Below are 144,179 nucleotides of genomic sequence, written 5' to 3'. Positions count from 1 at the left end.
AGCTGTCTTAGCCCCTAACAAGAGAGTCAGCCTATCCTTTGAGGCTTTGAAGTCAGGCACTGACTTCTCCTGTCTAGCCATGGAAGTCCTAGCTGGCATCTTCTTCTTCCATCTTCTTCCAAACTGATGGCGGTTTCATCTACACTGAAAATCTGTTGTGTAGCCATCTTCACTAATTATCTTAGCTAGATCTTCTGGAGAACTGTCAGCTTCTCCATCAGCACCTGCTGCTTCATCTTGCACTTTGACATATGGAGATAACCTCTTTCCTTAAACCTCAGGAACAAACCAACCTCTACCTTCTCTTCGGCAGCTTCCTCATTTCTCTCAGCCTTCATGGAATTGAAGAGAGTTAGGGTCTTGCTCTGGATTCAGCTTTAACTGGCTTAAGGGAATGGTGTGGTTGGTTTAATCTTCTATCCAAATCACTCAAACTCTGCATATCAGCAATAAGGCTGTTTCACTTTGTTATCACTCCCGTATTTACTGGAGTAGTAGTTTTATTACTTTCCTTCAAGAACTTCTTGCATTCACAACTTGGCTCGTGGCACAACAGGCATAGTTTTTGGCCCATCTTGGCTTTTAACCTGCCTTCCTCACTAAGCTTCGTTATTTCTACCCTTTGAGTTAAGTGAGAAACCTGTGACTCTTCCCTTCACTTGAACACTTAGGCCAGTGAATAATCCTACAGTGGCCTCTAATTTCAGAGTTGTGTCTCAGGAAATAGGGAGGCCGAGGAGGGGAGAAAATGCCTAGTCGGTGGAGCAATGAGAACACACACATTTATTAAGTTTGCCGTCATGTATAGGACTTATTCACGGCACGCCAAAACCATTACAATAGTAACCTCAAAGATCACAGATCACCATAACAAATACAATAATGACAAAGTCTGACCTATGAGAATTGCCAAAATAGGAGACACAAAAGGAGCAAATACTGTTAGGAAAATGGTGCCAATAGACTTGCTCGGTGCAGAGTTGCCACAGACCTTCAGTTTGTTAAAAACAAACGAAAACTGCAAAGCACGAAGTATACCACATCTTCTTTATCCATTCATCTATTGATGGATACTTAGGTTGCTTCCGTATCTTAGCAAATTATAAATAATGCTGCAGTGATCATAGGGATGCACACTTTTTTAAGATTTTATTTATTTGACAGAGACGCAGCGAGAGAGAACACAAGCAGGGGGAGCAGGAGAGGGAGAAGCAGGCTTCCCGCCGAGCAGGGAGCCCGATGCGGGGCTGGGTCCCAGGACTCTGGGATCATGACCTGAGCCAAAGGCAGATGCTTAACGACTGAGCAACCCAGGTGCCCCGGGGTGCACATATTTTTTAATTAGTGGTTTTGTGTTCTTTGATAACCCCAGTAGTGGAATTACTGGATCATATGGTATTTTCCATTTTTTGAGGGACCTCCATGCTGTTTTCCACAGTGGCTGCACCAGTTTGCATTGCCCCCAGCTGTGCACGAGGGTTGCCTTTCCTCCACATCCTGACCAACACTTGGAATTTCTGTTTTTTTGATAGTAGGCATGCTGAGTGGTGTGAAGGTGATAGCTCATTGTAGTTTTGATTTGCATTTCCCTGATGAGGGATGTTGAGCATCTTTTCATGTGTCTGTTGGCCATCTGTATTTCTCCTTTGGAACAATGTCTATTCAGATCCTCTGTCCATTTTTTATTCAGATTGGGTTGTTTCGTGTTGTTGAATGCGTTCGTTATATAATTTCAGTATTTTTTTCTCAGATACCTGATTTGTAAATATCTTCTCCCTTTCAGTAGGTTGCCTTTTTGTTTTGTTGGTTTCCTTTGTCGTGTAAAAGCTTTTAGTCTGATATAGTCCGTTTTTGCTTTTGTTGCCCGCAATTGCCTGAGGGCAGGTACTCAGACCAGTGTATGAGCGCTCACTACCCTATATTTTCTTCTAGTTTTATGGTTTCAGTTCTCACATTCAAGTCTTCAGTCCACTTTGATTTTATTTTTATTTATTTTGAAAGATTTTATTTATTTGCCAGAGAGAGAAAGCACAAGCAGGGGGAGCAGCAGGCAGAGGGTGAGGGAGAAGCAGGTTCCCCACTGAGCAGGGAGCCCGATGCGGGGCTCGATCCCAGGACCCTGGAATCATGACCTGAGCCCTTGATTTTATTTTTATATATGGTGTAAGAAGTGGCCTAGTTTTCTTCTTTTCCATGTAGCTGTCTAGTTTTCCCAGCACCATTTATTGAAGAGACTTTCTTTTAAGATTTTATTTATTGATTTGGGAAAGAGAGAGAGACTGAGAGGGAGGGAGAGAGAATCTGAAGCAGACTCCGCGCTAAGCACAGAGCCCGACTGTGGCTCTATCCCGTGACCCTGAGCTCATGAGCTGAGCTGAAACCGAGTCAGACGCTTAACCGACTGAGCCACCCAGGTGCCCCTTTCAGAGACTGTCTTTTCCCGCTTTGTTCTTGCCATCTTTGTCAAAGATTGATTGTGGGCTCCCTATTTTGTTTCATTAATCTGTTTTTGTGCTAGTACCATATTGTTATTATTGCTTTGTATTATAGTTTGGAATCAGGGAGCGTGATACGTCCAGCTTTGTTCTTCTCAAGATGGTTTTGGCCATTTGGAGTCTTGTGTGGTTCCATACAAATTTTAGGATTCTTCTAGTTCTGTGAAAAATGCCATTGGTATTTACATAGAGATGATACTGAATCTGTCAATTGTTTAGAAGTATGGACATCTTAATAATACTGATTCCTCTAATCCGTGATCATAGTACATCTTTCCAAAAAGGCTTTTGTTTTGTTTTGTTTTTAAGAGTTGAAGTCCTGTATAAAAAGTGATAATCCAGGGGCGCCTGGGTGGCTCAGTCGGTTTAGTGTCTGCCTTTGGCTCAGGTCATGACCTCAGGGTCCTGGGATGGAGCCCTGCATCAGGCTCTCTGCTCAGTGGGGAGTCAGCTTCTGTCTCTCATGTGGCCCCTCCATCCCCACTCGTGATTTCTCTCTAATAAAATCTTTTTTTAAAAAGTGGAAATCCATATGTAGATGAATTTGTATGACCAAGTAAAACAAATATACTCTGAGTTATACAAATGAATGTGAATTAGAAAACTTAAAATATGAATTTCAAATATTTTATTAAGGGAAAACAACTAATTCTTGGGTTTCAAAAACCTTTAAAAACATCATAAAACTTTTATTAAAAACCCTAACAAAATACAAGTTAAATCAGCCAGGTATTTTGAGTAACCTTGTGATTTACTATAAAAATCAAGTATTACAAATGCCTATGGATTTTTTATAGTAATTCCCTGAGGATTTCATTTCACATATATCAAACCCTTTCACCATGTCTAATACAAATATGAACTATTTTTTAAAGTTCTCATTAAACCTTTAAGACATTTTAAATTGCTGTATCATAAATTTCAACCTAGTGATATTTACTGATAAAAAAGATGGAGAATCTGTTTTGAAAACAGATACATAAAACAAAATAGTTCCTATCATTTAGATTTCGGGAAAAAATGCAGCTTTTTAGTTAGCATTGAGGCAAAGCAGGGAACCTGCTTCTTTCCAATTGCATTCAGGTCTTTGCAAAAGTCCACTCGGCGCTGAGAAACTTTCCTGTTCACCAAGGTGAGGAGTTCTGTGAACTCTAAGGAGGAGCCGAATTTTCCCAGCATCTCACACAAATCTTGAATGTACCATGAGCCATTCACAGTTTCCCGATGAGAATAATAACCTAAAAGGAAGGAAAAGGGCAGGGTTTTTTGGCTTTCAGTTACTTTGAGTTTATAATGCACCATTACAGAAATAGAAGGGCTCAAAAATTCTTGAATTCTTAAGATGTGCCCCTGACAGTTTCAGAAGTTTTCTCGGTTGACTAGTCTCATATGGGAAAAGGGATTAGTTTATATAGTTTTATAAAAATGGGGTTAATTTTATGTAGTTTCCTCCATTTCCTAAAAATTCCCAAGACCACAGTAACCAGGCAGTGATTCTGACACGAGATTGGAAAGAAAAACGTAGTTTGCTGCACGAGCAAGGAACACGGTAGTCGAAGAAGTATTTTCAACAAAGCTTTCCAGGAATGTTATCATGACACTATCACAGTCAACTGATAACAAACAGGCAGCTCATATTCAATATAACTTGTAACCTAACACGGTTCTCAGGAATGATTTGTCTATTAAGTCACTCTACACTTCAGAGATCACCCTGTGCCATGTGATCAAAGAAATCTAAGACTGAACTTCAGGATCAAATCGCGGTGCCCGACAGAAGCACCAGTCTTAAGCTCAGGTGAAACGTACAGGAACTCAAGTCAGGGAAGCCAATTCTGATTGTATTAAACACCCACCCACCTTCTGCAACAGAGTAACACATGAGGAAGTCGGCTCCGGCAGGCAGTGTGTGCACCGAGGCCGCGTCCACCTCGGTGATGTTGGCCTCCGGCTGGTCCGTCCGATGATCCACCACGTCCAAAGGAATGACGGGCACGTCGTGCTGGTCTCCCCGACACGCCTAGGAGACGAGGAGGAAACCCACTTTCCTGTCCTACCTCCTCTCCTCTCCCCGGTGCTTCGTGTTTACTGTGAATGTGTCATTTCACACACCGTCATGTCAGCAGCAACACAAGCCACTTTATAGGTACTTCGGAAACCACGTCCAGTTTCGGAGCAAATGAAGCTGACCGCTTTTGCCTACCTTTGATTAAGGTTTTCAAAAAAACTGGCATCCTCAGCTGTACACCAAATTGTGCTGATTGAAAGGTATGCTATGGAGGAGAAAGCCTCTGTGGTTTTAAAGGTTCTTCTGGATTAATAACCACGCTATAGCACCAAGATGCACCTCTTCTTTAAAAGCTCTGGTCTTTGCCGGGTGTTAATGGTGAACCAGGGAATATATGCCCCGATTGGGTTGTGCTTGCCCAGCTGCTGCCATAAATTGTTAAAAGGACACCACCTGACCCGTGAAGACATCTTTTACTGGGCCCTTTCTTTTTGCTCGTGCTTCAGAGTCAAGTCTCAAATTCTTCTCCGCTAATCCGGACTCACACAAAGGCTGACATAATTTCTACTCTTAAATGACTATTACGGGCTGAATTTTGTCACCCTCTCCCATTTATAGGTAGAAGTCCTAATGCTCAGTATCTCAAATGTGACTGTACTTGGAGATCATGGCCTTTAAAAAGGTAACTAAGGTAAAAGGAGGTCTATTGTGATTTTAACCTACTATAATTGGTGTCTTAGATTAGGACACAGACATGCAGAGAGGAAAGACCATGTGAAGGCACAGGGACAAGACAGCCACGTCCAAGCCAAGGAGACCTGATACCTTGATCTTAGACTTCTAACCTCCAGCACTGTAAGAAAATGAATTTCCGTTGTTTAAGCCACCAGGCTGTGTACTTTGTTCTGACGGACCTAGGACACTTAATACAGTGACGTAATAAGATTTGGTAGTGGTATTTTAAATTCAACCCTCATTCTGAAATGCTTGAAGAGTTATCAGCTATCTATTTATTGTGCAAAAGGTGGTTTTATTAAAGCACGGAGACAGGACCGGTGGGCACAAAGTGCTGCCAAGACTTACAAGCTTTGAAAGAAAAAAAGTTGTGAGTGATTTCAGTTAAAGATCCCTAATAATTCCATTTTTACAGGGAGATTTTAATCTTACTTCATTCTTTCTTTTCAGAACTTACTTTCCACTGTCTTCCTCTCTCTCCTGTAAAACACCTAGAATCTGATGCTCTCACCTGCCAACTCAGTTGCAGTCAGCTGAGAGCTAGCCTTTATGCAGGGCTTGCGTGTGCTAGGCACTGTTCCAAGTGTGTTCATTTGTTAGGTCGTTCATCCTCACAGCCACCCCATGAGGCAGTGCTCTTTTATCCCCTTTCACAGATGAAGACTTGGAGGCACAGAGAAATAACTGGGCAAAACATTTTCCTCCTTTGTGGCTATCCCTGCGTAGTAGCTCGCTAGTTATTTCTAATTCTGTTGTCTTTGACGGGGCTGGCCACTCTTTTCATGAAGCAATCATGTCATTATTTTCCCCAATTTTTCCCCTATTCGCTGGGCCACCCCCCTCAGTATCTTTCCTCTGCTCATTGCTGTTCCTCAGTTCTTTTTTGCACTCGTCTTTCAAGCTATACTTGATACTTGTGAACTCATCTACTCCCATGGCTGCCATTACCATTCATCTCCTCATTACTCTCAAATGTATTTCTCCAACCCAGGCTGCCTGTCTTAAGTTCTAGAGCTCTAACTCCACCCATATGTGATGGATACTCCAAGGCAGTTGTCCCAAAAAGAAACCATGGATCACCCTTAACTTCGTAGAGACCCTCTGCTCCCTCCCCTCAAGGCTTTATGGCAGGTGGAATGTGGCCGTGCCCCCATGCTGTTCATGGAAATACAGAACTGCTGCACTAGAACACTGTTCAGATTCCTTACGGATGGGCCAAATGAGATCTTTCAGGGCCAAACATATTTTAATCCCTAATACCAGTTTGGCTGAGGGGAAAAGGTACCCACCGGCCTCCCTGCACAGTCTCTTCCAGCAGAGACCCTTCCTCTGGTAGCTGCACCTGATGCTGGGCCCGGCTGGAGTGTGGCACATTGGTTATTTTAAGTCCTTTCAAATGTCAATCTATTAATAAACTGATAATCTTTATTATTTATTCCTTGTTAAGGAGGAATTACTACTAATAGGAATTACTATCAATTGCAACTCTGATTGGCTGGGAAGCCAAAAGGGCCTTTCCAATTATTGGAGAGTTACGTTCAAAATTGGCTTTAGTTCTTTATAATCACATGTGCAAAACCATGGACTTTACAATTGAGATTGTAATATAATCAGTCTTACCTGAATGATAAATATCTTCGGTTTTCCAACTAGGCTCTGGCATTTGTCTCCTTTGAACAAGCCAGTCAATGTCTGAATTTCAATTTTGGCATCATATGCGTAAATGTGATTGCCTTCGCCATGACTCAGGAAAACACATAAAAAGCAATCGGCATCTGTGTGGCTAGCGGTTGACGCTATAAAGGCCGCCAAAAGTTTAGAGAAATAAGATGTTTATTATGTACATATAAAAATTCAGTTTACTAATACGAGAATAAAGTTACATATGATGGAGGAGGAAAATTTATTACAATAAATGTAAAATGTAATGAAATGCAACCTAGTCTTTAATCAAACAGAATAATTTATACCATACTGTATCTGATTTTTAAAAACCTATTAAAAGTTCAAAGAGTTTGAACAGATTTCATTAGCTTTCCTACAGTGACATGGGAAACATAATGGGATGATTGTGGCAATAAAAGTGTCATTGAGCAGAGAGCTGCTGAGAGCCGACTGGAAAGCCCCCACAACTACTCTGGGGGGGGCTCCTGGGGGCTGCCGCACCTCCAGTGAGCATGGCAGCTTCACTCTACAGCTGCAGCACTGACCGCAAGCAAAGCAGAAAATCTGCTAAGCAGCCAGTTAAAATGATTTACAGGTTAAAGAAGTCTGGTACAGAGGTTCCTCAAAAAATTAAAAATACGGCTACCATTTGATCCAGCAATTCCACTTCTGGTATTTACTGACGAAAAACGAAAACGCTAATTTGGAGACACCTGCATCCCCCATGTTCACTGAAGCACAACGGCCAAGATGTGCAAAGAACCTGTGTCCATCAGTGAATGAAGGAAGGAAGAAAATGGGATATAAACATATATATGGATGTGTAGATCTATACAGATAGACACATACACACATACACACACAAGAATATTATTCAGCCATAAAAAAAGGAAATCTTGGCCTTTGCAACAACATGGATGGATTTTAAGGGCGTCCAAGAAAGACAAATACCATATGAAACCGAACCTACAGATTGAGAACAGATTGGTGGTTGCTGGTAGGTCAGGTAAAGTGGATCAAAAGGTACAGACTTCCAATTATAAAATAAGTTCTGGGGATATAATATACAGCATAGCGCCTATAATAATACTATATTATATATTTGAAAGTGGCTAAATTTTTAAAATGCTCATCACAAGAAAAATTTTTTTGTAATTTTGTAAGGTGACAGATGGTAAGGACACTGGTGAACATTTTACAACGTATACAAATATTGAATCGTTGTACACCTGAAACTGATATGTTATTTTTCAGTTACCCCTCAAATTTTAAAAAGCTCTGCAGTTTAAATACATAAATATAATAGTCCATTGCAAATGACTTGAAAACCCATGGCACACAGTAATTATGATAAACATAAGTTAGATTACCTACTGCACAGTGATGTAGAAACTCAGACAATATATGTAAATCCACAATTATTATTTTTTAAATAAATCCACAATATTTTGACGCCAGTAAAAAACTTGAGTATGGAAGGAGTCAATTAAAACATGACTGCCCAGCATTTGTAGTATTTGCATTTTAGATTTAATTCCCAAATGAGAAGGTCATTTCATTCATTTCTAGAGTAACAGACTGTAATGAGTGGTATATGCTAAACAAAAACTTTGGAGGCATAATACTTTGCAAGAGTCTCTGAATCTGGTGGGTAACATCCAAGCAGAGGGGCACAACCAAACCTGTAACCCATGCTAAATTAGTTGCTAAGACTTTTTTTTACAACACAGTTAAGTATTTGGATGCTTTTATAGATAGGGTGCTCAATCCCCTCAGAAGATAAATGGGAAACTACTTACCCTCATGAATTTTGAGCAGTAGTTCTTCTGCTTTAAGATCATTAAAGCATTTCACTTCAAATCCTAGTTCTGAAAACCTGGTGATAAACTAGATATTAGCTTAGGAGCTATTCAAAGTTGTCACATACCCATATTTACTAGGAGTACATCTATACAGGTTTTTATGACCTATAAATTAACCTTTAGGGGGAAAGAAAAAATGAAAGATGACGATGGTTTTCCTTGATCACCCACGGTGGGCAAGGTTTTACTCGTAACTGATTCAAGTTAGAATGTTGCCATCTGCTATGCAAATATGTATGTAACTATGCAGAGCCTGTTAACATTTAACAGAACAGGGTTAGGAAGAAAATTCAGGCGAGGTCTCAAGGGACCTTGTGCCCAAGTGAGGCCCAGCCTCAGATACTCTTGCTCTGTTATTTCCTCAGTGGGGACAAGTTTTGATAAGTATCAGTAAATATCCCGTCCTCTTGACAGGTAGGTAAAACTAGTACCTGCGTCTAAGATTGTCTCTGTCTGCGCTGGTGCCCCGCCTTTCTGGCAACATTAAATGCCAGAAGAACCTCTCGTGATTGAAGATTAAAGCAATTCCTCTCCTCTTGTGGTCCATTTTGTACTTTTCTGCCGGATCAAATATTTCACTGTTAATGAAAAGTTTTAAACAATCACTTCAAGTCCTATTGAACAACGAGCTCCTCCAAGCCCAAGATCAATGTGAAAGGTAGACAAAGGTCTGCTGTTTGCGCCTCGTCTGCCAGGCTGGCATGCTTCTGCTGTGCTCTGGGAAGGCCTCGCAGCCGTACTGGTAAGGAAAACCCCGAAATATTTCTGTACTGATTGGTAAACGGCAGCCATCCTGAGCACCCCGACCCCCAGTCCTTCCAGGGGCGTCTTTTCTCCAGGAACCAGGGACAACAGCCTGCCCAGGCCCCAGCTCTGGCTCCAGGGCCTGCACCACACCAGTTACTAGATATTTTGAACATCACTGTAGGTCCGGAAACGACCAAGGGCAGCAACCAATGCGCAGGTCGATGAGCCCCCTGTCCCAATGCTAACACGCCGTTCTCAGCTCGACTCGCTCCCTTGTGCCCTTCTTGCTTCTTACAGACTGATCATGATCAGCAAAGGAAGAGGCCTTCATTAGGAAAGTGCACATTTTTACCTCTTACGGAAGGCGTCCGTTTCTGTCATGTTTTGTTCCTCACCTATTTTAAAAAAAAGTTGAATTTTGTTAATTTACTTTTTGACTTGCAGTAAAACACGGCAGGCCTCCCACACTCTAAGCCCTTCAAGTTTTGCTTGGTTTAAAACTCAAGAGTATATGGGGGTGCCTGGGTAGCTCAGTGGTTGAGCGTCTGCCTTCAGCTCAGGTCATGATCCCAGGGTCCTGGGATCGAGCCCCGCATCGGGCTCCCTGCTCAGCGGGAAGCCTGCTTCTCCCTCTCCCACTCCCCCTGCTTGTGTTCCCTCTCTAGCTATCTCTCTCTTTGTGTCAAATAAATAAATAAAATCTTAAAAAGTATATGAAAATGAGAAAAAGGAAGGGAAACTGCTTAATAATAAGTGAACTATAAATTAACAGCTCAATTCTTTCTCACCCTGAAGTCTTATTTGAAAAATAGGAAAAAGTATTATCAAGAGAAATGGAGAAAATATTATGCAAATGCATTCATTGCAAAATATACCTACAGTAACAGTTCTGTGATTATGGACCAATGCAAATGAAATGTGGAATTGTTCTGCAGAAAATGTTTTTACAGATCTTCTTTATAACCGAGAAGGAATTAAAAACACAGGAAAACTGAAACACAGTGTGTGGATAATACTGGATTACCCTATGACCTGGAAGAGGTAGAAGTCTGGAGCAGGGAAAGGCCAAGGGCAAAGGCTTAAATTTTAGATCTCCCAAATGACACACCTGCACTTACAACCCGTCCCATGATGGGGATCCTGTGTTCCCGACCCGTGATCAGACTTCCCCATCCTCTCGGCCACCCTTCACTGGACCCTTCCCTTAGAGCAGTGCCGTGCAACAGAACCTTCTCTGCTGATGGAATCCTTCTGCACTGTGCTGTCCTATGTGCTAGCCACGGGCCACAGGTGGCTGCTGGGCACCTGAAATGGGGCTTGTGCAGCTAAGGAACTCAATTTTTAATTCAATAACCACACGTGGCCAGTAGCTTCTATACTGGACAGCACAGTCTCGCATCTTCTACAATAAAGGCCCACACAGCTATGACTCTGTTTTTACTTCATAAACTTAACAGCCCAGAGAGGAGGGAAGGGAAGGAATAAACAAATATTAACAGTATAGCAAGATGCTCCTCTCCCTTGAAGTCACCAAAGAAGCACGACAGACCCTCCCACCCATCACCTTGTAACCAGGAGGGTCCCATTCCCTTCTCTCCCTGACACCCGACTCTTCTAGCCTCACACCCCCTCACCGACAGCAATCTGCCCTGGGAGGGAGAGGATGGGATTCGACTCCGTGCCCTTCACCATCACTCTCGGCCTATTCCTCCTGGAATCCACCCAGCATCCACACCGAGCCAGGACCCCACAAAGGCCCTCTGCTGTCCAGGAGACCCTAACTCAGTTTTTCTCATTAATTTCTGCATCAATTCCTGGCCTGGGTGATAAAATGTCCATTCCCGGATCCTGACCCAGATTTACAGAATCAGAATCCCAGGGGAGGGGAAATCTGCATTCTTCACAAGGTGATTTTTATACCAAAGTTGAGTCAAGAGCAGCCTCCCTAAAGCATCCTCCCCAGTCTCCCAAGGTTTTCTTCCTGCCCCACGCACTGCTCTCCCTGTATACCTCCTAAAGCCAGCCTGCTCTCTGGGGACCCCTCCTCCTCCACACCCTGCTCTGTGGGTGATCCGCTGTCACCCACACACTGCTCTACCAAGGTTACCTCGTACCTCATGCGCTGTCTTACCGAAAGGCTTACCATTCACACACTGATCGACCCGGGACACCTACTACTCTACGAGGAGTACGTTCTACTCTTCTTACTCCACGAACTACTCCACCGAGAATACTTCCCACTCCAGGCCCTGCTCTGTGAAGGATACGGCCTTCTCTACGCACTTTCCTACCGGGGATACTTCTATGCCACAAGCTGCTCACCTGAGCCTACATCCTACCCTTCCTACTCCACAAATTGCTTTACACAGAAACTTCTACACCACAGCTGCTCTGGAGGGGAGAGCACACTCCTCGTGCCGCCCGGGATCCTGTCTCCACATTCTGCTCTACCTGGGATACTTCTCCACACCGGCCAAGACACTGCTCTACCCAAGGGCGCTTTCCTTCGCGCTCACCTCTCTGCGGGGCGACGGGACACTTCCCACCAGCCACTGCTGCACCCCGGCACACTTGCCTCCCGCGGGCACACTTCCTTCCTGCACGCGCAGGGATCCCCCGGGAGACTTCCTACTTCACTCGCTGCTCTACCAAATGCACTTCCTATTCTACATGCCGCTGCGGGCCTACTTCCTGCCCCACATGCCCCTGTCGGGATACCCTGTGCTCCACACACCGCTCTACTGGGGAGTACTTCCTACTCAGACTCCCTCTACTCGGGGATACCGCCCTTTGAACTCCCTGCTTTACTGGGATACTTTTTACTCCACACATCATTCTACTTGGAATAGCCCTTACTCCACACACCGCTCTCCCAGAGATCCTACTCCCCGTGTTGCTCTAAAGGGAATCTGCCTCATAAGACAGTGCACTACTTGGGATACTTCCCTGGCACACAGCTCTCTACTAGGACGCTTTCCACCAGACATCGCTTCACCCGCGATACTTCCTCACCGCACACACCATTCTTCTGGGGAGACCTCCTCCTTCATACAGTTCTACCCAGGAAACTTCCTCTCCCTCCCCACACTGCTCTATCCTGATTACTTCCTACCGCACACCCCAAATACTGGGATTACTTCCTACTCTCCACACTCCTCTACTAAGGCAGAGGAATTTTCTCACCTTCTATTTTCAAAAGTGGTCCAGGACCCACCTTTTAATAACCTCACCTCTTTATCTTTAAACCAGTTATAATGATAAAGAAATAGAACATCTCAAACTAAACATATTCAATCCCCGTGTGAGGGACAGTCCCCTCATTCATTCCCCCAAAACCTGCCCAATTAAGAAAGCACTGATCTCTGACATGGCGCACAAAGGAGCAGACCCAGGAGCTCACCTCTTCTGGCTTTTGCTCCACATCGGTTAGTGAGCCGAAGGCATCAAGTGTAGCGGATGGAAGCTGTGCCGAGTGGCCGGTCACCAAACTAACTCATCAAGGGTGAAAGCACTGGGAGATGGGACACTCGATCGCGTCTTTAAAATTCATTTTTTTATATAAATGAGAACTGTCCTTGAGTTTCTCTCAGGCTAATATGGGACACAGATATGTAAATAAATAACATCCATGCAAAAGAAAAATACTGATTTTTTTATAGTCTAAGGAAGGAATTGCACCATTCCTCCTGGCCAGGTGTAATTTCAGCTGTGCATCTGGATGGTCTCAAACCCTGCCCTCAGCTTAGACGTGACCTCTGGATATAGGCAAGATAGTAGTTTCAGGCAGCTCCAGATAACCTAAAATAACATTCAGTTTCAAAGTTAACAGATATGGCAATCTCTGAGGGATTTTTAAAAAGTGTTTTGTTGTTACTGTTAACACCATGGATGCAGAAAGAAACTGGGCTCTGAGAACTTTAGTTCGGACCCTTGCCAGCTCAAAGCCCGCTCTGATATTAGCGTGCACCCTGCGTCCCGCAGGGGCTAGTCAATGGCCAGGTTCTATTCTAGCAGTCTGTACAATCAGAACGGAAAGCGATGGACACAGCTGTTAGAACCTAAGTTCCAAAACTGTACTGGAGTTGATAAATTTGTCCCAGGTTCCATATACATAATACACCATGACTCCGCTGTGGTCACTCTAGGCTGTATGTCCCCAGCAGACAAACTTTCAGGAAGGGCGCACTTAATACGTGTCATCGTTACACGGCAGGAATACAGATGAACTGCCTACAAGGGTAAAGGGCTCTGTCTTCATGGGAAAAGTAAATTTCAATGGAGATACCCTAAATAACAGACTTGTAAATTCCTATGCATCTGCAATCTATTTCTCAAAAATGGTTCTGTCATTAAACTTGTCTCTTGACCTCTTTTCACTTTTCCTTGCCTCTGATTTAGGCAATTTTCCTTTTCACCATGATGCACCCGCCATCTCTTTGCTCCTTGAACCTGTTTAATTTTTACAAAACTAATCACTCCTTTTTTCTCCTCTCCTTAATTTGATAATGCCTCCAGATAATCCTGCCGGCTCGCATTTGTTGAGGGCCTGGCACTCCAGACTTTCTGGCCCTCAGCTCCACAGCCCATGAGGCGGAGACAGAGACAGTACCCCAGGCTTGTCCAACGACATTGCAGTGGAGCTGGGATTCAAAGCCAGGTCCGCCTGGAAACTCCAAATCTCTGCACTCTGGTCACCAAGTTAAACCCCTCCTACCAGAGAGGCCAGCTCCCTTCCTAAACTAAGTGTTCATTTCTCCAACCCTCTCCATTAACCACGGTCATCGTCTTCATTCACTGCAGTACCTATGAAAACCCACCTATATACCCTTATCAAAAATCTGTTTAATAATCCTATATTGAGTAAGCTATGTCAGGCCTAGAACACACTCAAAAGGGGGTGGGGTGAAGAAAAGGAAGGACGCAGGTAGGAAAAGGAAAGAATAAAAAGAATAGAGGGGCAAGTGCCCTGACTAGTGGTCGGCATCCTGGAGCCCTGCCCCTGCGGCCCACACCTCACCACTGAATCCAAAATGGGAGTGGCCACCGGACCCTGCCCAGTCCGTCCAGGGCAAGGCCACTCCCTGAACGGCCAAGGTGACTTCTACAACTTGCCTCAGGGGCTAGCCTGGTTTCATGCAGCAAGGAACAAAAAGCTCTGAAACAAGGTATTCTGCATCAACCGCTAGTTTCAACCTTCTCTTTCCTTTTTTTTTTTTTTTACTATGGCCAGGCTCCAAGTTTCTAAAGCTATCAGTGATACAATTAGTAAGTGACAGGGAAGAAAGTTCTAAACGTACGTTTAGACGTTGATTATTTTGTAGAGAAAGATGTGGCTTCAACTCAAATCCACAAACAGTCGTGGATGTGGGAGAGACACTGGGGCTGCCCAGCCCGCCAAGGCCTGGTTTTTGTCCCCAAGTCAAGTAGGGGCATAACCAGGGGCCCCTGTCGGGCGCTCCTGAGGGCTGGTTATGCTTCCATTATGCATGCAACCACTTCTTTCTACTTTTAACTCACGAATAGAAAACAAAACCAGATCCACCTTCCGAAAGTTCCAAAAGAGCAGGCGCGGGGGGGGCGCCAGCCCCGGCCCGGCCAGACTTCCAAGGTTTAAGGGATAACCAAGCGCCCGGAGGACAAAGGCGGCCGGGGCATGCCCCAGCGCCGGGCGCCGCTACCCGGGGCCGCACCGAGCGGCGGCGAACTTCTGGGCTGGTTTTCTAGACCAAAAAGCTGACAAGCTGCCTCCACCAGACTTCAGCGCTTCCCTCCAAGATCCGCAACTCTTTGGGGCCGCCCAGCAGAGAGAGAGCCCGGGTCCCGGCTCCCGCCCGCGCGTCCCGCGCCGCCCTCGGGAAGCTGTCCGGCGCCCCCTCCCCCCACCCCCTCGGCCTACCTGCAGGGCGAGCCCCGCGGAGCCGCGGCTCGGAGCTCATCGCGTCCCCACTCGCAGCGCCGACGCCCAGGCGACCTCCCCTTCCTGCAGCCGGGGGCCCGCAAGCCCCCGCCCCTTCCTCCGCCTCCTCCGCCCCCGCGCCGCCCGCGGCCCGCGGCCCGCCGCCCGCTCCCGGGAGTGGGTGGGAGCCGCACCTCCGTTCGGTGCCTCCCGCCCCCCGAGTTCAGGCTCCTGCCCCTCACTCCGGAGCTCGCAGGGGCCAGAGCGCCCGGGGAGGGCCGAGGGACGCGGTCTCGTCCGCCTGGCGCCCGGAGACGAGCCCGGCCCTCGGGTTATGCCGGTTGCCACCCCGAGGAGACACGGCGGGCCGTTTCAGAGCACCTGTGCGGAGCGGAGGCTCGCAGTCCCCGCCTCCAGGGCTCGCGCTTCCCGACCGCCTCCAAGGTGGACGGTGTCGTGTTTTCCTGTGTCACGGGCAGTCCTTCCCCAGTGACGGTTACTTTATTGGACCTGTAATTTCTCTTAAATTCTCTTTGGGGAATTCGGGGCAAAGTAAAACTGGAGGCAACCCTAGGATTTAAGTCTAGCTTTCATAGGTAAAGTTAATTCGGGGAAGCAATCATGCAGAAATTCGGAGCCCGAACTTCGCGGAGTGTACAGGTGAAGACTTCTAGAGCCAGCGCCTGTTGTCCTCACCCATAAAATGCCCGACCAGTGCGCTAATTGGGCGGGGCGCTCAAGGCTGCATTTAACCGAGCTCCGCCTTAGGGGGTGGTTGGCTATTGTGTAAATTGGCTTCAAGGAACAACTCAAGTTCGGATGAAAAGGTGGCTTCATCTTTTCTAACTTCTCTGGGCCTTGTCATTTAAAAAGTAACCATCTTCAGACTGAGAAAAAAATGTATTAAGGCATCATTTCTAATACGTTAAAATAAGTATAAGAAATCCGTCTAATATACAGATTATCCTATTGGGGAGAGAAAAAAAAATTTAACGTGATAACTTTTCCCACGCGTACTCGGTCATTAACTAGAATATGAAATCAGGATTTTCCTCATCCCATGCCATTTACTACTGTTCATTTCGCTGTATGCATATTTCAGAAATCTATTTTAGTAACTTATTCTGTAGTTAAGACAGGAAATAACATTCTCTGCCTTATATGGTTTTGTAACGATTAAGTGAAATGACTACTTAAAACAGTGCCTGGCTTCTGTTACCACCATCTTTAGCTCATTGAAAGGATTGGCCGGCCTTCTTTTGGTTTCCCCATTACCTGGCACAGTTGCTTAGCATGTAGGAGGTGCTCAGTAAATATTTATCCATTGAATGAGATCCAGGATTTCAGCATTTGCACTCTGGACTTTATCCAGTTTGAACATGTTATCTGACCACCAGAACTTCTATCCTTTTGCCTAATTTTCAGGGTCTCCTCTGCTTGAATCCTGAAAACACTCACTTTATAGGCGTGGAACAGCTGACCCACTTACCTGAAAGGAGCAGATGAAAGTAATTTGTTACCTTTTCCCCCCCAAGTATCTTATCTCAGAAAATTGTGTTTTTATAGCATATGCATGTGGTTATATTTTAAAATAAGATTTTGTCTATCTTAAGACATAAGTACAAAGCATTTTGAGATACTTATTTCAGAATTATAAATGTGTTGATTTTAGCATTTTAAAGCAATAGCTATCCCAATAAAATGGGTAAGTGCCTAGGACTGGAAAACAGGCTGCCTAGATTCTAACCCTGGCTCCACCATTTTCTTAGTTGTGAGACATTGTACAAGTAATGCAACTCAATCTCCCCCAGCTTCAAATTCTTCTCTGTAAAATGGGAACCAAGCTTACTCAAATTTGGAGACAGTAACTGTCAAACTTCTAGAATAGTACCTGGCCCACAGTAAGCTTTCAGTACATTATTCTTAGCTACTGAAGACTACGTAGACCAGTTTTCAAACTGTAGTCTCTAAGCCAGCAGTATCAACATCATCTAGGAACTTACTAGAAATTCAAACTTCTGGGACCTATAGAATCAGATCTCCTGAATGAGGAGCTGAGGGTGGGGCCCAGTAGGTGTTTTTATGCCAGAATCCAGTGATTCAACTGCACACTCATGTGCACTGACATAGACTAATTAGAATCCTACCAATCCTACCTTCTCAAAGAAGAAAAAAAAAAAAGAATCTAAAGCAAATCCATATTATTAAAATAATTAAGATATCCTAAAGACTGAAAGTTACTTGACAGATGGTTTGAATGTCACTTTCATAGAACTTACTGAAACTGAAGGTCTTAGCTGTCATCTATCCTAGAAATGAAACATATGGAATAAAATTCAGAGATAATCCTCAAATTTTGATCTTTTTTTTTTTTTCAGTTTACCCCACTAAACCTTCTGGTGTTCCCTATATAAATCACAGAAATGTTAGATTTCTATTATCCTGACTCCTACACTTAAGAAAAGTTGAAAGCGAACAAAAAAAGGTTTGTAAAGTTGTCAGCAAAACTTGAAAGGATGTCTTTGGAAACCTATAAGCCTGAGGCAAAAAAACCTAACATCACTATGGCTTATATGCCAAGAGGATACTACTGATCCAGTTTTAGTTACTTTTATTAGTAACTATTAGTTATTTTTTGTATACTGGTTACACGAACTCATTCTTGCTTTTATGATTTGAGCAGATGGCTGGTTTTGTAAGGTTAAGCCATGAGGAAAAACAGCAAACTAAAGGGGCTACTTCAATTACTGTAATAAGTCATTATACAAGACCCGAATAAATATAGTGCAAGTAATATCTGTGAATTTGAGCAATGCAATAAAATATATGTGGAAGAATCTTACCTAATAGGTTTCATTCTACCCCAAAGTTACTGAAGTCAGTCTACTAAATAGTTGTTTTTATAGAGACCCCATTGTCTTCATTTTGTTAGATGTTATTCTTGTTTTGTACCAGGATAAAATAATATACATTTTGATTTCCTGATAATCTTGTACTTCTATAAATACTGACGGAAATACCACATTTTCATCTTAGGGAAAATCAGAAGCTAAGAAAACAACTTTTTTTTTTTTTTTAAAGATTTTTATTTATTTATTTGACAGAGAGAGAGAGCGAGAGCAGGAACACAAGCAGGGGGAGTGGGAGAGGGAGAAGCAGGCTTCCTGCCGAGCAGGGAGCCCGACGTGGGACTCGATCCCAGGACCCTGGGATCATGACCTGAGCCGAAGGCAGACGCTTAACGACTGAGCCACCCAGGCGCCCAGAAAACAACTTTTTAATTAATATTACTAGTTTACAGGTTCACTGAAGGAAAGCCTGTTCCAGATGTGTTTAATTTGCTTTTGTCCTATTTCAATTCTGTCTTCCTTAGAGCTTCTTGGTGCCTGTTTCTCCACCTATGAAATGAATACAGCCTTATCTGTTGCTGGAAGAAGTGTGTCAAAAGGTTTTAAAGACATAGACATTATTTGAAGGCAATATAGTTTTATTTAAAAATATCAGTGTTGTATTTCTTGCAGAGAGCTGCTGAAAGCTAGTTTTGGGGTTTTCTTTTTGCTTGTTTTTTTTTTATGAATTTATTCTACGGATAGGGAAAATATCATTCTCAAAATCTAAATACATGCCCTGTGGTACATGATTCAAGTGAAGAGATCAGTAAGAACTCATGCTCAGCTTAATATATATATATATATACACACACACACACACACAGAAATCATTATAGATTGTACATGGGTTAACATACATACGTGTTTCCTAGCTCTGTTTGCTGGGAGGGTCTAGCAGCAGTGACACCCCAAGAGCAATGAGCACATCCAGCACCCAGATATTGGTTTCTAAGTTCCACTAGAAACCATTCTCCAATAACAGGAACCGGTACTCTTTGGAGAAGAGGCTGATTCTAGTGCTGGAAATATACAAGACGAGCCCAGAGCAACATTCCTACTTTCTTGCCAGAAAGTATGGAAGTGCTCAAAAATCAAAAGGATGGGGGCACATTAAAGACACACAGGAACCAACCTGACATAACTCCCAATAGCCGAGCTGGAACAATTTGAGCAATAAAATAAATATTACCCAAAGTCTAAAAGAAATATTCATGAGTCCATACTAATATAAATAATTGAATAAATGGGAGGGGTGAGGAGACAAATCCTACTTACAGAAAAATACGAAGTACTATATAAAGATTCTCCCCCTTCCAGGAGGCGGAACAGAGTCTTGCGCACCCCCCACCTCCCACAGACTGACTTGGGGACTGGCTTCCAAAGAACAGAAGTATGGAAACGGAAAAACAGTAACTTCACAGTGGAGAAACCTGACAGACACTACCTTAACCAAGTATTCAGAGTTAACATATCAAGTTGATAACATTCAACTACTGATACAATTTGCTGAAAAGAACCCTTCATCACCTCTGTGGTTTTCTTCCTTAAATATCCATAACCCCAGCCCAATTATGAGGGAAACATCAGACAAGCCCAAACTGAGGGGCATTCTACAATACACCTGACCAGTATGCCTCAAAACTGTCAAGATTTTGAAAAACAAGCCTGTGGAACCATCGCAGACCAGAGGCTTATCAGACATGATGACTAAATGCAATGTGGTATCCTAGATTGTATCCTGGAAAAGAAAAATGACATTAGTGGAAAAACCAGTACAATCCAAATGAAGTCTAGAGTTTAGTTAATAGCAATTACCAATGTTGGTTTCTTAACAAATGTTTTCACAGTTATGTAAAATGTTAACATTAAGGGTAAGGAGTATACAGCAAGTTTGTATTATCTTTGCAACTTTTATGTAAATCTAAAATTATTCCAAGATAAAAATCTTAACATATAAAAACAGCTTCTACTGATCTTTGTATATAATTTATGACCATGAATTAAATATTTCATAGAATTCTGAGTCTGTCCTCTTGAGAAAGCCAATGCTGCCAAGAAAATCCATGAATCTAAGTTTAAAGTTACCTGGTCAAGTATTTCAATAGTAAATATTGGTAAAGATTAAATATGGATAATGGCTTATAAAACTGTTACCTTTTAAAAAGTCTGAAAAGTATCAATTAAGGGTTCTAAACATTTAAGTTAGAGCCCAGTTTGCTCAATTAGTCACAGGGATACACTTGCCTTGTCTCATAGAGGACACATCTCTTAGCAGAAAAGCTCCATCATCTCAGTTTGGGAAGTTATTAGGTTTTTAGCAATGATATCTATTCAAAGTTAGGAATGTGGCCCTTTCTCCAGAACATATTTTTCTCTCTGCCCATTTCTGCCTGTACTGACTTAAAAAGAACCACTTCTGCAGCTGTCCTTCTCTGACATTCCAAGCAGTTTATCTTAATAACTGTGGCTATAGGTTACCCACAAGCTCTCCATGGCTTGGGATCCTAGGCTAGGGAAAGCCAACAGCCAGTGGTAGGCAAAGAGCGGTAGAGGAATACAGCTGCGCTTTCCAAAGGGTGGAAAAGCTTTGAACACATATAGACATTTTCAGAGGCAGCAGAGGTCCTGGGATTTGCTTTCAAATATCTGCTAATAATTTTCAATGTAAATAAGAAATCTACAAAAGATAGTTCTTTGTATCTTGCTTTACCATCCCTTCTGACTCCACAGTTAAAGACTTTAAAAAACAGTATCAAGAACAATATTTATTAAGACCACTATTAGGAAAAGATTACAGACTTTTAAAAATATAACTGAATCTACTATGAGGACCAAGTGCTAGAGAATAAACACCAAAGCATAGCAGCATATAATGTTCTAATGTGTATGTGAAATAACTTTTCATTTGTCTCATTAAATCCATCTTTTCTTCAATTTAGGCAAAGGTTATAGCAAAATATGATATTTGTCATATGAATGGTTCATAAAATGCAAGTGGCTGTGCTTCTGATTTTTGTTCATGTCACCTTCTAGACACATTACATAATAGCTAGATATCCTGGTTTTGCTCCCTAAGAGGCCACCAGCTGATGGTTCCAATTTTATAAGAAAAAGAAACATGGAAACTTTGTCCTTATAACTAGTTTTGTCATTAATAGAACTGCTCAATTGGCTACAGGAAAAACAGCATGTTATGTGTTAATTAAAACAGAGAAAAAATAAAGTCAGAGCCTTCCAGGAATAAATGTATATTTAAATTTTTATAGTAAACATATACTTCTAAGTGAAGATTTTCCCATATTTCCAAATAAGATAATGTTCAACATACCTTGTAATCAATTTTACATTTGACTTCATTGTTTTGGTAAATACAGTTGTGAAAACTGAGTTACAGACTCCTCCTTTTAAAATATTCTCCCCTTAACATGCACCTCTTTCTGAGATTGGTCAAGACAATTTGGTACACTAAGGCAGCAACGTCCAGGAAGATCACCTCCCCCACTTTTTTCTTTAGTTTGAAGTTTTAATGTCAAAATAAAGTCTTAAAATAATCCTTTCACAAAAATAAGGCAGCTTTATGCTGTAAAAACAGTAGTTCTTTGTCAAAGGCTATAGTCTTTTGTCCTTATCTGCTGTCACCAACTGTCAGCATCATCTTTAAAGATCACTTTTTTCTTCATAGCGACACCTACATGCGGCTCCTTGGCTGTCCAGGTATGGTTTGCAGCCTAAATGTATAACGCTGTCAAACAAGAGCTCCACTGTGGTTTCACAGGCTGCGAAGTAAGAAAGTGCTGTTACTGCTGGGCAAACCGCAAAGCACCGCTCTCCCTCCACATACATTACATGTTACAGCACAGTGTCAAGCACATCCTCGGTGGGCACTTAAACATCTGTTACGCCAACGTCCTCCCAAACCCTCAGAGGCCCGAAGCACATACATATAGACTTTCACTTGAGCATGTATCTACTTTTTTGTTTGCCCACAACTGTTCAACCCATTTTTTTTCTACTAGGCAAACAAGTCTCTCTCAATAATACTGATTAGTTCATCACTGTTACTTTTCCTTTTATCTGAAAAATACCACTAATAAATATGCCTTAGAACACTCTTAATTTTGCATTTCAAGGAAAGATATTTAGGTGTAGAAAAATAAAGGTTAAAAACAGAGAAACCTCAAGACATTTAATTACGGCCAATGACTTCTGAGAACTGATCACACATCATTTAAGATGCTAAGGTAAATGGACCCCAGTCTCTCTCTCTCTCTTTCTCAATATCCCAATTCGGCCTGGGAAGGGAGACCTAGGAATCAAGTGTTTTTTCTCTGGCAGGGCTTAAAATTTTTTTTAGGACTATAAAAAAGATAATGGATTTACTTATTCTAAGAAGCCTGGAGCATCCAGGTGAGATTATCTTCATACACTTCACTTCCAGAGACACAGCACAGAGTAGCTTTTAGTCATCCAAATACTTCCAGTTTCAAATACTCATGTTAAGGAAGAAACTCTTTGGGGCGCCTGGGTGGCTCAGTGTCTGCCTTCAGCTCAGGTCATGATCCCGGGGTCCTGGGATCGAACCCTACATCGGGCTCCCTGCTCGGCGGGAAGCCTGCTTCTCCCTCTCCCACTCCCCCTGCTTGTGTTCCCTCTCTCACTGTCTCTCTGTCAAATAAATAAATAACATCTTAAAAAAAAAAGGAAGAAGCTATTCATTGCAAAATCCTGACATTTTCAAACTTCTCCAAAAGGCTGTGTCATTAAGGAACACAACCACCACAGAAGTGTAAAGGCTATAATTATTCAATAGGGCATTGAAAGGAAATTGGCTTCATCATTTAGCCACATTAGTATGCCCTTAGATCAGAAGACAGGAAATACATCCATGTACGCTTCCGCTGTGCAACTAGTTTGCCTCAGCCGAAAGCATGCAAAGGATTCAAACACTGGGGGTTCAAGCTGCACCTGGAGCAGAGACTTCTTCCTTGACAGTTACTACTAGGAATTCAGAATCAGACCTGTGACATTGTTTGGGGAATACTGCAGTAGACAGAACACAAGTTTTAAAATCGAAAGTATGCAACTTAGGAAGAGTTACTTCTTTGAACCTCCTTTTCCTTTCTTGAAAAATAAGTATAGCACTACCTACTTCTTTGGGTTTTTGTGAACATTGAGGAAAACATATCTAAAATATCTAGCATGGTACCTTATGAAAAATGATTAAAAATGTGTAGTTTCCTTTCTTGCACCTTCTCTTCCGATTTCGATGTATGATAAATACTTCGGCTTGACAGTGAGAAGATTTTGTAACTTCTAGTATTTGTACAGTGATTTGTATTTCCACAGATATCTTGTTGTATCTTTATGACAACTCTATGAGATGGGTAGGTAGTATTTTATAAATGACAACACTGATGCACCTTTACCCTTTGCTGACTTTGTTTCGTATCCCCTCACTCTGAGTATGACTGTATCCTGATTCCTATGAGTCCTCCTAGCAAACCTGGGGGTTGTTTTGGGGACCATCCTGACACAGATACATATGAAGAGACAGTTAAAGCTCAAATCTTCTAGAACTTCCCACTCTAAATCCTGTGTTATACTTCTAAAATCATGGGATCCAGGGTTTCAAACTTTAGGTTCTGGATAATTAGAGATAGACTACAGGGCACAAGATCTTGGATAAATTCTTCTCTGCCTCGCATACCCTCTTCCCAAGGTTTCCTAACACTTTTTGATACCATCTTCCCAAGGTTTCCTAACACTTTTTGCTTCTATAACTATAAAGTTTTTTTCTACTAGGCAAAACTGTTCTTTGAACAGTTGCGGGCAACTCATCTCACTTGGAGATGACAAAGTCAATAACTCCTCATCTCAAAAAATTGAAGGGGCTGTGTCACAATAGATAGAGTAATACACAGCGAAAGATTTCTAGTGGTAAATCCTGTACTGAAACATAAAGCAGTCAAGCAATAAAACTTGACAGACTGCTCTCATCTCCATCCCGCTGGATCATCCTTACCCTGAACGTGCTGAGCCAGTCCTAGTGTCTTCTGCACATCCCGGCAGATCTTAGAGAGGCAGTACTGGAACTCCTCATCGCAGTCGTTCTTGCTTTTGCCACAGGTCTCATAGCACCTGTCGTGTTGGTTGCAGCACTTTGTCAGGGAAGGGATGCCAATATTAAGCTGAAAGAAGCATTTGGATGGATTATAGTTGATGAAATTCAAAACTCCTCTGCTGAAATACTGCATTCAGGTAGACTTAGAAATCAAGGATGATACTGTGTAATTTCCCAAATCCATTTCTGTCTACAGATGTTTTCCATGTTATTTATACATCTGCCCATCACTCAACCCACATGCACCCATGTTCTCTCCCTCTCAGCCATGCCTCAAAACTCCCTATTTTGCAATATTCAGTTATCTGCTGGTAACAAATGTAACTTCCAATTGTCCAAAACACAAAACATAGTTTCAAAAACACAAAGGTCAGGCTAAGAGCAAAGATTGATTTTTGGACATTCCGAGGTATTTTGTACCTCTCCCCCTATAAAATGTACTTTATATGAAATATCACTGAAAACTTAAAAGTTTTAAGCTCCTACAACTTACAGTTTATGTTACTGTGGTTCAATCTTTAAGTATCCATTCCCTAAAGATACTGTTCCTTCAAATCTATAACTTATCTTTAACTGTTTTAAATAACTTCATATTGCAAAACCCGTGTCTAGGAATCACTCATAAACACCTTTTTCCTGCAACAGTTGGCTCAGATTCAGCCTCGCCTACAAAAAAAAAAAAACACAGCTATCTTCCTTAGCTTTGCTTTAATACAGAAAATATTATGTTTTATCTATACTTTTTCATCTAAGTAGCATTACTTCTATACTCCAAACTTTTACACCATGTTTGCAACATGAGGAAACATCTTTTTAATAGTATTAACATCTACAAGATTAAAAAATAAAACATGAATTTTATTCCATTTAGTTTTGTTAGGACTTATTAAATGTGTTTTAGCTATAAAAGAATATAATAAACCTAATTAACATTGTAAGCAAAATTATTTGTGACCCTGAGAATACACTGACAATCTTGAATTATTAAGAGTACTACATAGTTGGGGCACCTGAGTGGCTCAGTTGGCTGAGCACGCGGCTCTTGATTTTGGCCCAGGTCATGATCCCAGGGTTGAGCTGCTTGCTGGGCTCCACACTCAGCAGGGAGTCTGCTTGAGATTCTCTCTTTCCCTCTCTCTCTGCCCCTCCCCACCCCTGCTTGTGCATGCTTTCTCTAATAAATAAATAAATCTTAAAAAAAAGAGTACTACATAGCCTACTAATCATAAAACTTCTCAAATAAGAAAATAATAATATTTACGTGAACACCAAACAGTGGAGAGCCACATCCATTCGGCGGGGAGGGTTTATAACCATAACGCGGGAAGGGCTTAGATCCTATAAAATATAAATGGTATCATAATTAACTTTCAAATATAAAAAACACGCAAAAAGGTCTATGAGGTACTACTAGACTAGCCTTGGAAATATTTAATATTTGGGTACTGACATAAGTGAATGTCATTATTCTAAGCCTATACCATACAAAACATATAAAAGCTTATTCTGGACCTTCAGGAGATTTCAGAGGTTATATGCCAGACTGGGTCCATATGTATGAAAGATAAATCCACCCTCTTTCCCTGTACATTCTAACACTCACATTTTTTGGTTAAAAACTTATAGGGCAAATCAAAAGGAATGAGATCTTGCCATTTGCAACGACGTGGATGGAACTGGAGGGTGTTATGCTGAGCGAAATAAGTCAATCAGAGAAAGACATGTATCATATGACCTCACTGATATGAGGAATTCTTAATTGCAGGAAACAAACTGAGGGTTGCTGGAGTGGGGAGTGGGGTGGGAGGGATGGGGTGACTGGGTGATAGACACTGGGGAGGGTATGTGCTATGGTGAGCGCTGTGAATTGTGCGAGACTGGTGAATCACAGATCTGTACCTCTGAAACAAATAATACATTATACGTTAAGAAAAAAAAAAAAAGAAGATAGCAAGAGGGGAAGAATGAAGGGGGGGAAATCGGAGGGGGAGATGAACCATGAGAGACGATGGACTCTGAAAAACAAACTGAGGGTTCTAGAGGGGAGGGGAGTGGGGGGGGATGGGTTAGCTTGGTGATGGGTATTGAAGAGGGCACGTTCTGCATGGAGCACTGGGTGTTATGCACAAACAATGAATCATGGAACACTACATCAAAAACTAATGATGTAGGGCGCCTGGGTGGCTCAGTTGGTTAAGCAACTGCCTTCGGCTCAGGTCATGATCCTGGAGTCCCAGGATCGAGTCCCGCATCGGGCTCCCTGCTCGGCAGGGAGTCTGCTTCTCCCTCTGACCCTCCCCCCCCTCTCATGTGCTCTCTCTCATTCTCTCTCTCTCTCAAATAAATAAATAAAATCTTAAAAAAAAAAAAAAACAACTAATGATGTAATGTATGGTGATTAACATAACAATAAAAAATTTTTTAAAAACCCAAAAACTTATAGGGCAAGAACTGTATCTTCCCAGTCTTCAGCCAATACTCCACTTCACACAAACCTCAATAACCATTAACTAACCAGTCTACTCATAGAGCTTAAAGCTAAGGAAGATAAGGTCATCCAACAAACATTTAATTGCCTCAATGCCATTATAAGACATTACAGGACCACACATTCTAGCCTGGACTCCAACCAACCATTTCACAAATACATTTCTTTGCCAGCTAAGGAAAAAGGTCAGGAATAAAGATAGCTTGGTGAACCATCTTACTCCAGCTCTATTCTCCCTAACAGCACCAATGGTTCAGTAACCAGGAGAAAGATGACATTATCACAGCAATCTTAACTGCTGCAAAGTACTTCAAAAATATCTCTCCTCATGAGATATACAAATTACTTCAAGATACCCGTCACTTACTTTCTCTGGAATGATTCCCACAATCCTCCTACAGTATCAACAAATAGCCTATTCCATTGTGGAATGGCACTAACTGTTAAATTCTTTCTTGTTTTCTTATGAGCAATCCTCTACCCCTAGGGAACACAAAACAAGCCAATTACATATTTTACATGATAAACCCTCCAACATTTCAGACTACCATTTATCTTCAATTCTAAAAGCAAAACATCCCCTGTTATTCCAAGTATCTCCTCATAGTTCCTTAGGAAAAACACAAAGTATCTACCAACTTTCAGTCAACTAATATTTATTACTAGAAGACTTAAATAAAGATAAGTTTACCCTCCAAAAGTAAAGTGAGGGGGAAAAAAAGCAACCCTTCCAGTATTCAACCATCAAAATAAGTAACCCACTCAAAGTAAGGATCTAAAAATAGTTTAAGTGAGTTGCTAAGACTCACATGCTCGGCGAAGTGATGAACTAGAGCCTAAAGAAAGTATAACTTCCTGACGCTTTAGCCGGCTCCACCCAGTCTGAAGAACAGTATGTACGAAGAGAATGGTTATAATGGATTAAGGAATGAGGAGGCCAATGACAGAAGTTGGGTTTTCTTTCTCTAGCACTGTCCAAGAAGGATGGTTGTTTCTGGGCCCTTGGAAAATGAAGGTACATACCTCAAGCTATCATGGATGAGTCACTGTGATCCTTCAATTCCTGCTTTTGGTCCTTCATTCTTAAGAAAACTGTTTATGATTTGGCTTTCCACTTAAAAGGGCCCACAGAGGGAGGATATACTAACTTCCTGGATATCTAAGGGGCACCTCAGACTTAAGAGGTACCTCCTGATATTCATCCCCAAATCTGCTCCATCCATAGTTCTGTCTTCTCAGATAAAAGCAACTCCAACATTCCCGGTGCTCAGGAAAAAACCTTAGCCATCTTTAATACTCTCATTTTCTTATATCCCACATCCATTTCCACAGCATGTCCTGTTGATTCTACCTTCAAAATATTCAGGATCTAATCACTTCTTCCCACCTCCACTGCTACCACCCTGCTCCAAGCCACCGTGGATTATTGCCATAACCTCCTAATGTCTCCCTACTTCGCTTTCCCCACTCCACAGCAACCCCACACACCACCTCCAGCCATTGTCTATTCTCAACACCAAACCTGAGTGATCCTATAAAAGGATCCTATAGAAGGTGTGTGTTAGATCGGGGCGCTTGGGTGGCTCAGTCAGTTAAGCATCTGCCTTCGGCTCAGGTCATGATCCCAGGGTCCTGGGATGGAGCCCCGCATCGGGCTCCCTGCTCGGCGGGAAGCCTGCTTCTCCCTCTCCCACTCCCCCTGCTTGTGTTCCCTCTCTCGCTGTGTCTCTCTCTGTCAAATAAATAAAATCTTTAAAAAAAAAAAAAATGTTAGATCAAGTTTTTCTTCTGCCAAAACCCCTCCAATGGCTTCGCATCTTATTCAGAATAAAAGTCAAAAATTTTCCAATGCCTATAAACTCTATATAATCTGCACCCCCACACAACACACTATAACTTCTCTGACCTCATCTCCTTACTGTCCTCTCACCTCCCTTTCTTTCTCACTTCATTCCATCACATCTGACCTCGTCGTTGTTCCACAGACACTCCAAGTCTGCCCCTGGCTTAGAGCCACTGAACCTGCTGTTCTTCTATGTGGATGCTCTTACTCCTGGTATCTACATAGTAATTCCTTCACTTTCTCAGCAACGCCTTCTCTGACCATACATTTGTAGCACGCATAACCTTCAAACATTATATTATTAACCTACTTACTTTTTCTCTGTCTCCCCATACTAAAATACAAATTCCATGAAGGCAGGAATTTGTGTTTCATACCTTCAAAGCCTCCAACAGTGCCCGGCATATGGTTAGGTTCTCAATAAATATTTGTTGATGAATGAATGAATGAATGAATGAATGAGCAGGTGACTTGGAAGGCAATTCCCTGTGGCAGTTCTAATACTCATGGTACTGCTGCCTATCCTTCAGTGTCCTTTGAGTTTGGCAAGCATTAATCAACCTCCAAAGACTGATCACTTCTAGTTTGTCACATCTCTTTAAAATGTGCCATCCCAAACTGAACACCAATAGGTGTGATGGGCCTATTTTGAAGTAGATAAAGTACTTGTATTAATAGAACCTAAGATGGTTAGCATATATTTTAGCTGTGTCTCAGTTCTAAGATACATCGGACAGTAGGAAAAAACCATCAGTTCTTTCTAAAATAAACTCTACTGCTAGAGACTCAGCACTTCTACAGTTTAAATTTTGAGCCTGAATATTAGATTGTGAAATTCTTCCTTGTTAGTTTTAGCTCATCATTCAAGACTGTTCAGCACAGTTTAAATTTAGAGCTATTTACCCAGTATTAGTGTTGCTCCCAGACATTCACAAACTTGAGACACAGATATTAACCAAGGCAGAGGTCCACAACACCCTGCCATAGATAAGCCCTCTCTATAAGCAGCCATGAAGTCATCAACCCAACCTTTTGGGTAGACCAATCAGTTGTGACTTCATTTAAATCAAGTTTTATCCAGCTTACATTTCTCATGGGAGTGTCATGAAAAAGTAGCCATCTGATTTGTGGTTTTCTTTGTCCTACCATGCTAGAAATCACTTCAATGAATGGGAGGGAAGCTGGATCAGCATGATATTCTTGGGGAAGCCATTCTAGTTCCTGGAAGCTTCATCATGATGCTCTCTCATCAGGGGTTTTTAACAATCAACCGTTTAAAATGTTTAGAAACTCATCTAGCAATAGCCATTAAGCAATGGGTTGAATTTTTAATCTGAAAAAAGTACAATAAATAAGCCAAAGAATATTCAAAAAGTCTGGAAACAGGAAAAGTAGTGTACTTACTAAACATATTTTTCAGGTTAACGACTGGACTTACTGCTATCAATTCAGAAGTATATCACTTAAAAAGTATCTAAAGGTTGAAGCAACACATATTGGGCACATTACTTGAGAATGTAACTAACATACTATTTATCTTGTTTCCAACTTTTTGGATACCCTGTATATTCCCCATTTGCCAGTCTCCAGATTTCTGGTACCTATCCCTTTTCCGTGAGAATCAAAGAGTACCTCCCTCAGACAACTGATATGGGCCTAGAGTTTTAAAGGCATGTGGGTTTCTAATATCAAGTGTCTACTTTTTTTTTACTGGGAAGATATTTCCCTCAATGTTTTAATATTTATAGTACAGAAGCAGTTCTATTTTTCCTTCCCTTTGTATTTTATATAAATCTATGGATTCTTCCAATTTTGAGTCTATACAACACTTTTTAACATTTTGATGTATGTAATGACAATGATACATAGGTATGTACATATATATGTACTAATATACGTATTTTCTCATTTTGTAAAAGATAATTACCTTTGAATGGGAGAATGATCAGAAGCAAGTGAAGTCAGGGAGAAAAACCAAAACAAATCAAAGCCTGCCTGCTACAGGAGAATGGAGAGGAACAGAGATGGTACAGAAGCAAATGTGTCAGCAAAACTGAAAATGGAGGCGGGAGGATGGGGGGGGGCAGTTGTTTCAAACAGAGCCAGTGTCTAAAACTGCTCTCAGGAGGGAAGCCGATAAAATGCACTGAGAACCAAGACCTACTGCACATGAACTACTGAATAATAATACCATAAAATAAATGCTGATAAAACTGGCTCCCCAGCATAAGTGGCAAAGGGGGCACGTGACTGGTTTTTGTTTGGCTTTTGAAGGAATGTACTAATGTCACTTCATCAGAGAGGCCTTCCCCGCTCACTCCATCTAAGACAGTGCCCCTTCCCTTCTATAACCATTCCATATACCCTTGGTTGGTTTTATTCTTCTTTCTAACATTCATTGATCAAATTAACATAATAGCCAATTTCTTCTTTTCTGTTTGTTTTTTTCTTATTATTATGTTCAATTAGCCAGCATATAGTAAATCATCAGTTCTTGATGTAGTGTTCAATGATTCATTAGTTGCGTATAACACCCAGTGCTCACTACCAAACATGGCCTCCTTAATGCCCATCCTCCCACCCCCCCATAATTAGTCAGTTTCTATGAGGACAGGAACTTTGTCTTGCTCACCTAGAAGATGCCTGGCACATAGTAGGCACCTGCGAAATTACTGGAGAAAAAAAAGGGGAAATTCCTTCCTGAAATTAAAATATTCTTTATCTACAGCAAACAAACCAAAAACCAAAAACCAAAAACCCAACCCCCAAGCCCCCAAAACCCCAGAAAACTGGGAAATAACAGATTTCCCAAAACATTTTAAAGTGTTTTGAAGTTCTAAATTCACCTTTAAATTGAAATTACTATTTCTGAGCAAGACAAGTTACATAGAAAGTTGATTATTAAAGAGTAAGTTGCTATACACTTCAAAAATTATAAGTATGTTAATATCATTTTAAATGTTGTTATAAATGGTGTTGTAAGCTGCTAAACATTAAAAAATTTAGCATTTCTACTGAGTGCCAATTTTTGCAAAGTGCTATAAACTGAACTGTGTCCCCCCCCAAATTCCTATGTTGAAGCCCTAACTCCCAATGCATTTGCTGATGGGGCCTTTGGGAGATAATTAGGTTTAGATAAGGTCATGAGAGTAGGGCAAGGAAGAGACACCAGAGAACTTGCTTCTCCCACCCCCAACCATGTAAGAAAACAGTAAGAAGGCAGTTAGTTGTCGCAAGCCAGGAAAAGAACCTTCACTATAGAACAGTATTGGCCAAACCTTGATCTTGGACTTTCCAGCCTCCAAAACTCTAAGAAATAAATTCCTGTTGTTTAAATCACCCAGTCTATGGTATTTTGTTACAGGAGTCTGAACAGACAAATACACAAAACAAGCAAAAACTGAGTAACAGAAGAAGCAATATCAAATCAAACCAAAATCCATGATGTATCAGAGTCACTACCCCCTAAAATTTGTAAGCAAATACAGAAAGCTAAGAAAAAAAATGAGAAGAATTTAAAAAAACAAACCAAATCCACTGGGTACAACTACATGGAAATACTATTCATTGATTCTACTTTTTGACTTAGGCAAATGCTCCTCTCTTGATGCTTTATCATCTGTATGGACAGATAAAATCTAAAGATCTGCCTGGACTGAGGTAATGATAGATCTTTTCTACATATATTTTTTTTTAATTTGATGTAAATATTTCCCAACAGACCAATTTCTTTCACATGAATGACACTGAAGCAGATGGGAAACAGAAAGGGAAGGCTGTTGGGTTAAAGATCTTAGCACTGTGCTTTATAGGAAATGCAGTGTAGAATTCAAAACTGCTTTCCTAAACACTTGAGATTTTAATTCATGATTTAATCTTTGGAGGGCCTTGTGCTACTTTACTTTTCTAGTCCATTCACTCTCCTAATTTCCTCAAATCTCCAACACTTCCATTCCCATCTTCGCATTCAGCTGATGACCTTGATTCCTATTTCACTGAGAAAACTGAAGTGATGGGAAGAGAACTCGGACATCTAACCACCTAATCAGCTTCTGTGCCCATATCCTCTACCTCTGTTCCTATTAATAGGGATAGGCCATCCGTGCTCTTGGCCAATCTATTTATGCACTGGAACCCACTCCTCTCACTTACCTAAGGACCTGACTCCAATAATTCTCCTTCATTTCTCCCTCAACAGTGTTTTCATTCTCTACTGACTCGTTCTCAAAAGCATACAAATATGTTATTATTTTTCCTAGTGACTTTTTTCCATGGTCTGCCCTATAGCAGTTAATGGCAACCCCATCCTTCCAATCATTCAGGCCAAAAACTTTGGAATCATTTTTTTACCCTACCCACACCTTCCTTCCAAGCTATCAGCAAATCCTTCAGGCTCTTGCCTCAAAATATATCCCCAAATCCAACCACTTCTCATGACCTTTCTTGCTATGAACCTGGACAAAACCACCACCATCTTTTGTCTGAATTCCTGCACCTGTCACTCTGCCTCCATTCTTGTTCTCCCACCTCCCTGGACTCTTTTTATCCTTTGCACAACAGCCAAAGGGATCCTGTTAAAACATAAATCACTGAATGAGCTACTTATTCATAATTCTAAAGCATTTTACAAGCCAATTTTGTTTTCTATTTTTCAAAAGAAATTAGAAAGTTTTCTTTCTCAAATTTTCTTTGCTGTCAGGGAAAAAAAAATAGAAAAAAATAGCAACCATCTAATTTGTTCCCCTAAGTAACTTTACTTCAATCTCAATAAAGTGTTGTTCTCACCAGAGGGAGGATGGCCAGAAGGGAGCAAGTCTCCATAAAGCCAATCCTTTTGATAAAACAAAGATAACTGAATGCAACAAGTGAGTGCCCTTTAATCTGATCACCCTCTCCCTACTACCAAGTCTTTTTTTTAAGCTCCCTTTACCTCTTTATTGCAACTATTAAACACTCCTTAATTGCCATGCTCCTCTAGCTTTGGGATTTGTCTGTTTCTGTTTGGTTCTGATTTGATCACTTGCATTCCAAAATCTGGGAAAGGTTGAAACAGTGTTCCAGGGAGACTTCTCAAGTAATAGCAATTAAAGAACAATTTTCATTATGTTGGAATTATCAACATGGTGACTTGGAACCACAGTCCTATGAGAAGACAGTATTTACTAAGACACAAAAGGATGTTCACTGAAGCATACCATTTCCTAAATTATCAAGTTCATTTATGTTTTTTTATGCTGGAGATCTTGCTTCAGACTCCACAAGGTAAATTTAGTGAAGCTTGCTGAAGATAAAAAGGGTTAAGTAAAACAAAAGATTAAAGTCATCTTTATAATAGGAACGGTATCCATTCAACTTCAGAGCTATTTTAAATGTAAATAAACTCTAGAACCCCTGACTCATCACAAGTTAATGAAGACTGCTCCTTCTAAGCCTTTCCTATCTCAGTAAATGGCAACCACATCCTTCCTTTGGCTCAGGCCAAAATCTTCGGAGTCATCCTTGACTGGCCTTTCTCCTCAGGTCCTTCACACTGGCCATTCCCTCTGCCTGGAGGGTTTTATCCCCAGATCATCACAGTGTCACCTTCAGCATTTTCAGATTTCTTCTCAAATGCTGTCTTATCAGTGAGACCTTCCCTGAAAACCTATTTAAAATGAGTAAACTGCCTCCCAACACTGCCACTGCTGTTTTTACTATTGTTCTCAAAACACTGGCAAACTTCAGACCTACATATACTGCATACCTGGCTTATTTTACTTGTTTTTTAGTTTACTGTCTCTCCCCACCAAAATGTAAGCTCCATGGACAGGAATTTTGTCTGTTTTGTTTACTGCTGAATCTCCAAAATGAATGGGGATGACCAAGTAAAATTATGACATCTGCCTCAGAAAAGGCAACCATTTAATTTTCAAATAATTCACTTATTCCTCATAGCAACATCCTTCCCAATTGCATACCGGTGGTAACATTTAGACATAAATTTAGGAAGGAAACATTTTGCACTTCACAGCATACGAAATATGGCTCATTCTTTACCTCCATTAACATAAAACTAGAAATTATTTTGAGAATTACAGGCAGCAAGTGGCATCCCAGTTTTACATGACATAGATTTCTTTTAAATTCACCTCCATGCAATCTGGTTTTACCATTAGTCACTGAGTTCCCTATTACTATTTAGTGCCAAGCACTAAATGAACTAGGCCCCAACTTCGTCTACTCTTACTGGAAACATGACCTCCCAATCAAAATCTTAAAATTTTTAATTTCCAAAGAGAAGCCTGAGTACTTTACCTGAGCTGCTACAATATTTAAACATTCAAAAAAAGCAAGTGCTTGAAAAGAAAGATCTCTGCTAAGACCTTGAGTTTATTATTACCAACGATGGCACCAAACAAGTTCTCAGACTCAAAAAGAATTAAAAGTTAAAAAATATGAAAAGTAAATTAAAACAATTATAGTAGTATTAACCAAGGAAAGAAAATTTCTATCAAGTGATAGACAATTTCTAGAAGAATTATCAGAACTCTTTCTCAACAATAGAGTACACCAGAAGTCTGTACAAAGGTCGCAATTCATTTTCTGTGGCCCTGCAGGAAAAAAAAAAATTAAAAGCAATTCTTGAGAAAGGTAAAACGTCGTGATGACAATTCTCGGTAGATTCTGCATGTTCGGCTGACTAACGGTGCTAAAATATAGGGCTAAAATCGGTCTGTTCCACTCCATTCCCATGATGCGTACGTCACAAAGTTCTGAGGCAACTTGGTGCAATAGCAAAAGAAAAAGAAAGAGAAAAAGAAAACGTAGTGATTCAAAAGCAATGAAAACAGAACGGAGAGTACACCTCAGGTGACCTCTCACAGGCTAACAATAGTGGTGCGAACTTCTAACCTGATTGCTCAATCACAAGAATGGTAGGACCCTAGCAGTGGTTAAGTCTTTCCACGGCTAGAGGACAACGTCAAGGTCTGCCTTGCATCCCACACCTCCACAACACCCGGAAAGCGAGGGCCTCGCAGGACCTGGGCTCCCTCTCACCGTCATTGCACTTATACTGGCAGAGCCCATCCTCGCCTCCCAGGAGGTCCAAGGCGGCGTTCAGGTACGTGTCTATCTTGTGAACGCCGTTCCGTATGGTCTTCAGGGTGGCCCGCCAGTCCGTGGTCTGGGCCTGCTCCTGGCACCTGAGAGCGGCGGGCAGGAAGAGGAGGAGGACGAGGGCGAACGCGGGCCGCGGGAGCAGGGCCATCCGCGCAGCACCGGGCCGTGCCCCCACGGAGCCCACGGGGTGCCCTAGGCAGCGGCGCCAGCCCCGGGCTCGGCGTCCCCAGCTCCGGGCTCGGCGTCCCCAGCCGGCTCCATGCCCACGCCTCCTTCCGAGGTGGGAGGCGGGCCCTCACCGCCTTTACTCAGCTCTGGCCGGGAGGCGGCGCCGTCGCGAAGACGCGCGGCATGGCGCACGCGCTGGCCTGGGCCCGCGGCCCCTACTGTGCGCCTGCGCGCAAGCGTGGTGCGTCAGAGGCAGGCGAAGTGGGAGCGAGGCGTAGGAGTGGTGAGCTCCAGTCCAAACAGTGCCCGCGGCGCGCCTCCACCCTGCCTGAGGGCGCACCTCTGCCTGAGGGGGCAGCCAAGTGAAGAGCCCCACCGACCTGTCAGAGTTCAGCCCAGCAGTCGCCCCCGCCCCCGTCCGTAGGGACAAGCTTTTCTGGGCGTGGACGCCGTGGAAGAAATGAGTTCCCTTAGCCCCTTACAGAGAGCACTGCGAGGGGTCCAGCTAAGTTTCGGTTTGAAAACTCGGTTCTGCGTGACACGTGGACCGGAATCCGGATCTCACCTCCTCGCGTGCTCGCCAGGTCCTCTGCCCGCGGTGGCCGCGGCTGGGGGAGCGGGAGCCGGGCCGCTCAACCCAAGGACGAGGTGGTGGTGCCTGACTGGCAAGCATGAGCGAGATCCTCATTTAGAAATTCTGGAAGAAGAAACTGGTTTGACAATAAAAACTATAAGTTTCTTTCTTGATAAGGAAGAAACGGTATTCTACTCTACACTCGAATACAGTTTTTTTTTTTTTTTAAATCTCAATTGGAAATCACTGCTTTTCTGCTCACCATGTTTTGAAATTTGGTAACTACGGTGAAGTTTCTCAGTATTTTTTCCCTGCGCTGTGCAGAATCCTTAAATAATATTGCAGTAGGGTTTTTTTTTTTTTTTTTTTTTTTTTTTTACCAGAGCTGTAAATATCTGGTTATGTTAGTATCCCGGAAATTTCCAAGAATTTTACAGTAAGATCCAGGGCAGTATTGCAAGTGTTGGGAATAGGTGCATCCTTTCTTATTAAAATTACCAATAAATTCTAGTTTGGCATTTTATGTTTGTTACAAGCTTCATAAGTATGATAAATGTGCACCAAAGAGTTCCTAAGAATTCTGTCCCTCTTTATTGAGAGGTTACTCTGTGCCATGTACTTCACATCATCTCACGTTCAGAACACCGCTTTACTGGGATGCAGACTTAAGGTGAGTTAGAAACAATAAGAAGTCTCTCCTGGCCCACACACAGATGTAGCCCAACCCCAGGCTGCGGGCCTCAGCCAGGAGCCCTTGGGCTGTGATCTGCCTACCACAATGGAGGAAGGGGAGACCTGTGCCTGGGAGGTATTGTCAGCCTTCTACGGTGAGGGAGTCAAAGTACAGAGGAGTCATATGACAGTATCCAGTCAAAGCAGGGGCTAATTCTACCTTCACGAGATGCCAAAGATTTTTTTCTTCCTGTTTGATCATTTTGAAATGCACATTTCAAAACATTCAGAAAAGGGAACATAGAACATTTTTTATGTTTTCTGGAGCATTGGCTTTCCCATCTCTAAAGTGTGGGTGTTCAATTAGATTACCTCTGCGGTCCCACCTAATTCCACCACTCAAACCCTTAAACCAGGTTTGGTTCTTTCAGGTCTTCAGAGAAACTCTCCCATATGTGAATAAATATTCCACAAGAAAAGAGAGAATGTAGTAACCTGATTCCAACCCTCAGTTACTGAAGCCCCAAAACCTCTCCTTTTTTTTTTTTTTTTTTCCTTTTCTCTATACATTCACTCCTTGGTGATCTCATCTAATTTCTTACACCTTAACTACAGCCTCTGCTCTGAGGATTCAGATTTAGTCTTCTCTGTCTCAACTCTCTTTAGAGATTAAATTCTCAAACTCTAGTTCCTTGGACTGATAGAGTTGTTCTCTTTTTCTCTGAAACAAATTTCCTTTTCCACTGTGTGGAATCATTACCATCTTCCCAGAAAACAAGATTCTAAGTTTTATTTTTACAATTCACTTCATATTCAATCATTAGATATCTGTTGTTCTGCTGCAGTAATTCCAAGATTTACTTTTCCTCCTTAATTCCTGCTGCCAGATACTAGAGTTTGGCATTGACTATAGGACCAGCTACGTAACTTGCAGGGCTCAGTACAAAATAAAAATGCAAGGCTCCTTGTTCAAAAATCATGAAGAATTTCAAGATGATGACAGGAGAGCATTAGAGCAAATGTGAAACACTTCTGAGTTCAGTGCCTTGTACATGGGCACAGGATTCATGGACAAGAAGCCAGCCCTGACTGGCCATATCATGTTAACTTCTAGATGACCCCTTTCCATCCTTTCTTCCTAATAGTTAGCATAAAAGGTTTGAAAAGAGCCTCTTTACAGGGCACTTTCATCTAATCAGCAAATCTTGTTATTATTGTGACAGATTCTGTTGGTTGCAAACCTACAACTTCCAGGTCTTTCCTGCTAGCAAATGGCTAGGTTGTCTAGATATACTTTGACTGTGGATGGGCAGGAGCTGAAGCCAGGAAGGCAGTTAGGATGTAATGAACCAGGTAAGATATTATTGTGACTCGGCCCGGGGAAGGAGTAGTGGAGGTGTGAAAGTGGTCACATTCTAGATAGAACTTGATGGTAGAGCCAACAGGAATTGCTGTTGGATTGAGTATGGTAAATGAAGGAAAGAGAAATCAATGACATTAAGGTTTTGGTTTCAGCACTTAGGGTAGTGAATTCTCACTAAATGAAATGGGGAGGATTCTAGAAGGAGTTGATTTCAGGGAAAATTTAGGAAATTAATTTCAGACATACCATGTTTGAGAAACTTATTCTGAATTTGTAGTTCAGAGGTGGGACAAGGAATAGAAATTTATTTAGAAGTCATCAGCATAGAAATGACTTTTAAAGCCATAGGACTAGAAGAGATCCTCTAAAAAGTGAGTATGTAGAGAAGCAGAACAAAGTATAAGTTGTAGGAGGTCCGGGAACTAGGAAGTGGCAAAAGAGGCTCAGAAGGGTCATCCAAGTGCAGCAAGAGAGTGCTTTATTGCAGTGTGTCTAAGAACAACAGAACCATCAATTTGGCTGGTGTGGAGGAAGATGAGGACTTGATATTGATTACTAAATTTAATAACAGGGAGGTCACGGTAAACTTCGTAAGAAAATTTTCAGTGGAATACTGAGGACAAGACATATTTGTAGTGAGAGGAGAAAAAAAAGAAAGAGGAATTGGGAAAAGCAATTTTGGTCAATATTATAAAAACAAAATTATGAAAATATAAAATATGCTGTATTTGTGCTGATTCTTGTCTGCATGATACATGTGCCTTGGAATGGGATCTTCTGGGTGGCTGAGACTAGTCTGTGTTTTCTATACAGAGCTTTCCAGTCCGGTTATAAGCATAAGCAGTCAGATACACCTTCTGGACACCCCGAATGGTCTCTTCACTGTCATGGACATCAAGAAACATGATGATATTAATGAGTAAGAATGCCAAGTGTATTGGGGTTAAATGTAACATATTAACACAGAATGCTTGGAGAGTAGAATCCTCTGTGTTATTTGAAACAATACACAATCAACAAAATACAAATGATCAAGGGCAGTTTCTGTTTTTTAGTCTTTTCCAATGTCTCATCAAATGGCCCGAGTAGTGTTATTGTGATGAAAATAAATGCCAAGTGGTGAAACCATTCCAGCCATAATGATCAATCTTTGCCCAGTGTTAAGGCGAGAACATTGGTTTCTAAAAAGGGCTCAAATGAAGGGGAAATAAGTTTCCCCTAGTTTCCAGGCTCTGCCTTTAAAAAAAATAAAAAATTAATAGCATGAATAGCTTTCAAACTAGGGACAATGTGAAGGACAAGAGATGGCTGCACCAGATCCATAAGCATGGGCTGGTTCCATGATATATTCAAGATAATGGCTTTCCATTTCAGGTATTCTATCATCAGGCAAATTTGATCGGTGTTTTAGTCTGCTTGGGCTACTCTAACAAAATACCACAGACTAGGTGACTTATAAACAGCAGAAGTTTCTTTCTTTCTTTTTTTTTTTTTTTTAAAGATTTTATTTATTTATTTGACAGAGAGAGACACAGCGAGAGAGGGAACACAAGCAGGGGGAGTGGGAGAGGGAGAAGCAGGCCTCCCGCAGAGCAGGGAGCCCGATGCGGGCTCAATCCCAGGACTCTGGGATCATGACCTGAGCCGAAGGCAGACACTTAACGACTGAGCCACCCAGACGCCCCAGCAGAAGTTTATTTCTCACACTTCTAAAGTCTGGAGGTCCAAGATCAGGGTGCTGGAGTGGTCAGGTTCTGGGTAGGGCTCTCTTCCAGTTTGCAGACGACTGACATCTCTCTGTGTCCTCACATGATGGAAGGGGGGTGGAATTTCTGGGGTTTCTTTTATAAAATACTAATCCCCATCTTAAGGCCTCCACCCTCCTAGGTACCTAAGCACCTCCTGAAGACCCTACTTCCTAATACCATCATATTGGGCATTAGGATTTCAACATGAGTTTTGGGGGAACACAGTCAAAGCACAACAATCAGGGAAGAGATTTTCAAGTGATCTTTGTGGGTAGAATGTAAGATCACTCAGCATCCAGAGAGAATGTGCTGGATAGGATGGAAGGAATGCACTTGGGTGGGACTGCAGGGTTTTAGACCATCAGGATAAATTCAGGTGTGTGGTCTCTCTAGGTTGGGTTTCTGGCTACTTCCAAACCTCTGCCTCATTTTCAGTTTCATATTTCCTACTGCATGCTATGTACATCTTTCCTGGGCTCCCATAGACCTCACAGCTTCACAATATCCTTAACTAACAAAACCTGCTTCTCTTTCTCTGTTTCCTTTATTTCTTCAATCAATGGCAACAGCAATCATCTCATTGTCCAAGAGAAAACTTGGGAGTTATTCTAGACTCCCATCCCTCTCTCTAGTGCCCTGTCCTCTCTTTCTGTCCCCAGCTGCCATCCATTTTACTCCTTAATATATTCAGGATCAGTGCCATCCTCTTTAAAATGCCCTGCTGTAGTTTCTACCTTCACCATTTTTCATTTGGATTGCTCCAATAGTCTCTTAACTGTCTCTCCTACCCCATCTCACCCCCTCCAGTACATCTTCCTCAATGCCTCCAGGGTGAACTTTCCAAAGTCTTTCAGTGGTCTCAACTCTTTGGCATGAAGCCCTCTCTGACCTGCCCTTCTCTCCCTCTCCAGCTCCTCAGTTGCACCCTGGACACCCCCACCATCATGTTGCACTGCTCTCTGTCCCCTTTCGTGGTTGGCTCCTCAAGCCACAGAACCTTTGCACTTACATCTGCCTGGAAATCCCTTCTGTAATTCAGATTAAGCTCACCACTGGGGAGACCTTCTTTGACACTTCAGACTGATTTATGCGTCTCCCTTGAGTTTTCCTCTCCGTTGCCCCTGGCAAAGTGCAGCTTTATAATTTTTTTCTGTCTCCCTCATACGATAGTGAGTGCTGAGTCCAGGGTTAAATGTAAGGTGATGGCAGCACTCCACATCTCGCGAGCTCGTGGCAGAGGGTCAAGCAGTAGTGCCCAGTGCCCCGCCTCTGCGTGGAGCCTGGGACCCGAGCTAGCGGCAGTGGGAGCCTCTGATGAGCAGTCCTACAGCGCTCTTTGAGCATTGTCCCCAGATGCATAGCCAACTCTCTGGCTTTCCCGGAGATTCTGTGAACTGCATAATAGCTTTGAACACATCTTTTTTTTTTTTTTTTTATTAAACCAATTAGATTGGCTTCTGTGGTCAGCAGCCAGTCACCTCACTCCTGCTATTCCCAGGCTCTGTCACATGGAGTCACTATGGAGAAGCTGGCTCTTCACTCTTCAGGCCCCGATTCTGGTCCACTCCGCTGTGAAGGCTCCAGGTCCCAGGTCACCGTGCAGACTGGCTTGGTCCTTCCAGTAGCCATGACGCTACTTCTCCCAGCTTGCAGCCCTTAGTACTCATATTCGGAGATGCTACATGCTCCAGGTTTGCTGGGCCAGGACATGGTGGAGGTTTTAAAACATGCCACAGATATTTTGACACCCCTCCCATCAAGAGATGGATTATATTTCCTCCCTTCAACCTGATCAGGTTGAATGGAATGATCAGGTTGTGATGGAAGCAAAGCTAAATGACTTCCAAGGCTGGGTTTATAAAGGCTGTTCTAGTTTGCGGGCTCTCCTGGGACACTTGTCAGCTGTTATGTAAGAAGTCTAGTGCCCCTGAGTCCTCATGTTGAGAGCCCAAGTGGAGAAGACCACATAGAGAGAGATGCCTGAGAAGCCCCACTGTTTGGGTTCTCCCAGCCCAAGCACCAGACGCATGAGTGAAGAAGCCTTCCAGATGATCCTTGCCCCAGCCCTCCCTGTCTGATAGTAACTACACTAGAGGATGGAAGAAATGGCCAGCTGAGCCCCAGTCAATCCCCAGAGCAAAATAATAAACAACTGCTATTTAAATAAGTATGTGGGGGTTCTTTCTTATACAGCCGTAGATAACCAAATACTCTCCTGCATTCAATGACAAAAAGCATTAAAAATCTGGGCAGCATGGGAGGGGAGGAGGAGTTAGTGTGTAATGGGCACAGATTTTCAGTTTGGGAAGATGAAAAATTTCTGGAGATGGTATGGTTGCACAAGCGGAACGTACTTAATGCCCCTGAACTGTACACTTCAAAATGGTTAAAGCAGTAAAAAAAAAAAATTGTATGTATACGTTACCAAAATTTTTAAAAAGGAAAAAAAATAAATCTGGGCAGTAAGCAACTTTGGAATATACATAGAAATGGGCATTTGTCTTATTAAAACAATTGGGCTTTATCCAGGACTGAACCACAGGTACTAAAGGTAATACTTATGTGAAAAATATACTTCAGTCTTCAGGATGATGATAGCTGCATTTTAAATCATCATGATAAAAGCAGCTAATGTTTATTCACTGAGTACCTCCTCTGAACCAAGTGCTAGGGATGCAGACAGAAGGAAGACAGTCTCTCTTCTCTTGTGTCTTACAGTATAGAAAGCAGAGAGCAGTAGTGCATGTGTGAGCATTGTGGGTAAGAAGTAGACAAACCAGGGTCACGTGGTAGAAAGAGATTGGTGCCTAATGTACACTGGGCCCACAGGAGAGCCTTGAGTAAATGCCATTTACTAAAAAGGGAGGAACTAGATAAAGAAGAGGCCATTTTGGGTTGGCTATGTTTCTTTTCTTTCTTTTTTTTTTTTTTTTTAAAGATTTTACTTATTTGACAGAGAGAGACACAGCGAGAGAGGGAACACAAGCAGGGGGAGTGGGAGAGGGAGAAGCAGGCTTCCCACCAAGCAGGGAGCCCGATGCGGGGCTCGATTCTAGGACCCTGGGATCATGACCTGAGCTGAAGGCAGGCACTTAACAACTGAGCCACCCAGGCGCCCCTGTTGGCTATGTTTCTTTTGAAATGCTATTAGATGTCCAGATGGAGATGTTAAGTGCTCAGTGAAATACTAGTCTGGGATTTAGGAAGATCAGGGCTGGAGATATGGGTTTGTGGGTCATTGGACTGTGGGTGGGATTTAGTAAGATCACTAGGAAAGGCACAAAGTGAAAGAAGTGACCAGAAGGAAGAGACTGGGAAGGAGGTGGAGACCAGCCAGGGAGGCAGGGGGGCCAGGCGGAGAGTGTGATGTCCTGAGGGGCCGACTGGGTCTACTGCAGCTGGGGCAGGGGGAGAAGAGAGTAGCTAAGTGACTGTGGGTTTGACACCAAGGAGGTCAGTGGTTGTGTGGCAGTATCTGTGGAGAGGTTTAAAGAGAGGGTCAAGGAGGACTTGTGAAATGGGAACTAAAGACAAATCTTTCAAGAGAACTTTTAATACTTTAAGAAGCAGAGAAATGGGACAAGAGATGTGAGGTCAGTTATTTTCCTGTGACAGGTACTATGCAAGCATTTCATTTAGTATGTGGTTTCATTTTTTCAAAATTCTAGTTTCCATTTTAAAGGTAGAAAATGAGACACAAAGAAGATAATAAATTGCCCAGGGCCAAGTAATTAGTAGATGGTAGAATTGGGGTTTGAATGCAGGCTTATGTGAATCCAGTGTCATTCAACTAGCAAAGCCTTTGGTATAGTCAATATATCCTTCCTGTATAAAGAGATAACTTAATCACATTTTCTAGTAAATAAAGTATGTATGCCCGACTAAAATATTTCTTCGATAATTATACAGCAAAGTTCCAATATGGAAGAAGCTTTGTAGAGACCTTTAAAAATATCCAATAAAATGTGCTTTATTATTTTTTTCCTAGAGAAGTACTAATTATGCAGTATCATTTCAACTAAAATCCAACTCCCAAGAGAAAAAGAGCAGAAGAGAGAGATCACAATTTTATACATTGTACTGAGAAATAAGAGACCTTCCCACATAATGGCTAATCCAGTCAAAATAATTGGCCACTTTTGTGTAAACACCTGGGTACTCTGGTCTTCCGCAGTTTTCACCCCAACTCACAACACCCCAAACATAAGTCACATTGTTGACATCCTTACAGACTAAGGGGCCTCCGGAGTCCCCTTTACAGGCATCGATGGAACCATCATCTGTACCTGAAAAAGACAAAGGAAAAAGAAAATCACACACGTACTTCCATTTGTCGAGGCTGCCAAGCCAACTTCCTTTCTCCTCCGTCAATGTGTGTACCAACTTTGGCTTTCTTACACTTTGCTAACAGGGAATAACACGTACTCTCCCTCACACCCCTCTGGGCCCATAGAGGTGGAGAGATGCAGGTTGGGAAACACTTTGTCTTCTGCTTATTCTCCATATTTAGTGAGGGCTTCCTGTGCTTCCTCTGTTTTATGCAAGTGTATACTCTGATGAGATTGCAATCTGAAAGTAGCATCCAGTACTCAGTGGGGAAATAATAGAAATACTTTGTGCTTATTGAGTGCTTAATATGCATTAGACAGTCATTGTTTTGATCCTAAACCACACCCCTAATGAGATAAGTATCATTATTATCCTTATTTTCAGATGAGACAAGTAAGGCCCAGGGAGGTTAACTAATTTGTCCAAGGCCATACAGCTACTAAGTGGCAGGCTGGACTTGAATTCAGGCAGGCAGAACCCTTTGAGCTTTCCCTCTTAACTGTGATAATTGCCTCCTGGTAGGTTTTGTGCTAGTCTCCCCTTTTGTCCTCTGTCATCCTGAACTCCGTTTAAGAAGGGAGGGCACAGGGAATTGTCTGTTTACTTTCTTCTCACTCTTAGGACTTTCTAAGGTTTTTTTAAATCACTGATCCCAAAAGTTATAGGATGTCAATTACTTTGATTTTCTGGAATACACTATTTAGAAGTGGTTTTAATAAAGCATCCTAAATGCATTACCCTGGCTGGTTCCCTGCCTTTGCGCCACCACCAAAAGTAGGAACTGAGTTGTAGCTGTGTAACTGTTGTTAGCGATGTGGGAAACAAAGGCAAAAGAAATGTAGCTTAAATTAAAGTCTCCTTACAGTTTGCCACCCACTGATAGATAACCTGAAACATGAAGACGGTGACCTTCCTCAAGGAAAGTGTGGCCACCTCAGTGCCTTAATGTTTAAAGGTAACTTCATCTTGGCAGGAGCGGCCCCTCAAGGTCCTGAAAGCCTTGCTTCCAGATTCCTTGGAGACTGGTGCTATCCCTCACCCCCACTAATTAAAAAGTAAACAATCAGTCATTCCTCACAATCCCAGTACAGCTCTTTCTGCCCACGGGTTCTGTCCCATGAATAGGGAAGGGGTTAAGTTCTAGGCAGGAGAGCTAGGAGGCCCCTGACTCCCCTGACTCAGCTCTGGAACTATTCCGGGTAGGTGGAGATGCTGAGACAGAGCGAAACAAGAGATAAAGCAACAAACCAAGACACAAAAATCTCAAGGCCACAAGCTTCCCAGTCAGTTCTCAATTAAAGACCGCCACTAAAAGCTCTCCGTGGCAACCCATTTGGGACCCCTCTCACTCTAGAGAGCTTCTTCTTTCCTTTCTGCTCTCACCTTCACTTAACTTTCACTTCACTTCACCCTTTTGTGTCCGCGAGATCCCTTCCTCCTTTCTGTGAGACAAGAACCCTGCAAGCTTGCAACATTGGGTAGGGGCACTAGGGCCACTCTGATAGTAAAGGAGGTGGTGGCAGGGTCATCAAAAGTGCCATGGGATTGCTGGGGAGGGAGGATTTACTTCCAAGAGGACACATCTGAAATGAGATCATTCAGATTTTATTCAGAAAAAGGTTGGATTTTGATCCTGGATCTGCCACTTCTTATAAGACTTTGGGCAAATTATGTAACTGCTCTGCATCTCAGTTTCCTCATTTATGAAGATCCCCAATTTTGCAGATGGGGAAGCCTGCTCAAGGCCATGTGAGTCGTAACTGTAAAAATCGGGATATAAGCCCAGACAGCCTGGTTCCAGAGTCTGTGCTTTTAGGCACCTTTCTATATGGTGGCGGTGGCGTAAGGAAGATTCTTCCTCTTCCTATTAGCATAAGGGATTGAGTGAAGGGCTAGGGAAGCCCCAGCCAGGAGGCCCGATGAAAGGGCCCAGGGCCCAGAGCAAGGAGGCGGATTTGGTGAGGAGGGGAGATGTTTGGTAGGGGGTATAGGTATAGATCTTAGGGAAACCACTCCGTGCTTACCTGCACAGTCCATTTCTTTTTCAAAATAGCGACCCGGATAAAACCTGGAGCAGTTGCTGATTAGGCTAACTTCACCCCACTTAAGTAAACTGACTTTTTGGTTATCTAGCAAAGGGAGAGAACAGACATTTAGAAGTCACCAATGAGAAATCTAAATAAATACTCTCATCATTTAGTAAACCATGAGGCATAGAGAAGATTATATATATTCCTTAACACATATATCAACTTTTGAAAAGAGTTCATTAACATATTTAATCACACACTGCTCCTATGTCCAGTTTCTCCAACTGTCTTTCCAAAAATAGTTAAGGGGCAAATAAATAGAATCTTTAAAAAAAAAAGTTAAGGGGCATTCCTGAACACATGCTTGAAGTCATTCCCATTATCACAAAGACCTGGATGCTCTGAGCTGAACAAGATAAACTCCCTCCCCTTTGATTGCTGAGTCCAGCGTGGGAGCTGGGTAGGAGTCAGTGATCAGCATTTTCTCACATGAATAGCTCCTATCATCTTACATCCCGGATTTCCTGGAAAATGCTGGTTAGAGTGAAAACGGCCTTCTAATATAAGAAGTTAAATGGAGAAAATGTATATGAAGTTATCAGTGTGTATATTTTTGTGTGTCTGAAGAAGTTCATTTCCTAAGTGATTTGAAAGAGGATTTAGGATTTCCTTTTCATCTGAGTTAGAGATGTGGGGCTTGAACATTTTTCATCTAAGGAGAGAGAAGGGGCAGATACTGTTGCTGATCGACAGTCCAGGAAGATAAGAAAAACTTAAGAATATGGGGTGAGATGTCTTGGGTGTAAGGAGTGAGTCTTTGCCCCATCTCCCCTCCTCCTTTTCCCCAAGCTTTCAGCAATTTTTATGCTCTAGGAGAGCAAGGACTGGACCTGATTGATGGATTGCTATGCTAGCACCCAGCCTCATGCTAGCACAAAGTAGTTGCTTAATAAATATTCATGTAATTTATTCATCCATGAACTCCATAATCCAATTATACACTAAACAACTTAGGCCAAATGACTCACCCCCTAACTTAATGTATAAACTATCAGGGGACAGAGGCTTCTGGATATCTTGAGAGGACACCTCCACGGACCCTAGCACTGTAGCGGGTATGTAATAAACTGTGAAACTAATACTATTCTCTTCTGAGAAGCAGGGGGAGACAAAAATCCACCCAAGTATAGGGCAAATTAGGAAAGAGTTTCTTTTTTTCTCCTTCATGTCTTACTTCAAGTTAGTTTTAAGATGCTATCTTCAGGTTAAGAGCTTTTTTTTTTTAAATTAGTAATTTATTATTCCTTCTAACTCAGGAGAAGTGTTTAAAAACTGGGAACTCCTGTACCGTGTGAACAATTTTTTTTTTTTTAAAGACAGTCTTTTATTTCTTTTTTTTTATTTAAGATTTTATTTATTTATTTGACAGAGAGAGAGACAGCAAGAGAGGGAACACAAGCAGGGGGAGTGGGAGAGGGAGAAGCAGGCTTCCCACCAAGCAGGGAGCCCGATGCGGGGCTCAATCTCAGGGCCCTGGGATCATGACTTGAGCCGAAGGCAGACGCTTAACGACTGAGCCACCCAGGTGCCCACCGTGTGAACAGTTTTTAATGGCTCAGATTACTCCCTCTCCTGAACTCTTGTATACTTCTTTTTTTTCTTTTTTAAAGGGAGAGTGTGAGTGGGGAGGGGCAGAGGGAGAAGGAGAGAGAATCTCAAGCAGGCTCCATGCTCAGAATGGAGCTTGATGTGGGGCTTGATCCCACAACCCCGAGATCTTGACCTGAGCCACAATCAAGAGTTGGATGCTTAACCGACTAAGCCACGCAAGCACCCCATTGTTTTGTGTATTTCTTGAGGCACCTGTCACATTCTGCTGTCTGACGGTGGCATCCACGTCTGATGGCTCCTCTGTACTCTAAGTCCCTTGAGATCTGTAGCCTCTATACTCCTTGTTGACCTGGTACATATTGTTCATCAGGGAAATCCTAGCACTTAGCATTATTATCTTGCAAGCATAGTAAGGGCTCAAAAAATGTGTTAAACTATATTTGATTAATAAGTAAAACAATGCATAAGAACATATCTAACCAGTTTATAGGAAATACATGGAATAGAAGAATATGTGAAATGCCACATCAAGGATACAATCATCCAAATTCAAGGTGTGAAAATTCCAAAATAAGAATGACCCAGTTTCTTTAATAAATACATTTTAAATGAAAGGAATGGGTAACTGTTCAAGATTAAAAGAGATTTAAGAAAAATAGCCACCAAATGCAATGTGCAGATTTTGGATCCCAATGGAAATAATCCTGATTGTAAAAATACTTTGTAAGTAATTGAGGAATATTAAACATGGGATGGTTATTAGATATTATTATGGGATCACTTTAATTTTGTTGTGTATGAATGGTGGTGTGTTTTTGCTTTCATTTTTGTTTTTTTTAAGTCCTTACCTGGTAAAGATATCTACTGGAATATTCATGGATGAAATTACTTTATATCTGGGTTTGATTTAATATGCTCCAGGAAAAAAATGTGTGGGGTAGAGGGAATATGTTCAATAGCTCCCAATTGTCCTTCAGATCCACTCTCCACCCTTCAGTGCCCTGCATCCTGCCCAAAGAGCCTGATCTGAGGGACTGCCTCAATAGGAATCTCTTAGCCTCTGGTTTTCAATATAAAACCCCAGCAGAAGAAGGGAGGGTAAGGAGAGAGGATAAGGAGATTGGGGTTGGCTATAACCTTCGATCCAAAGTCATTGCTTCTCTCAAGGCAGCCTGCTCTACCTGAGGTTCTTTCTCTTGGTAACTTCTTCCTTTCACATCTTTGGACCTAAGAGAGGCTGTTCTGGTACTGTTGGTCCCAGGTTGCTGCATGGCCCTTGTGGCTCCCTGACCCCTATCCACATCCCTGTAATTAATCCCTTTATAAATAACCCTTCCTAATTATCCTATTGAGCTTGTGATTGATTCAGAGAGATAAAACAAGAATGGTAGAGTGCTGATAACTGGAAACTGGGTGATGAATAAGTAGGTTTATTATACTCTTATCTCTACTCTTCTGTATACTTGTAAATGTACATAATAAAAGCTTTTTTTTTAAAGGAACAAATGTAAGGACATATGCCTTCTGGATAAACTAATTACTAATAAAATTTAGTCTTGGTTTTTCAAACATATTACAAATCCAGGTTAATTTATACACATATTTTATGCTTTTCCATGTGGCAATTTTAACTAATGTGTTGGAGTATGAGTCTATAAGACCAATGTAGTGAAGTTATTTACAAAGAGTATGTAGGAGGTCAAAAGGAAGCTAAATTTCAAAGCTAACTCTTCAAGATAAAGGAAAAAGCATTGGCTAATTTAATTCTAATCTAACTTCTTATTTAGCCAGTTTTTCTAATAATTTGTCCCTAAGTGTCTACATAGCTTATTCATACAAATGTTCACCTCAAGTCTTCTTAGAAGCTCAAAAAATAATTCTTTATGTTTTCTTCCTCTTTGTGGGATGTGATGGGGAGGGTGAGGCAAGGAGAATGGGGGAGTGGAGGAGAGAGCACAGGGTTGTGGGATTAATGACTCACTCATACTTTGACTATTCCTTTGGAAACCACTTTATCTTCCATCCATGTCTCTCTAACAAATCCAGAAAGTTCATGCTATATACGTCCCACGTCAGTCTACTTTTTTTTTTTTTGTAAATGTTTACCCCTCAATGTATGCTTCAAGATCACAGAGTGTAGGTGTCCTTTGAAACTCTGGATCAGGATCAGCTACATAATTTTCAGGGCCCAGTGAAAAATAAAAACGTGAGGTGGGGGCTGCCGCAAAAATTATTAAGAATTTCATGATGATGACAGCAGAGCTGTACACTAAGCAAGGGGCCCTTTGGAGCCTGGGATGCTGGGCAACTGCACAGGTCTCACGTCCATGAAGCTAGCCCTGGCTGAATGCTCATTTTTCTGGATTTGCTGCTATGTTTCTCCCTGAGTACTAGGAAATTAGCTCCTATCCATTTCTATTCCCATTTATTTCAACCCCTGGATTCTGATCAAAAATTTTTAAACATATACCTTTTTCTCGACCCCAGCCAGAAACAATGCATTTGTCGTTAGGTTGAAATAGATATGAAGACCAGGGGACACAGGCAGGGATGGAATTAGGCAGGTCACATTCTTTTCGGTTTGAGTGTTTTTTCAATTCAATCAAAGCTATGTCATTTTCATAGGTGGTTCCGTTGTACTTTTCATGAATAATAATTTTATTTGCGAAGTGAACAATTACTTCGAAGTCAGGTCTTAACGAATCTAGAAATGATGCCCATATTTGGTAATGGTATATTTTACTCATGCTATAACAGAAAGGAAAAGGGAGATAAGATATATTGAGGAAAAATACCAACTATAAACATGAACATCTGACGCTTTATCTTTATATCCTCCCTTTTAAAGGACTTTCTTCCTTTTTCCAGATTTTTAAAAAATTCTTGCGGTCATGAAGCAGTGTGATTAAATTTATGGGGTAGAATTAAAGTCAGTGGGTAAATGAAGAGAGGAATAATCCATCTAACTGCTCCATATCAGGGACATAAAGAACTCACTAACAACCAGAGGTGCCCAGAAGTGGAATGAGTTGGCTGCCTCTGGAGTGAGAGCACCATCACTGAAGGTGTTCAAGCAGAGACCAGAAAGCATGTAGCCAGAAATGTGGTTGAGGAAATGGGGAAATCAGGACATACATTCTCATTACTCTGCCAAACCCAGAGGTTCTTAGGATGAAAACCATAGCAGTCATTATCCTGCGTTTAAGACTGATTTCATCTTAACATTGCATTGTATTTATTTGCTCACAAGCTTTTCTTCCTGTTGGATTGTGCTACTGGAGGTCAAAGATGGGATCTAATTCATCTGTGGCTAGATGCCTGCATCTAGTATTGTACCTGGCATATATTCGCTGTTTTAAAATTTAGTTTAAATGGTTAATGAGCTAAATATTGCTTGTTCTTATGCTTCACTCAATTTTCATACTAATTTTCACCTCACGGTTTCCAGCAAATTGGCATTTACCATCATTATCTCAGGTAATCACCTAACAGTTAAACAGTGTTGTTCTAGGAACCAAGGAGGTGTTCAGGATGCTTTCATTTATATTTAATATTCCAAGAATGCTGTGCACCATATTAATTTGGGTTGTTTTTTTAAGATCAGAGGTCATGAATATTGTTTAAAGGTTAACCCTGTCTATTCATTCAATTTACTAACAAATACTTAGTGTGCACCTACTATTACCAGGCACTGTACTAGCCACTGGGATACTGAAATGAACAAAATCAGAAATAGTTGCTGCCTTCATGGAGCTCAGGATCTAAGTAAAGCTGCAGTATTAAATGGATAATGACAATAATGAAGATATATATTCTAAAGTGAGAAGAATGAACAGCACATGGGGTTCTGAGAACTTATCAAGAAGGCTTTGACTTAAGGGAGTCAAGGAAGATTCTCTGAGGAAGTGAAGATTGAGCTAAGATCTGAATAAAGAGTAGCACTAACTAGAGAAACAGGGTAGGAGAAATCATTTCAGGCATGAGAAATAACATATGAAGGTCTCTCTGCAACAGGGAGCAAGGTGCACATGAGTAGCTGAAAGAAGTCCAGAGCAGGAAGAGCAGACAGCAAGAGTTGAAGCTGTGGGGCAAGATGAAATTGGCAAAGGTAATTAGGGGTCAGATCATATGGAGCTTAATGGGCCAATGTTGTTTAGATACTCTAGAAGCAAACAAGCCTGGCAAAGCAAGTGTCTGACATTTTCAGCCTCTCTAAGGGAGAAGTGGGCCCTTCCTCCCACCAAAATTCATGAGAATATGCATTAAAAAAGTAGAAACAACATAGATTAAGACTACTGAGAGTGGTGGTCCATGATGGCAGTGTAGGAACTCACCCTAAACTCACCTTATCCCATGGACACACCAAATCTATACCTACATATAGAGCAATACCTCCTGAAGAAGAACAGGAGGCTAATTGAACAGCTTCTGCACAACAACAACAACAGAGGGACCACATAGAGAATGGTAGGAGAGGCAGAGACATGGTAATGATGGGAACTCCAGACTTGATTAGATGACCTGGAGGTGCTGGTGAGTGCCATTATCTGTTTCCCCTCCACCCTGATAGCACAGAGGGGAGCAGGGACCAGACACTCTGGCTGGCCTACAGCCTTAGTGACCCCAGATTCCTAGCCCTCACAGCTCCAGCCATTCCCCTTATATGGGCCCCTGCCTGCACCCATCCCATCTCCAGCTATCTCACTGAGGCTGCCCCAATACAGTGCACACCCAGATACCCCATGTTTGTGCCCACTATATCTCCAGCCATCACACCAAGGTGGCCCAGGTGGAAAGTTCTCCAGGACACCTCCAGCCTGCACCTGCTTCAGCTCCAGCCATCCCACCAGGGCAGCCCCTATATGGAGGGGCCAGCCTGCCTGCCCCGCTCCAGTTATCCTGCCATAGTGGCCCTGGTGCAGAGCACCCTGGAACCTGCCAACCCAGGCCTGTTCCAGCTCCAGCTCTCCAGCCAGGTGGTTCCAGCATGGAGCACCGTGGGACCCCCAGACCCATGCCCACTCCAGTTCCAGCTGTTCCTGTAGGGTGGCCCCAGTGCAGCATGCCCTAAGACCCCCTGGCCCATGCCTGCTCCATCTTTGGGCAGTCAACCAAAACCTCCAGCGCACACAGTCTTCACAGGGAAGCACCTACACAAGACCACTCCTTCAAGACTGGGAAAGGTAGCGGTTCTGCCTAATTCACAGAAACAGAAAAATTCAAACAAAATCAGGAGACAGAGGAATATGTTCCAAATAAAAGAACAAACAAGATAAAACCCCAGGGCTTAAAAAAAAACCCTAATGAAATGGAAGTAAGTAATTTCCTGATAAATAGTTCAAAATAGTGGTCATAAAGATGCTCACTGAACTTGGGAGAAGAATGGAAGAACAGAGTGAAAACTTCAACAAAGAGTTGAAAAATATGAAAGAACCAAAAAGAAGTCACAGAGCTGAAGAATACAATAAGTGAACTAAAAAATACTCTAGAGGAAATCAATAGCAGATTAGATGATCCATAAGAACAGATCAGTGATCTGGAAGACAGAATAGTGGAAATTACCCAAGCAGAACAGCAAAAAGAAAAAAAAAATTTTAAAAAGTGTAGTTTAAGGGATCTTTGGACATCAAGTATACTAACGTTCACATTTTATGGGTCCACAGAGGAGAAGAGAAATAGAGGTGGGCAGAAAATTTATTTGAAGAAATAATAGTTGAAAACTTTCTTAACCTGGGGAAGGAAACAGACATGCAGGTCCAGGAAGCACAGAGAGTCCCAAAACAAGATGAACCCAAAGAGATTCATACCAAGGCACATTATAATTAAAATGGCAAAAGTTAAAGATAAAGAGAAAATCTTTTTTTTTTTTTAAAGATTTTATTTATTTATTTGACAGAGAGAGACACAGCGAGAGAAGGAACACAAACAGGGGAGTGGGAGAGGGAGAAGCAGGCTTCCCGCCGAGCAGGGAGCCCGATGTGGGGCTCAATCCCAGGACCCTGGGATCATGACCTGAGCCGAAGGCAGATGCTTAACAACTGAGCCACCCAGGTGTCCTTAAAGAGAAAATCTTAAAAGCAGCAAGAGAAAAACAAATAGTTACAAACAAGGGAAGCCCCATAAGACTATCAGCTGATTTTTCAGCAGAAACTTTGCAGGCCAAAAGAGAGTGGCAGGATATATTTAAAGTGCTGAAAAGGAAAAGCTTACAACCAAGAATACAATATTTGGCAAGATTATCCTTCAGGATTGAAGAAGAGATAAAGAATTTCCCAGACAAGCAAAATCTGAAGTTCATCACCACTAGACTGGCCTTACAAAAAATGTTAGAGGGAAAGCCATAACTAGAAATAAGAAAATATACGAAAGAAGAAAAATCTTACTGATACAGGTAAATATATAGTAAAGGCAGTAAAGTAAATTGGCTACTTGCAAAGTTAATATGAAGGTTAAAAGACAAAAATAGTAAAATCAACTATAACTAAAATAAGCAGTTAAGGGATACACATAAAAAGATACATCTTTTTATTTAAGACATCAAAAATTTTAAATATGAAGGAAGGAGTAAAAAAATGTATTGCTTTTAGAATGTGTTCAAACTTAAGTGACTATCAGCTCTGTGTGTGTGTATATATATGGGAAGAGAGAGAGACTTCAGGTTAATATATATGAGCCTCACGGTGAGCACAAACCAAAAACCTACAATAGATATACAAAAAATAACAAAAGAACCCAAACATAAAACTAAAGAAAACCATCAAGCCACAATGGAAGAGATGCAGAGAATAAGAAAGGAACAGAGAAGAACCATAGAAACAACCAATAAACAATTAACAAAATGGCAATAAGTACATACCTATCAATAATTACATGTAAATGAATTAAATGCACCAGTTGAAAGACATAGAGTGGCTGAATGGGTTGAAAACAAGACTCATCTATATGCTGCCTATGAGAGACTCATTTCAGATCTAAAGACACACACAGACTGAAAATGAGGGGATGGAAAAAGATGTTCCATGCAAATGGAAACAAAAAGAAAGCTGGTGTAGCAATACTCACAACAGATAAAATAGACTTTAAAACAAAGACTATAACAAAAAGATAAAGAAGAGCATTACATAATGATAAAAGGTAAATCCAAGAAAAGGATATAACATTCATAATGATTTATGCACCCAACATAGGAGCACCTAAATATATAAAGCAAGTATTAACATACATAAAGGAAGATACAGAAATACAAGAATAGTAGGGGACTTTAATATACCACTTACATCAATGGATAGAGCAACCAGACAGAAAATCAATAAGGAAATATTGGCCTTAAGTGATACATTAGACTAGATGGACTTAATAGATATATACAGAACATTTTATCTAAAAACTACAGAATACACGTTCTTTTCAAGCACACAGGGATGTTCACCAGAGTGCATCTTATGTTAGGCCACAAAACAAGTCTTAATATATTCAAGAAGATAGAAATCATATCAAGCATCTCTTCTGACCATGTAAGTATGAAACTAGAAATCAACTACAAGAAGAAAACTGGAAAAAACACAAACACAAGGAGGTTAAACAGCATGTTACTAAACAGCCAATGGGTCAGTGAAAAATCAAGGAGAAAAAATAAAAAACACCTTGACACAAATGAAAATGGACACACAGCAGTCCAAAATCTATGGGATGCAGCAAAAACAGTTTGAAGAGGGAAGTTCATAGTAATAAAGGCCTACCTAAAGAAACAAGAGAAATGTCAAATAAACCATCTAACCTTATACCTAAAAGCACTACAAAAAGAACAGAGCCCAATGTTAGTAAAAGGAAGGAAATAACAAAGATTAGAACAGAAATAAATGAAATAGAGACAAAAAATAGAAAAAAACAATAGAATTAAAAGCAGATTTTTTAAAAGATAAAAAGTTTGATAAACCTCTAGCCAGACTCATCAAGAAAAAGAGAGCCTAAATAGGTAAAATCAGAAACAAAAGAGGAAAAGTTACACTCACCGCAGAAATAGAAATGGTTATAAGAGATTACTATGAACAACTATACACCACCAAATTGGAAAACCTAAAAGAAATGGATAAATTCCTAGAAACATAAACCTTCCAAAACTGAATCACGAAGAAATAGAAAATCTGAATAGACTGATTACAAGTAATGAAATTAAACCAGTAACTTAAAAACTTAAAATACACAAAAGTTCAAGACTGGACAGCTTTACAGGTGAATTCTGCCAAATATTTAAAGAAGAGTTAGCACCTATCCTTCTTAAATTGTTCCAAAAAATTGTAGAGGAAGGAATACATCCAGATTCATTCTATGAGACCAGGATTACCCTGATACCAAAGCCAGACAAAGACACTACAGGAAAAGAAAACTACACACCAGTATCTCTGATAAACATAGATGCAAAGATCATCAACAAAATATTAGCAAACTGAATTCAACAGTACATTAAAAGGATCGTTCACCATGATCAAGTGGGATTTATTCCAGGGATGTAAGGATGGCTTAACATCTACAAATCAATCAATGTGATACACCATATTAATAAAACAAAGGATCAGAATCATATGATCAGCTCAATAGATGCAGGAAAGAAAATTCAACATCCACTTATGATAAAAACTCTCAACAAAGTGGATATAGAAGAAATGTACCTTAGCATAATAAAGGCTATGCATGACAAATCCGCAGTTAACATCATACACACTGGTGAAAGCTTTTCCTCCCCTAAGTTCAGAAACAAGACAAGGATGCCCACCTTGCCACTTTTATTCCACATAGTACTGGAAGTCCCAGCTGCAGCAATCAGACCAAAAAAAAAAGAAAAGGCATCCAAATTGATATGAAAGACGTAAAACTGTCACTATTTGCTGATGGCATATATATATATATATAGAGAGAGAGAGAGAGCGAGAACTCTGAAGACACCACCAGAAAACTATTAGAACTAATAAATGAATTTGGTAAAATCACAGGGTACAAAATTTACATACAGATATTAATTGCTTCTATACACTAATAATGAACTATCAGAATAAAAATAATTCTATCTACAATTGCACCAAAAAGAATAAAATACCTAGGAATAAATTTAAGGAAATAAAAGACTATAAGACATTGATGAAAGAAATTAGAAGTGACACAAATAAATGGAAAGATATACTATATGGATTGGAAGAACCAATATTGTTAAAATGTCTATACTACCCAAAGCAATCTACACATTTACTGTGATTTTTTTAAATCAAAAAACCAATGGTATTTTTCATAGAACTAGAAAAAAGAATCCTGAACTTTGTATGGAACCACAAAAGACCCCAAATAGCCACAGCAGTCTTGAGAAAGAAGAACAAAGCTGGAAGTATCAAATTCCCTGATTTTGAACTATACTACAAAGCTATAATAATCAACACATTATGGCACTGGCCTGAAAACAGACCCATAGATCAATGGAATAGTGTAGAGAGCCCAGAAAAAATCTCACACATATATATGGTCAATTAATCTATGACAAAGGAGCTAAGAATATAAAAGCTAAAATAAACACGGAATTATATTAAACTAAAAACCTTTTGTATGATGAAGGAAACTGTCAACAAAACAAAGAGAGAACCTACTGAATGGAAGAAGAAATTTGCAAATCATAAATCTGACAAGGAGTTAATATCATATATAAATATATAACTATATATATAGTTAATATCATATATATATATATATAGAACTTACACAACTTAATATAAAAAAACCCAATTAAAAAATGGGAAGAGACAAACTATAAAAGACTTTTAATCTCAGGAAACAAACTGAAGGTTGCTAGAGTGGAGGGGGGTAGGAGGGATGGGGTGGCTGGGTGATAGACATTGGGGAGGGTATGTGCTATGGTGAGCACTATGAATTGTGTAAGACTGATGTGTAATCACAGACCTGTACCACTAAAACAAATAATACATTATGTTAATTAAAAAAAAGAAAAAAATGAGCAGAGTGCTTGAATAGACATTTTTCCAAAGACATACAGAGACATACAGATGGTCAACAGACACATGAAAAGGTGCTCAACATCCCTAATCATCAGCAAAAGGCAAATCAAAACCATCAGAATGGCTAGTATCAAAAAGACAAGAAATAACAAGTGTTGGCCAGGATGTCAAGAAAAGGGAACCCTTGTGTACTGTTGGTGGGAATGTACATTGGTGCAGCCACTAAGGAAAACAGTATGGAGGTATGGAGGTTCCTCAAAAAATTAAGAATAGAACTACCATGTGATCCAGCAATTCTGTTCTGGGTATTTACCCAAAGAAAATGAAAACCAATTTGAAGGCATATATGTACTCCTATGTTCACTGCAGCATTATTTATAATAACCAAAATATGGAAGCAACCTAAGCGTCTATCAATAGATAAATGGATAAAGAAGATGTGATGTCTGTATACAATAGAAAAATTTTCAGCCATAAAAAAGAATGAGATCTTGCCATTTGCAACAACATGGATGGATCTAGAGAGTATTATGCTAGGTAAGATAAGTCAGACAGGGAAAGACAAATACCATATGATTTCACTTATGTGTGGAATCTAAAACACAAAACAAATGAACAAAAACCAAACAGAAACAGATTCATAGAAAAAGGGGGAGGAATTGGGAAGTGGGCAAAATAGGTGAAGAGGATTAGGAAGTACAAACTTCTAGTTATAAAGTAAATAAGCCAAGGGGATGTAACATACAGCATAGAGAACATAATCAATAATATTGTAAAAGCTTTGTATGGTGACAGATGGTACCGACAATTACGTTTCTGCTGCTGACTAGGAGTGTAACTTTAGCCAAGTTATGTACCTTCTCGTCTCAGTCTGCTAATCCACAAAATGGGAAGACTAATATTTGCCTCTTAGGGCTGTTAAGAATATTAAAACAAAATAACATATGTGAAAATGCCACACCCATTATCTGGCCTGTTGGAGGCACTCAACAAAGGATGTTTCATTCATTCTAAAGATCAGCACTGAGGCTGGAAGCCCAAACTCTGTCCTTCAGCTGACCTTGACTTGTTATCAGCACCTTTTGTGTATTGCCCTTAAGCTACTGGTATAGATTGAATTGTGTTCCCCTAAAATTCCTATGTTGAAGACCTACCCCCCAACATTACTAGATTTGGAGATAGTCTTTAAAGAGGTAATGAAGTTTAAATAAGGTCATAAGTGGAGTTCTGAACCCATACGATTGGTCTCCTTACGGGAAGAAGAAGAGACATCAGTGATGCACGCATGCAGCAGACGAGCCAGCCAGCGCTGGAGCAGCACGTGAGACAATTAGTGTGGAGCTTTGAGCAGTTCCTTTACTGTCTGGAACACATATCAAATACATTTAAGGGTATGTGGAAGGGGCAAAAAAGATTTGTGCATTTGAAGCTTTTAAATGCATGAGGCTCTTAAACAACATCCTTGTTGAAGAGAGACCAGAGAAAATGCCAGGTTAGTATCACCTTTTCATAAACTTTTTGGTCATAAACTCTTCTCAACAGTTTGGTCCTAACTCTACAAAACGTAGGTAGTATCTACTTGCTTTCCCATCATGCAAATGAGTCACGTGACAGAACTTGGTACCTATGGGTTTGATCTGAACTTGCCATCTGGGATCATAATTTGGTCTGGGGGCGGGGTGGGGGGGAAGAACACAGATGGCCTCTGGGATTCCGATCATGAATACTGGAGGGGATTTAGCTGTCAAGAGAGTGGAATTTGTCACATGCTTTTATCTATCATCTGCCACAATCTCTATTACCCACTTTCATTATTTCAGGGAATCCAAAATCTTTTTGGAGACATTTTTTACCTGACACAGTGTGCAGCAGTTACAATCCAACACCCTCCAATATAAATTCCTCCACATTTGATTTTCTCATTTTCCTTAATTGCCACCTGCCACGGGAAGTCTCCCTGTAAGAGACATTAGTGTGGTCACTGTCATTCTACCAGACGGTGATAGACAGGTGGCCTTAAGATATGCCCATTGCAAGACTCCCAGTCTCTTATCATTATGTATCTCCCCCACCTTTCTTTGTTTTTCAAACTTGGACTGCTCCTGGGAAGTAACAGGTTTACCATGTGTGCTGGCTTTCCTCCTACGACTCGTTTCCTTCGAATGGGCACGCTGTTTTTAACTCCACAGGACACTTTAGGGAGAAATGACTTTATCCGTTTTCTTTCTTCAAGAAAGGAAGAGATTGTATCATTATGACTTTGAACCCATTACTTCTTGATAATTTATGCCACAAAACCAGCAAAGTCACTGCTAAAACAAAACAGGCTGAATTGATTAATAAATTATTTTAGATGCTAATTGGTACTGTTTTTACCTTGTTCAAAAATTCTGGCTTAATATGAAAATTGGCTTGATTCTATGAAGTTCTGCCTAAAGGTACAATGGTGGCAGAAAGAGGCTAGCTGAAGGGTTAAACATTTTTATCTCTGCCTTTGGCAGAGAGATAAAAGATGTCACATGGCCAGGCATACTCAGGATGAGGGTCTCATTCAGAAATCATCAGAATGAGCTGACAACATGGGCACCTATATCTTCTCACTTTCATAGTTTTTACTTTACAGAGGCTGTTCATATGGAATTCTTTTCAATAGTATTAACATTAATGATGTTAACATTTGAGCACTTTCTGTGTCAGTCCTCGTGCTAAATATTTTGTATGTAGTTTATTTCATCTAATCATCATATTAACCCTGCAAGGTAATGTGCCAGGGACCCATGAACAATCCAGGATCAGTGGGCGAGGGGGTATTTTCTTGGTCACTTGACACACGATGATATTTCCTTCCTCTGTGAACATTTAGATGTGGCACACTTGTCACAGAGACACCTGGCAGAGCAAGGCTTGAGATGGGAATTGGCGGAAGAATTCATGAAAAAGGGCGAAAGTAAAAATATAAGCTGTTTTCCTTATTCTTTCTATATATTTTAGTACATCATGAGTATTTTTACAAACTTGCTTCTTAGGCCCAAATGAGAAAGGAAAATTAATATCACTGTCAATTACTTTGGGCATATAAGAAGGAGGTGGGTCTTTAAGGAAGAGAAGCCGTGAGTGAATATGGATGGGTTTTTGTCTGTTTGTTTGTTTTGTCCCACCCATTCTAAGAACTGGGTTGGGGGAAGAGTGTGATGGTAAGTTTTAAATTTGTTCTTGGACCTTTAAAAGAAGAGAGACCTCATCTACTGAGGATTGTGGAAGCAACTCAGGCACTATCTGAAAACCAACGCTACGTTGAGTAGAAAATAAAGGGCCTTTGGTGAAAAATCTCCTCGGACTGATGGCTGTATCTTCAAAATCTAAATCTTTCACTTATTGCCTGATGAAAAAAAATTGTTAATTAATTTTGGGGCCTGGCAATTAGAAGAGAGTCTGATGTGAACTTCAGCCTAAATTCCCCCTAAAACAGGGAGCTCTTTTATTCCCAATTTGTAGTTGAGGTTAAGTTATTCACCTAAGGTTACACAGTTAATAAATAACTGAGTCAGGATGACTCAAGTCTGTCTGACCCTAAAACTCTTATTAATTACTGTCTCCGCAGGGACTTAATACTTTAATTTAATTTAGCTCTCAGTGAACAACTGGCTGGGATACAGATCTTCACAGACCTTCTGTTATCAGGATTTAAAACATTGAAAAAGAACCAATTAGCTCAAGTAAAGTCTATTATTTTTCTATTTCAAAATGTCATGGGTCATGCTCGAAATCTGGTTGTTTTTGACAAAACTGACATGACAAAGCTCATAGCAAATAAAAAAATGTTATGTAGCTCTAAAATATTGTTTTCCCTTCAAAATTAGCCTTGTGAATTAACCCATTTTTAAAAGCAGTTCTCAAGAAACATTTATGTGTGTTTTTCTTAAAAGTGATAAGAAGAGTATTGTTATTTTTTTTCTATTTACATTGATAGCAAAGGTAATTGTTGCTTGAATTAATTATATATACACACATACATACATACACACACAACATTAAAATGCAGACGTAAATCAAGGAAGCACTAGTAAAAAAGAATAATGTTAATTTACCTTCATCCATATCAGCAGTCAAAAATTCTGTTTCTTCTATAATAAAACAAAAAGTTCCAATGTTTATGGTTGTGTTTATAATAGAAATTAAATAATTAAAATTATTTCAACTTTGATCATAATTTTCTGTCTTAAAACCTGTCCTCTATTGGGGCGCCTGGGTGGCTCAGTTGGTTAAGCGACTGCCTTCGGCTCAGGTCATGATCCTGGAGTCCCGGGATCGAGTCCCGCATCGGGCTCCCTGCTCGGTGGGGAGTCTGCTTCTCCCTCTGACCCTCCCCCCTCTCATGCTCTCTCTCTCTCAAATAAATAAATTAAAAAAATCTTTAAAAAAACAAAAAACAAAAAACAAAAAAAACCTGTCCTCTATTGATTGATTGATTGATTGATGAGAGAGAGAGAAAGCGTGAGCACACACACATGCATGGGCATGCACGAGTTGGGGAGGGGTGGAGGGAGGGAGAGAATCTTAAGCAGGCTCCATGGACACAAACTTGATCTTATCACCCTGAGATCATGACTGGAGCCAAAATCAATAGTTGGATACTTAACCCACTGAGCCTCCCAAGCGCCCAAAAACCTGTCCTTTGTTTAAAAAGGACAGTACAAATCCTCAAAGTACACCATCTTATTTCCTTTCTATACCTAGGTAATTGTGAAGGCTCAGGATGAACTATGTAGAAATTTTGCAGGTACCAACTAGAGGTGTCTCTTGGTACAAGTGAATGGTGAGACTCATGGTGCTGTAGTTTTCTGCATTTAGAGTAGGCAAAATGCTTGGGTCAGAGAAGGAAAGCTTCTTTTTCAACTCTGATTCACAAAGTCCTTACATAAGGTAGGGAACAGTTACTAACACTGACTGAAACAGTACTCAGCTGACATTAGAAAGGCCTCTGTGCCTGCACTAATGTGAAAGCTGAGTTATTGCTCACACGTGGTCATATCATGTGTGATTAATAGCTACATTAAAATATAAGAAGAGGGGTGCCTGTGTGGCTCAGTCAGTTAAGCATCTGACTCTTGATTTCCGTTCGGGTCATGATCTCAGGATCCTGAGATGGAGCCTCGCATCAGGCTCCATGCTCAGCAGAGAGTCTGCTTAAGATTCTCTCTCTCCTTCTCCGTGTATGCCTCCCCCAGTTCACTCTCTCTCTCTCTCTCTCACACACACATACTCTCTCTCTAAAATAAGTAAATCTTTAAAAATATATATAAGACAGGGGCGCCTGGGTGGCTCAGTTGGTTAAGTGACTGCCTTCGGCTCAGGTCATGATCCTGGAGTCCCGGGATCGAGTCCCGCATCGGGCTCCCTGCTCGGCAGGGAGTCTGCTTCTCCCTCTGACCCTCCTCCCTCTCATGCTCTCTGTATCTCATTCTCTCTGTCTCAAATAAATAAATTAAAAAAAAAAATCTTTAAAAAAAAAAAAATATATATATAAGACAGCAGTAGCTTTGTTTTGCTTCAATTCTGCAATATTCCAAGAATTTAATAAATTTTTTACCTTGAGCCACATGTAAAAAGCCACATGTAAGAAAAACAAAAATTTACCACAGCAAAGGATAATTTTTGAGAAAAATGAATACCATATCAATGATATTATACATATATCATAAAACTACAATACCTTATCCTTGTTTTCAATTCTGTAATATAAATTTTCTATTATAACAATGTATTTACCTTTAATTTCAGGATGTCCTTTAATTTCAGGATGTCCAGTTCCTAAAAACAAAACAAAACACTCACTGTAGCAAAAAGATAATGTTCACCTGGATAAAAGATACACGAATCATTAATATCTCAGAATTGGTATAACAACTTAATTTTTTTTTTAAAGATTTTATTTATTTATTTGACAGATAGAGACAGCGAGAGCAGGAACATAAGCAGGGGGGAGTAGGAGAGGGAGAAGCAGGCTTCCCGCTGAGCAGGGAGCCCGAAGTGGGACTCGATCCCAGGACTCTGGGATCACGACCTGAGCCAAAGGCAGACACTTAACGACTGAGCCACCCAGGCGCCCAACAACTTAATTTTTTTACAAAGATAAAGGGGAATCACAGTATGTCATCTTTCTTTGATTTTTAATACCACATAACAGATGTTTCATATTGCATTTAAACACATACCAATTTCACTACGGCAAGGAAATAATTTTTACTTGAGGTTTATTTTTTTATTTTATTTATTTTTTTTAAGATTTTTATTTATTTATTTGACAGAGTGAGAGACAGCGAGAGCGGGAACACAAGCAGGGGGAGTGGGAGAAGGAGAAGCAGGCTTCCCGCGGAGCAGGGAGTCCGATGTGGGGCTCGATTCCAGTACCCTCGGATCATGACCTGAGTCGAAGGCAGACACTTAATGACTGAGTCACCCAGGCACCCCTTTACTTGAGTTTTACTTTTCTTTCTTTCTTTCTTTCTTTTTTTTTTTTTAAAGATTTTATTTATTTATTTGACAGAGAGAGACACAGACAGAGAAGGAACACCAGCAGCGGGAGTGGGAGAGGGAGAAGCAGGCTTCCTGCTAAGCAGGGAGCCCGATTCAAGGCTCGATCCCAGGACTCTGGGATCATGACCTGAGCTGAAGGCAGACGGTTAACGACTGAGCCACCCAGGCGCCCTTTACTTGAGTTTTAAAAAGAGATGTATATTTTGGATATATTTGAACACATACGGACAGCAAATTTACTATACAGTTATACAAAATGTATAACCCTGTTAAACTTATATTTATAAAAGTTGGGCTTTCCAGGATACATGAAACCAAGTTATACTCCAAACTTCCCTTGGTTTAGTGATTCTGATCTGTCCACTGAAAGAGCAATGAATATATTAATATTTTTATTTTACATCTCTTCTCTCATTTGCTCTTGCTTAGAGAGTAAAAATTAGAACAACTACTGAAATACAAAAGGTGGTGCTCACTCTAAAGAAGGGTAAACTGAAGTAATAATGACAGTTGACTAAATGTATTTTTGATATGGATTCAAGAAATTCATTTAAAAGAAGTAAGTTTTATGTTATGGTTACTCCCTGGCAGTGGGATTTTTTTTCCCCCTGATAAGCCAACAAATTCTGTTTTTTGACCTTAAACTTTAGAGTTTTGAATCAGGAGAAGGAGAAGATGGAGGGAAAAGGAACAGAAGAGGAGGAGAAGGAGAAGAAATCCCAAATATCATTATACTGAAAAAGTGAAATCAAACTGTAGAGCTTCAGAGGAAGACAAATACTGCATGATCTCACTTATATGTGGAATCTAACAAAACAAACTCATAGAAAAAGAAGTCAAATTTGTGGTTACTGGGGCAGGAGTAGGGGGTGGGGAATTAGGTGACTGTGGTCAAAAGGTACAAACTTCCAGACCAATAAGTGCTGGGGGTGTAATGTACAGCGTGGTGACTATAGTTACCGTTGCTGTATGGTATACTTGAAAGTTGCTAAGGGAGTAAATCCTAAACGTTCTCATCAAAAGAAAAAAAAATGTAACTATATGGCATGATGGATGTTAACTAAACTTACTGTGGTCATCATCTCTCAATGTATGTCTGTCAAGTCACTATGTTTTACACCTTAAACTTACATATGGTGTTGTATGTCAATTCCATTTCAATAAAACTGGGAAGGAATGACTCTCAAGCTTCACTGGCAAGAGTCATGACTTACTGTCTTCCTCCTTAAAAAATGTTTGGAAATTTCTTTCTCTCCTCTCTTTACTAAGGTTTTAACTATATTTAATGGACATAAAAGTATTTTGCTCAACTGCTTATATAAACTTCAAAAGAAATAATATGATTTGAGATCCTAAAATGTGTTTTTACGTTTAAAAACTGATGTCAATGGGAAATTAAACAAGACTTCAGTAAAGTCAAATAATACCAAACAATAGCAAAACATATTATCAATTCATTTATCCATATATATCTCCACCATGTATTTAATGCTTACCTGTAAGGCACATGTGGAATATAAAAATAATCAGATTCTGTTTTCAGGAACAGGGCCTGGCACACATAGTAAGAACTTAATAAATATTCATTGAGTAAATGAATGAATATAATAACTTCCAGAAAGCACTGATGTAAGTAAGAAGACAGTCTGTGTGACACAGAGTAGGTACTTGGTAAATATTTTTACCATCAGAGGTTTTCCAATGAGCACCAAAAAACAAAGAGCATTAACTCATTGCTTTGAAAATTGGTAAGTAGAGGGAAAGAATTAAAAACTATGCTTTCTTTCTACTATGAATTGCATTTCATGGAAACAAAATAGTTGATGAAGGAAAGTTCTTCTCTATAGAAAACCAATTAATAAATGCAGAAGGAATGCTGAATTAGAAATCATCATCTTGGGGCACCTGGGTGGCTCAGTCGTTAAGTGGCTGCCTTCAGCTCAGGTCATGATCTCAGGGTCCTGGGATCGAGCCCCGCATCGGGCTCCCTGCTCCACGGGAAGCCTTCTTCTCCCTCTCCCACTCCCCCTGCTTGTGTTCCCTCTTTAGCTGTGTCTCTATCAAATAAATAAATAAAATCTTTAAAAAAAAAAAGAAATCACCATCTTATAGTTCCTATTGACAAATTGGATCTAGGCAACAATCACACAGGCTACTAAAAACCATTAAGATGAAAGGTTATGGGGGAACTTTTTCAAAAAGGAAAGATCAAGCTGGTCCAGTGATCAATTTTAGCATCATTAACAGTGGGATGCCCAGAGAACTTGACATTTTATGTAATAGAAAGGACACAGCACTACCCATCAAGAATTCTTGCCTAAAATATTGAACTTTGTATCTCATCACATCTCTGTAAATCCAGAATAAGGAACATCCTGTAGGCAAATGACCAAGTTTCTTTAAAAATCAATGGCATGAAGAAAATTGGGGGTGGATAGGTAGGTAACATTTCTTAAATTGAAGTATAGTTGACATACAGTGTTATATTAGTTTCAGGTGTATGACCTCATGATTCAACAATTCTATATATTATGCAGTGATGACCACAGTAAGTGTGGTTACTGTGTCATCATGCAACATCATTACAATATTATTGACTATACTCTCTATGTTGTACTTTTCAATGACTTACTTATTTTACAACTGGAAGTTTGTACTTCTTCATCTCCTTCAACTAATTCCCCCATCTTCCCCACCTACCCCTGGCAGCCACCAGTTTGTTCTCTGTATTTATGGATCTGTTTCTGCTTTTGTTTATTTGTTGGTTCATTTGTTTTGTTTTTTAAATTCCACATATAAGTGAAATCATAAGGTATTTGTATTTCTCTGTCTGACTTATTTCACTTAGCATAATTCTCTCTAGGTTTATCATGTTGCAAATGGCAAGATGTTATCCTTTTTTTTTTGACCTGAGTAATATTCTAGTGTGTGTGTGTGTGTGTGTGTATCACATATTCTTCATCCATTCATTTGTCAATGGACACTTAGGTTGCTTCCATATCTTAGCTATTGTAAATCATGCTGCAATAAACATAGAGGTACATATAGCTTTTATGCATTTGTGTTTTTGTTTTCTTTGGGTGAATACCCAATAGTGGAATTGCTGGATCATATGGTAGTTATATATACATATATAAAATTTTTTTTTGAGAAAACTCCATACTGTTTTCCATAGTGGCTGCACCAACTTACATTCTCATCAACAGTGCACAAGGGTTCCCTTATCTCCACATCTTCACCAACACTTATTATTTCTTGTCTTTTTGATATTAGCCATGCTGACTGGTGTGAGGTGATATCTTACTGTGGTTTTCATTCACATTTCTCTGATGATTAAAGATGCTGAACATCTTTTCATGTGTCTATTGGCCATCTATATGTCTTCTTTGGACAAATGTCCGTTCATTCCTCTGCCCATTTATTAATCAAATTATTGTGTGTGTGTGTGTGTATGTGTGTGTTGAGTTGTATAAGTTTTTATATATTTTGGATATATCATTCACAAATATCTTCTCCCATTCAATAGGTCACCTATTTATTTTGTTGATGGTTTTCTTTGCTCTGCAAAAGCTTTTTATTTTGTTTTAGTCCCAATAGTTTATTTTTGCTTTTGTTTCCCTCACCTGAGGAGACATACTAGAAAAATGTTGCTAAAGCTGGCATCCAAGAGATTACTGCTTATGTTCTCTTTTAGGAGACTTAGGGTTTCAGGTATCACATTTAGGTCTTTATTATTTTTTTAATTTAAATTCAATTAATTAACATACATTTATGTCTTTAATCCATTTTGAGTTTATTTTTGTGCATGGTGTAAGAAAGCAGTCCAGTTTCATTTTTTTGAATGTACATTTCCAGCTTTCCCAACACCATTTATTGAAGAGATTGTCTTTTCTAGATTGTGTATTCTTGCCTCCTTTGTTGTAGGTTAATTGACCATGTAAGCATCAAGCATGTAAGCATGTAAGCATGTGGACTTTCTATCCTGTTCTATTGATCTATGTGTCTGCTTTTATGCCAGTACCATAATATTTTGATTACTATAGCTTTGTAGTATATCTTGAAATCTAGGATTGTGATACCTCCAGTTTTGTTCTTTATCAAGATTGCTTTGGCTATTCAGGGTCTTTTGTGGTTCCATACAAATTTTAGGATTCTTTGCTCTAGTTCTGTGAAAAACACCATTGATATTTTGATAGGGATTGTGTTAAATCTGTAGATTACTTTGGGTCGTATAGACATTTAAAAAAATATTTGTTCTTCTAATCCATGAACATGGTATATCTTCCCATTTATTCGTGTCACTTTCAATTTCTTTCATCAATGTCTTATAGTTTTCAGAGTGTAAGTCTTTCACCTCCTTAATTAAATTTATTCCTAGGTATTTTATTCCTTTGGTGCAGTTGTAAATGGGATTATTATCTTAATTTCTTTCTCTGACAGTTTGTTACTGGTATATAGAAACACAACTGATATCTGAATGTTAGCTTTGTATCCTGCAATTTTACTGAATTTATTTATTAGTTCTTATAGTTTTTTTTGTGGAGTCTTTAGTTTTCTTCTTTTTTAAAAAGATTTATTTATTTATTTGAGGTGGGGAGGGGCAGAGGAAGAGAATCTTCAAGTAGACTCCCCACTGAGTGCAGAGCCCAATGCAGGGCTCCATCTCAAGACCCATGAGATCATAGCCTGAGCCTAAACCAAGAGTCAGGTGCCCAACTGACTGAGCCCCCCAGATACCCCTAGAGTTTCTATGTAAAGTATCATGTCATTTGCGAATGGGAGTTTTATTTTTCCTTTACAAATTTAAATGCCCTTTCTTCCTTTCTTTCTTTCTCTCTTCCTTCCTTCCTTCCTTCCTTCCTTCCTTCCTTTCTTTCTTTCTTTCTTTCTTCTTTTTCTTCTTTCTTTCTCTTTCTTGTCTGATTGTTAAGACTCCAGTACTATGTTGAACAAAAGTGGCAATAGTGGACATCCTTGTCTTGTTCCTGATCTTAGAGGAAAAGCTTTCAGATTTTCACCATTGAGTATGATGTTAGTTGTAGGTTTATCATATATGGCCTTTATTATGTTGAAGTATGTTCCCTCTAAACCACTTGGTTGAGAGTTTTTATCATGAATGGATATTGAATTTTGTCAAATTCTTATTTTGAATCTATTGTGATGACAATATGTTTTTATCCTTCATTTTGTTAATGTGATGTATCACATTGATTGATTAGAGGATATAGAACCATTCTTGCATCCCTGGAATAAATTCCACTTGATCATGGTGAATGATCCTTTTTTTTTTTTTTTAAAGATTTTATTTATTTATTTGAGAGAGAGAGCACGAGCAGGGGGAAGAGACAGAGGGAGAGGGAGAAACAGACTCCCTGGTGAGCAGGGAGCCCGATGCGGGACTTGATCCCAAGACCCTGAGATCATGACCTGAGCCGAAGGCAGACGCTTAACCGACTGAGCCACCCAGGTGTCCCCATGGTGAATGATCCTTTTATGTATCATTGAATTTGGTTTGTTAATATTTTGTTAAGTATTTTTGCATCTATGTTCATTAGGGATATTGATGTTTAATTTTCTTTTTTTGTAGTGTCTTTGTCTAGTTTTGGTATCAGGGTAATGCTGGCCATGTAGAATGAATTTGGAAGTTTTCCTTCCTCTTCCTTTTTGGAATAGTTTGAGAAGAATAGATATTAACTCTTCTTTAAATGTTTGGTAGAATTAACCTGTAAAGCCATTTGGTAGTGAACTTTTGTTGTTGGGAGTTTTTTTGATTACCAATTCAATTTCATTACTAGTAACCAGTCTGTTCAGATTTTCTATTTATTCCTGGTTCAGTTTTGGAAAATTGTATATCTCTAAAAATTTATCAGTTTCTTTTTATGTTGTCCAATTTGTTGCCATATCATTTTCATAATAGTCTCTTATAATCCTTTGCATTTCTGTGGTGTCAGTTACTTTGCCTTTTTCATTTCTGATTTTATTTATTTGACTCTTCTTTCTTTTATTTCAATGACTCTGACTAAAGATTTATCAATTTTGTTTATCTTTTCAAAGAACCAACTCTTGGTTTCATTGGCATTTTTAGTTGAATTTAATTTTATTTTATTTAGTCTCTATCTCATTTATTTCTGCTCTAATCTTTATCATTTCCTTCCTTTTATTAACTTTGGGCTTTTTTGGTTCTTCCTTTTCTAGTTCTTTTAGGTATGATGTCAGATTATTTATTTAGGATTTTTCTTCTTTCTTGAGATAGGCCTGAATTGGTATAAACTTCCTTCTTAGAACTGCTTTTGCTGTGTCCCAAAGATATTGAACCATTGTGTTTCCAGGTGGGTAACTCTTACACTTGATCTTACCCAAAAGGCCGAGAAGCGTAATTCTTAAAGAATAAAAGATACGTTAAAAACTTAATAATCAAAGAGAATGTTAGACTCTTTTGGACCTTGATTCAAACACACTGTTCTAAAAGGACATTTTTGAGAGGGGTGCCTGGGTGGATCAGCCAGTTAAGCATCAGATGACCCTTTGTTTCAGCTCAGGTCATGATCTCACAGTTGTGGGATCAAGTCCCACATAGGGCTCTGGGCTCAGCTTGGAGTCTGCTTCAGATTCTCTCTCCCTGTCCCTCCTGCTCACTCTCTCTCTCTCTCTCAATCTCTCTCAGATAAATAAATAAATAAATAAAATCTTTTAAAAAAGCTTTTTTGAGACAGTTGGGAAAACTTGAACATGGGCTGTTATTAAGCAGTGTTAGGGAATTATTATTATTAGGGATACTAATGAGAGTATATTGTGTATGTATAACATGTTTGTATCATTAGAAATGTATGTAGGTGAAGTGACATGATATCTCAATGTGCTTTAAAATACTTAAACAAGGGGAACCTGGGAGGCTCAGTCCTTAAACATCTGCCTTCGGCTCAGGTCATGATCCCAGGGTCCTGGGATCGAGCCCAGCATCAGGCTCCCTGCTCCGCGGGAAGCCTGCTTCTCCCTCTCCCACTCCCCCTGCTTGTGTTCCCTCTCTTGTTGTGTCTCTCTCTGTCAAATAAATAAATAAAATCTTTTAAAAAAATTAAATAAATAAAATAAAATACTCAAACAAGCTGAACAAGACTGGCAAAATACTGATAATTGTTCAAGCTGGGAGAGAGGCACATCTTGGTTCATTCTAATAATCTGTCTATTTTTGTTATGTGGGAGCTTTTCTGATAAAAAGTTCTGAAATAACAAATGTATTTAATAAATGAAAATATGAGAGAACATTCCATAGTTCTTCGAATGCCCACTCAGTAGTACTCTTACTGCTAACACTCCCCTATACCCACTTAAGATTACAATTTACCTAAAAGAAAGTTTCAGAGTCCCCAGATCAAGTAATGGAAAAACGTAACACAAAACCTTAATTACCTTCACAACCAATTTCATCTTCTCCTGTAATGCAATCCACCTCACCGTTGCACTTATATTTGTTTGGAATACAAACACCAGATTTACAGAAGAAACTTTTGCCTCGGCATCCTACACAAACATACATAGAAGAAGGTTTTTATTTTTATTTTTTCATACTTAAAATCCAATAGGATAGACTCTGAAATGCAGTGGGGGGTCTTCTATTACCTGTACAGCACAGTTCGTCACTCTGGTCTCCACAATCATTGATACCGTTACAGGCTCTCTTTTGGGGAATGTATTTCCCGTTCACACAGTGAAAGGAGTCATTTGTTAGAGGAGCTGTAAATTAGGAATTCTCTTTGTGAAATTTATTTATGGAGTTGTAGGTGACATCCTGATCATATTTGGAATAATGAGGACATTAAGATAAAGTCAGGCATCAAATAGAAAATGATATAAAACATACTGGTAACATCAACATAATATATACGGTTAATAGGGAAAATGAATGTCAATGCTGGTTTATGGAGGCCCTTTCATTATCTCTGAAAACCAGTATTTACTGCGGAGGTCTGTACTTGCTGAGGTTGGGGGAGGGGGCTCAGGGATCATGGGCCCTTGCTCACATCTGCAAACACCGGTGTTCACCCATTCCTTTTGAGCTGCTGCACGAATCCTCACTTCTATCCCATGACTTACTTGGGCAGTGCAATTTATATTTTGATGGTATTTTTTTTTTTCTTTAGCACCAAAAAAGGCTTTAGCCTTTAAAACCCTATGTATGACTAAAATATTCCCATGTCAGGACCGAGGAGGAAAGTGGCAGTGACTGTCTTGAGACTATGGTCACTTAAATATTTTAAAGACATTTTGAAGTGTGTAGGCTGGGCCTCTCAAAGGAGATATTGAGGTTTCTTCTGATGTTTGTATTACTTATGTTTGTGGTATTAACTTTAATCCAGATGTTTCAGCAAGCATAGAGGAGTCAGGCAACTTTGCTCCCCATGTAGGAACCTGGAGAGAAGTAATATTTGAATGCAAAATGGTACAATAGAGGAAAAGCACCAATTTAGGTTCTAAAGCCTAAATTGTTAGTTTACTAAAGCCTAAATTTGTTTGTTTACTACCGATGTGGTGTGCAATAAACAATTTTGAAGGAAGCTTTGAAGTTTCAGGCAAGTACTCTACCAACCTGCATTCTGTGTGTAGCAAACCAAACTAGCGAAATCCTGGTCATTTTTAGTTCTTCTCTTAGTAAAAGTACATTCAGCCAAACTCGTCTCTAATCCTCGACAATGCACTTGGAGACATTCAGTGGAATTTATAGAGAGATTTTCAGGAATCTCAAACTGTTTTTGAATATCAAAAGCACCTCTACAAATAGAATAAATGAAACATTAGGGTAGAATGATTAGTATTTTGCATTTATAACCTTACTGTAGGAGGTAAGGAACTAACGTAATTTCCTCTAATTTTCTACATACGAGTGATACACTGAACAAGATGCTTAAATTCTCTGAGCCTCAGTATCTTCACCTGTAAAAGGGAATATGATAATCTCAGCTAGTTTTGTAAAGATTAATTAAAACAATCAATTTAAATTGGCTAGCCAGAGTACAAACGTGGCAAACACTCAGCAAATATTAGTGTCCTCTTGTCTGTTTCTTGTTAAGGAGAACTCTTTCTTCCACACTCTTGATGTTTCCTTCCAACCTGAGATGAGTCATTCTTGGCTTCTCTCCATCTCTTAATTCCTTTTTGCTCAAGGAAAGGGAGTAGAATAATCAGTCAGGGAATTTTGGAATTATAAATCAGGCAAGGTTAGCTCACCTTTTCCATCTTTCCTTTTGGGGACCTCTTCACATGCCTCATGCTGTAAGGCTTACCTGGTTGGCCCCATTGTTGCTTAGAATTTGGGAGGTTAAGTTGGTTTAATTATAGCAGGTTCATTTTGTTTTTATGCCAAGCCATGTCCTCAATTCAGCCTTGACAGTATTGAGGTGATATTTTGGCATCTATATGCCATTGCTTGGATTTCAAAATTTGTTCAGAATTTGTGCTACCTCCATGACTCAATATACTAGAGATGATGAGTTACAGTAAACTATTCTTCTAGAACATTCAATTGCTCCCTGCTTCTCTTTAGAAGGAAATGGAGGAAATGGTGTTAAAAATAAGAAGTTGAGCAAAGATGTATCAGGTAAATATAAACAATAACAAAGCAATAATGGCAATATAAATATTAGATCAATTATAATGAAAGGCAAAAAGAAAATAATTAAAGGGAATGAGAAAGGCATTTTTAATGATTTCAGATCAATAATGATGATAAAAAGGAGTCATAAAACTGTGCCAAACAGCATCAGAATATGAGAACATATGAGAGCCATTGGGGCAATCTCATAGGTAAATAATTTGAAAAAAACCTCTCAATTTAAAATTATCTAAAAATACTAGATAAAATGCATTCCATGAGCTCTTCTTTTTTTTTTTTTTTAAGATTTTATTTATTTATTTGAGAGAGAGAGCATGAGCGGCCAGGTGGAGTAGAGGGAGAGAGAGAAGCAGACTCCCAGCTGAGCAGGGAGCCTGATGAGGGGCTCAATGAGCTCTTAAAGAAGTAAGAGAAATACCCACTGGCTAAAATAAGAGAAGTCTGGGGCACCTGGGTGCTTTTGTTGAGTGTCTGCCTTTGGCTCAGGTCATGATCCCAGCGTCCTGAGATGGAGCCCCACATCGGGCTCCCTGCTCAGCGGGGTGTCTGCTTCTCCCTCTCCCTCTGTGATCTCTCTCATTCTCTCTCAAATAAAGAAATAAAATATTTAAAGTAAATAAATAAAATAAAATAAGAGAAGTCTGTCCATTAGCTCATACAAAATATGATAAGAGCAAAATACTGGGACATCAAAGATGGAGAGGGTTTCCCATTAGGTTGAATTATAGGTTGTAGGTCACAAACTGTCAAAAATCACAAATATCTTGTGGCTCCATTTAATAAGATACTCTCACTAATGAACTACTAGCAGATGTGGTTTAGGAAGAAGGAAACTGAATTTAGAATAAAGTTGAGAGATGCAAGAAGCAGCAACAAACCAAGATGTTGGTAAACATGAAATAAATCTGAGTAAGCACTAGCTGAACAGCAGTAATAATAATAACTTATTATATAATGATAGCAATTAACTTCAGGGATATATAAAAATAATGTGGAACTAAATGCTGGAAACTTGGTAAAAATAGTGACATTCCTTATATTATTCCTAAGAGGGTGAGGACTTCCTAATTCAAGAATTTATATTATAAGGGCGCCTGGGTGGCTCAGTTGTTAAACGTCTGCCTTTGGCTCGGGTCATTGTCCCAGGGTCCTGGGATCAGGGCGAGCCCTGCATCGGGCTCCCAGCTCCGTGGGAAGCCTGCTTCTCCCTCTCCCACTCCCCCTGCTTGTGTTCCCTCTCTCGCCGTGTCTCTCTCTGTCACATAAATAAATAAAATCTTTTAAAAAAAAAAGAATTCATGGTATAAATGTGAAGATAACCACTAAAGGAACAGAAATAGGATGTATATAGTTTACAAACCAAGTAGAGGGGGCTTGGGGGGATTAAAAAATACAACAACTTTATTAACCCAACAGAAATTAGAAAAGGAAGAAACAAATACACAGAAAAAACAGGGTAAATAATAATACTAAAATAAGATAGGGAAAATAAATTCAACAATGTAAATAATCACAATAATGTAAGTGGACTAAGCTCTTCAGACAGTTATTGTCATATTGGATTTTTTTTAAAAAATCTAGATACACGGTGTTTATAAAGGACACATTTAAAAGATAAAGATAGAAAGCTTGTAAGTAAATAAACAGGAAAAGATTTGAACAAAGCAGTTAACAAGCTTACTTATTTTAATGGACAACATATTTATTATATAGAACCCTGCATATGAAACATTTAAAATATACTCAGCACAAAATAAATAAAATAAAATATACTCAGCACAAAGCAAGTGTCAACAAATATTTAAACAATTGTCATCATATAGAGACCATTCTCTTACCACAGTACAATTAAGTAAGGAATCTATAACAAAAAGTTAACTGAAAGAAAATATATATTCATTAGGAAAGTAAAAAAGAAACTTCTAAATCAAAAAAGGAAATTATACTGAAAATCAAAAAGTATTTCAAATTGAACAATAAATAAAACACAACTTTTATGCCACTGAGACTTATGGCATGCAGATGAAGCATTATCTAGAGGGAAATTTGTACCTTAAATGCTTACATTAGGAAATAAGAAAAGTTGTAAATCAATGAGTTAAGTAAGCATTTAACTCAAGGAATTAGGAAAAATACAATAAAGAAAAGAAGAGAGAGAGCCAAAGGGAACAACAAAACTTAATGAAGTTGAAAGAAAGTAACAGACAGTTTGCCTATAAAATATAAAAATCAAAAACACAATCAAATAGATCTCTTCAAGGTTGATCAAGAAAAAAGAGAGAAGGCATAGATAAACAATATTAGGTATGAAAAAGTGGACATAATTATAGACAAGCAGAGATAGATAGTAATTAACATATTTACAACTCTCTGGAACTGCAAAGGATTCATATCCAGATACTTAAACAAACTTACAGATGCTCTGTGCTCAGTGGTGTTCTAAGTGCTGGTGAAACATGAACATATTTAATCCTCATAACAGTGCTATGAGGCAAGTTAAATATGAGGAAATTACGGCAGAGAAAGACTGGGTAATGAAAAAGCAAATAGTTGGGGTGCCTGGGTGGCTCAGTTGGTTAAGCATCTGCCTTTGGCTCAGGTCATGACCCCAGGGTCCTGGGATGGAGCCCTGCATTGGGCTCCCTGCTCAGCGGGGAGTCTGCTTCTCCCTCTCTCATTCCCCTTGTTTGTGCACTCTCTCTCTGTCAAATAAATAAATAAAATCTTAAAAAAAAAAAGATACCTTATCTTAGAAAAAAGAAACAAACAAATAGTTGGAACAATAAAACCAATCCTGGGAAAATCCACTGACACAAACACTCACTGTTGAAATCCAAGGTCAAAACAGGCCACATTAGCCTCTGTCATGCTCCAGGGTTTTTTACATATGAACATTGTCTTATCTTGGTCTACAAGTTTTACTTCAACAATTCCTTCTGAAGTGATATTTCCATACTTTATGGAAACACTAAATTGTCCTAAAATTAAAAAAACAAAAGAATGAGCAATATTTAGGCATTCACCGTTTCTCCTCTTGATGAAAAGCCTTTAAAATAACAAAAGAGATAATTTCAAATTAACATTGAACACCATGAAGGTTTTCATAAATAATAGTAAGCAATTATTTCATAAGGCAACGCTGTGAAGACTACAGTGATATTTATCCTCCACTTTTACACCTGAGGTTAAGTTGCTCGCTCCAGTGGGGAAGCCAAGAATTGGAAGCTACCATATTGATCTCACTTCCGAGTCTGTGCTCTTCAGAGTAAGCCAAATAATTAGGATGTAAAAAAGTTTTATGTATTCTCATATATTTAAGGCATTTAATGCCTCAAGAAAACAAAAGTGTGCTGCTGACAAAATCTTCATTATTGCTTCCCTTCTTTCCCACAGGCAGTAGAGAGCTCTCTTCTTCCTGTTCCACAGTGCTTCAAGATCTTCACTCAGCATCACACAGATATTTAGGCTACTGTGTGCCAGGATATGTCATGGTACCTTTAAAAATAAAGTTTTGAGTGCCTGGGTGGCAGTTGGTTGAGCGCCTGACTCTCGGTTTCAGCTCAGGTCCTGATCTCAGGGTTGTGAAATCAAGCCCCAGGTCAGGCTCCTCACTAAGCGTAGACTCTGCTTGACTTTCTCTCCCTCTCCCTCTATCCCTCCCCACTGCATGCTCTCTCTCTCTCAAATAAATAAATAAATCTTTAAAAAAGAGAATGTTTTGAGTATTTTTTATCAGTTCATGAAATGCCTGTGATAATTGATATCAGAAGATAAGCCTGAGGTTTGCTATCATAGCTAAAATTTCATGAGCTCTTTTTGTGTGCCAAACACTGTGTGAAGACCTTTACATACATCATTTTATTTAATTTTCATGAGGGTCTTGTGAGTTAGGAACTAGTGTTACTCACATTTTACCGATGTGGAAAAGGGGTCTGAGGGTCACATAGCTTGTCAATAACCGAGGTGGGGTGGAGGGGCTTGCCACTAAATCTGACAGTGAAATCCCTAACCTTAACTACTCCACAAATCCACCTATCAGCATCCCAGCCTCCTCACTGCATTAGGAACCTGGATGGAGTGTAGACAAGCTCTTTCGTCTGATGTGCCAAGTTTGCTAGGTTAGAGCATGTCCTAGGTCAGCAGTGGCCCGAGCTCCCCTTAGATCAGGGCCAATGGGGTTGGGGCTCTCTAGGGGTAGGGGCTGGTGGGATGGATGCTGGAAGAAATTACTGGAGATGGAGGTCCAGAGGTGCATCAGTATCCATCTCACGTAAAGACTTGTTCACTGGGTTCTGAACCAACTCAATGGCTCTGGGAATAGTTCTGCTGGGCAGGTAGAAGTGAGGGTGGGATAATTTTGAAGGCCTGAGCAGCAGAGAATGGCACAGGCACTAAGGGGAAGGACTGGCCTCAGGGCCTTGTGCTGTGGTCTCAAAGGCTGACTAATTTCTTTAGTTAGCACCACAATTACAAGTGAGGGTCTAGAGGGGAATTTTGAACTGTCATCACAACATTTCACAGCAAAATTATTTTCTAACAGAAAGTATGGTAAACAATTTCCTTCTTACATCATAGATTCAACTAGGCTTTTCCTACCTTCAGCTGTGCATGCTCCGTTATTTAAAAATTTTGCTCCTGGATGAAGACATTCATAACTCTTTTGGTGACAGTAAGTTGGGTAGGTTTTCCCGTTAGTTGAACACACTGGGGTACTATTCTTTGGGCACTGATAAGGGAGTTTACAAATACAGGTCCTGTCGATGCATTTCTGCCATGGTTGGCAGAAGACTTTCTTGCAGGAGAGATGTGTGTATTTTTCAGTTAAGCACTTTTTGTCTACCAGATCCTTTTGAGGTGCGTTTAATATTGAAGAGAGCTGTAAAACACAAAATAAACACTAACAAACTAAAAATCTTCTTTTTGGAGTTGATTAAGTGAAGGAAAGGAACAAAACAGACTCACCTACCCCACAGTACAGATGAGGTGATGTGGTGTAGTGGCTTACGGAATCACAAACCTGACTTCTAGTCCTAGCTTGGGTACTTACCCTTACTTGAGGGTAAGTTACCTACCCTCAAGAATTGTGTGTTTCCTCATCTGGAAAATGGGGCTAATATCTTCTATTTTGCAGGGCTATTGCAAGGATTAGAAATTATAAACATATAATGGTTGACAGGTACTAGGCATGAAATCAATGGGAGCTATTATTATCCTAAAGCCAACATAAAATTCTGCCTTGGAAGAAATCAATGAATCTCATAAGTCATATTAAGAAGTAAAAAAAATGGTGCTAAATATAGTCTTGTGGAATGAATTGATGAATGAAATTGGTTAATTTTATTAATAAATGCAAAACCATTTATTAAACTCCTGCTGTGTATAAAGTTTCTCTAAGATGAACGTACATGGGCTCTGTCTTCCAAGGGCTTGATATCTAGGCAATAAGACAGAAACATAAGGGGTACCTGGGTGGCTCAGTCGTTAAGTGTCTGCCTTCGGCTCAGGTCATGATCCCAGGGTCCTGGGATCAAGCCCCACATCAGGCTCCCTGCTCGGCGGGAAGCCTGCTTCTCCCTCTCCCACTCCCCTTGCTTGTGTTCCTTCTCTTGCTATCTCTCTCTCTCTGTCAAAAATAAATAAATAAAATATTTTTTTTAAAAAAAGATAGAAACATAATAGCTGGGGAACAAGGCAGATTGTGGTAACTGATATAGCAGTGGTACAAATACAACACAGTACTCTTGGAGAACCAGAGTGGAAGAGAGTTAGTCTTTCTAGGTGAATTTAAAAAGGCCTCATGGAGGTGGTAGCATTTGAGCAAGGTGAGGAAGGACAGATGCTAGCAGAGGGCTGGTGCTAGCAAAACACAGGAAGGATGGTGCAGAATGTATTTAGGGAATCATGAGCAGTTCCAACTGATGGGCATATGGGGTTTTGTATGCTTCAAATGGGGTGGTCACTGGTCAGGAAACTGTAGGAGGCAGCAGCAGTGGAGTATGAGAATGGTTTGGAAAGACACTCAAGCAAGCAAAAGCAATAGGAGTGGACAATTTAATCCATGTAGGTTTGAGGGTGGGTCCTAGGTTTTGAGGTTGAGTGATGGTAAAGATGTATAAATGCTATTATGAATTTGGTTGGGACCTGTTGAGTATGAAGTGTCTGAAGGACATGCATCTGGAAATACTTTGTGGAAAAGGGATATCTGGTGTGTTTCTAAAGCTTGGAAGACAGATTATTAGCTCATTTATTAGTTAACTCAATAAATGAATTAGTAAGCACCACTCTGCGCCAGAGAATGGCCTAAGGCTAGGACCAGAGGAATAAAACTCTCTATCCAACCCAAAGAGAGACAGGCAAGCCTGACTGACAATTTATCTGATAGAGATGGGCTGGGTATGCCATCAGGACGGTGTTCTGGGCCCTGGCCTGACTAGGAGGCTCCGGCACATTTCCAGAAAGAGCTAATTTGGGCTGAGTTCTGAGGGTGCTGAGCAGAAGTCACTGGCAGAGGAGGTGGTGGGTAGGCACTTTAGGCAGGACTGTAAGAAAGAGAACAGCAGGCTTGATTGAGGCTGGAGAATAGAAAGGGAGGGTGGTGGAGGATAAGAGAGCAGGTCCTGAGGGGAGCCACTTTAAGCAAGGAAGCAAATATGCATTTGAGGAAGATCTTGGAGATCAGATCAGACAGGCAGGAGGCCAACTAGACATGCAGGAATCCAGGGGAAATATGTGGAGGGCTGGGAACAGACCAAGTGGGTCAAAAATGAGTTGTGGAAAGCCAGTGCTGGCTCCGTCCCCTAGTTGGCCCATCTGGAGGATGAGTGTCTCATCCTTTAGTCTCCCCAGCCCCCAGCAACAAGTCTCCCTCTCTTTCTCAGTGTCCTCCAGCTGCAATAATAGCCACTGAGGGCAGAAACAAATTGAACAATCTTTAAATACTGTCATGAAAACCAGTCAATTAAGACTATGCAAAAATTTGCATCAGCTCTGAAAGTCATTCCATTGAATATGCTTTTCAGTAAACTTTATTAAATCGCCACAGAAACAAGAGAATTTGACAAACTGGTCATTCACTACACTGGTTTTTGACACACTGATCTTTGAAGAAATCTATGAGTCACATACTTTTCATGGTTACATGTACCTTTTTTGTGGCACTTTAAGTAGAGTTGAAATTTTTGTAATTATTTAGCTCCTATAGCTTCCACTGAGAAGATTGTAAGTGCCCTGATAGCAGGAAATGTCACCGTTCTACATATCACCCTTATATTGAAAGAGAGACATTCCAATTGGGTGCAAGGAGAAAGCAGCTTGATTTTTTTAGGCTTTATCCCTTTAAATCCTTCCTGAGGACTCATTTTCTTCTTGGTCTTTGGACAGAAACATGGGCAAGTGTCATAACTTTTCAGTCATTCTTAGATTAGAGCAAAAACAAAAACAAAAAACTAAGACTTTTAGTCCCAGGAACAGTTGTAAAACAACAACTACAATATCCAGTTCTCTGTAATCACTGAAACTCTGATTTTCATTTCAGATGAAAGCTTCTTCTCTTTCCCAGCTCAGACTTGCTTTAAGGGCTATGGTAGAAAGGGCTAGGGTGAAAAAATGCCCAAAAAACACAGAACATTGAGGAGAATTTATATTTAAGGAGCTGAAGATGTGCAGCAAGTAAAAGAGAGTTTGCTTCCCTGCTAGAGAGGGGTCCTTTGCTCCATGTGTTTAATGCTGCAGAGAGCTTCAGAGGATGAAGACTGAAAAAGGGCCACTGAATTAGATGAACAAAGATCATTGGGACTCTTCAAAGAAGTAGTCTTAGTTGAATGTTAGAAGCAGAAACCAGGCTTAGGTGAGTTGAGGCCAGAATGGGAAGTGAAGAAATGAAAGCAGAAGTACAGGGTAGCCATTTGATTGGCCTTGTGCTTTGACATGGGAGACTGAACACAGGCTTTAAAAAAGTCTCTGCTTCCGGGGCACTTGGGTGGCTCAGCCGGTTAAGCATCTGACTCTTGGTTTTGGCTCAGGTTAGGATCTCAGAATCATGAGACTGAGCCCCTCATTGGCCTCTGTGCTCAGTGCGGAGTCTGCTTGAGATTCTATCTCCTTCTCCCTTTGCTCCTCTTGCTCATGCTCTCTTTCTCTCTCTCTCAAATAAGTAAATAAATCTGTAAAAAAAAAAAAAAAAAAAAATCTCTGCTTGCTCTCCAAGGTCCACTAAAGTGAGGGTAAAGGAATTTTTTAAAATAAGGTGTAACCAATACACCCAAAGCGAATAGGGAGATTGTTAGAGGCAATTAGTTAGGTTGTAACAGGATGCCTGGAGGCCAGCAAAGAAGTCAAGGCCAGCTATCAGGAAGTCAGGGGCCTGTCCTGGCAGCACTCCAAAAAAAAAGCCAAGCCAGATTAAACCAGACAGGCCCAAGATGGCTGATAAGATGGATGGGTTGGATCAAGGCTTCAGGGCCCGAGGTCTCCACAGTCCACCTAGCAACAAGAGACTTGAGATGTTATCAAAATTTTGAAAGCTGGAAAGCAGGCGGGCTGGTGGTAATAGATTTAGCAGACCAGATGGAACTAAAAGGCCTAATGAGGAAAGGCCATAAGAATAAAGCAAATTCACCCCACAGACCCCAGAAAAGTTTAGGAATTAGTACTTTTGAGGGGCGCCCAGGTGGCTCAGTCATTAAGCATCTGCCTTCGGCTCAGGTCATGATTCTAGGGTCCTGGGATTGAGTCCCGCATTGAGCCCCGCATCGGGCTCCCTGCTCAGCAGGAAGCCTGCTTCTCCTTCTCCCACTCCCCCTGCTTGTGCTCCTGCTCTCTCTATCTCTCTCTCTGTCAAATAAATAAATCAAATCTTAAAAAAAAAAAAAAGGAATTAGTACTTTTGAAGAAGATGGAATGACTAAAAATCCAGGCAATTGTTTTTTTTTTTTTTTTAAAGATTTTATTTATTTATTTGAGACAGAGAGAATGAGAGAGAGAGAGCACATGAGAAGGGGGAGGGTCAGAGGGAGAAGCAGGCTCCCCGCCGAGCAGGGAGCCCGATGCGGGACTCAATCCCGGGACTCCAGGATCATGACCTGAGCCGAAAGCAGTCGCTTAACCAACTGAGCCACCCAGGCGCCCCAGGCAATTGTTTAAAAGAAATGTTTGTATAAACTTGTTATAAAGAATCTGATATAAATAGCAGAAGAAAAAAAATAGCAGAAAAAACAGCAATGATTTGAAAGTGGTTGTCTCTGGATGGAGAAAATCAGGGTGAGGATGGGTGTGATAAGGGTATTTTATAAGCAAAGATAATTGGTTCATGATCTTATCTGACTGGTCAGTATCTACGCCCAATAACATATTTACATTAACAATTAAACATTTTTAGTATTACCATGGTTTTAAGCCTCATTTGTCTTTGTAAACTATACACATGGATTAATTTGATAAACATAATTAAATGAAAAAGAATATCAGTGTGCTTTCAGCAGAGAAAAATTAAGTATTAAGCTTTGAAGGAAAATGGATGGGATAGTAGCATAAAGGGACACAGAATAAAGAGAGACTTTGTTGTTGTTAGGATATAGGAGATTTCATAACAACTATAGGCTAAGATCAGGAATCTAACAGAATAGGAAAGACTGAAGCTTTAAGAGGAAGGGAGCAATATTGTTGAAACACAACTGAGAAAGATATAGGAGAAGGTATGATCAGGGAATGGTGGAGAAGTTTGCCTTAGAAATTAAGCAGTTTCCTATTCCTACAATTTTTCATTGTAAGTTAGAATCAATTTTATAATAATATTACATTTTAAATTTCAGGTTGATGGTAATGGCTAACACCAACACAGTGGCTGTTGACAATGGCAATAATCAAATGAGAGCTAGAAAGTTATCGTGGGGCAGTGGATGGGGACAGAAGAGTAAGATTTATTTATCTGCTATGTAAAACATGATGACAGCAGGCTTTAATGCTGAGGGGACTGGGTAAGTTACATGTGTCTATGGGTCCTCAATGCCTAGAGTAGTGGGCTGATGATGTCTAAAGATATTATTAAAGGGGTTTATAAATGTATACCAGTCTTTGCCTGAAACAGATTATAAATTATACCTCATACAGTTATGTGAACTCATCTTTCCAATGTATGTAGATGCTATTAAGATTACTAAGCAAAATTATTTAAATCATCACTGAGATTATAGACTTTGTCCCTTCCTTCCCTCCCACAATAACAGATACTAAAAGAACAATTACTATTATGTATGTGGTTGATGATATAAGATGGGGTGATGGATCAAAAGGTTTCTTAGTGTTTATCTTTGTGGTAAACATTAATACTGTTTACTAAAATCTTATTTTACTCTACTTCCAGGTAAATGGGAAGATTGCATTCCTTCCTGAGGTTGGACATGGTGGTGATTTGCTTTGGCCAATGAAATGTAAGCTGAAGGAACATGTAATGCTCGATGACCTGTCCTGACATGGTGATCATGGAGACATGTATTGCAGAGACAACATAGGACCAAAGCAGCCCACAATGCTGGGCCAACACATGGAGGACAGGTTCCCTAGAGAGTCACCCAGACCCACAGTGGACTTTGCATGAGTAAAAACTAACTTCTGTAGTGTGAAGCCACTGAGATTTTGGAATTGGCTCTGACTGCTGCATAACCTAGCCAATACTGTGTAACATAGGCTAGGTATCTAGATATACATAGCTATCTATATCTAGATAGTCCTCATAATCCCAAACCTTGAGAACCACTTATCTAGAAAGTATGGGACCTAAATCATTCTGTGTATGAGCTATGTGTGAATTGATTGAAGCATGCTAAAGTAGTTTTTTTTTTTTCATTTTTATGTAGCCTGGAGTAATGAGCTATAAAAGACCTACCAAATACATGGATCAGGTATTCCCAGTTATGGCCCTAGACCATCTGCATCAAAACCACTTAAGGTGAATCATCTTGTAAATGCAGATTCTTGAACCCAAACAATAGATCTTCTGAATCAGAATCTCTAAGGAAAAACCTTGAAATTTGTAGCTTAAACAAGTTCCATAAGGATTCTTAGGCTCCCAAAGACTGAGAACCACTTCTGTTGACCAATAACTTCTAAAGTGGGTTACATATAACCTAGGAGTGTGAAGATAATCAGGTGGGTAAAATAACAGAAATTATGTTAATTTGTTTGTTTTATTAAAAAAGTAGGAAGAAATTAATCCTTACTAATATTCAAGTATGGATTGGCATGTGCGCCTGCACTCATTACATATTAATTCAATATTTATTGAGCACCTACTATGTGCCAGGCACTGTTCTAGGTCCTGGGGATAGAAGAATGAACTGCACAAAGTCATAGAGCTTACATTTCTAGTAGAAGACAGACAAAAATGAATAGAGAATAAATACATAGTATAACATAAGGTGACAAATGCTATGCAGGGTAAGAGGGATAGATATTGGGGAGTGAGAGGGGAAGGAATGCTATTTTGTATAGAATTGTCAGGGAAGACTTTGGGGGAAGTTTTTCCTTGGAGCAGAGATATGAAGGTGAGTGAGCAAGCCAGGCAGGTATCTAGATGTGAGGTGTCATGGTCAGAAGAATTAGCCAAATCTGTAGGGGAGAAGCATGCGTGATGTGCTCTTGGTCTAGAGAGCAGGTGTGGCTGGAGGGGAGTAAGAGGCTTGAAGAGAACAGGAGTAGATGAGGTCAGAGAACTGGAGGGATAGGTGATCAATCATATAGGACCTTATAAGTTACTGTAAAGACCAGCTTATTCTCTGAGTGAAATATAAAGCCACTGGAGGGTGTGAGCCCTCCAATATTTAGAAGTCGGGCAGATGATAAAGAATTTGTAAAAGAAATAAGATGTGGTCAGTGAAGTAAAAGACAAATAAGTAAAAAATTGTGCACAGAGGCAAAGAGAAGGAAGGACCAGCAGCTGTGTCTAATGCTTCTCTAGTTAAATGGTGACCTTGAAAAATGTAATTTTGGTGGAATGGTAGGAACTCAAACCTGGCTGGGTTCAAGAAATGATGGAAAAAGAGAAGCTGGGCACAGCAAATTTTTGAGAGTTTAGATGTAAAGGGGCACAGAGAAATGGGGGTGATAATTGGAAGGGGACATTGACTCAAGAGAGGGTTTTTGTTTTAAGATGGAGGATCATATACACATGCTGGATTAAGGAATATTATGGATTATATGATTTAGTTTTAGCTAAAATAATCTTCACAAGTGGGTAAGTGGCTTAAATATTCATAGTGTGAAATGAATGCTGGATTGAAAATAATGCCAAAATGCAACACCAGTAGAAAAGCAAATGGCAGAATCTACACTTCTAACCCCAGTAGAAGATGTTCATCAGCCACATCATGGGGTTAAAAACATGAAAAGTTAATTAGATATGACAAGAAGTCAGCCCTGTCCCCCCAATTAGTAGTATTAAAATGAGTATTTGAAATAAAGATTTATATCTAATATCATTAATGATGAACCTCTCCCTATGTGTTTATTGTGTGTTGCTCTTTCTGAAGTATCTTTTGCAGCTAATATGCCATTAAATCAAATGAAAAAATTTTAAAATAATGAAGTGTGTTTAATGACATTATTCCATTAAGACTGATGAAAATTATTAAAATATTATTTATGTGCTTAAAATTGTATTTGTCTTTTAAGGTGCATTATTTATACAGCCATATATTTATTATTAGAAGCACATGTTCAAAAATTTTTAGCAATTATGACTATAGTCTACTCATCTACAAAACATGACTCAACTCCTTTAGTTACTGTTGCTTTTTTGTGTATGTGGATTTGTTTTTGCTTTGTTTTGTTTTGGCCCTTTCCTTGGTATTTGCAATAATGTAGCAATTATTTAGATGTGAATTTTGTCTTTTTATTCTAAGCATGACTACAATGACAAAATTTTAGATAGATGGTAATTAGAAAATAAGAAATAAACAATCTCCTATTCACCCCAGTATACAGCTGTATAACTTTACCTGTGTCATCTTTGTCCATTTTCTTTGTTTTCCATTTGTATCCTATAAACAAAGGAAAAAGAAAGATCAGCTATGACCAAAGCAGAGAAAAGGCCTCCACTGCCCCCTTCTACTGCTAAGTAGCTGTGTGATCTTGGGTAAATGACTTTCTGATTCTGTTCTTCCATAAAATGTGGAAAATAAAAATATTCTCACAGAGCTGTTCTAAGGATCAAATGCAAAATACATAGGAAAACACAAATAAACATTTAAGACCCTATAGAAATGCAAATATGATGGTAACTGTGGTGGATTGCAAGTAGCCCCAGTTCCACCTTCCCTGTGTTCCAGTCCTTTGCTGTGCTTCTCATTGGGGGCAGGGTGTATTTTCTTAACTCTAGACTCTGGGTCTGGCCATGTGACTTGCTTTAATTAACAGGAGGTCAGCAGATGTGACATAGGAGATTGGAAAGTATTTGTCCAATTGGGTTTGTCCTTTTGCTTCTCTGCCAGAACTATGAGCACATATCAGGCTAGCAAAGAAGAACCACTCTAGCTGAGCCCAGCTTAGATGGGCTGATCACCAGCCAACCTGCTGACTAGTATACTAAACAAAGTCTTATTCCACTGAGATTTTATAATGATTTTATTATTATGGCATTAACTGACTGGTACAATCATCATTTCCCTGGAAAACACTGAGGGAAAAAATGGAAAAGATTGAAAAAGAGTAAACAATATAGTATTTGGTCTGTCTTCCAGAAGTGAATAAACAGCTCATATCCTAAAGTTAACAACCATACGGGAAGTCTTTCCATTGGAAGAGTTTTAGGCCCTCTGTGGACTCAGTTTCTTCTCATCCTGGTCTTCGTTAGCAATTTTTTTCCACAATTTTTTCCTCTCCTTGGATCTGTCTATCTTGTATTATACCTGTTTCTGATATGAATCATGCTCTGATACCCCAACAACCAGATACTTAACCAGCGGCCATTCTATCCAGATAAAAAAGTAATGTTTCTTTACAAATACATAATGATGAGTTGTTTTAATTCACATAAATTATTTGAATTTTGTTTTATTTTTTAAATAACTACACCATTTGTCCCAGGACCAGTATGTTGTTGCTGGAAATGGTAGGAAAATGGTTGTACAGTATGTTCAGGTAGGGTGGGCACTTATATCCTGTTCTTAAAAAATTAGGAATATTACTTTGGGGTCAAATCCATTATTTTTGCCTCAGAGATTTAAAAAAAACCATTGGCCTAGTTTATTGGTCTTGTTTTTTATTATGAAGGTAAGATGGCTGAAATTTTGTTTTCATTTTTTTTTTTTTTTTAAGATTTTTAATTTATTTATTTGACAGAGAGAGACACAGCGAGAGAGGGAACACAAGCAGGGGGAGTGGGAGAAGGAGAAGCAGGCTTCCCGCTGAGCAAGGAGCCCTATGCGGGGCTCGATCCCAGGACCCTGGGATCACGACCTGAGCCGAAGGCAGACGCTCAACGACTGAGCCACCCAGGCGCCCCTTGTTTTCATTTTTATTAATTTTTTAAAAATAGGAAACACAAAGGAATATTATAAACAGGTGCCTATAAAATGTATATTTCCTTTTTTTCTTCTCCATTCAACCTACCCAGGCCAACCTCAGAGTCAACCATTTAATAGTTCTTTGTGAATCTTTCCAGAGATCATCATTGTACATGAACGCATATTTTATTTTCTAACTCTGCACCCCCAGCACCAGTATAATTTGCAACCAGTGGCCCTTTCCAATGTTTTGTTATTAAAACCAATGTTATAGTGAATCTTTTTATATAATACACATCATTTCCCACATATAATAAATACATGTCAGTACTTACCTAAAATTGTGAAATTGCTGAATAAAAAAAATTAGCAGTTTTAACTTTGAAAGATACTGCCAAATTTCTCTCTGTAGAGGTTGTTTTCATTTGCATTCCCAACATCAATATATGATAGTGCCTATTTTCCATAATCTTGACCACAGGACATAATACCTCAGTAAACGTTTTTATCTTTGCCAATTCGGTATATAAAAATGTTATCTGAGTACAGTTTTATTTGCAATTTTCCCCAATGAGTGAGGTTGAACATCTCTCAATATGCTCAAACTTTAAGATTTTTATTTCTCTCCTTGCACTAACCATATCTTTTTCTGATGTATACTGGATTGTCGTCTCGGTTTTTTTGTTTGTTTGGCTTTTTTGTTTTGTTTTGTTTTTTTTGTAGGAACTCCATATGTTAAAGAAACCAGCACTTTGGAGTATGAGTTGCAAAAAATTGTTCATCTATTGACTAATGGCAAGCCTAGTGTATTTGACACACAGAACAGATACTTTTTTTAAAAAAAGATTTTATTTTAGAGAGAGAGCGAGAGTGCAAGCAAGGGGAGGAGGGAGAGAGAGAGAGAATTTCAAGCCGACTCTGCATGAGCATGAGCATGGAGCCCAATGCCAGGCTCAAGCTCACTACCCTGAGATCATGACATGAGTGGAAACCAAGAGTCCGACGCTCAACCAACTGGGTCACCCAGGTGCACCCAGAACAGATACTTTTAAAACATTACCCCCACACAACAAAATTATTTTTAATAGGAACCATGAAAGAAATGAACAATAAATTATGCAGAAAAATGAAAACAGCATTTTCTTTCATTGAAATTCATATATATATAAAACCATGCTTATAAAAAATAAGAATAAAAAATACAATACAGTACAAATAAGGAAAAAACATATTTTTAACTATATAAATGTATTTAATGAAAAAAGAAAAGAATATACCTATATACAGGTCTGTTATAGTAATGAATAATAATATTGCAGGTTTTAAAAAATATTTTATTTATTTGTTTATTTGAGAGAGAGCGAGAGTGAGAGAGCACAAGCGGGAGGTGGGCGGCGGGGAACGGCAGAGGGAGAGAGAGAAGCAGACTTCCCACTGAGCAGGAATCCCAACACGGGGTTCAATCCCAGAACCCTGAGATCATGGCCTGGGCTGAAGGCAGATGCTTAACCGACTGAGCCATCCAGGTGTCCCAATAATATTGCAGTTTAAGAACAATTAAATATATTGATAAAAAAGAATAAATTTCATTTTAAAGATATTATTCAAATTTGGTGAAATATGTCCTGTATGTACTATTGTTTGCACTTGGCACACCTGCTGGTCTGCACTGTTTTACTATTTTATGTTTTAGAAACAAAAATTCCAAATGGCCATTAGAATGAAAAAACTGAAAACTCAACTTGTTTCTTCAACCCTTCATCCTTACAATTCACTGTGACAACACTGTTTATTTTGAATCTATTTACACTCAGAAAAATATGGTAACACAGAATTTGGAGACAAGAGCTGTACCTAAAATGCGCTTGAACAATTCCAGTGCATAATGTATATGCGACTGCCTCTATCAGGGTTGACCTGAGAGTTGACTGAATTAACTTAAACTTACAATACAATGTCTACTAAAGGATACATTTAAAAAAAAATGCTCATTTGAGGTTTACATCTGTATTTTAAAAACTCAATCTCATTAATCCCAGCAATTGTTAACTGTACTGTCTAATGTAAGAGCCACTAGCCAAATGTGGCTATCTAAATTAAAATTAGTTAAAATTAAATTAAATAGGAATTCTTCTGCTTCCAGTCAAGATTGAATAATAGGGACCAAATTTACCTTTCAGCCTAAAACAACCAAGAAATGGACAAAATATAGAAAGCAATGATTTTCAAGATACTGGACATCAGGCAAAGAAGGGTAGTGATCCCTGAGAGTTGAGAAGTAAATGAAGAAGCCGTATAATTGTTCCATTTAATTGCCTTAATAAGAGAGTTCCAAGACTGTGGTGCAGAGACGGAACTTGAGCTGAACCTAAGGGATTTCCTGAGCTGAGGAGACAGATCTGAGAGTCTGAGGACACCAAAGCAGCTATTGTTCACAGAATCGAGTACTGGAAAGAAGTGAGTGGGATAGAAAGCGAACTTTGGAACTCCTTAGCATATCCCCTCTGAGTGTTCAGCGAGTATTCATCAGCACCTGGGTGTGAAGAAACTATGGCAGACTGGGGAAAGAACTACCCAAAAAGAATTCTAGGTGACAGGGCCCACATTCAAAAAGGGCCATGAATAGTGCTTGTTCTCATCACTTGTGATTGGTAGGGCATTTGGAAGTGTACAGAAGGATCTTGCCTCAGTAGTGTGGAATAATTAGTCCTAGACTGAGTACTATTCTGGTCCTATGTAAGAATGCTTAAAGCCAAGACCTGAAAGGATCAAACTGTTTTCAGTAACTTAATTACATATCAGAACAAAGTTCAAGAATATTTATAGGGATACAAAAATACTCAGCATCCAGCAGAGTAAAATTAATATTATCTCCCATGCAGTAAAGAATACTAGACCTGCAAAGAGGCAGCAAAATATGACTCCTAATGAGAAAAATCAATCAACTGAAATTCACCCAGAACACTAGCATAGATGTTAGAATTGGCAGGCAAGGATATTCAAATATTTATTATAACTGTGGAAACATGAAAAATATATAACAGATCAAATTGAACTTCTAGTGTTGTAAACTACAGTATTTGAGATAAAAACAATATACTGGATGGGACTAACGACAGGTAGGACTTGGCAGAAAAAAAGATTAGAAAACCTAAAGATTTCTCAAACAAGGTATAAGTGAACTGTGGAACAAGTTCAAGTGTCATGGTATGTGTGTAATTGGAGTTCCAAAGGAGAAGTGAGTGAGAGGGGAACAAAAAATATATTTGAAGTAATAGTGGCTGACACTTTTCTAAATTTGATGAAAAATATAAATCCACAGTTCCAACAAGCTGAATAAACCCAAGCAGAAGAACCATGAAGGAAACTCCATGAAGGCATATCATACCCAAATTGTCAAATACCAGTGATAAAGAGAAAATCTTCAAAATAGCCAAAGAAAAGAGACACATTATGGGCAAAGGAACAAAGGTAAGTGTGACAGCAGAGGTCTCATCACTAATGCAAGTAAGAAGATAGTGGAGTAGCAGTTAAAAAATACTGGGGTGGGGGGAACCCTGTCAACTTATACTTCTATACCTAACAAAAATATCATTAAAAGTTTAAGGATAATGCTGACCTCATAAAATGAGTTTGGAAGTTTTCCTTCCATTTCTATCTTTTGGAACAGTTTCAGAAGAATAGGTATTAATTCTTCTTGAAATGTTTGGGAGAATTCCCCTGGGAAGCCATCTGGCCCTGGGCTATTGTTTGTTGGGAGATTTTTGATTACTGCTTCAATTTCCTTAGTGGTTATAGGTCTGTTCAGGTTTTCTTTTTCTTCCTGATTCAGTTTTGGCAGTTGATACATCTCTAGGAATGCATCCATTTCTTCCAGATTATCTAATTTGCTGGCATAGAGTTGCTCATAATATGTTCTTATAATTGTATTTCTTTGGTGTTGGTTGTGATCTCTCTGCTTTCATTCATGATTTTTTTTATTTGGGTCATTTCTCTTTCCTTTTTGATAAGTCTGGCCAGGGGTTTATCAATCTTGTTAATTGTTTCAAAGAACCAGCTCCTAGTTTCATTGATCTGTTCTACTGTTCTTTTGGTTTCTATTTAATTGATTTCTGCTCTGATCTTTATTATTTCTCTTCTCCTGCTGGGTTTAGGCTTTATTTGCTGTTCTTTCTCCAGCTCCTTTTGGTGTAGGGTTAGGTTGTGTATTTGAGACCTTTCTTGTTTCTTGAGAAAGGCTTGTATTGCTGTATATTTTCCTCTTAGGACTGCCTTTGCTGCATCCCAAAGATTTTGAACAGTTGTGTTTTCATTTTCATTTGTTTCCATGAATTTTTTTTAATTCTTCTTTAATTTCCTGGTTGACCCATTCATTCTTGAGTAGGATGCTCTTTAGCATCCATGTATTTGAGTTCTTTCTGACTTTCCTCTTGTGATTGAGTTCTAGTTCAAAGCATTGTGGTCTGAAAATATGCAGGGCATGATCCCAATTTTTTGGTACCAGTTGAGACCTGATTTGTGACCCAGGATGTGATCTATTCTGGAGAATGTTCCATGGGCACTAGAGAAGAATGTGTATTCTGTTGCTTTGGGATGGAATGTTCTGAATATATCTGTGAAGTCCATTTGCTCCTTGTTGATCTTTTGCTTAGATGATCTGTCCATTTCAGTGAGGGGGGTGTTAAAGTCCCCTACTATTATTGTATTGTTGTTGATGTGTTTCTTTGATTTTGTTATTAAGCGGCTTATATAATTGGCTGCTTGGGAGGGGGGTGGGGGGATGGGTTAGCCTGGTGATGAGTATTAAAGAGGGCATGTATTGAATGAAGCACTGGGTGTTATACGCAAACAATGAATCATGGAACACTACATCAAAAACTAATGATGTAATGTATGGTGAGTAACATAACATAATAAAATAAAATTTAAAAAAGTTTAAGGCAAATAACAACCTCTTTAGACACAAAAGCTGAAAAATTAATCACCAGTATATCTGCCTTACAAGAAAAGTTAAAAAAAAAAAAAAAGTCCTTTAAGCAGAAGGAAAATTATGCTGGATGGAAATCTGGACCTACCCAAAGGAATGATGAATACTGGAAATCTCTGGGAATACTTGATATGAGGGGGAGGTCAGCAAAGACAGTAGCTTTTATCTCTGCTTTGTACCTTTTCTTGTGGTATCTTTGACTTTGTTATCAGAGTAATATTGGACGCATGAAATGAATTAGGGAGTATTCACTCCTTTTCTTTTTTGAGGGAAGAGTTTGAGAAGAATTAGTATTAATTCTTCTTTCAATGTTTGGTAGAATTTACCAATGAAGCCGTCTGATACTGGACATTTCTTTGATGAAAATAATTTTTTAAATTACTGATTCAACTCTTGTTATATGTCTGTTCAGATTTACTATTTCTTTTTGATTCAGTTTTGGTAATGTATGTGTTTGTAGGAATTAGTCCACTCATCTAGGTTATCTAATTTGTTGGCATATAATTGTTCATAGAACTCTCTTATCATTCTTTTGATTTCTGTAAGGTTAGCAGTAATGTCTTCACTTTCTGATTTTATTTGCATCTTTTTTTTTTTAAAGATTTTATTTATTTATTTCAGAGAGAGAGAATGAGAGAGAGCACATGAGAGGGGGGAGGGTCAGAGGGAGAAGCAGACTCCCTGCCGAGCAGGGAGCCCAATGCGGGACTCGATCCCGGGACTCCAGGATCATGACCTGAGCCGAAGGCAGTCGCTTAACCAACTGAGCCACCCAGGCGCCCTGCATCTTTTTTTTAACAGTCTAGCTAAGGTTTGTCAATTTAGTTGATCTTTTCAAAGAACCAACTTTTAGTTTAATTGTTTCTATTTTCCTACTATTTATTTTTTCCATCTACATTCTTTTTTTCTCCTTTTCTTCACCATCTTCCTCTTCTTTTTTTTGGAGGCTAAAGAACATGCTACTAAACAACCAATGGATCAGTGAAGAAATCAAAGGGGAAATAAAAAAGTACATGGAGACAAATGAAAATGAAGACATAATGGTCCAAAATCTTTGGGATATAGCAAAGGCAGTTCTAAGAGGGAAATGTATAGCAATTGGATCTACCTCAAGAAATAAGAAAAATCTCAAACAATCTGATCTTACACCTAAAGGAACTAGAAAAAGAACAAACAAAGCCCAAAGTTGGTGGAAGGAAGGAAATAAAAAAGATCAGAGCAGAAATAAATGAACTAGAGACTAAAAGATAGAAAAGTTCAATAAAACCAACAGTTGGTTCTTTGAAAAGATAAACAAAATTAACCTTTCACCAGACTCATCAAGAAAAATGGAGGACTCAAATAAAATCAGAAATGAAACAGAAATAATTACCAACACCATAGAAATACAAAGCATTTGACAAAATTCAGTATCTGTTCATGATAAAAACTCCCCATTCTAATCTTTATTATTTCCTAGATTTGGATTTAGCTTGCTCTTCTTTTTCTGGTTCTTGTAAGGTTTAAGGTTAGGTTTTTTATTAAGGATCTTTGTTCTTTTTTTAATGTAGGCATCTACTGCTATAAATGTCTCTGTGAGAACTGCTTTTGCCACATCTCATATGTTTTGGTATGTTGTATTTTTGCTTTCATTCATTTCTAAGTATTTTCTAATTTATTCTGTGATTTCTTTGACCATGGTTATTTAAGAGTATATTGTTTAATTTCCACATATTTGTGAATTTTCCAGTTTTCCTTCTGTTACTGATTTCTAGCTTTATTCCATTATCTTTAGAGGAACTATTTCTTATGACTTCAATATTTAAAAATTTTTTGAGACATGTTCTGTGGCCTTACATGTGGCCTATGCTGGAGAATGTTCTATGGGCACTTGAAAAAAATGTGTTTTCTGCTTCTGTTAGGTGTAGTGCTCTATATGTCTTGTTGTTAGGTCTGGTTGATTTATAGTGCTATTAAAATCCTCTATTTTCTTATTAATCTTCTGTCTAGATTTTCTATCCACTATGGAAAGTGGGATATAGAAGTCTCCAATGATTATCATAGAATTCTATTCTTCCCTTCAACTATGTCATTGTCTCATGTATTTTGAGCTCTACTGTTTGGTGTGTATATGTTTAAAATTATATATTTTATTTTATTTTTTTAAAGATTTTTATTCATTCATTTCAGACACAGAGATACAGAGAGAGAGAGAGAGCATGAGCAGGGGGAGAGGCAGAGGGAGAGGGAGAAGTGGGCTCCACGCTGCACCAGGAGCCTGATGTGGGGCTCGATCCCAGGACCCTGGGATCATGACCTGAGCTGAAGGCAGACGCTTAACCATCTGAGCCACCCAGGTGCCCCTAAAATTATATATTTTAAATGAACTCTTTTGTCAATATCTAATGTTCTTTGTCTCTCATAACAAGACAAAATTAAGTTTAATCTTGTTTGATATTAATGCTGCCCCTTCCAGTTCCCTTTTGGTTACTATTTCATGGAATATTGTTTTCCATCCTTTCAATCTATTTGTCTTTGGATCTAATGTGAGTCTCTTGTAGACAGCATATAGTTGGACCATGGTTAGTTTTTTAAAAAATAAATTCTGCCAATCTTTGCCTTTCACTGGAGAATTTAACCCACTTACATATAAGTTGTTTTTAAGGAAGGCCTTACTTTTGCCATTTTGCAATTTGTTCTCTGTATGTATTATAATTTTGTTGTTCTTTATGTCTTCTATTACTGACTTCTTTTGTGTTTAGTTGATTTGTTTGTAGTGAACTGTTTTGCTTTTCTTTTCATGTCTTTTCTGTATATTTTTAAGATTTTTTTTGTGTGTGTGTGTGGTTGATATGGAGATTATACTTAACAACTTAAATGTATAGCAATCTAGTTTGAATTGATACCAACCTAACTTCATGAGCATATCAAAAACCCTGCTCTTATATAGGTCCATCCCCTCTTTTATGTTATGGTCGCACATTACATCTTTAGGCATTGTACGCATGTTAACATAGATTTATAATTATTTTTTATACATTCTTTTAAGAAATGTGAAATAAAAAGAGGAGCTACAAACCAAAAATAAAATTACACTGACTTTTGTATTTACCTACATAGTTATCATTATTGAAGTCCTTTATTTCTTCTTATGGCTTCTAGTTACTGTCTAGCATATTTTAGCTAGCCTGTAGGACTATCTTTCTTAGAATGAATTTCCTGTCTACTAGTAACTAACTGTCAGCTTTTGTTGATCTGAAAATGTCTTAATTTCTTTTTCATTTTTAAAGGATAGTTTTGTTCGATATAGGATTCCTGATTGACAGTCTTTTCTTTCAGCACTTTAAAAATGTCATCCCACTCTCTTCTCCGTGCCTCCATGGTTTCTAATGAGAAATGTACTTCTAATCTTATTGAAAATCCCTTCGCGGGTTCCTGGGTGGCTCAGTCGTTAAGCGTCTGCCTTCAGCTCAGGTCATGAGCCCAGAGTCCTGGGATTGAGCCCCGCATCAGGCTCCCTGCTCAGCCAGGAGCCTGCTTCTCCCTCTCCCACTCCCCGTGCTTGTGTTCCCTCTCTAGCTGTCTCTCTCTCTCTGTCAAGTAAATACATAAACTCTAAAAAAAGAAAATCCCTTGTCCATGATAAGTTACTTTTCTCTTGCTGCTTTCAAGACATTCTGTTTTGTTCCTTGGCTTTTAACAATTTCATTATAATGTGTCTTAGTGTGGATTTCTTCGCATTATCCTTTTGGGGGCTGCTAAGCTTCCTAAATCTGTAGATTCATATATTTTTTCAAATTTGGGAAGCTTTTGGCTATTATTTCTTCAAATATTCTCTCTAACCTGTTCTCTCCTCTTCTGAGGTTCCTGTTATGTATATTTTGGTGTTCTTAATGGTGTCCCATAGGTCTTAATCTCTGTTAGTTTCTCATTATTTTTTTCTTTCTGCTCTTCAAACTGGATAATTTAATTGACTGATCTTCAAGTTCACTTACTCTTCTGCCTGCTCAAATCTGTTATTAAAACTCTAGTGAGTTTTTCATAGAAATAAAATAAAAAGAATAAGAAACTCCTCTATTCAACAACCAAAAACCTCTTCTAGACTTTGCAAATTGGCTCTGTGCTTGAGTACCCCTTCAACACTTAGTCAGGCCATTTTCAATTCTCTCTTAGCCTTCACTACCTGCTTGCACTGAGCCTAGAGATCATCTAAAGGTGTAGGCTTAGAGTCTTCTTAAATCTTTTCTGAGCATGCATCCTGCCCTGGGCATGTGTGTTGCTTTTTAAATTCCCAAGTATTGGGCGCCTGGGTGGCTCAGTCGGTTAAGCGACTGCCTTCGGCTCGGGTCATGATCCCGGAGTCCTGGGATCGAGTCCCATATCGGGCTCCCGGCTCAGCGGGGAGCCTGCTTCTCCCTCTGACCCTATCCCCTCTCATGCTGTTTCTCTCTCTCTCTCAAATAAATAAATAAAATCTTTAAAAAAAAAAAAAAATTCCCAAGTATTCACAGGGACTTTTGAATGGTCTAATTTCCCACAGAAACTCTTTCCCTAAATTTTCCTCCCAAGCTTTGACACTCTACCATTTTTCTCAACTGTAATCTTTTGTCCCAGGTAGCTGCAGGTTGTTTGGTGCCTCACAATGTTTTTGTTTGTTTAAGATTTTATTTATTTGTCAGAGAGAGAGAGAGAGAGCACAAGCAGGGGAAACAGCAGGCAGAGGGAGAAGCAGGCTACCCGCTGAGCAAGGAACCTGATGTGGTACTTGATGCCGGGACCCCGGGATCATGACCCAAGCCAAAGGCAGACACTTAACTGACTGAGCCATCCAGGCGTCCCTATGTCACAGTGTTTTTGAGGAATTCCCACTGTCTTTCCACTCTGAGTGAGTTCTGAGTTAGGCAAAACAAAGACAAATATGTTTGATCAGTCTTTCCAGTATGCCCCAGGCAGGTTAGAACAGTCAAACACCATTCTTTTTAAATAAAGTCTGCTCTGCTCCTTCTGGAGCTAGGAACAAGAGTTCCTCATGTGGACTGTCATCTTCAAGACTGCACTGAAGTGGGGACAGGGTAGGGCAAGGGCAAGTAGAAATGTCACAAACTTTCCTAACATTTTAAGTTGCCTTTTCCTTCATCCAGTATTCATTTGGAGGCTGTAGGCCTTTGATTAATAACTGGAGTTCTGACAAAGTTGGTTCTGACAGTCTGCATGATTTGTGTGTGTGTGCATGTGTGTGTGGAAAGACAACTGTTTGGATTTGCCTACTCTGCCATTTTTGCTGACCTCACTCTCTGCATTGCATGTTGCTTCCTGTGCATATTGTCTTTCCATTACCTCATCACTCTGCTGAACATCACTCTCATTCTTTCTTTCCAAAATATTACCAATATAAACTTAGGTTTGTAATAAACTTTTAGGGTAAATAAAAATTTAAGGTTTTGGTCAGGGTTTATGTTACAGCACAATACTCCCACAGTAGTAAATAACCATATTGAATGAAACATTTGGCTTCCCTATTCTTTAATATCCTTGGTTATTAATACAGCAGCCAATCCCTCTATGTCCTGGTTTTATCTCCCAGAGAAACCTGAGTCCCCTTATCTGTTTGTCTGGGCAGTAAAACCAGAATTCTCATTTCCCCTTTCAGAACAACTGAAGTCTATCCTGCTGTCAGTTCACTCCTGCCATTGACATAATCCACCTCAAATAAGTCCATCAGAATGTTTTGATATAAAAAAGGCATGGGACTTTTTATTCCTTAGAGGGAAATCTGGTCCTAGCTTTCAAAATAACAAAAATTTCTCCCAGATGTATGTATTTTATTTCATTTAGAAAATGTAGACACATTTTAAAACTTCTTTGAACACATTTATGTTGTCTCTATGGCAACTTCCATTTAAAAATGGTTATCTCTCAGCATTCCATTTTCTTTTATAAATTAATATTTTAAGAAGTTCTGAAATTTTCACAAATATGACAATTCCTATAAAATGCTGTTTTTTAAAGGAAAGAAGACAACTTTATTATTGAATGATTATTCAGTAAAAGAGGCTCTTTCCCTTTCTGTAAGTGAAAAGTACTATTTTGTTTTGTTTTTTATTGTTTTTGTTACAGGAACCAAAAATGTGGCTGAAATATCTTTTCCTCAAAAACAAATTTTTCCTTATTCTAAGTAACACACATTTATTTGGTATTTTAAAAAATGAATAATGAATAAAACAGAATTTCTGAATTCTGAAAATTCATAAATGTATAAAACAAAAAATAAAAATCACCAGTAATCTCATTACCTGAGATACCAATTGGTATCTATTTGATATATACCCTCCAGGAGCTTTGAAATTGCTGTTTAGATGAGCAGCTATATCTGTGTATATGTGTGTGTGTGTATGTACACATACACACAGATACATGAATGTGTATATTTTCTTCTTTAACAAAAATAAGATTTTAGTAAGGACTTTTTTCTCAATAAATATAAAATGCATCATTTTCATAGCTACATGATAGTTCATTTATAGATGTACAATAATTTAATCAATTTCTTATCAATGAGCACTTTATTTCTATTTGTTCTCTGTTACAAGCATTGCATATACATTTTAGAAGTTACAGGAAACTTAAATTAAGTAATTCTCATTTCTTAGGTAGTTTTCTTTAAATACTTGCTTCTCTAAGCTGGCATTAAGACAAAACAGTTTTTGTAATCCTGTTTCAAAATGCTTTGATCACAAAAGTGATCATCAATAATTGTCTAAAATATCTAGAGCCTATTTAACCTTAATAGATGATCTTCCAATCTGGCTATAATCTGTCATACCAGTTTTGATTGCCCAAGTTCCCCACAAGGTTTCCATTCTAATCAAATGGATTTATTCACCTGGAGGAGACTAGGGCTTTACTATTTTTCTACCATAGCACTTGCTGCTTTTCCAGGCTGAAAAGGGTGGAAATCACTCTGTTTCTCTACACTAATCCAGAATTACGAATCCAGCTCAAATCCCACTGGTCCATAAACTCTTCTTGACCTCTTAGCAGGAAGGGATTTTCGCTCTCATTAAAGTCCCTTGGCACATGATATTTGTAACATTTTTGGCAATTAAATGTAACATTTTGGCAATTAAAACAGTTCCTTCTCAAAAGTTATTTAAATCTTGCTTATTATTTCTCATTGTCATGTTTATGTCATCTTTCTACAACTGTACCGAAGGGCTATTGGAGATCAGACATGCTCTTTGCCCAGCACTATACCTTGCATGTAGAAGGAGTTTGGTAAATATTTTTTGATTTAATAGGATTACTATAAATTACAGATCTATATTAGTAAATTCTCATTCAGTTCAATCTCTATGCACAGATAAGGGCACACGAAAAAAGCAATTTCTTAAAGCTCTTTCATCAAGATATTAACATAAAATCTTTATTACTAACTATATACTGCCACTGTTGGTATCTGAACTATGTAATCTCTAGGACAAAATAATATCTTTAAGATTTCTTTTTTTTTTACTTTTTAATTATTATTTTAAATTTTATTTTATTTAAATTCAATTAACATATAATGTATTGTTTCAGAGGTAGAGTTCAGTGATTCATCAGTTACATATAACACCCAGTGCTCATTACATCATGTGCCCTCCTTAATGCCCATCACCCAGTTACCCCATCCCCCCACCCACCTACCCTCCATCAACCCTCAGTTTGTTTCCTATAGTTAAGAGTCTCTTATGGTTTGTCTCGCCTTTTGATTTCATCTTATTTTATTTTTTCCTCCCTTCCCCCATGTCTTTAAGATTTTGCTTACATTTTTATCATATTTAAAAATCTAATTAAAATAGTCTACATAAATATTGAGTTACTTACCTTGCAAAAACTTATGCAGAAGCACAAATGTAACAAAATAACATGAGCAAGCTTCATGTTGGAGACTCTCAGTGTCTGTCTCTCTTCTGCACCCTGGGTATTCTTTGAAATTTAATTTTTAACCTTTGAAAAAACATTTAGAAAGAGCAAGTGTCCTACAGAGCTTTGTACTTTTGAACTCAGAGAATTTGGCTAAAATCCAGAGTTTTACCGTAACTGAAACCAAAAAAGATTTTCCCAGTAAATAGCTGAGGGAGGTGACCAATAGGGAGTATGTTTCCTCCAGAGGAAACTGATTTCCCCACTTTGTTACTAAACAATGCCTCAATTCTGTTTTCTAGGGAAGACAGAAACTACACTGGAAGAAAATTTCTTATGTTTTTGGTAAAACAAAATTATGGTTTTTCCTTAAGGTTGAAGACAAGGAGATAAGAAGTAAAAGTATATCATATTGAAAGCTGTGATGAAGACATTAAAAATCCTCAACAAAACAGTGCCTTTACCATGCATCAGTTATGCTGTGATCAAATTATATCCTCTGAGCATAGAAAACTTTGTGAGGGTTCTCCCAAAGCAGACATGAGACAGAGTTGGGGGTGCAAGATAACTTACCAGAAATTAACTCCTGTGAAAAGAAGGGAGGAGAAGCAGGAGTGAGCAGAGAGAAAAGTGAGACTGCAATGCAGGTTTAACAAAGCCCTGGTCAGCTCATGGGGATCTCTGGAGTGAGTGTGGCCTATCAAGTGTCTCTGGGTCAGACAGAAATGGCTAGACCATGAAACCCTGCCTTGCTCAGTCACCTGGTGTGGGTTGCCCGGGAAAGACATCCCCTTAGGTGAGGCCCTTCTCTGCAGCTGTGGCAGACCCTGAAGGATCCGACATTTAGTTGCCATCAGAAGTGTCTGCTGATCACACTTTTCACAGCTAGGGCAGCAAAACCTTCCAATAAGTGGGATCTGGGAAACTCATCTCCCTGTCTTTCAGAGTCCACCATTTGCTGATCTACTTTTTGTATATGCTCCGGGAGTGGCTCCTTCCAAATCGTAGGAGGCCTTTCTTCCTGGGGGAAAATTTAGAAGAGGGAAGTGGTAAGAAAAACTAGAGCCCTGGCCCTTGTAGTGGATCTTGAGGCTGCAGGTGATACTCATCCTCTGCCTCTTTCCTATTATAGATTCCTTTCACCTCAGCTTCCACCTCTGACAGCCTCAGGTGTTCACCTAATGTCATGACTCACAAACTTCCTGGAGCCCCTGGTTACATTTCCTTCTCAGACCATAGTTGCTGTTTTTATCCTTTTACTCTCACAAGAGGCACCCAAGGAGCTCATATGGTTCCATACATACTCCTCCTTTCCCTCATTATATAACAGCAACCCTACTTCCTCTACATGAACAGGTCAGTTATCCCTATCAACATGGTGACTCCTCTTCTTTCTTGCTGGTCCCTAGACACAAGAAGCCCAATCCATGTGCATGAAGCAGAAGGCTTAGCTTATAATTCATTGGAATTCTTGCTGTGCCTCCTGGTAAAAGTATGCTTCTTTTGGGGAACAAGATCCCTAACTCTGCAAAGTCTCCAGTTGTGGAGACAGGAAGCACAAAGCTCCCAGTTAGTCACTGTGAGTGACAGTATGTGTGGTCATTTCTGCTCCTATTCCTTGGCTCCCAGACCTCCATCTTCTCTCTGTTGGGGATACAATGCTAAATGAAGGTCTTTGATTCAAGGCCTATGTTCCTTGCTGAAGGACAGCACCCAGTCCTCAAGAGTATTGCCTTTAAATAGCCCCTCCCTTCTGCATTCAGCAGGCTGTTCCAATGCTCCATACGGCTGCCAGGTTTCCAGTGGTGCGGGATGTGATATGACCAGTGAACTGCATGGTCACTCTCACATTTCCTTTGCTGTCAGGTGGGTCCCCTTGTCTGACAGAATGTTGGAAGATTAAATATGCTGAAATCCTTTGGATTATGATCCCAGCTAAGGCCCTGCAGGCAAGAAAGGAACACCTTAACCTGGAATATATGTCTTTTTCTGTGAGAATGTACTACTGGCCCTTTTAAGATGGAAAGGACCAACTGTGTCAATTTACCAAGTGGCTAGTTGGTATCCTTGATGAATTGTGCCATCTTGGGGACTCAGCATTAGTCTCTGTTGCTTTCAGGATGGACATTTGTTGATGGCATCAGCTAACTAGATCTTAAGGGGCCCATTATATTGGCCTCATGGCTAGCCTCCATTTCTGCCACTATGGCCACTTTATTCCTGTGCCCACTGTGCTAGCACTGGGGTGGCTCCTGACTGGCACTGGCTGATACCAATTGGCTGAGTCATTTTGTGGTTATTTAGTATCTTTTGCTAGTGGGTATTAACACATGATACAAATATTTCTATACTTCATTCCAACTCCTATATGTGCATCCACATGTTTCTACTCCAGATCTTCTTGTTCTTTTTTTTTTTTTTAAGATTTTATTTATTTGCGAGAGAGAGAATGAGAGACAGAGAGCATGAGAGGGAGGAGGGTCAGAGGGAGAAGCAGACTCCCTGCTGAGCAGGGAGCCTGACGTGGGACTCGATCCCAGGACTCCGGGATCATGACCTGAGCCGAAGGCAGTCGCTTAACCAACTGAGCCACCCAGGCGCCCCCAGATCTTCTTGTTCTTAATCCTTGAATACTTTTTATTCTAAGAAAAAGATCATCAGGCAATCACTATTGCCTGGGATTCCATATATAGTCTAGTCTTGGGTCACTGATATTTCCACACAAAGTGGGTGACCAGGTGTATTCTTTTTTTTTTTTTTTAAAGATTTCATTTATTTATTTGAGAGAGAGAATGAGATAGAGAGAGCATGAGAGGGGGGAGGGTCAGAGGGAGAAGCAGACTCCCTGCCGAGCAGGGAGCCCGATGCGGGACTCGATCCAGGGACTCCAGGATCATGACCTGAGCCGAAGGCAGTCGCTCAACCAACTGAGCCACCCAGGCGCCCGACCAGGTGTATTCTGAAGCTCTAGCCCATAGTGAAGACTTTCTCTTACCAGTGTCTTTTAAAACCACTCCTAAGTTTGGCTGTATTGCGGCTGCTATCTATTTTTCAGCTTGTACCTACATACTGAGCCAACCCATCTGTAAACCAAACACGTTTTTCCCTCCTCCTGGTCATACCATATTCCTTATAGAGCCATAGGTGTGAGCTGAGGGAAGGACTTGGGTGCAACAGTTTGGATTAGGTGGGGAGGGGGATATCCGAGCTACCAGCTGATGCAGTTTGCTAGTGCCCTTGGTCCGGGTTGCATTTGTTTCTGGATGCAACACTTCCATTTTATAATACATTTTTGCTAGGCCTGCTCAACCTTATGTTTTGTGGGTCTGTTAGGACCTGGCTCACAATGGGCATTTCTGGTCACATGGTGATATAGTGTCCAATGTTCAGTAATTCCAGATTTACCAGGGTCCAGTAGTACACAGTTGTTTTCAAAAAGAGTATAATTTTGCTGCAGATAATTCATGGCTTTGCTCCAGAACCCTAGGGTTCTCTACTGTAATTCTCTCAATGGTTCTTTCTCAAACATGATACAGTATTTTTTTCCACCACTGGCAATTCTAACATCATAGCCTCTGTCAAACCACTGCAGAACACTTTCCTGCCCTGGCAGCCTGAGCAGTATTCCTCAGTGTTTTGTGCTTTCTTCCTTGTGCAAGGCAGTTCAAGATGAAATAATTTGTCTTTTAATTTAGAGAAGATATCCTGGCCTTGTCTCCTGCCCTCTGGAGTATATGTGTCTTATCAAGGCATTCAGCATGCTAGCCACCTCTTGCTTACCTGCTCTGATCAAGGTATTGCCATCAATGTAATGGAAGAATGTGGTGTTTTACAGGAAGTCCAGATGATCCAGATTTCCTCAGACTTTATTATGACGGAAGGTGGGAGATAAGATCTATGGAAAAACTGTAATGTATATTGTTGCTCATCCCATGTGAATGAGAACTGTTTCTGATCTTCTTTTCTGTTTAAAATACTTACAGTGGTTCAAGTTTTCCTGACCAAATTCTTATTGATACACTTTATAATACTGCTAAAACTAGAATCAAGGTTCTTATCTCTAAAAGAAATTCAACTGAAACAAGTATTAAATCTTAGGTAAGGGGTGATTTCTAAGCTTAGAAAGAACAGAAGAAAACAACAACATGGGACGCCTGGGTGGCTCAATTGGTTAAACGTCTGCCTTCGGCTCAAGTCATCCCAGGGTCCTGGGATCAAGCCCTGCATTGAGCCAGGCCCTGGGCTCCTTGCTCAGCAGGGAGCCTGCTTCTCCTTCTGCATGTTTCTCCCTCTGCCTACCACTTCTTCTGCCTGCAGCTCCCCCTGCTTTTGCTCTCTCTCTCTCTGACAGATAAATAAAATCTTTAAAAGACAAAAAATTAAATTAAAGAAAAAACAACAAAAAGACAAATATCCAAATTACATTTAAATTTTTTACAACAAAATCACTGAAAAAAAGTGAACTAAGCATACAGCTCAGGATAGCATTAAAAAAAATAAAATGAATCAAAAGTGATAGAAAGGAAATAATAAAGACATAAGCAATAGTAAAGAAACCAGGAAGTAAAAAAGTAGCAGATTTGATATGTAAACCAATGAATCATTTTGAGAAATTTAAAAAAAAAAAGGAGAGAGAGTAAAACAATTTTAGAGTTAAAATATTGAAGTGGGAATTTTTAGGGGGCTGCCAACACCCATTTTCCTTCATAACAGGTTCCCAATTTTCTTTGTGGAATTATCTTTCTTCTATTATGGGTTGTTTTGATGCAAGAATAATTCCCGGCACCTGCTTTCCAAAACAGAAGTTAAGAAATCCATCCCCAGCCTCTTTCCATTCCCTCTTATAGACCAGGGACTGATCAAAGAGTCTCTTTCCCTGGTGTTTGAATCCTGAGTTAAGGATAGAACAGAAGTACCAATAGGGAATAATTTATTGAAGCAGCAGCAGCAGCTGTGTGCGGGTCAGATGGTTTAGCTGTTAGTTGTAACACAAGTTTCCTGTCATTCCTTTTCGTCTTCCTGAGTGACTATCCTCAGTTCTTAAGCCTAGTTGCTTAGCCTTCTGTCAAGAGTGTGAATATCCTATTATCTTCCAAATGAATTTTCTTTTACTAAAGTTAGCCAGAGTTGGTGGCTTGTCACTTAGAACCTTAAGTGATAAAAGCATGTGCAACTTACCAAATGATCTGAATATCTAGAGGAAAATTTCAAGGAAAATAAAATGATCAGAATTTACTCAGGAAGAGGTAGAAAATTCAAATAAATTAATAGCTAAGGAGCAATAGAAAAGTTAAAGATTTTAACCGCCCAAAGACACTAAATTTTACTCTCTCTCTTTTTTAAGATTTTATTTTTAAGTAACCTCTACACCAAATGTGGGGCTTGAACTTACAACCCCGAGATCAAGAGTTACATACTCTACTGACTGAGCCAGCTTGGTGCCTCTATTTTTTTAAAAAAGATTTTATTTTACTAACTCTTTTAAGAAAGATTATTATTGGGGTGCCTCAGTGGCTCAGTCGTTAAGCGTCTGCCTTCAGCTCAGGTCATGATCCCAGGGTCCTGGGATCAAGTTCCGCATCGGGCTCCCTGCTCAGCCGGAAGCCTGCTTCTCCCTCTCTCACTCCCCCTGCTTGTATTCCCTCTCTCCTCTTTCTCTCTCTCTGTCAAATAAATAAATAAAATCTTAAAAAGAAAAAGATCATCTTTCTGTTATTTACAACTTTTCTAGAACACAGAAAAAGATGGAAAGCCCTCGAATTCATTAGCAATACTCTGATACCCAAAACTGGTAAGAAGGGCCTCTGAAAGAAATCTATAAGTTAATAATTAAAACTGATTATTCATTTATATGCAATGATCCTAAATAAAATATTAGCAAATTATACATTATAAACCACAGTATATTAAAAATATAATGACCAAGTGGGGAGCATTTAAGAAATTTACACGGATATTCAACATTAGGATATCTATTAATGTAATTCAGTATATTAAAATATTTAATTAATTAAAATAATAGATTAAATAAGATAATCTGTATAATTATATCGTAAGATATGGAAAAGGTGTTTGATATGTTTAACATAAATTATTAATTTTTAAAAAGTGAGCAATCTAGAAAAAGAACAAATATCATTAACCTGATAAAGGGTAGAAACCAACAGTAAACACCGTATACAACGGTGAAACACTTGAGGCAAACCCAGAAAAATCAAAGATGCTGTATCTCAATACTGTTGTTGTTGGAGGCAATAAACATGAAAAAACAAATACTGGAGTGGAAGACACAAAATTGCCATTATTTGCAGATGAAATGACTGTCTACTTAGATAAAAGTGCTTGAAAAAGTATTAGACCTAATGTCATAGTTATTAAAATGACTGACTACAAAATCAATAGAAGAAAATGACTTTCCTGTCAGCAATTAAAAAGGAAATGTAATGGATGGTTCATAATGACTGACATTCTCTATAGTTACTATCTCTTCCCTCCTAACATGTAAGTGAGAATAAATATAAAAATAAAAATAATTCTGGGGCACCTGGGTAGCTCAGTCATTAAACGTCTGCCTTCGGCTCAGGTCATGATCTCAGGGTCCTGGGATGGAGCCCCGCATCGGGCTCCCTGCTCGGCGGGGAGTTTGCTTCCTCCTCTCCCTCTGATCCTCCCCCTCACTTGTTCTCTCTCTCTGTCTCAAATAAATTTAAGAAATCTTTTTTAAAAATAAAAAATAAATAAAAATAATTCCATTGCACCATCAAAAACTGAAGAGGGAGTCCATCAATAGGATATAAACAGTGAAGAATTACTGAAGATGTACAATAGAAAGGAAGAGATTAACTGCAAAACTTAACAAAGTTTAAGAAATGTTATATAGGTGACAACGAGGTATCCAGAATAAGGGAGACCACAAAATAAATAGAGATAGTGGAAATCTGAGAGAAGTGATGGACTACATGGTCAATTAAAGAAAGGTAAGAACAGCTGAGCCAGTACCCCATTTTTTAAAAAATTTTATTTTTAAGTAATCTCTACACCCAACGTGGGGCTCGAACTCAAAACTGCAAGACCAAGAGTTGCATGCTCTACCAACTGAGCCAGCCAGGTGCCCTGAGCCAGTACCCCATTCTTGGGGCAACTTACTTCAGCATTTGCTCCAGGATAAAGTCTACAGAAGGCTCTCGGCCCATCATGTTCTAACTTAGCACTTCCTGAGTGGATAGTGGGGCAGGAGAAGCAAAGAAACATTCCAGGTATATACAACTTCATGGGGTTCAGGAAATCTGTGCATTTGAAAAATAAGCCATAGGCAAGCTCCTGAGACCTCACATCCCACCCTACCCCTCTCCTGCACAATCATCCACAGAGATCCTAGTAAGGATCTACACAACCAGAATGTACAGCACAAGAAAAAGAAAATGATCAACCTCATTTATGACTAAAGGTGCAAAAACTCAAAATACCATCAAACTGATATAAACAAAATCTTAAATAGGATTCAGCAGTCTGTAAATAATAACATCAACACTTGACAACTATTTTATGCACACACACACACAAACACACATAAGTCTGCAGGCTCAAGTAAATAAGTAATTAGGTTAATGTCATAATTAAAGGGTAGAAGAGGCACAAGTTTGAATTCAAAGAAGCAAAAACATTGTAGTTTTAACTTTGAATTGAAAATGTCAGTGTGAACCATAATTTTTCTCTTTCTAAAAATATATACCTCCTATCTGTATTCACCAATAATGCCTAGAAGTTAAGATAATACAGAAGCAAAAACCACCCCATTGTGCCCAGATCGTGTTCTTTACATACTATTTCTCACTAAAAGAAAGAAGGGCTCCTTGGAGAAAGGGCTGAGGTAGAAAACATATAAGTCAGATAAAGACATCTTGTGTCAGAAAGCAAGAAAGCTATTAGAGGCTAGTGAGTGGTATTAAAAGATACAGGACCCAACTTGAAGGGGCTCTCACAAGTCAAAGATGAAGCAATTTAAGCACTTAAAAAATAACAATAACAACAAAGGATTGAAATAAAAATAAATATTTAAAGGGGCGCCTGGGTGGCTCAGTCATTAAGCGTCTGCCTTCGGCTCAGGTCATGATCCCAGGGTCCTGGGATCGAGCCCCGCATCGGGCTCCCTGCTCAGAGGGAAGCCTGCTTCCCCCTTTCTCACTCCCCCTGCTTATGTTCCCTCACTCGCTGTGTCTCTCTCTGTCAAATAAATAAAATCTTTAAAAAAAAAAAATTTAAAAATGAGGGAAATTTATCTCAGCTAATTGCAGAAGGAACAATAAAATTAGCATATCACCACTTTGCATACACTTATAAACCAATAAATCTAGGTGATGATCATCAATTGTTGCTAAAATCATTTGGTGCAAAGCTGGAAGGGAACTTTTCTAATAGACAAATTAGGCTGAAACACTGATCCCACCGATCAATATTGCCAAGAGAGACAACTGGATGCCAAGTGCCTCCTCGTGTGGAAAACATGAAATACTCTTGCAAAAAAAAAAAAAAAAATTGAACTTTGAACATAATCAGTTTGCAAGATCTCACTACCAGTTTATAGGAAATGCAGAGGATAGAGAAACATGGTTTATACCACCAAGAGGTTGGAAAATACTACAAGATAAAGATTCAGTTTCTTCAACAAACAAATGCCAAGAAAAAAAATAGGGGGAGAAAACTGATCAAGAATCAGAGAGTTAGAGACCTATCAATCAAATGTAATGCATAGGCATAGCTTGGATCTTTACTTGCTTAAAGCAACGATTAACAGACATTGTGAAATAATTAGGGAAAATTCTACATAGACTGTTACTAGCTGATACTAAGGAATTATTACTTTAGTTAGGTATGATAATGATATTGCACCCATGTTTAAAAAGTCCTCTGTTGGAGATTTATGGGTGAAATGCTATGTGGGGCTTACCACAATATACTCCAGCAAAAAAAAAAAAAAATATATATATATATAATTTATAGTAATTCATAATTATAAAATAAAATAATTTAGAATTATAAATTAATATTTTTAAAATATTTTATAAATAAGTTTATAATTTATAATAATATATATTATATATATATAGTAATGAAGGGATAGATGAAACAAGACTTGCAAAAGGCTGGTAATTGCTGAAACTGAATCATAGGTACATAGAGGTTCATTGTACTGCTCTCTGAACTTTCATGTTTGAAATTTTTTTTTTTTTTTTTAATTAAAGTTTTAAAAAAGAAAGTCATGGTGCCTGGGTGGCTCAGTCGGTTAAGTGTCTGCCTTTCGCCCAGGTCATGATCCCAGGGTCCTGGAATTGAGTCCTGCAACGGGCTCCCTCTGCCCTCTGCCCTCCCACTGCTTGTGTTCTCTCTCTCTGACAAATAAATAAATAAAAGCTTTAAAAAAAAATTTTAAAAAGAAGCAAAAAATTTAAAATGGCCTTAGGAATCCCAGAGTAAAAGATTTGTTTAAGAAAAAAAAAGTAAAAAAAAAAAAAAGGTTACCTTTAATAAAAATCCAGAAAGCAAGTTGTTAAGTTGCAGAACTTTCTGACTAAAAATGGAAAAAGCTCAACAGTTGGTAAGAACTTCACAACCCTAGTATGTAAATTTAGAGAGTAAAATGCTGGGATAAGACATGAGAAACTAAAAAGGTTTTACTCTCAAAGTATTATAAATGGATGTAAATAGTAACATGTCACATGATGCAGAGATTTTGTGTCATAAACCAAAAAACAACTTTTTCAGACTGATGAATCAACAGATTTTGACATATGGTACCACTTGTAAGATACATAAATCGTGGTGAAATTCAAGGGAATTTTTCTGCTATAAAATGCGACCCTAAACAAGCAAAGGCCAAGATACATTTACTGCTTTGTCTTCGTATTTAAAACAAAAGGTACATCTTGAAGAAGTGCATTGGCAATCTGCACTGATGATGCCCCACTGATTTGAACATTGCTCCCTAAGAGTGTTCATTCTTACAAAAAAGAAAATCCTGGGACACCTGGGTGGCTCAGTCGGTTAAGCGTCTGCCTTCAGCTCAGGTCATGATCACAGGGTGCTGGGATGGAGCCCAGCATTGGGCTCCTTGCTCGGCAGGGAGCCTGCTTCTCCCTCTGCCTGTGCTCTCTTGCACACACTCTCTCTCTGACAAATAAATAAATAAAATCTTAAAAAAAAAAAAGAATATCCTGATATATTCACAATACACTGCTTTCTTCCCAGAGATATGCTGGTGTCAGAAACTTCTGGAGCTGAAATGAAAATAATTTGGGATGATGCTACAGAAATACCTAAACTTGGGTGTGATGGGGGGCTTAGTTAAGTGTTCAACTCTTGATTTCGGCTCAGGTAATGAACTCAGGGTCCGGGAATCGAGCCCCCAGTCGGGCTCCTTGCTCAGGGGGAGTCTGCTGGAGATTCTCCCTCTGCCCCTCCCCCTGCTCTCACTCTCAAATAAATAAATAAATAAAATCTTAAGATTTTATTTATTTGAGAGAGAGAGAGAGCATGAGGGGGTGGGGAGGGGCAGAGGGAGAGGGAGAAGCAGACTCCCGGCTGAGCAGTGAGCCTGATGGAGGTGGGGGTTGGGGGGTTGGGGGGGGGTTGTTTGATTCCAGGACTCCGAGATCATGACCTGAGCCGAAGGAAGACACTTAACCGACTGAGCCACACAGGAACCCCATAAATAAATAAATCTTAAAAAAAAAAGAGAGAGAGAAAAAAAGAAATGCCTAAACTTATCAAAGGCTAGTTCACTGAACAATGTTTAAGGACCTGAAAACCTGGACAAAGACCACATAAATCTTCTGCCACATGCATAAGGTCTTATGGCTTAGGATATCATTTGTTGTACGGGAAGACAGCTGCCATGTCATGAAAATACTTAAGTACTCTGTAAAAGGTCCATGTGGTGGCAATAGAAAGCATTAGCTTGCTAGACACGTGAGCCACGTTAGAAATTGATCCTCCACCCCCAGTTGTGCCTCCAGGTGACAGCGACCCCAGGCAACATCTTGACTGAGACCATAAGAGACTCTGAGCCAGAACCACCAACCTGAGCTGCTCCTGAATTTCTGACCTACAGAGATTATGCAAGATGTTTATTGTTTTAAGCCACTAAGTGTTGGGGTGATTTGTTACACAGTAAGAGAAACTAATACAGATTTCGTTTCTTAACAGGATGTTTGAGCCGAAAAGTGAACTGTGGTAATACTTCCAAGAAAATAGTAGGCTAGGTTTTGCCAAATGCTTTGAAGATCAAGAAGAGCTTCAGAAACTAGCCTACTTAGTAGACATTTTTTCATCACATGAACTAGTTGAATTAGTTGAGTATATTCAAGGGCTTGGAGAAAATATTTTGATTTCAAGTGATTAGATTCTTGGTTTTAAATGGAAATAAAAATTTTGGAAAAAATCACATGGCAAAAAGAAATCTTGAAGCTTCCACTGCTGCTTGCATTTAGTGAGGAAATGTCAAGTCTCAAGTTGAGACCAAACCACCTAGGGAAAAAAAAAATTAAACAGTATTTTCTCTCCACAACACAAGTGTCTGACTGAATGAGGACTCTGTTCTCTGAATCTTCTCAGTCTGAGCACCTGACTTTGATAGAAGAGGAAGAATTTTGTAAATTAATGATTATAAATGTAAGATGAAATTTACTGATTTGCCCTTCTGTAAGTTCTGGATTTCTGTAAAAGAAAAGCATCCTATACCATTCATAGAAAAGTAATAAACATTTTACTGTACTTTTCAACCTCTTACTTGTGTGAGCAAGCTTTATCTTGTCTAATAATGAAAATTAAGAACAAAGACAGAAATCATCTTATTTTAGTTGAAAATGAAATCTATGTATGCCAGCTTCAAGATCGACTCAGAATTGAGGATATACACAGTAAAAGAAAAGATTTCTTACTAGATAGGTTAATTTCACTATTTTTTCACTTCAAAAATAACACTTTTATCCAAATATAGGCCTATAAAAAGAGATTAACATTCATTAAAATCAATTTGCAACCTTTACTAAATTAAAGGACAAATGGAAGTTTCTTCTCCTACTTAATTTGCATCACAACTGGGGCACCTGGGTGGCTCAGTCCATTGAACGCTGCTTTCTGCCTTCCCCTGGGGTTGTGATCCCAGGGTTCTGGGACCCAGTCCCATGTTCAGTCCCATGTCAGGCTTCCTGCTCAGTGGGGACCCTGCTTCTCTCTCTCCCTCTGCAGGTCCCCCTGCTTGTGCTCTCTCTGTCAAATAAATTAATAAAAGTTTTTTAAAAATTTGCATCACAATTGATATCCTTTGTGAGGAGGGGAACGTACACAGAATAGGCTAATAAGTTGGACAAAGAAATAGATTCACAGAAAAACATCATTCTCTACTCAAAATAACAACGAGTTGCACAATAGTGTAAACCACTGAACTATACACTTAAAAATGATTAATATGGTAAAGTTTGTTATGTGTATTTTACCAGTTTAAAAAAAAAGAGCATTGACAATTATTATTGGATCATATCTACAACTTGATCATATTTACATATATATACGCCTATTATATATATAAATACATGCACACACACACTTATAACATTTTTATGCGGGGTTTCAAACACATGAAAATTATTTTAAGGGTTCCTCCGGGATAAAAAAGATAGAAAACGGCTGGTCTGGTAGATGGGAAATGAAGCTTTTCTAAGCAGGAAGTATATGACAACAATGGAGAAAGAGAAGCAAGGCAATGGTGCTGGCCTGATTAAGAAGAGGGATGGTGTACAACATAGGAAGGAAATAAAATTAATCACATAGAGGACCTACTCAATGGAAAGATTTTACTTTAGACTTGTTGCTAAAGGAAATGGGGAGCTATTTGAGGCCTTGAGAACGGCTATGGCATGAGTAAACTCTTTTAGTTAGGTCAGTATGTCATCACATGCAATACAAATGGAAGAAAAGTTAAACATGGAAGCATTTATTCTGGACTTCTGAATTCTTGTAGATTATATTGAGTGATTTAGGGTAGAAATTAACACAAGGAAGTGTGGTAGTGACAACAGTAGGCCTGTAATGACAGCACAAAGCTATCTTCCAAGGAATTAATAGAAATTGATAGCTTTGGAGAAAAGAGACCAATCAAGGCTGGGGTGGGGATAGTGATAACAATGATAGAGGAGAGTGCTCAAAAGTCTGAGTTCAAAGATTCAGACACCAAGAGTATGATGCTACCACGAGGGTTAACAGGGAAGGGGAATGATGTACAATTTGGGAAGAGTAAAGATGGAGGGTGGGGACAGAAGGACTGAAGACTCTTAGAATCTAAGGTTCTACTTTGTTCCCGTAACTGGCTGGTGAAGTTACTTCACCTCTCTGAATGTTAGTGCCTACTGACAATAAGTAAAATAAAGGGGCACCAAGTAATCCTGAAGGTCTTGTAAAACTTCACTGATTTCATCACAGTGAGTTAGAGGTAACAGTGGACACCAAATGGAGCTAAACACCGAACATGAAAGTTAAATGAAGTAAAGCAAAATAGGGCAGGAAGTTATGAGTAATTTTCTATACTATGTACAGAATTTAAAGTACATTTACCAAATCTGAATAAAAAATACATTTATCAAGTTCCTTTTATATGTAGGATTGTTAGGGGTCTTCTCAAGAAGCTTATACATTGGTGTAGAAGACATATTGTGATTTCTAGTATTTCATAGTTGTTTACAAAGTTCTTGCCGAATCAAAACAGCCCTGTGAAGTAGGTACCAATCTCTGCCCTTTCAAAGAAGAGGCGGTCTACTCCGTCAAATACCAAGGTAAGGTCTCAAAAGATTCTGGTGTAGGGGCGCCTGGGTGGCTCAGTTCTTAAGCGTCTGCCTTAGGCTAGGGTCATGATCCCAGAGTCCTGGGATCAAGCCCCACATTGGGCTCCAGCCCCACATTGGGCTCCCTGCTCCGCGGGAAGCCTGCTTCTCCCTCTCCCACTCCCCCTGCTTGTGTTCCCTCTCTTCCTATGTCTCTCTCTGTCAAATAGATAAATAAAATCTTAAAATTAAAAAAAAAAAGATTCTGGTGTAAGAGACCAACCAAATTTAACAAATAGATCACTAGCTTTCTTTGGAAGAGAAATTTCATTGGAAGCTGAAATTAGGTATCAAGGGCTTAAAGAAAAAAGGGGAAGAGGAGCTTGCAGCATAGATGGTCCAGAGCCTGTCAGCGCTAAAAACGTACTGGACAGGGACGCCTGGTTGGCTCACTCGGAAGAGCCTGCCACTCTTCATCTCCCGGTTGTGTGTTGGACCCCAGGTTAGGTGTAGGGATTATTTAACTAAAGCGTGTTAAAAAAAAAAAAAAGCACTTGACAAATTGAATAAACTATTTGGTGCAAAAGAGTTGTGGGTTGGAGCCCCACGTTGGGTATAGAGATTATTTAACTAAAGCGTGTAAAAAAAAAAAAAAAGCACTTGACAAATTGAATAAGCTATTTGGTGCAAAAGATAAAAATATTACTTGGCTTTTTGTCACATAAAATACACTTTTAAAGAAAAAATATTTTTAAAGGAAAGTACACACATACACGCATTTTTTTCTTCCTTTAACTGGTGAAACCATAGGAGAGAAGGACAGGCACAGTTCAGCTCACAATCGTGCATACTTCAAGAGGTCCGGAAGAAACAAGCGCTCAAGAGAACGCAGGAAGCCCTTGCACTGGGTTACGACGCCACCAGATCCACCTCTGCGTAGAGCGCAGCTGAAAACTCCTCAGAGATGTGGGCGGCACAGTTGTTGCGGCTGGCAACGAACTGACGAACAAGGAGACCATTTTGCAGCCTGAAAAGCCAGGGCTCACGGCCAGTCCCCAGCCCCCTAGAACCGCCAGGCCTCCGGGAAAGGGGGCGGACCACTAACGCCAGCCATCTCCCAGGGCAACACCGCGGCGGCACTTCCTGCAACTTCTTAGATTCAAAGGACGCCACTATTATACGTCATTTCCTACGGAGGACTAAGCAAGTTGACCTGACTTTCGTGAACTAGTGTTTAAAGTTAGATAGTATTGCTGCTCTTCCAGCGCTGAACGCTGTTTTGGAAAGGCGACAGCGCCCCGGGTTCTGCCAGTGACTGGCTTTTTTGTAAACCAGTCGATCGAGTTTCTTGTCCTTCCCCCGCCCCCCGCCACCGTGTGCGGGTACGGTGGCCGGGGAGGCTCGTGTACGGCGGAAGTACCGGGGGAGTGGGTGTGCGCAGCCGGGCCGGACGTGCACGTGGCGCCGGTGAGTTGCGGTAGGGAGCAGAAGGATTCGAGAATGGCTGGACCCGGAACCCAGCTGCGGGAGGGAGGGAGGAAGGAAGGGAATGCGGCGTGAAGACCTTGCTGCCTGCTGGGGGAGGAGGTACTAACCGGGGGCGACGAGGCTGGTGAGTGGTCGGTCAGCGCGCAGGGGGCTCTGGGGAGGTGACCCTCCTCACCCTTCGGGTTCGTCTCTGGAGGCTTGGCCGTGCGTGAGGTGGCAAGGTTGCTGTATTATTGCCCCCCTGTATGGTGTTCTGTCCGTGGCTCAGAGGGGTTAGGTGGTGTACCCAGAGGCCACAATGACCAAAAGGTACGCACTGTTTTTCTCACCAGGTAGAGTTAAGCATGTCTTTTCGAGGCGGAGGTCGGGGGGGCTTTAATCGAGGTGGCGGCTTCAATCGCGGCGGCAGCAACAACCACTTCCGAGGTGGAGGCGGTAATTTCAGAGGCGGCGGTGGCGGCAGAGGAGGATTTGGACGAGGAGGTGGCCGCGGAGGCTTTAACAAAGGCCAGGACCAAGGACCCCCGGAACATGTAGTTTGTATGTCGGCTTCAAAGCATAGCCTACTTGGGGGCGGAGGTTGTGGGTTTAAGTTCGGGGACTACTTGCTGAAAGATAACTCTAGCAGCTCTCGTACGGAAGTCGCTGCTTGGTTGGGGAGTCAGGTCTGAAGATGCTGTAAACTGACTTAAAACAGTGCTGTAATGTAAAGGGAAGATCAAGAAAGCAAAAGAACACTTAGAATGCGTCATGGAGGTGGAAATTGAGCTTGGGCTGAAAGGAAGTTATTAAGTAGGTAATACTGTGTGTTTACTCCTGTTGTTCCCGATTTACAGGTAAGAAAACAGTGATTCAGAGTTAGGTTTCTCATAGTAATAAGTGATCAGTTTGAGAGACAAAGCCACGTTTCCTGACTTGAAAGCCCATGCTGTCAGTTGCTATTCATAAGTAAGAGAAGTGTGAAAAAAAACTGCTTGGAAGGGAAACCACAGAGGGAAAGCCAAGAAAAAGAGCTAATTAGAGTAGATTTGAAGTAATTATCAGTGAGGTGGATAGAAGTCACGGAAAATGAGACAGATTTGACAGTGGAAACCTACATCAAAAAGGAGAAAGGAGGAAGAGACATAAAGAGATACAAAGATGAGGTTGGATCAGTGTGCAGCATGGTTTGAAGAGTGCAATGGCTAGAGTCATAGATCCTAGCCCACAAGCATGCAACAGTCCGTGCATGATGCACTGTGAGGGTGGTGGACGTCAGAAAAAAGAAGGAAGGGTTTGATGGGAGAGAGATTTCAGTGGAAACAAATTCAGTAGAACTTGGTTAATACTTGGGAATAAAAGGTACCAGGCTTTGAACCTGGGTGATAGTGATAAAGAATTGGTTTTGCAGGGATGTAATGAGTATTTTGGTTGGGGTGACAGTCAGAAATAAAGGTAGTTATTTTGAGATTCCACACTTCCCTGAAAAAGAGTGAAGAGTCATTGGTGAAGAGGTGGTAGTGGGAAGTTATAAAAGGGGAGGAAAAAAAGGAGAACAAAGACTAATTTACAGATAGGGACTGGGGAAAAGAAAAGAGACAGTAGAATGTGAGCATAGTGTTTAATAATAATAGTTATTGTTCTAATAAAACAGCTGTTATAGGTTGGCATTAATGTATCAGGCATTTTTCTAAGCACTTGCCATTTATTATTGTGTTTATTCCTCATAATACTATATGTTAGGTGTTGGCACTGTTATTAGCCCTTATTAAAGATGAGGACACTGAAGTAGAGAGAGAAGAATCTTACCCCTGGTCACATTGTTTGTTTTGAGATTTTTGTTTTTTTTTTTTTTTTTTTTGCTTTTTGCTTTTTGCCTCAGAGGAGAACAGATAAAGTGAAATCCCAGGTACCCAAGAAGAAAGCTTCCAGATGATGTTGGTCAATATCATTTGAAATTGTTTTATATTTTAACATTTTCTTGTCCTGTTTCAGTATTGGGAGAGTTCCTGCATCCCTGTGAAGATGACATAGTTTGTAAATGTACTACAGATGAAAATAAGGTGCCTTATTTCAATGCTCCAGTTTATTTAGAGAACAAAGAACAAATTGGTAAAGTGGATGAAATATTTGGACAACTTAGAGATTTTGTATCCTTTTTAATTAGAAGACCCAGTGATCTCATTGGAAGGTTACCATTTGCTTTTTCTGGAGCTAAGTCTTGATTTAATTAGACTTCCTGCTTCATTAAATTGGACAGAGTATTGCTAAGATTGGACCAAATACAAGATTTCTCTATATTGTCTTTCTCAATATTTCCCATATTGAAAAGAAAGACCCTGTAAGAGTGACTTCCCTTTTGGAAGGTGTTAGAAATGATAGACATTTGGATAAGTGCTACAGGATTAAGGTACTTTGCTTTGATTATGATGATGACACTGGAATAGTGTGGAATTAGAAGTTTTAAAAACAAAAACTTCATTTTTTTCTTGGAAACTCATTTTTTACCTTTCCTAAATATTCCCATATAACCTTGTTTTTAAAATTACATATGAATTCAGAAGGTTACCTTCCTTGATCTTCTTTTTCCTTAATATAACTAATAGTATTTTTCTGTTAAATTGTCTGAAAATATGAAGGCATCTTCCTTTAAAAAACTGCAGAAGGTGAGTCAAGCTTATAATTAGGATCTTTGGTTTTATAAGTGAATGACCTTCCTTAGGACAGTGCTACTTAGAGCACTTGAGATTCCCCCAGTGTATCACTAGTGAAGCTCTTAAATTGAGATGTTCTGTATTTTAGATGTTGAACTTACTGATCTTTAAAAGTAATTTATTTAATATTTAATATTTACTTAAAAATAAATATTTATTAACAAATTCTATAACTACTATAATATGTTTTTTAGTTTATGTAAAACTCTTACTGGAAAGCTTACATGACCAAACGTTCTAAGTAAAACGTTAAATTGTGAAACATTAATTTGGGAGAAGCCAGACATTAAATGATTTCACAAATATTTCAATAACATTATGATATATGCTGTGAAGGAGATACACAGATCGCTATGAAAATGTTAGTAGTGGGACCAAATTTAGTATATTGGATTTCTGAGGAAGTAAACTAGAAGGCGAGACCTGAAAATTGACTAGGGGTGATTCTCAAACCTCGTTGCTCATCAGAATATCTGGGGGAGCTTTTTTTTTCTTTAAAAAAAATTTTTTTTTTTTTAAGATTTTTATTTATTTATTGAGAGAGAGAGAATGATAGAGAGAGAGCATGAGAGGGTGGAGGGTCAGAGGGAGAAGCAGACTCCCTGCTGAGCAGGGAGCCCGATGCGGGACTCGATCCAGGGACTCCAGGATCATGACCTGAGCCGAAGGCAGTTGTTTAACCAACTGAGCCACCCAGGCGCCCTCTTTTTTAAATTTTTTTATTAACATATAATGTATTATTTGTTTCAGGGGTACAGGTCTGTGATTCATCAGTCTTAACACAATTCGCAGTGCTCACCATAGTACATACCCTCCCCAACGTCCATCATTCAGCCGCCCCATCCCTCCCACCCCCCTCCACTCCAGCAGCCCTCAGTTTGTTTCCTGAGATTAAGAGTCTCTTATAGTTTGTCTCCCTCTCTGGTTTTGTCTTGTTTCATTTTTCCCTCCCTTCCCCTATGATCCTCTGTCTTGTTTCTCAAAATCCTCATATCATTGAGATCATATGATACTTGTCTTTCTCTGATTGACTTATTTCACTCAGCATAATACCCTCTAGTTCCATCCATGTCGTTGTAAATGGCAAAATTTCATTTTTTTGATGGCTGCATAATATTCCATTGTATATATATACACACCACATCTTCTTTATCTACTCATCTGTTGATGGACATCTTGACTCTTTCCATAGTTTGGCTATTGTGGACATTGCTGCTATAAACATTGGGATGCACGTGCCTCTTCGGATCACTACATTTGTATCTTAGGGGTAAATACCCAGTAGTGCAATTGCTGGGTAGTAGGGTAGCTCTATTTTCAACTTTTTGAGGAACCTCCATACTGTTTTCCAGAGTGGCTGTACCAGCTTGCATTCCCACCAACGGTGTAGGAGGGTTCTCTGGGGGAGCTTTTATGGTCATATATTTCTTGGTTCCACTCTTAGAAATTTGAGCCAGTAAGTCTTAGGTAGGGATCAGGATTCAATTGTAAAAAGGCAAGCTCCTGGATAATTTTCATGTAGTTAGGCTAGCACTGGGGAATCACTGCTAGTCAAAGAGGTGGGAAGAGAAAACAGTTTGTACAAGTCTCTGAGACAGCCAATTTAAGGATCTGAAAAAGGCAGAAGTATAGCTCAAACATAGAACATTTAAGAGAGACTAGAGAGGTAGATAGGGGATGGGTTACTTAAGGCCTCCCTCCAGGTCGTGGGAAAGAGTTTAGATTTTAGTTTTAGTTTTGTTTTTAATATTAGGATAAAAAGTTATATTAAAAAAGAGCACTGGAAAAATAAAAGAGCACCCTGGAAATGGGTTAGTACTGTGGTCGGAGACTTGCATTAGTCCCAGAGGAGATGATATTTTGGACTAGGGTAGTCGTGACAGTGGAAATGGAGAAAAGTGGATGGATTTATGAGAGAGATACAGGAAGTAGCATTGAAAGATCTTGGTAGTTGATTAATATAGTTGAAGTTAAAAATACCATCATCTGGGGCGCCTGGGTGGCTCAGTTGATAAAGCAGCTGCCTTCAGCTCACGTTGTGATCCCAGGGTCCTGGGATCGAGCCCCACAGCTGGTGGCTGGCTCCAGGCTCAGCAGGGAGTCTGCTTCTCCCTCTGCCCTTTCCCCTGCTCATTCTGTCTCTCTCTCAAATAAATAAACAAAATCTTTAAAAAAAAAAAATCACCATCTTTCAGATGTCTGATTTCAGCATCTTTGTGGATGGTGTCACCATGTACCGAAATGGGGAAACTTTGGAGGAGAAGGGGATTGGGGGAAGATAGTGAATTCAGTTTTAGACATAATGAGTTTGAAGCACTTATGAGATATTCACATAGTTAGGAGCTCAAAGGAAGAGCCTGGATTAAAGATGGAATTGGAAGTTGTCGTACAGACAGTATATGGTACAGTCTAGGAAGAAAGAATGAGAAAAAGCTTTAGGATACCTCCTAAATTTATATATCCTTTGGAGACTGAGAAATAACCCCAGTAGAGGAGGAGGCAAACCAGGAGAGTTTCATAAAAGTGGTTATCACCAAATTCAGAACAGAAATGATCAGCTGTGGCAAAATGCTGCTGCAGAGTGTTTTTTGGATTTAGCAACAGGGAGGGCAAAAGGTCATGGAGCCAATGGAGTGCTGGGCCCAGAACCCAGATTGAAATAGGAGATGAGATGGGGATAGTGCCTTGCTGCTGGCATAAGGCTGCTACTGGCTGTAGAAACCCTGGCAAGGACCCACTGGGAAATTGAACTGCTTCAGGTGGGCCTGAGAGCCAGGCTTCTCATTTAGTGACCTGAAAAAAGGAATTTGCCTGCGATAGCCACTAAAATTCGATCTGGATGACTGCCTTTTCTCACAGTATTATTTATTTGAGGATTTTTTTTTTTTTTTTTTTTTAAAGATTTTGAGAGAGAGCGAGAGCAGGAGCGGGGATGGGGGGGCGTGGGGATACAGAAGGAGAGGGAGAAGCAGACTCCAGGCTGAGTGGGGAGCCTGATGTGGGACTTGATTCCAGGACTCTGAGATCATGACCTGAGCCGAAGGCAGATGCTTAACTGACTGAGCCACCCAGGAGCCCCTGCGGATTTATTATTTAGTGTTTTTTATCACAGATGCTAAATTGGTACATTCTACTTCTCCCCTTTTTTAGATTCACTGTTCAGGTTCAAGTCTTCCTTATCCAGCCCAGGCTGTCTAATTGAATTTTCTGTAATGATGGAAATACCTGCCTAGTACAATAGCCACTAACCATTTGTAGCTACAGAACACCTGAAATACGGCTAATGTAACTCAGGAACTGAATTTTTAATTGTTAATTAAATAGCCAATGTGGCTTGTGGCTGCCATATTGGGCAGTGCAGAGCTAGACAGTATTTTTGGGAGAATGCGCTCTGAAGGGAAGAATGATAAGGTGGTATCTAAAGAGGAATTCAGACATCTATAAGTAATACATTATCATTTGAAACTCCTTATGCGTGTTTTATGTAAAATTGTGAAATATACCCTCTTATGGTTCATTATTATGAAAAATAACCTCTTTAATCCCAAATAATAGAATGGGTTTAGTTTATGCATATCCTTTACCACTTTGTATGTTCAGCAAATAGTTACTGATTTGATCCTTTATTCAGGTTTTGAAATAACTAGTGTGTCTGTACTTCATTGTGAATTTTAATGTTAAATTTTTAATAGTTTTCATTTTAGGGTAATTCTGTTGAGTGAAAAGGTAGTTAATTTTTGGAAGACATCTATTTATAAATATGAGAAATGAGATTGAATTGGTCTTGGTTTTTATTTATATGCCTGTATTGCTTATTGTGTGCAAAGTATGTGCTTTGTATACATTACTCTTGATCTTAACAAAGACTGTGGGGTAGGTACTTTATTCTCTTCATTTGATAGATCAGAAAACTAAGGTACAAAGAAATTAGGTCTTTACCTACGGCTAGCTACACAGTAGTTAATAGGGTTGGGATTTGAACTCAAGCAGATTTGAGTCTAGTGTGTAGATTCTTCATGATTATACTGTTCTACTTCCTAAGTCATCACACTAATTGTTTCTGTTATACTTCCAGTTTTATATAGACCCATATAAACTGCTACCACTGCAGAGGTTTTTACCTCGACCTCCAGGTGAGAAGGGACCTCCAAGAGGTGGTGGCAGGGGAGGTCGAGGAGGAGGAAGAGGCGGAGGTGGCCGAGGTGGTAGAGGTGGTAAGTTACTTTTGGGGGAAATTTTCTAATGAGATTTCAAAGTTGCAGCCAATTCATACAGTATAATTTAATTTTTTATATAGGCAAACCTCCTTTATGCTTATTTATTTTTTTTAGAAAAGCTATTTTCAAATCTTGGCAGATTGCCATAGTAATAATGCTCAGTTTCAATAACTTATTTAAGAAAAATCTAATAAAATGTAATTTTGAGGGATTTTATCTCTTTGGGGTTATTCATGTTTTGTTGAGCATTTTATAAAGTATAAGATTATCTTGACTGAATTTTAGTTTTTTAGTTAATATTACTGGGTGTTGATTATATGCTGTGAGCTGGTCATATTCTTTTAATATTCACTAAAACCTTGTGAGATAGGTGATAGCCTTATTTTAGATGAGGAAATGGGAGGCTTACAAAAGTTAATTTGCCCTAATCAAACAATTGGCCGTCTAAAAATAAAATCCCTGTCTTCTGATGTCATATCAAAGACTTCCCCAAAAATTCATTGCTTTGATTTCAGCATTTTGGTATATGTATTTCCTTGGAGTTTTGGTACATTGATCGTTATGAACAGGGTTGGGAATAAGGTGCGGTGTAGTATAGAGTATACCTAGATCTGTGAGTAGTGGTGTGGTGGGTGGGTGACAGGATGATGGCAGAGCCTAAGTGGTTAGGAAGGGGAGCCGAAAATTGGTTGGATATCTTCTGTTCCTGAAGCAGAAAGGAGAGAGAACTCTGTTTTCACCTTTGCCTTTCTCAATTTAGTTATTTCATTCTAAATATGCTTTTTTGGGTCCAGATAGCTAGGAGATAATCTCTTTAAGAAATCTGAATATATGTGTATTAAATATTTTGAGAATCTAATGATTCATTCCCATTCTATATTCAGTCTCATCTATAACACTGAAAAAAATTCACTCCCCCTAGCTGCTACCCTGGGTTCTTAGGATAAAATGCCTTAGTTCAATCAAAAAAGTAAGCAAAAGTTGAGGTACTCCTACACTTAACAGTAGGGCTAAATGGAACTTTAACAAGCTTTTGTAATTCATTAAAACAGAATACTTGTTTAAAAAGTTGTAATGTAGGGTGTTAGGCTTATCAGAATAGCATAGGCTACAGTAGTTTTATAAACATTTCCTTTATTTTTAGGTGGTTTCAGAGGTGGAAGAGGAAGTGGAGGTGGAGGCTTCAGAGGAGGAAGGGGTGGTGGTGGTTTCAGAGGTGAGTGTGAAAAAAAAAATCTTTGAATCACTGAATTTCTGAATTGGTATTATCTACCATTGTAAATTTTTATTCAGTCTTATTTTGGTTTCCCAAGTATATAGAACACCATTGCTTTAGCCTAATTTATAGCTTTATTTTTATATCACTTTCTTACTTTCCCCTTTGAATTTTTTCACCTACTTCTAATTTGTTTTGCTGTATTAATTTGAAAAATAAAAAGGTGTGTAATATGAATGACAGTTAAATTTGGTAAATTGGTTGTCTAACCAGTATAAGAAGAGATTTTAAACTTGAGATTTCGGGTATAGTGCTATTAAAAATTTATTTTCTATAGCCTTAATACTTTCATTTTCTCTTAATCAGGGAGAGGACATTAAGTGTAACAGTTGACAGAGAAACTTCCTGCATGATCTACTTCTGTGGATAAGAAACTTGTTTCTTGAGCAAGTCTTGAAGAACTGGTCATTTTCTGACAGTGGGACTGGGACTAAAATGACAACGCCATGCAAAAATGAGTGCAACAGAATAGGCAATTTTGCTCTAAAAGAGTATGAACAAATGTTTTAATGTTTTGTACAATGCTTGGAACTTTGTGGGTGCTTAATAAATGGGCAGTTTTCATTTGAAGCATACTTGGAATTTTTAAAATAAAATGTTTTATTTCTTTAAGTTATAACAGAGCAGCTGTGTTTATTAAAACAGAGCTATTTTTTAAGTTAAAAGGAATAACTAAGCTTAAACTCAGTGGATTTCAGGTAGGAAAACTGATTTGTTTACATATATAACTGATCTTTAAAAAAGTAGGTTAGGTGAACAGTACTTTAACGTTATTTATAAATTAACACCCCCTTTCAAAATCTTTGCCTTTTGTATATGAAAATATCAGCACCTTTTATTTCATTTCACTTGTGTACGTTAAGAGTTACTAAAGCAGTTTTTTAAATTTCAATTAATAATTGATTAGCAAATTTTAGTGTTGATTATGAATCTATTAAAATTGGAACAGCTCTGTTCATGTGAGAATTGAAGTTCAAGTAATTTCTGGAGAAATGTTCAATTCTCATTCAACAATCTTAGATGGGATCTTGAAAGTTTTACTGAATGTTTTTATTTTACTTTTTTAAAAGAAACTCTAAAGGTTTAAGATGTTATTTATCATAAGAAAAGATGTTATTCATTATAAATAAATATTTGTTCAGATTCCTGGCTACATGTTCAGATTCCTGAGTAGGGACATTACAAATGAAATTGATTTTTGATCCCTACTGCTAGTGTAGTATCAAGAAGTAACTATGATAGCAAGTTAGAATACTGTGATAATGGGACCATTTCCCTGCCATTGATTCCCACCCAACACATGTATTCGTTCTCAGAAAGAATGATGTTTCCATCTTTCCTTATATTTTCTAGCATGCTGTACCTAATATTAATACTTGGTTAACTCTGGAATGCTTGTTTGAGTAGCATATAGTATTGTCTGTGTCAGTAATTTGGTTTTTACTTACCTTTTTTGATTAATGGAATTGCAGCAGAATTAATAAATATGTAGGCCATAAATATATATGATGAACAAATACGCTGCAAATTACTTTTTCAGAAAATTACTTTTGGAATCTGATGAGATTCACTTTCCTAATATAGATACTCTTTGGAGTATTAACTTTATATTTATAAAGTTTTGAGTACTGGTAGCTATAAGATCTGGGACAGATCAACCTGGCTCAACTTCATTTTATTTTTTAATTCTTTTATTTTTATTTTTTTATTATTTTTTAAAGATTTTATTTATTTGACAGAGACAGAGATAGCGAGAGCAGGAACACAAGCAGCGGGAGTGGGAGAGGTAGAGCAGGCTTCCTGCCGAGGAGGGAGCCCAATGTGGGGCTCGATCCCAGGATCCTGGGATCATGACCTGAGCCGAAGGCAGACGCTTAACTAAGACTGAGCCACCCAGGCGCCCCTATTTTTTAATTCTTTTAAGAAAATATTTTATTTATTTGAGAGAGAGAACACAAGAGAACACGAGTGGTGGTGGCGGGCAGAGGGAGAGGGAGAAGTAGACTCCCCATTGAGCAGGGAGCCTGAAGACCCAGATCTCTAACCCAGGACCCTGGGACCATGACCTGAACTGAAGGCAGACACTTACCCAACTGAGCCACCCAGGCACCCCTCAACTTCATTTTATACATAGCTGGAAGAATTGAGGCAAAGGATTATCTTGGGTCTTTCCTGCTGTGCCATTTTAGGAGTTATAAAATTAAATTAAGTGGGTAAATATAGCCCCCTAGTGGTTCTGTTCCATGTTTACACTGTTAGCTGGTGCATCTAGCATTTCTCTGAAGTTACTGATTTTGAAAAATTAACTTGAAAAGAATCAGATTTTAGTAATAATACATGACATAAAGAATATGGGGGGGGAGAAGTGGTAGGGATATCATATTCTAACAATTTTCATGCTAGATTATAACCCATTTGTATAACTACTTTTTGGGTTATTACAAGGTGGTCCAGAATATTAGAATTGCTCTGTACCTTACAAGATGAATGACTGAATCCAGATTCTTTGCTGAGATATGCTCTGATTGTTATTATCTGATAATTACTTGTGCATATCAAAGCATAGGGTAAATTAAGTAAGGTGGGCTGTGAAGTAGATCATATATATCCATGCCATGAAATAAAAGCTATTAATAAGTTAGACTTAGGTTTATTGGCCTGGAATTTATGATATGACTTTAGGGGAAAACAAGGTAACAGAATGATTTTATATATGCATTTCTCCCCATTTTTGCTTAAAAGAAACAAAAAGTGGGAGAAACCTCAAATCCTAGTATGAATATATGTTTGTATAAGCAAAGAAAAACAGAGAAGATACACACCAAAAAATATTACTACCTTTAAGGAAGTGAGACTTAGAAAGATGGAAGGAGATTACTTCTCTGTTTATGTCTGATTATTCAAATTGTTATGGAAAAAGAAACAAATGGAAAAACTTGAAAGGCTCAGCAGAAAGCAGGGACCTTAATCTGAAAAGTTTTAGGAGACCAAGTCTTGTTCTTAATTTCAGAACTGATTTCCAGCAGCAGTCAGTTAAGTCAGCTCCTGCTGATTTTGAGTTTGCTTATTGTTTGAATGGGAGGTGTGTACTTGATAATCTCCTTAGATACAAGACTGATGACCCAATTGTTTAAAATGTGTGGTGCTTGGTATTTCTCTTTATTTTGCTAATAAGCTTTTTCCTTGTTCTGGGAATTAAAATCCTTTCCTCTCCAGCCCAATTAAGTTTGTTAAGGGAGGGCCTCTATGAAAACGCCCTTCTTTGAGGTCTGTAAGTGGAAATGATTGGTTCTGAAAATTCTTTCTTCATTGGTTCTTAAAATATTTCATAATTATTGAAGGCTCATTATGAAGGCTGTCTCAATTTCTTTCCTCCAAAATGCTAAGGAATAATTTAGACAACAGTACAGACTCTAAAAATGAAGATGGCTCTGTCTTTTCACAGACTGAACACAATGTTGTTGCAGCTTACTTGATCACAGCAGGTATGGATGTTTACTCCATTAACCATTATTTTGTTTTCGAATGGGTGAAGAAAAGCAGAGGTTTTCAGCATAAGGTTGTAGAAAAAGCATGGATTCAGAGATGTTTCAAGTTCCATGTTGTTGGCCAACAAGTCACTTATCCTTTCTGAGTTGGGGTGCGCATGTAGCAAATAGGAATAATAATACTTGCCGTATTTCTTGGCTGTATAGTAAGAGAATGTAGGTGAAAGGATAATGAAGGCATTGTTAATGGTGGTTAATGCCACAAGTTATTTTGAATCTTGATAAACAATGTAACAGTAGTGAAGTGGGGCTAAGAAAAGTTTTCTATAAAATGAATAATTCTTTTATAATCATCCATATATTTGGTTATTACATTGTCAAGTTTTTATTGGGGAAGAGCGTGTACCATGGCAAAAATGTATTTTTACGTCCTTTACTGCTCTCATACATACTGTTCATAGTCTTATCTTTGGTGGTGGAATCTAGTTAAGATGGAAAGGCCTTAAAAAGAAAATTAAAGTTGTAAAAAGAGCAGACTCTATTGTCACTGAGGACAGAATTTGAAAATTCAGCTCATTCCCAGAATATGCTGTATTGGAAAACTCTTGAGCTTTGGATTTCATCTTTTAGTATCTTATCTTTGCAACAGTAAGCAAGTTCCTTCAGCTTTTTGATCTTCCATTTTCTTATCTGAAAACAGGATAAGAATAAGATAACTGTCATGATTGTTGAGAAGAGTAATATTAAATGACCTAAATGACACATACAGTAGGTATTGGACACATATACTTGTTCCTTTCTCCCCATGTGTACACACTCATTGATGTATACTGGATTAAGATAAAGGCATGTTTATTGGAAAAAAGGGATGGGGGAAATAAAATAGAAGTTGTCTAATTATCTTTTTAATGTATAGGTTGAATTGTATAAATTTTATATTGAGGAGTCACTTCATTTCCAACTTTATGCTCATTAATGAGTTTTAGAGGTAACAGTTATATTGGTTTATTGTAATTTTTTGGATTGACTTATGAAATTCTCAAATATATTCAAAAGTGGAGGGAAAAGTATCACAAATCCTACTATACCCGGTATATTCTTTATAGTTGCTTAGTTTCCCTATAATTCATAATTACTTCTGTGCTAGAAATTGTGATTCTTCAGTTAATTTTTGTAAATTCAACTTGTTCACTTGACTACCTCTGTATGATAAGTACTAGACAAGTTCTATTTTCTTTTTGATTTTTGTTGTTGCAACAGTCTGAAAAAACAATATGCTAATTAAAGAGAAAGTCTTATTACAACTACACAGAAATACTTTGTATACAAACTTTTAGTTTAGTTAGTTTTTTGTAGATGACCAAGTAAAGCTGTCTTTTTTGATCTGTTTACAACAGTAGCACACAGAGAAAATTTCTTGTTAAGGAATTGTTCTCTCTGGTTCTTATGCCTGTAGCAGAAACAATAATTGGAATTTTACTACCACTACTATGACGATGATCATCACTACCACCACCACTACCACTGCTACTGTTATATGAATATTTGCACTGTTCTAAATACTTACACATACAGAATAATTCATCCTAACACAAAGTCAGTAAGTGAATTAGTTTTATCTTCCCTGTTTATATAGACGAAGAGTTTAAGTAACTTACCTAACACACACATCTACTAAGTAGCTATGCTGAACTGAAGGCATTTTGATTCTAGAGCCCTCATTTAACCTCAACGGTCAGTTTTATTAAGGAATACCTTGGGTATGTGTTATTTGTGGTTTTGGTAGATAAACTGAAGGGAGCATATCTAACCTCTTTATGCTTCTGTTGAAAGATTTATTGTTCTTTAGGTCCCCTAGTTTTCCCCTTTTAACAAAACCCACTTATATTTCCAAATCAAAACCAAAGCTATGAGAAGAAGAATTTAGTTAAAGCATTTGTTTCATTTGTTACTTTTATCAAGAGTTTATTAGATTTTTTGTTTAAATTTTAATTTTCAATTTAATATTTCTTTTAGATTTTAGCTCTTACAAACTTTCACCAGCTTGAGCACTCTCCCTTTCTCCAGGTAAGGCTGGGAGGCAAGAGGACATGGTAAATTGAGGATCTGAAATCATTCATTATGGATGAATTGTAAATTGAAGGGTAAGAGATACTAGGCTGCAGAGGAGGCTATGTACCAAGTAATGAAGAATCACCTAAGTCATAAAGGCGATGAGGAGTCAGTGAAGGACATGATTCCATTTGCATTTTAGAAATATGCTACCGTAGTAGCTAAGAGACCACATAGGAGGCCCCTGTGTGATTAGGAAGGATCCTGAGGAGGGAGAAGTGGCAGTCAAGATAGAAGTAGATACATTCAAGAGCCAGAAGTTAGAATTGATGGTTGGATGTGGCAATTGAGGGAGAAGGAAAGGGAGTGTCAAAGATGACAAGTTTTCTGTTTGGGGGCTCTTGTGGTTAGATGGTGAAGCTATTCACCAAGATAGGAATACATGTGGGGAAGAACAGGTTTGAAGAAGGAACTCACACTGAATCTCTTGGTTCAATGTGAGAGATATCCAGTAAAAAGCTGGACATGTGGGTTTGAATTTTGTGAGATCAATCTGGAAAGAAGCAGCACATAGCCTCAGATATGTATGAAATCACAGATTATGTGGTCAATGGGAAAAGAAGGGGGGTCTAAGAAGCTTGGATGAGGCACATCTTTAATAAGGTAGAGATGGAGAAAGGCAGGCCAGGGTGTAGATTAAGTAGGATCTGCCAAGAGATTGTAAGAAAGCCACAGAAGTCAAGAGGAAATTAATTTAGACCTAACTATTAAATGATCTATTGTCTACTCATTAGAAAATACCTGCAGTTAGGAAAACAGAACAGAGAGCTTGAGATAGCTGCTGAACGAATAGAGAAAAAGGCCAAATTGTTTACCTCATACCCTCCATTATATCCAAGACCTCCCCCAAAGTACAGTTACTTTATTCTGGTTGTGTACTTGGTAGGCAACAACTTACTGTATTATGTTTTATCTGACTTTCAAAATCGTCAATTAGTTGTTAGCTTAGGAAGATTCTTCAATTCATTAAGCTTTTTGGAGTATTTCTTGTATGTATGCTACAATACTTGATGCTAAAATTAGAGCCAAAGAGGGGCACCTGGCTAGCTCAGTTGGTAGAGCATATGACTCTTGATCTCGGGTTTGTGAGTTCTATCCCCATGTTGGATGTAGAGATTACTTAAAAATAGAATCTTAAGAAAAAATAAAAAGTTAAAAATAGAGCCAAAGAATCACCAAATTTGCTATCATTGTGCCTTACTTATGCCTTGCAGGAATAATGAAATTAATACGAGTTTTAGTTGTGCTCTGTTTACTAAACAAATCTGCTATATGCCACATACTCATAGAACACAGAAGTCATTAGGAACCTGAAATCTAGATGAGAAGACTAGGGATATCTAAAAGTTAAATATAGCATCACATAAGATGAATAATGTATAATATAAGCAAGTGCTTTGGGAATTTAGAGAAGGGAGAATTACTGTGGGTAGGGGAAGGCTCTAGAGCAGAGCTGGGCTTGAATAGAACTTTGAAGGATGGTTAGCATTTGTATAGGTACTGGAAAAAAATAGGGTGTTCCAAGTGGGAGAGGCTTTACAACAAGCCTCGTGTGTTTGATAAATAATTAGAATGGATGGCTTGTTTGGCAAGTGTGGAAATTTGCTTAGAGAGGTGAAAACAGATTGAGGCAAAACCTGGATATCAGGTTGGGATGTGTGGGCTTTTATCCCACAGCCAATGGAGAGTATTGGAGCTCTGAGAAGAAACATGGCTAATTCTATGTGGTAGCCAGCTTATTCTGCCAACAGCACAGAGTGGAAAGAATAGGAATCTGAAGGATTAGTGTCACAGGATGCTAAAAGGAAGTTTTACTGAGGTGCCAAGATATAATGGAAGTTCTTCCTCAGCTGATACTTTTGTGTGTTGGTGCTTGGAAACCTTCCCTCTACAATTGTTGGGGGCTGCTCACACCCCCACTGTTAGGACCTAATATGACCCACATCTGGCTTATAGGAAATTTATGCATCCTTTGCAGGATGTAGAGGTTGTTAATTGGGCTAACATGAGTGTCTGGTTCATTCAACAATACCACTCATTGTATATTAATACACTGCCATTCTGATTATGAAGTTCAGTCATCTATCTACCTGAATCCAGTCCATTCCAGGGCATTGACAACAGTGAGTTTCTGGACCCCCAAGGCTAACATCCCAGACTGTGGAACCTTGACTAGGGAGGTATCACCTGTGAGGCCTCTCAATGTACGTAAAAGCCAGCCCAATTCCCTTTCTGAATAGTCAAACCTTGCAGTGTGCTTTCTGTAGGGGAGTGTTCGTGTGTGCACGTTGGACGAGGTACTCAGATTTGGACATGGTGAGTTTCCAGAAATACTGGAACAGTCATATGATCTTACACATGGTAGATCCCTAGTAAATGTTTAATGGCAATGAGCTGAATGCAAAGGGATATGGAACTGGAGCATGGGTCAGGGCTGGAAAGTGACAGAAGAGCTGTTAAGGAAGAATGACAGTTGGGGCTTGAGAAAGCAAACTATAGAGAAAGAAAAGCCTCAGGCCTCAGGAAGGAGGGGGAGGAAGTTAGACTGCCAAAAGAGATGGTATGGTCATACATATATCTTAAAAATCAGCAGAGGTGGTCTCATGGAAGACGGGAGGAATTTCAAGGGCAGCATGATTAACAGGGAGGACATTAAAACCAGCCTGCAGTGCTCTATATGCAATTGGTAGATTCTTTGTTTAAATTTTCTTATTTCTATTTCACAGAAGGGCTGGGAAGGTATTACAACCAGTTTTAAGAACAGTTGGAGCTCCTCACATAAATGAACTAAAATGGATTTGCTGTTTTTGAAGGGGCTTAAATCTTTAATTTGGATACTACTTTTAAACATTCAAATTAAACAAAGTGGTTTTGTGTGTGTGTGTGTGTGTTTTCTTCTGTCTATGTTCTCAGGTATAATAAGTATTTTCAGCAACCTAATAGTTCTGGGCATCTTCATTAAGTACAAGGAACTTCGGACACCCACAAATGCAATTATCATTAACCTGGCTGTTACTGATATAGGGGTCAGTAGCATTGGATATCCCATGTCTGCAGCTTCAGATCTGTATGGAAGCTGGAAATTTGGATACGCAGGATGCCAGGTATTGGAGATCTTTGGAATGAAAGCAAAATAAAATATAAAAGAGATGTAAATTTAAAGGTCTAAAAAAAGAAATCCCAAGGTATTCAAATAAGATCATGTGGGATAATAGGTAAAGTGCTGAAAATAGTTTCAGAAGTGACTGCGAAATGTATTACTTAATAAAAGAGAAATGACATTGGTAGTATTCATTATATTTTCAAAATTCCCTTAATCCAAAGGAAAAAACCAAAAAATTAGCATTCAACTAGAGAGGAAAGAAGTAAAAATTTGCATATTCAAAACTTGCATATTGCAAATTCAAAAAGAAATATCCTGTTTTCATTGGAAACAATAAACTTTAATGATAATATCATAATATCTGAGTAATGTAGTTAAACTACCAGATTTTTTTCCCCCTATGGACAGTCCTCCAATGGACTTGCAATTAAGTATATCCATTATTATTTTTACTGACAAGGAAATATATTAATATTAATTCATATTAGGATAGTAGGCAGATACGACTTTTGGCCTGAGATTTTAAAACAGTTTACTATTTTAAGCTATAAAATTATAGAGAATAAAATGAGAGTAATAGAATAATGAATACTCATGTATGTCCCACCTGATTTTGTCAAATCTTAATGTTTTGCGATATGTGCCTCAGGTTGTTTTGCTTTTTAAAGATAAAAAAAACTTGAGGGGCACCTGCGTGGGTCAGTCAGTTAAGGGACCTACTCTTGGTTTCCGCTCAGGTCATGATCTCAGGGTCGTGAGATTGAGCCCTGTGTTGGCTCCGTGTGCTCAGTGAGGAGTTGGCTTGAGAGTCCTCCCCCTCCTGCTCGCTTGTGCACGTGCTGTCTCCAATAAATAAATAAAATCTTAAAAAAGAATTAAGATCTAAAACTTGAAAAATACTGTTGAAGGCCATTGTATACTATCCCAATCTTACTCCCTTCTCTACCATGAATGTTTTTCTATCTTAATACATATTTACCTGCACATAAACTAAACTGTATATTTTAAACTCTGTATAAATAATATATTGTTTACATGATGCAATCTTATATGATACTATGAAGTTTATCCATGTTGATGGATGTAGCTATAAGTCACTCATTTTAACTGCTACATGATACTCCATTTTGTGAACATACCCCAATGTATTTATTTTTCTGTTATTAAGCATTTATTCCCGTTTGTTTTCGGTCACAAAAAAAGGCTTCAATAAGCATTCTTATGTCTCCTACAATATGTAAGAGTTTCTTTAAACATATTGCTTAGGAGAAGGATGGTTGGGTTGTAGAGAATATTCATCTTCAATTCCATCAGATGTGGCCAAATTGCTTTCCAAAATGGGTATGCCAATTATGAGAACATCTATTATTCCACATTCTCTCCAATGCTTGGGATTATCAGACTTTTAATTTTTTTTTTTATCATTTTGATGGGTGTAAAATGGTATCTTAATGATTTACACTTCTTTGAATACGTATTGTGGTTTACATCTTATAAACATTCAGGTTTCCTCCTGTGTGAATAGCCCATTTTCCTGTTTGTCTTTTCCTCTTGTTGAATTCTCTATCTTGTGAACACTAGTATTTTGTTTGTTATATGCACTGCACCTAATTTATGGTTTGTTTTGCACTCTGTTTATAGAGTATGTTGTATAGAAGTTTTACTTAAGTCTTAAAATTTTTAAAGGGTTTATTTTAAAGACCTAAAACACTTTCCACACATGCCTTTAATAAGCCAGTTACAACATGACAATGGAAAATGTATTCTAAAATTATTAAAACAAAAAACATTCAATGTCCTTAAGATGTATTCTAGCCATGGAATAAAAATTTTAAGTGTCTCTTGGGAGGGTGTGTAGAATGGTGTTTTCTTTCCAATTTTGATTTTTAGATTTATGCCGGACTGAATATCTTTTTTGGAATGGCAAGTATTGGATTACTCACTGTTGTGGCCATGGATCGATACCTGACCATCTGTAGTCCGGACATAGGTATAGCACTTCTCTCAGCTTTCTCAATGAATCTGTTTCTTGCCTAAGTACCACTCAACACACATGCACTTTAAAATATAAATGTAATGATTGGGGCGCCCGGGTGGCTCAGTCGGGTAAGCGTCTGCCTTCGGCTCAGATCATGATCCCAGGGTCCTGGGATCAAGTCCCGCATCCGCCTCCCTGCTCAGCGGAGAGTCTGCATCTCCCTCTGCCCCTCCCCCTGCTCATGCTCTTTCTCTCTCTCTCTCTCAGAAATAAATAAATAAAATCTTTTTAAAAAAATAAAACATAAATGAAATGAGTTGCATTAAGACTGTATGGTCAGTCTCATTTCTCTGACAATCCTTGTTCAAAAGTTTCAGTGATTTCCTATGATTTTAGAATAAAATCCAAATTTCACAGCACAACCTCCAAGGCTCCATGTGGTCGGGCCCTTGGCTATCTTTCCAGCTTTGGCTGGGGCCCCCTCACTTTGGGGTACTGGCCTAGGCCTTTCCCACTTCGGGATCTTTGTAAATGCTGTTTCTGTAGGCCTGGAGAGTGCTTCTCCCTGCTTGTCCTCTGGTTGATCCTTTTTATCATTCAGGTACAGGCTTAAATGCCTTTTTTTTTTCCTGAATATGAATTCATGTAGATAGGCTCTGAGTGAACTAAAGTGCTTTGTTTGTCAAGAATCTACTTGACAACAACTTTGAATAATCAGTTAAAACAAAGTGAGGAAATGAATTCCATCAGTGGCAAATGATGCTAATATCTCATCTGTTTGTTAACAGGAAGAAGAATGACCAGCAACACTTATATCCGCATGATTCTGGGGGCCTGGCTCAATGGTCTCTTTTGGGCTTTGATGCCTATCATGGGGTGGGCTAGTTATGCCCCAGATCCTACTGGGGCTACTTGTACCATAAACTGGCGGAAAAATGATGCGTAAGAGACACATTTTCACTTTACAGTAATCAAATGCTTCTAATGTAGACATTCTCTCATCATTTCAAATTTAAGCTCAGATCAAGTGTTTTGCACACAGTGTGGCCAAGTGCTTCCGGTGTAGTGATGATGTGATTCCAGCACTGCATTATGCTTGTTTGCAAGTGAAGGCCATCAGGCTCCCTTGTTCCCTTACCCTCTTCCGTCCTCTGTCTCCTGAGCACCCATTCAGTATTGGTATCTCAGGGGTAGAATCTGAAAGGGAAGACGGGGCGTTAGTATCGCCAGACAGCATGTGGCTGTCCCGAAAGCCGAAAGCTCCGGCTGACTCCCTCCTATCTTTTCAGGATGATCTGGTGATAAAGCTGAAATGACACAGCAGAGGCACAGTCACCGGAAGGACTTGCTTGCTCCTTAGTGGTGCTCTTCTGTAGTTACCAGGGAAAAGAGGGTAACTCAGTTTGTTAAAGAAAATGAAAGATGACTCAGAAAAACTGGTAGAAAATTTCTAACTCTCAAACTAAATCTAAATCTTAAACTTTTTGTAAAGGGTCAACAAGAAAATATTTTAGGCTTTGCAGACAAGACCGTCTCTGTTATAACTGTTCAACCCTGCCTGTGAAAGCAGCCATAGACAGTATGTAAATGAATGTAGTTCCAAGAAAGTTTAATTTACAAAGACAGACGACAGACTGGGTGTGGCCCATAGGCCATAGTTTTGCCACCCTCTAGTCTAAATGAACTAGTTAAATATCCTTCCTAAGCTACGTCATAATATAGTGACTATTGAACAGTGCCAGGATTATTTTTAATTATTGTCCTGTTTCCTTTCCCCTATTCAGCACATTAAACAAATAGTGATATGATGATTCCCTTTTCTTATTTTCAGATCTTTTGTTTCTTTCACGATGACAGTTATTGCGGTAAATTTTATTGTGCCCTTGACAGTGATGTTTTACTGCTATTACCATGTCACTCGATCCATTAAATGTCGTATCACTAGTAACTGCACTGAGTACCTCAACAGAGACTGGTCAGATCAGGTAGATGTAACCAAGGTAAGACATTAAAATCCTTAAAATGTCTTTGTAATGGAGCTTTTACACATATGTGGTGCATATTACCATCACCTCTCCCCAACACCTGATTTTTACTTCTTGGCTCTTTTTCTTGTGTTTGTCTCCATATTTCTAAATGATGTGTTTATCTGCTGTTTTGGATATTTTTGTTTGCTACTACTCTTGATTTCCTACTATGGATCATGAGAATTTATTTCTCTTACACCATCTGTCCCACTCCTCCACCCCAACCTTTCTCTTGCCTCGTCTTGTCAGCATAATGTTAATATTTGGTTACATTATTGTACCTTATTGTAACTACTTAAATTTTGTTTATCGTAGATCTCTGTATGGTTCTGTGATTTGTATTTTTTGATACAATTTTTAATTTTGGGGTTAATCATTCATTTTCCTTTTTTCTCTTCCTCCTCTCAGTCCCCTCTTCTGCTCTTCCTCTATCCTCCCCACGCCCCATAGTTCTGTTTGCTCACTGTTCTGTGTATGAGTCACTAATTCATCTCTAAACTCCCGACCAGAAGCGCCAGTCTCCTCTCTATTTTCAAATGCATCAGAGACTACTTGACTTTATCCTTTTCTTGGAACTGTCCCTCCCGGCATTCTCACGCATCTTGCTCTACACTGGCCCTTCTCTAAGACCACTGCCGGCATCCTCAGATCTCCTTCTTATCGACAGCTGGGAATGCCTGTGGCCTCTCTCGTGGGTTGGATCGCCTGTTTTCTGGCTTGCATATCTTCCCTTTTTTTTGGTTACTCGCTCTCATTTGGTGGAGCACATTCTCAAATAGATTTCTGAGGAGGTTATAGGGAGATAAATTTTTAAAGATTTTGTTGCCTGAAACTGTCTTAATTCTATGATCATATTTGACTGTTTGCCTTGCATGGAATTTTAAGTAGAACAATGATTTTCGAAGAATTTTGAAGGCATTGCTCTAGAGTCTCCTAGCTTCCAGTGTTGGTACTGTGAAAGCTGGCAGCATTATGGTGACTGACCCTTTGTAGTGTTCTCTGTGTTCTCTCTGGAAGCTTGGAGGATCATCTCTGTTTCTCCAATTTTCTGGAATTTCATGCTGATGTGCCTTGAGGGCCCTCTTTATTCACCCATGTTCTGGGTACTTGGTGAGTGCTTTCAATATGAAGACTCAAGTCTTCCCCTTCTGGGAGATTTCTTGTATTATTTCTCTGGTGATTTCCTTCCTATGTTTTGTTTTGCTTTTTTTTCTGGAAGTTTTTTTTTTTTTTTTTTTTTTTGATATTGAATCTCCTGAATATATCTTCTAATTTTCTTAAATGTTCTCTCCTATATTGTCCCTGTCTTGGACTTTGTTTTTGTTTCTCCTTTCTGCAAGATTTCCTCAACCACGTCCCGGTCGGGGATTGGGTGAGAAAAGTGAGGCTCAAGCCTTGGGTGCAAGATTCAAACAGGCACCAAAAACTCAGCAATTCAAAAAAAAAGTAGTTAATGTAGTATTTTTTAAAAATCAAATATAATGTCACATCAGAGAGAGAGAGACAAAGGATAAGAGACTCTTAACTCTAGGAAACAAACTGAGGGTTGCTGGAGGGGAGGGGGATGGGGGGGGTGGGGTAACTGGGTGATGGGTATTAAGGTGGGCACTTAATGGAATGAGAACTGGGTGTTATATGCAACTGATGAATCACTAAACTCTACCTCTGAAACTAATAATACACTATATGTTAATTGATTTTAAATAAAAAAATAGTTAAAAAACCCATATTGAACAAAATATACAATTTTAAATAAAGACAGGATCTGACCCGGCACTTGCATGACTCACCTCATTACCCTAATCCTGGCTGACCACATCATTCAGCCTTGCCAGTGCATTTTTAAAATTCTGCCCTTTATTTTTTAAATAGGGTAAAGGATAAAAATGGTTTTTATAGATAAAAAGAGTTAATTTTACATCCTCTACTCCTTTCCAATAGCCTCCTCTTCTTGTTTTATGGATATATATCTTCTCTCATTTTTGTGATGGTATTATGTACATATTTACATTTTCCTTCTGTTTATCACATATTTTTTGTTTCCCCTGAATTTCTGCACCACTGTTTTTGGCCATCTTTTTAAAAAAAATTATTATTGAAGTATAGTTGGCATACAATGTTATATATATTAGTTTCAGGTGTACAACATAGTGATTCAGTGATTCTCCACCATTACACAATATTCACCACAATAATTGTAGCTACTGTCTGTCATCATACAATGTTATTACAATATTATTGACTGTACTCCCTATGCTGTACTTTTCATCCCTATGACTTTATTTATTTTATAACTGGAAGTTTGTACCACTTAATCCCCTTCACCTACTTTGCCCATCCCCCTATGTTCCTCTCCTCTGGCAACCACCAGTTCTCTGTATTTATGAGTCTGTTTCCATTTTCTGTCTGTTCATTTGTTTTGTTTCTTAGATTCCATATATAAATGAAGTCATATGGTATTTTCTTTCTCTGACTTATTTCATTTAGCATAATACCTTCTAGGTCCATCCATGTTGCTACAAATGGCAAGATTTCATTTTTTATGGCTAAGTAATATTCCAGTGTGTGTGTGTGTGTGTGTGTGCCATTTTTGTCTCTGCCTGTCAGTTTGTTTCCTCAATGTCTGGTGGTCAATGACTGTCTTCTGCATATTTAAGAGTGATGCACTAAAAAGCTGATTGTAAGCTCTGGGTATCCTTGTTCACTGGGATGTTCCTTTGGGGGAATTTCTGATGCTCTGTATCTCCATGTATTTTCTTTTGGGCTGGTCAGTTTTCAAGGAGAAGATTCTTTCATGTTCCTGAGTGGGAAGCACAAGTCTGTTTCCCATACTCTTATGGCTCAGAACAGGGAGGGGACAGCATGCAGCACCCCTCTTTCTAGTATAGTGCTCCAGCTCTCAGAAGCCCAGTGCTCCCTAGTTTCCTGTCTTTTACACTGAACCTCTGGATTCTTCTGGGGAGAGGAAGGGGAGTTGCCTGGCTGAGTGAGGGGGTTCAGAAATCTAATTGCTTCTTTCTGCAGGTTTCAGTGAGTTCTGCTATTTTAAGTTCCATGTGCAGCCCCACATTCAAAGCTAGCTTGTTACCTCCAATTCCAGGGACTATGTAGTTCTGTGGAATGGATTAGTCTGTATTTAGTTTTCTCTCACTGCTGGCTCTTTTAAAAAAGTTTTACTTATTTTTAAATTATTCTTGTGTCTGGTAAGTAATTTGCTGCTTGTCCAGTGGTTGTTCAGTTTTAATTTTTACAAAGCTATTGTCTAATCTGTGATTCTCAATCCTTATGGGTTTTTATCTTTTTTTTTTAAAAGATTTTATTTATTTACTTGAGAGAGAGAGAGAGAGAAAGAGAATGAGCAGGGTGGAGGGGCAGAGGGAGAGGGAGTAGCAGACCCCCACCCCCTCTGAGCAGGGAGCCCGACGTCTTGGGGGCAATCCCAAGAGCCCCGGATCATGACCTGAGCCAAAGGCAGATGCTTAACCATCTGAGCCACCCAGGCACTCCTGGGTTTTTATCTTTTTAAACCTCTTTCCATCATTTTAGTGGACAATCAATAAGGAACAATGTAAAAGTTATAATTTTTTATTTAAACAAGATGCAAGGGGAACTTCTTTACAAAACTATTTACACTGTACATGTATATCAAGCTCAAATTGTCTGTATTAGAATACAATGAACTCAAAATAGGATTTTGTTTTTTTCCAGATTGAATTTAGAAAGAAAGTTATTTTTTTAGATGAGCATATGATGACAGTGTGGGGGAAAAGCACAATGCCAGCAGTCCATAGCACAATTACTAGAAGTGGGTTAGGAGTGGGTTTTCATCTGCCTCTCATCAAAGCCAGCTTTTGTATTCTTCCCTAGCACAGTAAAAGAAAGAGGTCATTCTTTACATTTGTTTAACGTTCTATCCATTTAACAAGCTCTTGTTATCATAGAGGACTTGAGGCACACAAGCAAAGTGCAACGAGGTTTGGAAAAATTCAGTTTTTCCTCTCTGTCATCAACAACATAAACTTATTCAAATTCCGATCTAGATAATTTTTCATGCTATTTTAAATATATTAGCTATTTCAATATTTTAGATATTGGGTTTGCCAAATACTGATTTTTTTTACAGATGTCTGTGATAATGATACTTATGTTTCTGGTGGCATGGTCCCCTTATTCCATCGTGTGCTTATGGGCTTCTTTTGGTGACCCAAAGAAGATTCCTCCCTCAATGGCCATCATAGCTCCGCTATTTGCAAAATCTTCTACATTCTACAATCCCTGTATTTATGTGGTTGCTAACAGAAAGTAAGTAATGTTTAAAATGCTTTTAAATAAAAAACATGGATATAGAAAGGATGTTAAAAAGATTTTTGGGGAGGTAAGCGACAGAAACTCACTTCAAACTAGTGTAAAAATTATTTGGCTCATGCAACTGGAGAGGCATCTAGGCCTTTAAATGCCTAGAGCTCCAGCTCTGGGACAACCTCTTCCCATATGGAGGGGAGATGATTACGGCAACCCAAGACCCAAGTTCTACCAGCTAAGCACCCCCAAATTCGAGTGTCATCTCAGATGGCTTTCTGGCAGAAAAGCTGCTAGAAGGTGGTTGGTGGGCTCAGCTTAGTTCTCATGGCTACCCCCCTCCCCAACACATGGAACTGATTTTCCAAAGAAAAGAGTGGTTCTATTATGAGAAAATGGACAAGGTGAGGAAGGCAATGTTGGGCTCCATAAGTGGGTGGTGTAATTGTATATTTACTAGAAAGAAGATATTCAGGGCGCCTGGGTGGCTCAGATGGTTAAGCGTCTGCCTTCGGCTCAGGTCATGATCGCAGGGTCCTGGGATCAAGTCCCACATCGGGCTCCCTGCTCAGCGGGGAGCCTGCTTCTCCCTCTGCCTCTCTCTCTCTCTGTCTCTTATGAATAAATAAAATCTTTAAAAAAAAAAAAAAGAAAGAAGATATTCAAATGCAAGAGAAAAACTCAGTGCTAAAATAAAATGGTTTCAGGAGTGGGTAGTCATTCAGGACAATAAAGAATACTTCCTTCTCCCTTTGTTGGAACTCAGCAAAGATTTCTGTCTCCTCAGTGAAGCCTAGATTATTTTACTTCCTGTTACTGCTAAAAGATGGAATAACCAATTTATTGTCCTTAAATATTTGATCAAAAAAAAATCTCAGTAGAGGCCAGGTAATTTGATCCTGAAATGCAAACGTTTGTATTTATGCACATGTTTGGGAGAGCAGCTTTAGCTACAGGTATACAAAGAAACACAAAAAATTTAAGACCAAACAGATCACTTAAGAAGAATAAAGAACATATTTTAAATTCAGATTCTATTGGTAGTTCTTTTGGAAAGGTTAGTCATTCTCAAGCTCCCTTTAATTTCAACTGGCCTTTGTTCAGAAGAACAAATGTGTGAAATGCATATCCTTAGTTCAAGTAAATTGTAACTGACATTTGAAGTGTCATCTTAAACAGACATAATTTTTGATTTTTATTAAATGTCTTCAATGTTTATAATCAATGGTGCAAAACTGGTCTTTAACTATAACTATACCTTCTATATTTATGAATGTTCTTAACAGGGGATGTTAAAGTTGGAGGCAAAAGTTTATTTGGAGATGTCAGTTAGCAGTAGAGGTGTCTTAGACATATTCGAAAATGCTTTAAGAGTTCCAAGTCATTATAGGATAATGCCAGATTTCCCCTTTCTTACTGCAGATTTCGGAAGGCAATGTTTGCCATGTTCAAATGTCAGACTCACCAAGCAATGCCCGTGACGAGTATTTTACCAATGCATGTATCTCAAAATCCACTGACTCCTGGAAGAAACTGAAATAAGAGAAAAAGTACACAGCATCAAAATATCTTATTTACTTTTTTCCCCAGTGGTTTAGTTTTATTTTAAATATGATCCTGTTTAGACTTTTTATTAGACCCTGAATTCCTCAAGTGTAGCTCCGGGTTCTTCTATTTGTGGGATGGCTATTCTAATGATTGCTTATTTCCTTCATGTAAACTTAACTATTCATCTCCTTTGATGAATCTAGGCACATGAGATTAAGGCCCATTCTCTTTCTCCCAATCATGGCATTCATTACACTGCATCAATGACCTCGTAA

The 144,179-nt window shown here is 39.2% G+C and overlaps 5 protein-coding genes across 9 annotated transcripts; 2 read left to right on the top strand and 3 right to left on the bottom strand.

Annotated features, from left to right (window-relative positions):
• Positions 1-3,108: 3,108 nt before the first annotated feature.
• Positions 3,109-15,835, bottom strand: CASP6 (caspase 6). 3 transcript variants are annotated; one of them, XM_021684495.1, is made up of 7 exons: positions 15,790-15,835; positions 9,865-9,907; positions 9,197-9,343; positions 8,703-8,779; positions 6,859-7,034; positions 4,356-4,515; positions 3,109-3,733 (listed from the first exon to the last, which is right to left on the bottom strand). In XM_021684495.1, exons 2-7 carry the CDS (start codon positions 9,891-9,893, stop codon positions 3,495-3,497), a joined length of 828 nt encoding a protein of 275 aa, XP_021540170.1. In that variant the 5' UTR covers positions 9,894-9,907; positions 15,790-15,835; the 3' UTR covers positions 3,109-3,494. The 3 variants fall into 3 exon arrangements, with proteins under 3 accessions (XP_021540170.1, XP_021540169.1, XP_021540171.1); XM_021684494.1 differs by lacking the exon at positions 15,790-15,835 and adding an exon at positions 15,409-15,547; XM_021684496.2 differs by lacking the exon at positions 15,790-15,835 and having other exon boundaries at positions 9,197-9,323; positions 9,865-9,883.
• Positions 15,836-20,031: 4,196 nt separating this feature from the next.
• On the bottom strand, positions 20,032-36,223 carry PLA2G12A (phospholipase A2 group XIIA). The gene is made up of 4 exons (XM_021684493.1): positions 35,790-36,223; positions 25,682-25,758; positions 24,322-24,487; positions 20,032-22,075 (listed from the first exon to the last, which is right to left on the bottom strand). The coding sequence occupies exons 1-4, from the start codon at positions 35,998-36,000 to the stop codon at positions 21,957-21,959; spliced, it is 573 nt and encodes a 190-aa protein (XP_021540168.1). The 5' UTR covers positions 36,001-36,223; the 3' UTR covers positions 20,032-21,956.
• Positions 36,224-44,329: 8,106 nt separating this feature from the next.
• On the bottom strand, positions 44,330-102,012 carry CFI (complement factor I). The gene is made up of 14 exons (XM_044912642.1): positions 101,823-102,012; positions 87,485-87,526; positions 79,089-79,368; positions 77,317-77,470; positions 73,470-73,651; positions 72,503-72,616; positions 72,293-72,403; positions 64,115-64,156; positions 62,434-62,469; positions 60,468-60,571; positions 60,199-60,302; positions 50,818-51,095; positions 46,731-46,835; positions 44,330-44,663 (listed from the first exon to the last, which is right to left on the bottom strand). Exons 1-14 carry the CDS (start codon positions 101,877-101,879, stop codon positions 44,446-44,448), a joined length of 1,827 nt encoding a protein of 608 aa, XP_044768577.1. The 5' UTR covers positions 101,880-102,012; the 3' UTR covers positions 44,330-44,445.
• A 15,090-nt stretch (positions 102,013-117,102) lies between these two features.
• On the top strand, positions 117,103-125,961 carry GAR1 (GAR1 ribonucleoprotein). 3 transcript variants are annotated; one of them, XM_021684491.1, is made up of 7 exons: positions 117,103-117,142; positions 117,496-117,703; positions 119,138-119,292; positions 119,749-119,808; positions 123,932-124,070; positions 125,218-125,289; positions 125,656-125,961. In XM_021684491.1, the coding sequence occupies exons 2-7, from the start codon at positions 117,508-117,510 to the stop codon at positions 125,667-125,669; spliced, it is 636 nt and encodes a 211-aa protein (XP_021540166.1). In that variant the 5' UTR covers positions 117,103-117,142; positions 117,496-117,507; the 3' UTR covers positions 125,670-125,961. The 3 variants fall into 3 exon arrangements, with proteins under 3 accessions (XP_021540166.1, XP_021540165.1, XP_021540167.1); XM_021684490.1 differs by lacking the exon at positions 117,103-117,142 and adding an exon at positions 117,150-117,287; XM_021684492.1 differs by lacking the exon at positions 117,103-117,142 and adding an exon at positions 117,242-117,262.
• A 2,757-nt stretch (positions 125,962-128,718) lies between these two features.
• Positions 128,719-143,893, top strand: RRH (retinal pigment epithelium-derived rhodopsin homolog). Its single transcript, XM_021684529.1, has 7 exons — positions 128,719-128,834; positions 133,863-134,053; positions 135,943-136,042; positions 136,819-136,972; positions 137,862-138,030; positions 142,181-142,359; positions 143,779-143,893. Exons 1-7 carry the CDS (start codon positions 128,729-128,731, stop codon positions 143,891-143,893), a joined length of 1,014 nt encoding a protein of 337 aa, XP_021540204.1. The 5' UTR covers positions 128,719-128,728.
• The last annotated feature ends 286 nt before the right edge of the window (positions 143,894-144,179 follow it).

This window comes from Neomonachus schauinslandi, chromosome 2 (genome assembly GCF_002201575.2).
Source record: "Neomonachus schauinslandi chromosome 2, ASM220157v2, whole genome shotgun sequence".
In the NCBI taxonomy this organism is placed as follows: domain Eukaryota; kingdom Metazoa; phylum Chordata; class Mammalia; order Carnivora; family Phocidae; genus Neomonachus; species Neomonachus schauinslandi.
The sequence above is the reverse complement of the archived record's forward strand: the minus strand, read 5'-3'. Positions and strand labels throughout refer to the sequence as shown.

What these genes read in the sequence shown, in the direction of transcription:
- CASP6 (XM_021684494.1), bottom strand. Translation starts at nt 15,448, where the DNA reads ATGAGCTCCGAGCCGCGGCTCCGCGGGGCTCGCCCTGCAG. An exon ending in CCGCGGGGCTCGCCCTGCAG is followed by an intron (nt 9,908 to 15,408) that starts GTAGGCCGAGGG and finishes TTTTTAAAATAG; the next exon opens with GTGAGGAACAAAACATGACA. An exon ending in GTGTTACTCTGTTGCAGAAG is followed by an intron (nt 3,734 to 4,355) that starts GTGGGTGGGTGT and finishes CCTTCCTTTTAG; the next exon opens with GTTATTATTCTCATCGGGAA.
- PLA2G12A (XM_021684493.1), bottom strand. Translation starts at nt 36,000, where the DNA reads ATGGCCCTGCTCCCGCGGCCCGCGTTCGCCCTCGTCCTCCTCCTCTTC. An exon ending in CCAGTATAAGTGCAATGACG is followed by an intron (nt 25,759 to 35,789) that starts GTGAGAGGGAGC and finishes TATATTTTATAG; the next exon opens with GATCTAAGCCCTTCCCGCGT. An exon ending in ACTGGCTCAGCACGTTCAGG is followed by an intron (nt 22,076 to 24,321) that starts GTAAGGATGATC and finishes CTTACTTCGCAG; the next exon opens with CCTGTGAAACCACAGTGGAG.
- RRH (XM_021684529.1), top strand. Translation starts at nt 128,729, where the DNA reads ATGCTAAGGAATAATTTAGACAACAGTACAGACTCTAAAAATGAAGAT. An exon ending in TTGGATACGCAGGATGCCAG is followed by an intron (nt 134,054 to 135,942) that starts GTATTGGAGATC and finishes TTTGATTTTTAG; the next exon opens with ATTTATGCCGGACTGAATAT. An exon ending in CATCTGTAGTCCGGACATAG is followed by an intron (nt 136,043 to 136,818) that starts GTATAGCACTTC and finishes GTTTGTTAACAG; the next exon opens with GAAGAAGAATGACCAGCAAC.
- GAR1 (XM_021684491.1), top strand. Translation starts at nt 117,508, where the DNA reads ATGTCTTTTCGAGGCGGAGGTCGGGGGGGCTTTAATCGAGGTGGCGGC. An exon ending in TTGGACAACTTAGAGATTTT is followed by an intron (nt 119,293 to 119,748) that starts GTATCCTTTTTA and finishes TATAACTAATAG; the next exon opens with TATTTTTCTGTTAAATTGTC. An exon ending in TGGCCGAGGTGGTAGAGGTG is followed by an intron (nt 124,071 to 125,217) that starts GTAAGTTACTTT and finishes CTTTATTTTTAG; the next exon opens with GTGGTTTCAGAGGTGGAAGA.
- CFI (XM_044912642.1), bottom strand. Translation starts at nt 101,879, where the DNA reads ATGAAGCTTGCTCATGTTATTTTGTTACATTTGTGCTTCTGCATAAGT. An exon ending in TCTGCATAAGTTTTTGCAAG is followed by an intron (nt 87,527 to 101,822) that starts GTAAGTAACTCA and finishes CTTTGTTTATAG; the next exon opens with GATACAAATGGAAAACAAAG. An exon ending in TTGCTACACACAGAATGCAG is followed by an intron (nt 72,617 to 73,469) that starts GTTGGTAGAGTA and finishes CCTAATTTACAG; the next exon opens with CTCCTCTAACAAATGACTCC.